At 40.9% G+C, this 144,179-nt stretch overlaps 1 protein-coding gene across 5 annotated transcripts; it reads left to right on the top strand.

Moving 5' to 3' along the window:
- Nucleotides 1-89,532: 89,532 nt before the first annotated feature.
- Nucleotides 89,533-140,586, top strand: LOC120931678 (carboxypeptidase A2-like). 5 transcript variants are annotated; one of them, XM_040343340.1, is made up of 12 exons: nucleotides 89,533-89,637; nucleotides 94,476-94,557; nucleotides 97,500-97,634; nucleotides 97,739-97,837; nucleotides 99,331-99,432; nucleotides 99,704-99,802; nucleotides 100,128-100,238; nucleotides 101,819-101,909; nucleotides 103,010-103,209; nucleotides 105,051-105,135; nucleotides 107,011-107,218; nucleotides 110,560-110,743. In XM_040343340.1, the coding sequence occupies exons 1-11, from the start codon at nucleotides 89,573-89,575 to the stop codon at nucleotides 107,196-107,198; spliced, it is 1,257 nt and encodes a 418-aa protein (XP_040199274.1). In that variant the 5' UTR covers nucleotides 89,533-89,572; the 3' UTR covers nucleotides 107,199-107,218; nucleotides 110,560-110,743. The 5 variants fall into 5 exon arrangements, with proteins under 5 accessions (XP_040199274.1, XP_040199273.1, XP_040199272.1 ...); XM_040343339.1 differs by having other exon boundaries at nucleotides 107,011-107,229; XM_040343338.1 differs by lacking the exon at nucleotides 110,560-110,743 and having other exon boundaries at nucleotides 107,011-107,335.
- Nucleotides 140,587-144,179: the final 3,593 nt, after the last annotated feature.

Here is a 144,179-nt window from a genome sequence, read left to right as displayed (position 1 = left end):
TGCGCAAACCAATCGATAAACGCTTATTGTTATTTTTTTTACCAAAAATATGTAGAAGAATACGTATCGGACTAAACTGAGGAAAAAAAAATGTATATATGTTTTTGGGGGATATTTATTACAGCAAAAAGTAAAAAATATTGCATTTTTTTCAAAATTGTCGCTCTATTTTTGTTTATAGCGCAAACAAAAAACGCAGAAGTGATCAAATACCACCAAAAGAAAGCTCTATTTGTGGGGAAAAAAGGACGCCAATTTTGTTTGGGAGCCACGTCGCACGACCGCGCAATTGTCTGTTAAAGCGACGCAGTGCCGAATCGCAAAACCTGGCTTGGGCATTTAGCTGCCTAAAGGTCCGGGGCTTAACCGGTTAATGCTTCCTGGGCTTTTACTCCTAATAAAAGTAAAATACGAAAATACCTGTATGAGGCTAATGCACTCTTGTCTCAGAGACAACAGGAAGCGGCCACCCTTACCTAGGGGGGGGACAGACTTCAACAGTTCAATCCAATGCAGGTGGCCTCGAGCAAGGGCCAAACAAAAAGGACAGCACTTTCTGGGGGGGGGGGGGGGGGCGTCCTATGCTCTTTTATTTATTTGGAAGAAGGTGATCCTGATGGATCAAAGGGATGTACCTGACCTACTGTATGCTGACATGAGAGGAGGCAGGAAATGCATCTAACAGTAACACAGACAAAGGTAAGAACGTTTTTTTAACTTAATTATGGGCATGCAAGAACCACCTGTCAGCTTTTTATTACTGTCTGTTTCCCTGTTGAAGCACGTAATCCAACATCCTAGATTGCAGTAAAACCTAGCAGGTGTTCCGTATTTCCTCATAAACAAAAAAAAGGATAAATTGGGAACAGATACATTGTAACTTGACAACTTGCACACAAGTCAATTCAATTCATGCTTAGTGATTAACAGTTAAGTGATGCCCTTCAAGACATATTCTGGAAATATAAGTGATCGAACATTAAATAATATTGAATAATACATTTTTTAACATAAAAAAAATATATATATATATATATATTCTTATTATTATTTACGAAAGGCTGTAGATCTGAGGGGGACATGCAAGGACAATAAAAAACAGCATTTTAGCTTGCACATGATTGGATGATAAAATCAGCAGAGCTTCCCCTCATTTCAGATCTACCCCTCAGATTTACAGCGACTGCACCTCCAAGTGCACTAGCAGTGCACTTGTAGTGCCAAGTGGATTTGCCTTTCGTAAATAACCCCCTTTGAGTGGTACAATTTACAAGTTACAAAATGTGACACTTCCGTTCATATTCCTGTTGTCAAGAATGGAGCGTTAAATTACAATTGTAGTAATGGTACATACTGGTATAAACAAAAACAGCAAGCTAAGGGCTTGTTTTGGGGATTTCTGGAGTGCTATTTCTCCCACAATTTTTGTACATAAGAAGTGTGAGATTGGAGAGAAAGTGAGATTAGAATGGGGCTGTATGTAGAAGTATTGCCTTATACAGTAAAACCTTGGTTTGAGAGTAACTTGGTTTGAGAGCGTTTTGCAAGATAAGCAAAATGTTTTAATAAATTTTGCCTTGATATACAAGCGATGTCTTGATATAAGAGTAGCGTCATGTCACAACTGAGTATAAAAAAGAAGAGAGGAGCCTCTGAGGCCCTGTACACACGATCAGTCCAAACTGATGAAAACGGACTGAAGTTCAGTTTCATCGGTTTACCGATAAAGCTGACTGATGATCTCATGTGCCTACACACCATCAGTTCAAAAACCGATCGAGTCCAACACGGTGACGTAAAACACAACGACGTGCTGAAAAACAAAGTTCAATGCTTCCAAGCATGCGTCGACTTGATTCTGAGCATGCCCGGGTTTGGAACCGATGCTTTTGCGTACTAACCATCGGTTTTGACCTATCGGTTACCAGTCCATCAGTTAAATTTTAAAGCAAGTCCTAAATTTCTGGACCGAAGGATAACAGACTGATGGGGCCCACACACGGTCGGTTTGGACCAATGAAACTGAACTTCAGTCCGTTTTCATCAGTTTGGACTGATCTTGTGTACAGGGCCTTAGTGTAGCAATATTGTTACATTTACTGAAGGTACAACATTTAGCAACTTATTGCTACACATAGAGGTGCCTCTCTTCTCTTTTATACCCTGTAAAAAAAAAATGCTTTGATATACAAGTGCTTTGGATTACAAGCATGTTTCTGGAACAAATTATGCTCGCAAACCAAGGTTTTACTGTATTCAAAATGGTATCGGGTATACATATGCAGCTTGCAAAAAATGGATGCTAAAAAGGAGAGAATTTTTACATTTCTAAATTGTGTGTGGCTGGCACAGAATAGACGTTGTCTGTGTTGTCTTATACTGCTCTCTGACTCGCTCTCGACTCTATTTTTTGTTTCCGAAATCTGTCAAGAGAGGCAAAGAAAACTGAGCAGCCATGTGCATATAAATTAAGAGCCCATTCACAGCAGGGAGCAGAAAAAAATGCCAGTACTACTAGCAGAAAAATAAACAGCAGAACAAAAAGCAGCAGAAAAAATGCTCCGATGGAGCATATTGTACATGCGTTTAAGCACATTTACATGCATTTAGGTGCATTTACATGCATTTAGGTACGTTTGCCTTGTTAAACCTTTTTTCCCAACACACTAAAAAAATGTATACTTAAAAACACTCTAGGTGCGTTTAGGCATGTTTAGGCTCATCAAGTGTTTTTTCTGCCTGAAAACTCCTCTTAAAAATGCACTTGCAATGTTCTTTTTTTCAGCCTGTAAATGCTCCTTAATAAATATGCCTGTAAACACCCAAATGTGCATGCACACATACTGTACGTAGGCTAACATAGAGTTGCTTCTGCATGCTGAAAAAAGAAATGCCAAATGCCTGAATAAGCAGCATTTTAATGCCCAGTGTGCATGAGGCCCTAAAATATCCTAATTGGTGGTATTTAAGGACAAGTTTGGAATATTTATAAACCCAATGCAGGTAACAAACTGGACCATTTCTACAGTTTCTATATTTCTCAGTGTACTTTCCAGTTCCATGAGTTAAATAACTAAGGAATGAGTAAACACCCAGGAAAAAAAAATACACTGTGTTAATTAAGTTTAAATTAGCACAAATATGAGATTTTCTTTTCTTTTTTAAAAAAATATACTTTACTTTGTGATGTATAAGGCTAGGTTCGCACTCATGCAGGTACAGGATTGTGTTAAATTGTGGGCTTGTTGATGGTACTTTTTCAAAACCTGATTATTACCATAGCATTGTGTTCTGAGATATTTTGGATCAGTGGTCCGTGGCACTACGATATACATTTATTGTTTTAAAGGGTCACTAAACCCACATCAAAAAAAACTATCAATAAATGGTGTATTACATGCTGTTCGTATTCACTTAGTCACTATAAGATTTATTTTCTGTATTCTGCAAAAAAACTGGTTGATCCTGCTGCTCTCTATCTCTGCCTTCTGTTAATGTCCCCAACTCAGTTAGGGATTTTGCAGCTGTGGTGACAACTCTGCACATGCTCAGTTTTTAGCGAGTTTCTATGCTGAGCATTTCCTCCCCATCACATCTGAGCAGCCCATGTAACTATAGAGTTACACATGTGGGTGTATGCATAGTGGTAAATGACTGCCCACTCCCTCCCTCCTCCTCCATGCCCACTAACAAGATAAACATAATGGGGGTGGGATATTACATGTAGATTAATAATATCTTATCTTAATAGCCTTATTCGAAGGCTATGTTAAGCCTCGTACACATGACCGAGGAACTCGACGGGCGAAACACTTCGTTTTCCTCGTCGAGTTCCTTGTTAGGCTGTTGAGGAACTCGACAAGCCAATTTTCTCCATTCCCATCAAGGAAATAGAGAACATGCTCTCTTTTTGGCTCGTCGAGTTTCTAGACAGTTTCCTCGACGAAAATGTACACACGACCGGTTTCCTCTGCAAAAAAATATCTCCCAGCAAGTTTCTTGCTGTTTTTTGCCGAGAAACTCGGTCGTGTGTACGAGGCCTAAGACACAGGCTAGAGGGCGCGACTGGCAAAAATTCACCCACACCATGTTTTTTCCACAAAATAATAAAGATTTGATTTCAAATATATATTTGTATGCCAATCTAAAACAGTTTATTGATATTATCTATTCCAAAGCCTGTTTTTTTTTTTAACATGTAACCTGTAGCAGAGAACTAAAAGCTCCTCCTGCTTATGTTTCCCTGCAGACAGGCTGGGAAAGATCTAGGTCATGTGACAGCTGTATAGCGATTAGAAAAAAGGTACTTTTTTTATTTTTTATTTTATTAAAATAATTACAGTGCCATCATCCATATACAGAAATAGAAAGCACAATGTAAATTAAACAGGGTGTGTTTAGTATTCTCCACAGGCTAGGAGGGTTTTGATTGCCTTCATTTGGTCATGTATATGCTGTGGATTTGACAATAGATGGGATTGTGTTGTTGAGGCATGTTTATTAGGCACAGAGGATGCTGAATATTTATGAAACGTTTAGACAACATGACATTATTACTATTAGATAAGCACCTGAATGACCACAACATACAACAATATGCAATGTAATACTGGCATAAAATCAAACACATAGGTTAGACTAGATAAACGTGTTTCTTTTTTCAACCTCGCCTACCATGTAACTATTATATTGCCAAGACATTTGACTTCCCTAATGTTTGTCATAATTTTATTAGTTTTTTTTGTTTTGTTAATATTGTATTTTAAAATGTATGTAATATAATGTGTGAATTTTTAAATGTATGTTTCTGTGTTTGGTTATACTTTCTTGGGCAGCATATTAAAAGTCCCTACTTTCTATTTGGATGTTTGTGTTGTTTATAGTCGGTTTGTCATATTCCCTTAGTTATTATGGTCAAGACTAAAAAGCACAATGTAATGTTTTTTCTTTTTGTCAAATAAATATATAATATTGCCAGATCTTTCGTTTTAGGCTCATTTTGACATGTTTTTATATATATATATATATATATATATATATATATATATATATATATATATATATATATATATATTTCTGATGTAAAAAGCCTGTTGTTTTTCGGGAATTCAGTAGCTTAACTAGAAAATACCACACAAAAGTGACACAAAAGTCAGAAGAGTGTCTCAACCTCTACTGGATAACTCTGTCTGAGGTTTTAGTCACAAACGTGGAGACTGAATGCAGAAGCTTTTGCTTTACTGCCTAATAGGTTAACCCATAATAGTTTGCGAATTGTTTGTCATGTATTAAATGCTTATTTGAAAAGCAAAGTTAGTATATAAATATAAATATATAAATATATATATATATATATATATTATTATATTATATGTGTCATGAAGTTATAAAAATATATTTTATATAAAATACTAGTCTGTGAATGTCTTAAAATAAAATAAAATGAACTCAAATTTTAATTTCTCCTTCAAAGAGAAAACATTTGAAATGTATACCTACCAGGTTTCTAGAGTTGTTGGAAAATATGGAATTACATTTATGGGTTAATTTTACCAGTACAGATTGTTTGCTTCGGCTTCTTTGCATTTTACTTGACTTGGTAGTTTGTTTGTTTTATAAATCAGGAATGTACTTTAGTTTTGAGATCCCTTAAGTTCACTAGTCATGTAGTATTATAGTAATAGTCAGCTTTGTCTTGCTTTGTAAGTAGAAGTGACTTGCAGCTAAAAGCATCCTTTATGAACAGCATACCAATAAATCTGGACACCCCTTTAACTTGCTGTAAACTCTGATGGATTTAATAATCCTTTAAGCTGTCAGAACCAGAGAAGCAGAAAGCCTTTGCTAACTGCAGTAACTATAGAAACTACCAAATGTGGCACACATACATTTAGCATTCATCTCGATACAGAAATATGTCAATGGAAGAAGCCAGCAAATCATGTAAGCCTAGAAAAGGTAGAATTAAACAGAGGCTTTCTCAGATGAAATAAAGTACACTTTTTATATTTATCTCCCTTACACGCCATCTGCACAGTGTGAAATGTCCTTTTTTTTTTACATCAAGTCCTGGATAAGCGTGTGTAAACTGCAGATATGTGCCTTTTTATGACACTTCTTCAGGGAAAAAATAGAGTTTGTAGGCATGTGAGAAAAGGAAAACTTCGGGCATTAGAGGAAATGTATGCCACAGAACTTAAATATGAAGATTCTGAGAAGTCAATGTACATCGACTGAATGCTATACTGTGTATTAAAAGGACTTTGGATTTGAGTTCTAAAAAAATACGTTTTAAATATTTAGTAACCTAGCAAGCCAAAATAACTTGATGAAAGTAACATATTTTGATTACAATCATTAGATGCAGTGTTTTTTCATGTCAGAAACAGCAGATTTAATAAATAAGTATTGCCACTGGTCTTATGATGTCAGGTGATGCAACACAGATTCCTTACTCTGATTTACGAAGAAGTCATTTACACTTGTGTTCTTCTCTGAAGAGCAATCTGCATTCACCTCCTTACTGCCTGTTGTAACCACCTAAATTCTGGACCACTGCATAGCAAATGCATACATTGCACGCAGTTGTGTGGCAGTAGCAGTGAGGCCCCAAGTACTTGAATGGTTCATGTTTGGCAAGTGGTAGTGCCCTCCAAATGCAAAAGGGGTATAATTTCTGCTGTAGCTGTGAAGCAAAGCATTGTGGCCATGCCATGTGTACACCCTTGGATGCTGCCTTTCCAGCTAAAGGGAGAGTGCTTCAGAGGAAAGAAAAAACTTGGTTTAACCATGGGGTTTTACTGCCTCCCAACTGCTAGTGTAAGCAAACCCAGGATGCGCGATTCTCCACACACATGTGCGTTGTTCAGAACTATGCACACCCAAAATTCCCGAAGTCAAGTACATATGCTCCAGGTGGCGTGCATCCCCTCAACTCACAGCAACAGGAGAGTAGGGATTATAGTAATAAATAAAATGTTCTGGATTTTTTTTTTTTGCAAGTCTAAAATTGGGCGATTCATTAATATTTGGTAAAAAATTATCAACAAACTGCTCTGCCTTTCCTTTCCAAGCACTGAAGTCCGAAGTGTGATCATTATAACTGATCCAGTTGTGACAAAATAGCAGTAACTTACAGTCTTAGTAGAATTGGCAGACAGTGACTCGATCCAAATTGCATCTGGCAGAGCTTCGAAAGCTTTAATCAAAAATAGTGCAGATCTTCACATTGGAACATCAGATAGGTAAACAAATTATACTGGGGTTGATTTACTAAAACTGGAGAGTGCAAATCTGGTGCAGCTGTGCATGGTAGCCAATCAAATTACAACTTTAGCTTGTTCAATTAAGCTTTGACAAAAAAACAGGAAGCTGAATGGCTGCTATGCAGAGCTGCACCAGATTTTGCACTCTCCAGTTTTAGTAAATCAACCCCAATGAGTCTCAAGAAGCCCAATATTTTATTTGCAGGATCCCTGGAACGAGGGAGGGGAGGTCCATCCTCCTCAAAGTTGCCCATGTATGTCTAGCTACAGCAATTGCATGGGTTCAGAACAGAAACCAAAGAGATGCACCAAAAAGAGGGTACAACTAGCTATAGAGAGTATCTCCTATCTACGGAGTGAGGAAGGGACACAATTATTTAAAGGCAAATCAACGACAATGCAAGTGTAAAATTATATGAGCAATTTAGATTTGAAGTGCGTCTAAAACTACGTTGTGTGACTTTTTTTCATTCTGGCTAGAGTAGGGAATGGCTAAAACTCCTGTCTGTTTTTTTGCCATCTGTGTCATACTTGTAGATTTTTCTTCATTTCCTGTCCTGTAGACACAACAGAATCAAAATCCTCTTATAGGCAGATGCCCAATGGACCATTTCCCCCCTATCCCTGTTCTGGTTACAACCAACATTTTTGATTTTCTCTCACTTTCAGTCCTTATATATTAGCTAAATATAGCATAAAACTATAAAAATACATATTATATGGGCCACTATTTTCATGTAGTTTTGATTTCTCTAAATCTCCCCCTACAGTTTAGTCTAGCCTAATTACTTTGTATTAGCAATGCACTGCTGGTCATAGTACACATAGATGGAAAATTATACAGTATCTAATATATCTAATATAAACCTGATAATACCCATTCACAGCACCTGATAGGTGCCAGGTAAAGTTCCCATTACACATTAGATGAAGACTTTTTTTTCAACTGGAAAATTTTGTATCTATAAGGATAGGCCAATATTCACCATCCATCCACTTTCATGAACAATATTCAATTGCAATGGCTCTTTACTGAGAAACAGTAATGCCCTGTACACACGATCAGTTCATCCGATAAAAACGGTCTGATAGATTTTTTCATCAGATATCCGATGAAGCTGACTTTCATCAGTCTTGCCTACACCATCAGTTAAAAAACTGATCATGTCAGAACGCGGTGACGTAAAACACAACGACGTGCTGAGAAAAATTAAGTTCAATGCTTCCGAGCATGCGTGGACTTGATTCTGAGCATGCGTTGATTTTTAACCGATGGATTTCCCCACAGACGATCGTTTTTTTCTATCGTTTTTTTAACCATCAGATAATTTTAAAACTAAGTATATATATATTTATATATTTTTTTTTTGTTTTTATTTATAGTGCAAAAAAAAAAAAAACAGTGGTGATCAAATATTACCAAAAGAAAGCTCTATTTGTGGGGAAGAAATTATATAAATTTACAGCATTGCATGACCATGCAATTGTCAGTTAAAATAAAGCCTTGTACACACGATCGGATTTCCATCGGACAATTCCATGGAATTTTGTCCGAAGAACTTGTTCTGCATACAGACGGCAGAACATTTTCAGCCAACATACACAAAATTACATGGTTTTTCAGCTCTTTAGCGTCACCCTTTGGGCAACTTCTGCTAATGTTGCGCTATGGTTAGCATTGGTTTGGAGCATGTGTGTTTGTACTTTAGATTTTTTTCCGACAGACGTGTACACACGATCGGATAATCCGACAAGAAACATTTGTTTGGAAATTTGAAAGCATGCTATAAAACATTTGTTGTCGTAAATTCCATCAACAATAGTCCGATGGAGTGTACAAACGGTCGTATTATCCATCAAAACCCTGCCATCACACATTTGTTGTCAGGAAATCCGATTGTGTGTACGAGGCTTAACGCAGTGACAAATAGCAAATAATAGCCTGGTCATGAAGGGGGGTAAATCTTCCACAGGGCAAGTGGTTACACTTGCTGATGTCTAATGTTCATACTGTGATCCCTCTTGCAGTTATTGAACTTGATGTACTGTTTGCTTTAACCTTTTCTCTTATTTCGGCATGCTGCCACAGCTGAATAAAGTGGCCTACTATTTACAATTGTCTAATTCACTTGTCACAGCATTTCAAGGGGGGGTTGGGAGATTTAACCTGTGCAATTATCAATTGCAGCTGTTACGACTCCACTGTATTGTCACAGACAGAATGCATATACTGTAGCAAACATTGGTGTAGACTGGGCAGACAGCTGAGTAAGAAGATTTTACATGACTGGTGTATTGCTGATGTCCTGACTTAACATAAACCCCCAAAAAACCCACTTACTTACGATTGATGACAAAACAACTTCTTGGTTAATTGGCCAACCGGCCCCTTTATTTATTAAATAACAAACAATAAAAAATTACTTACATTAAATATATATATATAAATATATATATATATATATATATATATATATATATATATATATATATATATATATATATATATATATATATATATATATATATATATATATATATATATATATATATATATATATATAAAACAAAAAAATAAATATACTGTATATATATATACACACAATAAACATAACCCACATATTTATAACTGCTGTCTGTCTTGTAAGGTAAGGTAAGTGAAGGAATGTAACAAACTACCCCATCGGCTGCACTAACACCACCTCACCATCCTGGCCCCTAGCCGTGGTCCCACAAGCTCAGGGACGAGCTGTTGCTTCATGCCACTGCAGCCCAATGTTTATGGTAGCCCACTAATTGCAGCTAGGGAGGGTACCCATACCTAGATAGGTCCAACCCATCCCATATCATACCAGTTTTCCTTCACTATACCACCCAGACCCATGCCAACCACATACCCAGATCCACTAAACACCAAACACAACAACAAAAGGGCGGGCGGGAAAATTCTCCCTGCCTGATGCTACCCTTCTGCTCTCTACCCGGGAATGAGCTAAGCCCTCCCACTACCCGGGACAACTTTACCTACTACCCCACCCCTTTTCCTAAATCACTCCCCATCCACCCGAATTCACTAACCACTCCCTATCCTGTTCCCTGGTGCTCTCCCCACAGCTTCCCCCAGTCATGCTAGCCCTCCACCTAGGTTCCCCTTGTTCCGGGCCTGTCCTGTAATGCCGCGTACACACGGCCGTTTTTCATGACGAGAAAAGTGCAATTTTTTTAATTGGTCGTAAAAAACGGTTGTGTGTGGGCTCCAGAGCATTTTTCTCAACAAGAAAAATAGGCGTTAAAAATTTAGAACCTGCTCTATTTCTTCTGGTCTTTTTTCACGTTGTCGTTTTTCACGTCGTTAAAAACGGTCGTGTGTGCACTTTAACGAGGGGGAAAAAAACATGCATGCTCAGGAGCAAGTTATGAGATGAGGAAATTAGCATAAGCAGCCCAAAGGGTGGCGCCATTCAAATGAAACTTCCCCTTTATAGTGCCGTCGTTCGCGTTGTACGTCACTGCGCTTTGCTCGAGCATTTTTTTTCACAATCATGTGTATGCAAGGCAGGCTTGAGAGGAATAACATCGAGAAAAACATATTTTTTTTCAATGACATGAATAACGGTCGTGTGTATGCGGCATTAAAACGTTATAATGTAATTTTTCACCTTGCATCCTACTGTATGTAAAATACAAGCACATTATTGCATATGTATGTGTTATATATGTAATGTATGTATATGTAATTCGATTTTTTTCTGCTATTGACTGGCTTGCAATGTGCAAATTGTTCACTTTATCTGTCCCAGTTTTTAATTACACTTGTTGCAATCAATTTCAAATACATTTTAGTTAGAAAATTTCAATGAAATGTGGAAATAGGAGAGGACATTTTTGCATCAGAGGATACAACAAAATGATCTACATGTATTCCTGTGTTTTGCTTAGCCAGCAGCACAGTTTTGCATAGCTAGCACACAGCTACAGGAATAGAACTGAACTAAATATAATATTTGAATTTGCCTAGGGTTTAACTTGTTCAGTTTCTCCTTTGCTTGTTCAAAGCATAAACCAAGCCTGCTGATCTTGTCAGTGGTGGTAATAAAGAAGCCTGGATGTAAATGGAGTGCTTGTAATTGCTTGCAGCTAAAGAGTTCTATATGTTGCGGAATGAATGACTTGGGGATATTTCTGGGTACACCTCAAGCAATGTCAGTATGTAGTGGTCAATAAGTAGGTGGAATAAAACAATCTCTGGGTGAAATTGCTTTTGTGGTTTCTTTAGAATACCACAGCTGGTATTAGATAGAAAAGGTTTATATATCCTTGACGCTGAAATTGTTCTTTATTTATTTCCTAACATCACGTTGCTGCAACTACATTCATAGGAATGATTATAATATATATATTATAATGATTTTATTCTTTATTCTCTTATTTATTTAATTAAAACAATTCTAGATTACAAGTTACATGCATAATTTATACAATCGCCAGTGGCGGCTGGTGCTCCATTTTTTTTATATATGGATAGAACACCCGCCGGTGTTCTATCCATATGTGCCCTCCGTCGAAAAGGGCAGAACGGAATGACATTTCAGCTGAGTAGCCGAACAGCTGGAGTGACGTCCCTTAGCGCATGCGCACATCGTAGGAGCCTTTTTTCAACGGGAGATACCATTTCTTGGCCACAATTTAATGCTATGCAAACAACGGAGAGACACCGTATTTGTCAATGTGTGCCTCGCTGTTGCGCCACGGGTTTACAGTGAGGCACAATCTTACATGTACGGGGTGTCTCCGCTCTTTGGATAGCTTTTAATTGTGCCCGTGAAATGGTATCGTCCGTCGAACAAAGCTTCCTATGATGTCCGCATGCGCTATCAGCAACTCAACTGGAGTGCCCGGGCACTTTTTTTCGACGGAGGGCACATAGCAATAGAACACCGGCTCGCCAGCCCAGTCCACCGTCTCACCAGCCTGATAGCCCCGCACTTTCCCCATCCAGGTCGTGGGTGACTTCGGCGGCTTCTCCTCCCGGCTAATCTGGTTGCTTGTTTTTCCAGCCAATCCGCTTCCTGTCCTGAGTAGCCTGGAGGAGAAGCAGGAAGACAATAGCATATGTTGATTTTCTAATGTCACATGTGGGTGGGCTCCTAGCCTAACCTTTTCAAAGCCAATTAAAGCCCCCGGCCTTAATGTGCTTTAAAAAAAAGAAAGAAAACCTTGTAGAGATTCTAGAGCTACGCATTGAGATTAGGGGCTGATGAATAGAGATCAGGGGCCGCCTCTAATGAACCAGCCCCAAATAGTATATATATATATATATATGAAAACCAGGCAAAGAGTATCACACAGTTCGTTAATCATGTTTGTTGGGGTTTTTGGAATGTGTGAGTCTTCGCAAATCAGATGGTTCTACATGGAAAAAATTCAGAAGCATCAAAATGTGATACAGTAAATCTACTATTCTCTAGATTCCATTATTCCTAGTCATTGAGTTCAACTGTTTATAAAACAGGTAATAAAATGTAGTCAATGCCAAAAAGAAATCTGAACTGAAAGACTGCCATTTCTATCCGGCTTTTGGCTCTCTGTGGATTCAATATTTCAGAGTCACTGGTCCTGAGAGGTATTCATCAAGAAAAGGCAAAGAAAAATCAGAACTCCCTATCTGCATACTTAGCCCAGGTTCACACTAGGCTGCAGGAGTGAAGCCGCGCAAGTTCAGATTTCACTCCAGCTGGTCAGTCCCGATTTCGGCCACGAATACAGAGACATCAGAAGTGCATGTCTCATTATGTAAGGGTCATAAGAAACTTCTTTGCTTACAGCTTTATAGTTGTATATTTGCAGTGTGACTTTTAAGGCTTTTCTGCCTCAGGGGATTTAGAGTGAGATTTGGTAATGTCACTATTCTGTAGCTCACTGTTGGAGGGTGGTCCTGATATGAGGAAGCAAAATCCAGCCTCTACCAAGATGGCTGCCTTCACACAGAGGCACAGATAAGCTGCAGGAGGATCACGTGCAATACCAGTGACTAGTCATTTGCCATCTGCCTTCCTTTTTTTGGGCACAGCTTCCAGGGTTAAGGTCCGGTTCAAACTGATGCGAGTTCATAACGAATGTAACGCATCAAAAACATTCTAAATTCGCATGTCATCCATTAAGTCATTGTTTTCAATGACAGTCGTTCACATACATGTATTGCGATTCCTCTACGAATGTGATGCAATAAAAAAAAGGGTCCTGTGCAAGTTTACAGCATTGTGAATTTAGTCTCCATAGACATCAACGTAAATCGTTCTGGAATCGCATTGGTGGTTCACATATGTGCGAATTCCACCACACTACTCTCCAAAAAAAACAGGAAGTACACAGGAAGTTAACACCTTTTTTTTTCTACATTATGATTCCATTGGCTAGAACAGGGATCTCCAAACTATGGCCAGCTGTTGTGGAACTACACATCCCATGAGGCATTGTAAAACTCTGACATTCACAGACATGACTAGGCATGATGTGAATTGTTGTTCCTGAACAACTGGAGGGCCATAGTTTGGAGACCCCTGGGCTAGAACATCAATCGCAGCTATGTCCAACTCCTGAAATCCGTGGTAAAATCGCGGTAAATTTTCGGTAAATTCGCACCTCACACAGGACAAAAAAATGAAAAAAATTGCAGTGCAGCAGTGTGAACCGAGCCTTAGTTCCTCTTTAATGGAACTAATACCATATACAGTACACTACCAATTAGCTAAATCATAACAAGTTACTGTATTTATTGGCGTATAACACTCACTTTTTTACCCTGAAAATGGAGGGTAAACTGTGCCTGTGTGTTATACGCATGGGGGCTGTGTAAAGTTTTTTTCCTGAAACGTCCCTCTTAAAGTTAGGGTGCGTGCTATAGGCCTGTGCGTGTTATACGCCGATAAATACGGTACTTTATTGCTGAAATATAAGATGTAAGATATTTGTAACACAATTTGTTTCCTCAGCCAATCAACGTGTTCTTTGTCAGCACTCCCAAGCTGAATGTTAGTGTACAGGGATAGCTGTTATCCCAGACAAATGTAATTACTAGCTTAGGAAATACATTTTATTATTTTTAGTGAATAACTGTATGGCATAGTTTTATTTTTTTATTCTGCTTGGACTTCAGTTTCAAACGACATAAAAATGTTAAATAATGCATGCAACCTTTCTTCTTTTCAGCTGAAACATACAACAAGAAGGGATTAGTGAGATTGTGTAGAAAAGGTAGAGATTTATTGTCACGGAGCAGCCGAAGAGTTAACTACGGTGAAAAATCCTCTAACCTTTAATGTAACCTCTAGTTTCTCTTGTTATGAAACACCAGCAGTCAATAATTTTTGCATGTCTTGCTGAACTTTGAAACGATATACGTAAGAGTTTCCAGGCATTACCTATTTCCTTCTATGCATTACATATGGATTTCTTCACATTCATAAAAAGGCATTCAGTACACAGTATATCTGCATAACCTATTGTTAAGCTCTTTGATCATGCTAAAGATTACATAAATTTCTGATGACGTTTGAGATATTTACACCACTGTAAATGATTAGCTAGATAAATGTTGTAAATATCAGTTTGTATATATCTGATCTTAAAGCATTTGTTACCAAAACACTTCATATTCCTGATATGTAGCTGCTGTACCATATACTTGTATGAGAAAGTATCCTGTTCTATTTGTATTGCTTTCTTTATGTGAAATCCCTGATGTTCCTGTCAGTCCCCTTGTATTCCTATTAACCATTTCAGCTCCAGAAGATTCACCCCTACCAGGCCATTTTTTGTGATACTGCGTTATTTTAACTAACAATTGCGCAGTCGTGCGACATTGTACCCAGATAAAACTGGTGCCCCTTTTCCCCACAAATAGAGCTTTCTTTTGGTGTTATTTGATCACCTCTGTAAACAAAAAAAAGGCAGACAATTTTGAAAAAATATATATATATTTTTTAGGGCTGTTACTGATCAAATTTTTGTGTTCAATTAATCGTTTTTTTTTTTATCGATTAATCGACTAATTTCGATTAATTATAACGCACATATAGATCCAACTACTTTTAGCTGATCTCCTTGCAGGCTGATTCCCAGTGCAGCTACCAACCACTGGAAAAATGGATAGCAGGATACAAAAAACACACAAAGGCAGTGCTCTATGGGAATAGCATTTAAACTTTTATAGTCTTTAAGTAGGTAACAAAATAAATATTGCACTGGAGATAAAACCGATGTAGCTACATTAACTGTAAAAATGGTGCGAGTAATACCAAACGGTAGCAAAAGCAGTCATAAAAACATGTAGCTAAGTATGATACTGGTATAAAAATGTGTACAACGATACCACTGCTGAATCTTGATGAGGAGGGGTTAACATCAGTCCGTTGGCATGTAGATGTCCCGAGAAGGGAACTATCACAACTCCCAGTGGATGGCTGTAGAATCCCAGGATGAAAGAGGGAAGTGTAACAGCCCTTGCATGTGGCAGATAGTAAGGTCCCGCCGGCATGCAGATATAAAGGCACAGCAAAGGAGCCCTTCAGATGGACACGGCAAGCCCCACCGGTGTCTGTGACATCACCGGATCTCCGACGGAACTCCCTGAAGGCCCGGAAGCCGGCGGAGAGGTGAGTACCAATCAAAATAATTTTGATCGATCAAAAAAATTAAAGATTAATCGATGAATTAATAGTTAATTTCCACAGCCCTAATATTTTTACTTTCTGCTATAAAACACATCCAATAAAAATTAATAGATATAAAAATAAGAAATCGAATTTCTTCATCAATTTAGGCCAATATGTATTCTTCTACATTTTTTTTCGTAAAAAGTTATAACGTCTACAAACTATGGGGTAGATCTATGGACTTTTTTTTACCACAAATGGTGGCGATCAGCGATGTTTAGTGGGACTGCGACATTGAAGAGGACAAGTGCTTTCCTACTGTGTGGGAGATGGTTTAACTGTAGGAAGACAGAGATCCAGGTTCCTGCTTAGCAGAAACACAAGCTCTCTGTCTTCCTTACTAGCAGAACGGCGATCTGCCTTGTTTACAATGGCAGACAGACGTTCTGCCTCTCTCGGGCCTCTCTGCCGGACACACTGATTATCCAATCCCAGCCAGAGAAGGGCTCTGGTGGCACACACACATCCCAGAGCCAAAGAAAAAAATCACATACAGGTACTTGATTTTGTGCTTAACCACCTCAATACTGGGCACTTTCACCCCCTTCCTGCCCAAGCCATTTTTCAGCTTTCAGCGCTGTCACAGTTTGAATGACATTTGCACGGCCATGCAACACTGTAAATGACATTTTTATATATTTTTCCCCACAAATAGAGCTTTCTTTTGGTGGTATTTGATCACCTCTGCGGTATTTATTTTTTGTGCTATAAACAAAAGAAGAGCGACAATTTTGAAAAAAAAACTATATTTTTTACTTTTTTGCTATAATAAATATCCCCCAAAAATATGTAAAAAAAACTATTTTTTTCCGCAGTTTAGGCCGATATGTATTCTTCTACATATTTTTGATTAAAAAAATTTGCAATAAGCGTATATTGATTGGTTTGCACAAAAGTTATAGTGGCTACAAAATAGGGGATAGATTTTTAGCATTATTTTTTATTTATTTTTTTTACTAGTAATGGCGGCTATCCGTGATTTTTATCATGACTGCGATATTGTGGCGGACATATCGGACAATTTTTTACACTATTTTGGGACATTCACATTTTACAGCGAACAGTGTTATAAATATGCACTGATTTCTGTGTAAATGTGACTGGCAGGGAAGGGGTTAACACAGGGGGCGATCGAGGGGTTAAAATTGTACCCTAGGGAGTGATTCTAACTGTAGGGGGAGGGGACTGACTGGGGCGGTGACCGATTGGTGTCCCTATGTACAAGGGACACACCATCGGTCTCCTCTCCCTGACAGGACATGGATCTGTGTGTTTACACACACAGATCCACGGTCCTGCTCAGTTACTGGGCAATCGCGGGTGCCCGGCAGACATCGCGTCCGCCGGGCATGGGCATTAGGCTCCAAGTGACGTGGCAGGTGCACGCCGCTGGCTCGGGAAGATGAAGAGGTCATGTGACGTCCGCCGAGAGGCTAATCGTCCCGCCGTCATATGACGACGGGCGGTAGGCTAGTGTTTAAAGGGGTTGTAAAGGTAAATGCTTTTTCACCTTAATGCATCCTATGCATTAAGGTGAAAAAACATCCGACAATACCGTCTCCCCCGAGCCCCCGTTTTACTTACCTGACCCTTCGAAAGTCCCGCACTTTCCCCCGTTATCCTCCTCGTTTCGGAGCCTGGCCGTTGATTGGCTACACTGGATGGATTGAAAGCAGCGCAGCCATAGGCTTGCGCTGCTGTCAATCACATCCATGGACACGGGGCGGGGCCGAGCGATACAGTGAGCGACAATAGCTGCCGGCTGTATCACTAGAGCGCACCAGCAGGAACTCAACACCATTCAAACTTGCTCGCACAAAGGTGTTGAGTTCTTGCGGGGAGGAACCGAGACAGCCACCAAAGGGACCCCAGAAGACCAGGTTCGGGGACACTCTGTGCAAAACGAGCTGCACAGTTGAGGTAAGTATAACATGTTTGTTATTTAAAAAAATAAAAATAACTTTACAACACCTTTAAGGGCCGCCCTGCCGCAGTATATGTAAGTGGGGTGGTCCTTAAGCGGTTAAAAATGTACCAAACTAAGCAGGTGAGCACAGCATGGTTAGTTCTCCAACTGTGCTGGGAACTCAGCCGGCTCTCCTCCAATAATCAGACTTGTTCTGACCGACCCCGCCCCCCCCCCCCCCCGATTCTGTACAGCTTGCTGAGATAGAATACATTTACCTTTTTTTGCACCATGCTACATTGCAGTGTGAATGAGACACACAGAAACTATTTTTTCCTGTGTGTGCTTGTGACGACAATTCAGTAAAACACCTGTCCCCACACTGTGTGTGAATACGCCCTTAGCTGAGAAGTGATTTTAAGTTGGAGCTACATGACAAAAGCTTTTATTGCATCTCTGGGGATTTAATAGAAAGGCATATCCTATATGTCTGATATAAGTACAGCAACAGATATTTTGGCAGAGCGAGGAACAGCCAAAAAGGAAATGGGGTTAATTTACTAAAGGCAAATAAACTGTGGGGATTTCCACTTGGCTTAGTGAATGAAGTAAAGCTCTGCTGACTTTCATCATCCAAAGCAGAATTACTGTTTTTACTTCTTTTTTATTTCCCTTGCATGTAAATGCGTGCTTTTTTTTTTTTGAATTTTCACCATAGTCACTAAGCTAAGGGAAAATTCCCCTTCAAAGGGAGCGTCCTATTTGTCTCTAGTAAATCAACCCCAATGCATTATGAACATCAGAAAAGCTTCTTGTTTTTTTTTTTTTCTCTATTGAAATCGCATTACTCATTGAGGCCTGATTCACACCTATGCATGTTTTAGAAGCAGAAACACACTACAGTCCATTTGACATGGTTTCCTATGGGTCTCGTTCACATCTGTGCATTTTATGGAAAGGACCAGGGACTCGTTTCTGACTTTTGGTTCCATAGACTTCAATGGATCGAAAATGTGTATTGAAAAACGCGAAATGCACCTGGAATATGCAACCTGCCACCTGCAACCTGCATATGTGAACCAGGCCTGAACAGGGATGGACTTGCCATTGGGACTACAGGGAGTTTCCCGGTGGGCCGATGGCTCAGTGGGCCGGCTTCAGTGACAGTGGACCGCCACCCCCCTCCGCTCCTCTGTCTCTCCCTTCCCGCAGCGCTCACCTGGGGGGGGGGACAAAGAAGCAGGGGGAGGACTAGAGGAGCAGGGATGTCAACAGAGGAGCATAGGGGAGGGGTCAGACAGCTGACTCAACACCTATGGCCTGAGAGTTTCTCCCTTCTGCCTAATCTTGTCCCATAAGGGGGGGCACCGGGTGAAATAATGTCTAGCTTCCCCACTGGTACTGCCAGTGGTACTGGTACTGCCTATAAGAGTATATATAAAAAATGATCAGCGCTAAAGTAAAGGTGTAATATACATATGGCTAAATAGCCTGCACACTGTGACCTATAATGAAGATTGGGCTAGGGGAGCCCAAAACAAAAAATGAATAACAAGTGTAAAGGATATTGAAATAATGAAATAAATGACAATACAGCAATAGTGACTGTTCCACTGAAAACAGAGACACTAAGAACAAAAGTGCATGTAAAGTCTATCAATATAAACAGTGGATAATTAAAGGAGCAAATCAAGAAGATGGATCATCTGGACAAGGTGTTGCAATCCAATAGCTTATCTCCTATTGCCCTTACCTTCAGCCAATGGTTTGTACGCCTAGGGCAAGGGATTCCTCCTTTTAGTGGATCAGCGCCGTCACTCCTGGAAGCGTTCCTATGGTGACCTGGAGCGTTGAAGGTCCTGGAGTCTGTATATCTGTGTATCTCGGGAGAGAGCCTTTATCCATTGAATGGGTACATGTGGCAATGGGTTCCTCCTTCTATTCGATCCACGCCACTCCTTATGGTGTACTGGAACCATTGGGGGTTCTGGGGTCCAGATATCTGTATATCTCAGGAATCGGGCCAAAGAGTGGGGTGAAAAAAATGTATGCCACAATGGTGAAGTACGTAGAAAACATTGCTGGTTCATTGTGCAAAAAAAGGAAAATTAAAAACGAAATATAAAAATCTGCAAATCGCGCTACCGCGCTACAGCATAGGACGCGGCGTGTAGGTAAGCAGACTACTTCCGTTGGCCTCCGGCTGTTTGCATAGGTCACTCGTCCTACGTCGTTACGTCACGGTCTCGTGACTTCTTCAGGGATGCCTATAAGAGTACCAGTACCAGCCGTTCTACTCTAATAAAGTAGAACGGCTAGTGAAGGGGGAGAGGGGGCTTGGGTGGCCGGAGGGGGGGGGGGTGCGGGAGTTGTCTGGCCGCCATGGGAGAGACCTGTCAAAGTGGGCCAGTCTGGTTGAAGTCCAGGGCCAAGTTTCTGTCCCAGTCCAGCCCTGGGCCTGAATGTACATGTGCTGCAGTTTGCACTATACAAGATTCATTATATTTTTTCAGTTAAACAATTTAAAAAGGTGACTGTTCTTTTTAATCCTCACAAATATATTGGTGTTACTTGCTTAAACAGGCAGCGCTGTGCATCACAATCTAGTAACCTGGGAAGAACTCTTTTATAAGCATTGAAGACATGCAATAATCTGAAGCAGTCAGGGTAATGGAGCACACTAATTTAATTTTGTTCAGCCATTATATTAATGGCATTTAACATATTTGAAGCACAGCTTCAGTCATTGTTTTACTTCTTTGTGCAGAATCTTGATTAGGAGATCTGTACAGTACTTTGCACACTGGCTACGTCTTTGTGACACCTCAGTAATTAGAGCCATGCAGGCTGCACAAGGCTGCTAGGTGTTAGAGCGCCATCTGCTGTTAGTATGCTATTATTGTAGCAACTACTGAACGATATGTTGATATCAAAAAGTTTTCGCTTCCAATAAAATGTTTTTTACATTTTTCCATAAGTAGAAAGGAATAACAGGTGGACATAACACCGCACTTTCTCCTGTACTTTTAACTTGGCCCAATTTTTTTAACCATATCAAGCCCCTTTAACCCCTGTCATGCCAGCCCTACGTCCATTGCCTTCTGCTCTTTTACTCCGGGCCTCCCTTTATTGTTCATATTCCCATCATACACATTCTTGGATTAACCACTTCAGCCCCGTAAGAATTTACCCCCCTCCTGACCAGAGCACTTTTTGCAATTCGGCACTGCATCGCTTTAACTGATAATTGCGCGGTCGTGCGATCTTACACCCAAACAAAATTGACGTCTTTTTTTCCAACAAATAGAGCTTTCTTTTGGTGGTATTTGATCACCTCTGCAGTTTTTATTTTTTGCGCTATAAACAAAAAAAGAGCGTACATTTTGAGAAAAAAACACAATATTTTTTACTTTTTGATATAATAAATATCCCCCAAAAATATATATAAAAAACTATTTTCTTTCTCAGTTTAGGCCGATATGTATTCTTCTACATATTTTTGGTAACAAAAAAAAATTGCAATAAGTGTTTATACAAAAGTTATAGCGTCTAAAACATAGGGTATAGTTTTATGGCATTTTATTATAATTTTTTTTTTAATTAGTAATGGACCATTGTCATTTATACAGCGATCAGTGCTATAAAAATTCACTGATTACTGTGTAAATGACACTGGCAGGGAAGGGGTTAAACACTAGAGGGCGATGATAGGGTTAAGTGTGTTCTAGGGAGTCATTCTAACTGTGAGGGGGATGGGCGCACTACAGCATGACAGAGATCAATGCTCCCGATCACAGGGAGCAGTAGAGCTCTGTCATGTTGCTAGGCAGAACAGGGAAATGCCTTGTTTACATAGCCATCTCCCTGTTCTGCCTCTCTGTGACACGATTGCGGGCCCCCAGCAAGCATCGAGTTCGCTGCTCAAGTGGGCACGGCCCACAATGCCGTGATTTAAAGGGGATGTACAGGTACATCCCTTTGCGCAGCCGTGCCATTCTGCCGATGTATATCATCGCGCAGCGGTCGGCAAGCGGTTAAAGGCTCATCTGTAGTTGGTGTTGCAGCGATCAACAGCTGGACACTGGATATATGACAAATAAATACACTTGTTTATAAATACACATGCAAGCAGTCATTTGACTTTTTGATGTTGTTTAAAGTGAGCTAAATACACATGTTCACCAGCACACCATGGATTTCAAAATTTCAGTCCAAAGCTTTTATTGCAGAAAGATAACATCACTAAAGGATAAGTGTAATGTTTTGAAGCCACTCACGACCCCTTCATCAGGCATGCTTCTGGACGAAGGGGCCCTGCGTGACTCCAAAACATTACACTTATCCTGTTGTGATGTGATCTTTCTGCAATAAAAACTTTGGACTGCATTTCTAGATCCGTGGTGTGCTGGCGAACATGTGTATTTAGCTCACTGTAAACATCATCAAAAAAGTCAAATGACTGCTCGCAAAGGGGCTACCTGTGCCATTGTCCTTAGGGCCAGCGCATGTATGACCAGTATAGAATTTTAGCTGGTGTCTCCACCTGTGACTGCTAGTCAATCCCCGGAGGAGAATCTGGTAAATGAACCATTCATGGGTCTCCAAACTGCCCATGCATGGAGCATCACCACGTCAGGCTGCAATACAGGGCAGGAGCACATTCATAAAGGTGACTCCAAAGTCACCCAAAAAAAAAACAGAAGCAAAGGTTAGTAAAATGTAACTTCCAATTACAGAAATATGACAGGAGGAAAACAGCTAACATCAAACAAAGTAAGTGAAAATATATGTCATTTTTCAAATGGAGGGTTTAAAAACACTTTCAATAAGAGGATAGCATTATTAATATATCCTTTTAAGCAGGTTGGATCTTAATAAAACCTCAGACAATGGAGTCACAAAAAAAAATCACTATTCTGACTTTTTCACTTGCATGTAAATATTTCAGCTTGACCTATTGAGCTGTGTAAACATTTGGCTTTTTTCTGCAGCAGGTAATCAGTCCAGAAAAAAAAATATGAAAAGGAACCTACTAGATCAAAAGGAAAATTTCAACAGAACTTTACTCTATCAATCAACATTAAAGCGGAGTTCCTACAAAAAAGTCAGCAGCTGCAAATACTGCAAATACTAATATTCGGACACTCACCTGTCCCAGGGTCCAGCGATGCAGGGGAACGAAGCCACGCTCGTCTTCCCCTCTCCTCCATGGCGCCGGCATTGTCACTGTGGGCGCCCGGCTGTGGCTTCACAGCCGGGCATGCATGCGTGAGCCATGCTGCGCAATGTAACTGGCCGAGCAATCATCTGGGACCTGTGATGTGTCCCAGATGATTGCCGAGAGGGAGGGGGCAGAGGTAACCTTCCTTCCGGCGCCGCGGTGCCCAGGGAGGAAGTGGGAGCTGAAACCCTCTAAAAAGAGGGTTTCCGCGCCCCCCCAAAAAATGACATGCTAAATGTGGCATGTTAGGGGGTCACCTTCCCTTAAAGCGGAAGTTTAATTTTTGGGTGGAACTCTGCTTTAATGTTTAATCCTTATGCTGCTGCCTTCCAATAAATAGGAATGTATATTATATTCACTTGTTTCAATCTTTTCATTTACATTTCTTTAGTTGCTTCCTGGTTTCTGGATGTCACACATGGGCATTATTTTGCTTTCTGATTTGTGATTTCTCAGCAAAATAAAGCATGGAAACATGGATGGATGGGTGTGTTTGCATTTAATACTACAAATAAATAAAATATAATTTTTTAGTTTATGTTGCTCAGATACAGTTTGTTCTGCACTCCTTTGCTAAAGCTTGCTGTCGGCAGACGTCACAGAGGAGGTCTAGGCTCTGAAAAGATGGTCGGGATCAATCCAGAAGCCTGAATCGGCATCTGGCTCAGCCTCTCAATGATCCACAAAGAACCTGAGCCAGCCCCTCCCGCCCCCTCCACAGCCTAGTGCTCCAGTGAGCACTGGAGGGACAGAGGGGAGAGCCCTTGATTGACAGTCCCAGCTCTCTGCTCAGAGTGGAGGGGGAGAACTGAGCGATCACCCCAGCGGGGGACAGATGCAGCATCAGATCTATGCTGCATCCACCTAGGTGAGTATAAAGCTTTTTTTTTTTTTTTTGCAAAGCCCATATTTCTCTTTAAAGTATAAATGTCATTAGTTAAATTTTGTATGCAGTGTTTTTTTTATTTATTACAGTGTAAAAATGTTTTTGGAAAGGATTCTGAAACAATAGGAAACCCATGTAACACTGTCTTTTTTGTCTGATTTATAATGAAATTGTGTAGTGAGAAATGAGTCTCCCATGGTGAGACATGTTTACAAGATTACAAACCTGCCCAACACGATAAGGTACAAGAAAGACTTTTTTACAGCAGGACCCACACTAAACTATGCTAGTCATTTTTCCAGTGATGGATATGTATTTGCACCAGGATTTATAATAAAGTCTGTTTGTAATCTGCTGTATAGTAATTGGTTGTCAGTCTGTTTGCATTGCTCTTATTTATAAATCTAGCAGTTAGTGTATGTCTCTGTGTACTGTAGGTCAGCGAATGCCACTGAGTGTATAACATTTCTCTGTGAATGTTTGCCAATTACCATGTTATGTCTAGGTCTAAGGTTTTTGTTTTTAAAGGGTTAAAATATGGATTTTAATAGTCAGAAGGTTATGTTAGGTGCTTAAAAGGGTTGTAAATGCTCAGTTTTTTCACCTTAATGCATCATATCATATATATATAGTGGATATATATTTACCCATTCAGTGCTATATATTGTTTCACTTTTATTTGTGTTAATATTTATGTGTCACAGCAATGTGAGATACGTTGCGCAGAATCACTTTCATTATTTTATCTCTATTTTTGTGTTTGGTAAAACACTGCTAGATTTTGCTGCACTGTATATTATTTGTTGAGGTGTTTGTAGTTTAAGGATTTATAATAGCGCGGAAGCACTTGTCACTTTATTCAGCTTTCAATCCAGCAGCTGGGGGGTTCCAGGCTATATTGTCAGGATCCTTCCAGAGTCTGGGGCAGCTTTGCCACATCAGCTGATAGCACACAATAGCCCTTTGTCAGCAGACTGTGGGCCACAGGAGTGCAAAAGCAAAAACACTCCTGTGACTCACAATGGAAGAAAAAAATGCGTTGGACATTCTCCTCTTTTACATTAAATGACGGGGTTGTCTTTTCTGTTCACCCTCTTTATTACCTTTAGTTATTCATCTGTTTTTGGATAACATACTGTATGTTAAAGAATTAATACATTTTTGGCAAATGTAAATTATGAGTAACTTTTTATATCCTTTACAGGTCTTTCACAATTAATTCTTATCTGAACAGTTTAGCCTTTCTGAACATAGAACTATTGGCTTAAAATCGCAAACTGTGCAGCAGGAGTGTTACTTATCTCTTAATTTGAGATAAAGGAAACAGTTTGAAACAAACGGGATTATCTATGGAAATAATCACAGTTCTCACTCATAGCATTTATGGGTTTATATTAAATAACTGTGTATTAAAAGAACAAATGAAGATCATAAAAAACATAAGATCCCCTTGTTTCTAAATATTTTAAGATAGCGGTACCCTCAGATGCTAGAATTTATTATGTATCTATATTTCAGATTTTTCACATGTAAATTTCATAATTGCATTGGATATGTTGTCAAAGGAATCACAGCAGATAATCTTAGGGAATGAATCTCAATCAAAAAGTAGATTGAGTTGTTTGTCAGAGAAAAATCCACAGCATCCTTTTCTAAAATGCCCTAAACTCCTGTCAAATGAACAGGATATTCAGATAGTCTGAGTTTCAGTAGCAAACAATTAAAAACTAAGGCTCATGGGCATATTTAACATACTCTTTGACATGGAATTATTGTTATAAATAAAAATGATCTAAAGATAGAGTGGTTCCAGTCAGTCTAGGCAGACAGACTGCACTGGGAGAATAGAAAAGTGAAATATATATATATATATATATATATATATATATATATATATATATATATATACACACACACACACTGTATTTGCTGGCGTATAAGACTACCTTTTACACTTAAAAAAACTGGCCAAAAAGCAGGGGTCGTCTTATACGCCGGGTCAGCTGCTCGGATGCCTACTGGATGTGCAGTAATACTGTATGTAGCTTCGGCTACATACAGTATATACCGCTTAGCCAATCCTGGTGAGGATTGGGGTAACAACCTCTGCCAATCCGAGTGCCTACATACAGTAGGCTGCTCGGATAGGCTTTGAGAGTCAGAGAGGCGTGGGCTGATGATGTTACAGCCTCTGCCAATCCAAGCAGGCTTTATATTAATTAATATAATACATCACTCGCCGTGATTGGCTCCATCTCCAGCAAGAATGAAGAAGAATATGGCTCCAGAAGTCTTATACGCCTGGTCGCCTTATACGCTGGCAAATACAGTATATGTATATGTATATGTAAGTATGTGTGTGTGTATATATATATATATATATATATATATATATATATATATACATATTATATTTTTTATATATATATATATATATATATATATATATATATATATATATATATATATATATATATAAATCACATATGGATTTGGAAAATGTATAAGAAAAAGGGAAACACAAGAAAAACGAAATCTAGTCCCTAAGGCCTGGATTCACGTAGGAGATACGACGGCATATCTCCAGATACACCGTCGTATCCAGGGCTGGACTGGGACAAAAATTTGGCCCTGGACTTCATTCCTGACCGGCCCACTTTAATTCAATAAAATGCTGCCCCCACCCCCCCGAAATATCACGCCCACCAAAAAGCCCCTACATCCATTATTGTATATCATGAGAGGGTGAGAGAGAGGGGAATGAGAGAGAGGGAGGGTTGAGGGATAGGGGGTGAGAGGGGGTGGGTGAGTGTAAGAAAAAGAGAGTACGTGTAAAAGAGAGGGGGTGAGTGTAGGACCCCTTTTTACACTGAGGCGTTTTTTAAGCGCTTTTGGGCGCTTGTAAAGTGACTGAAAAACGCTTCAGCTGCAGTCCCGGTGTAAAAGCCTGAGTGCTTTCACACTGGGGTGCTGCCAGGGCGTTAAAAAAAATTCCTCCAAGCAGCATCTCTGTTTTAAAAAACGGCCCACTGAGCCATCGGCCCACCGGGAAACTCCCTGTAGTCCCTATGGCCAGTCCATCCCTGGTCGTATCTCTGAGTCTGAGGCGTCATATCTTGGCGCCTGATTCAAAGAATCAGATACGCCAACATTTCTCTAAGATACGACCAGCATAAGTCTCCTACGCCGCCGTATCTTAATTGCATATTTACGCTGGCCGCTAGGGGTGTGTACGCTGATTTACGCCTAGAAATATGTAAATCAGCTAGATACGCCTATTCACGAACATACGCCTGGCCGACGCAGTACAGATACGCCATTTACATTAAGCTTTTTCCGGCGTAAAGTTACCCCTGCACTACGAGGCATAGATGAGGCATACCAATGTTACGTATGGACGTCGGAACAGCGTAAAATTTTTCACGTTTTACGTCGTTTGCGTAAGTCGTTCGCGAATAGGGCTGGGCGTAATTTATGTTCACGTCGAAAGCATTGGCTTTTTGCGGGTTAATTTGGAGCATGCGCACTGGGATACTTTCACGGACGGCGCATGCGCCGTTCGTAAAAAGCGTCATTTACGTGGGGTCACAATAAATTTACATAACACAAGCCCACATCCTCCACATTTGAATTAGGCGGGCTTACGCTGGCTAGCCTATTTACCCTACGCCGCCACAACTTTGCTTTGAGAATACTGCACTTGCCTGTCAAAGTTGCGGAGGCGTAACGTAAATAGGATACGTTACGCCCGCTCAGAAATACGTGCTCCCTTTGAGAATCTGGCCCTAACACAACCCAAATCGCTTGTAATCGTTACAGACTCATCACCCCCTTTTAGGACCTTCCTACCCTAGCCTAAATTCAGGCCCAGCCTGACCCGCTGTGTCTTTCTTTTGTCCTTGCTCCTGGATTTCATTATCTGTGTGTTTATTGCCTAGTAGAATTGGGCATGCCTGTATTAGAAGACATCTGTGCATGGACATTGATTTCTCTCCCATAATTCCCACACATGTTTAGCCTCCCCTGTGCTGGAAGACCTGGGTGTTGAAGGTAAATCCTGCTTATTCTCAAGTACCTGTGGTTCCTGCGCATAATGGTATGGGCTTAAATGGCTTTTGGTAGCTTGTATATGGCTTACCATCCATATCTTCATGTGATGGATTTTGTGCAGGCAACACTATTCCAAGATGGCGGCAGCTAAACTTCTACCCTTTTTTTTTTTCATTTCCCATGCTGGTATCTTTGCTGATGTCAAGCACTGCTCTTGTGCACTGCTACTGTGGCATCATCAGGTAGAAGGTAGTGTCCGGTAGAAGTTCACACACCAGACAAGTTTAGACAACAGCCACACAGGGGGGACCACTGAAGCGCTGCAGGAATTTGTCCAGCTTTGCCAGGCAGGAGGACTTTATAGAGGTTTACTTATCCTTACAGTATTCTGGGTTGTTTTTTCTCTCCCACGGAGTTATTCCCTTTCTTCTGACCTGTAGTGATGTGTTTCTTTCTGTTTGTTTTCAGTATCCATTTGCGTTCTGAGCCAGCCTGTTATTACCAGTGAGCAGAGGCACTGAATATCTAAGATAAGAGGTTGGAGGCTGGAAGCTATCCATGTTGTAGATCTCCTCAGTGTTTTGAGTTACTGGTCTGAAAAGGATTACAACCACAATTCCTCAGCCTTTTATCAGCGTTTAAAGTCTCACAGATGTAATGGATGCTCAAGATCCCACCAGTGCCACAGGTTACTTGCTCCTCCTCAGGTTTGCTGGATATGTGATGCACCAGCTTTAGTCTAAACTGGCCTGCTAATCCTACTTCATAGAGGCAACTCACAGTGTAGTCAACAGGCTGATTTACTAAAACTGGAGAGTGCGGGGGGCGTGGCCTGGAGCGGCATGAGATAGGGCGCTAGGAAGCTGAGCTCCGCCGGACAAATATCCTCACTGACCATCCTAAGCCTATATCCACATCTAAAGACCCAGGATTGCTCCTGCACACCCCGGATGCTCCAGGGATCATGTCGCCGCCAAAAAAGTCCATCGCAACCACCTCTAAGCTGGATCAGTACCGTAGACAGGAGAAAGACTCCCCCAGCAAAGATGGCTGGCGCCACGAGGCCGGCGGAGACGCCAGTCGGCGTGGACACAGCAAAGGTACTGCAGGCTATAACTACTTGCCAAGAGGCAATCACGGTGTGTCAAACTACCCTCACAGCACATAAAAGAAGTGAAAGTAGACATCTCCCTGGTGAGACAGGATATGCAGAAGCTGAGGGAGCGAGTCACTGAGACGGAGGTCAGGCTGGGCACGGTGGAGGACTCCCTCCCCCCTCTACAACACACCACTGAGGCCATGCAGCTACAGATAAATCAGCTTTTGCAGAAGCAGGATGATTTAGAAAACAGAACCCGGAGGTGCAACCTCCGGTTCATAGGTCTCCCTGAGGGGGTGGAGGGGAGGGATCCCCCTGCATTTCTTTAGTCACTTCTGCATGACACCTATGGTAAAGAGGCCTTCTCCCCCATGTTTGCCGTGGAACGAGCACACCGTATGTCAGGCAGACCACCGCCGGCTGGTGCACCTCCCTGCACGTTTATTGCTAAATTTCTAAACTTCAAGGACCAGGAAGTTATTCTGCGGCTAAGCTGGGAGAAGGGCAATATCCCATTCGTTAACAAGACAGTTGCTATCTTCCCTGATTTCTCCGCAGAGGTGCAACGTAAGCGTAAAACCTTCATGGAAGCTAAACGCTGCCTCTGCGTCAAGCATGTGAAATATGCTATGCTCTTCCCGGCTCGTCTGCGTGTGGAGGAAGAAGATAGAGCACACTTCTTTGAGGATCCCGAGGAGGTCATTGCATGGTTGGAACGGAGGGAGATGCACGGATAAGTGACCCTGTTTTTTTTTTTTGTTTTTTTTTTACCTGCTCCTACCCTCTGTTTTTCCCTTTCTTTTACCAGGAATAAAATGCACTTTCCCCCCCCCCCTTTTTTTTCCCTTTTTATTCTAGAGGTTACTTACAGTAACACTGCTCACTGATTAGTTGCTAGAGGTTACAGCACATCATCTCTTCCCTGCAGAGGGGCATGATATACATATGAATGCCGCCTTTATTTACCTATGAATGCTGCCGGCCTCAGCTATTTACATATAAATGCCGCCGCTATTTACATATGAACGCTCCTGTTATTTACATATGAATGGCAGTAATTTACATGTAAACACAGAGGGCCAGATCCTCAAATGAATCACGCCGGCGTATCTATGGATACGCCGCGTAATTTCAAAGTTCCCCCGTCGTATCTTTGTTTTGTATACACAAAACAAGATACGACTGAATGAGGGATCGATCCGACAGGCGTACGTCTTAGTACGCCGTCGGATCGTAGGTGCATATTTACGCTGGCCTCTAGGTGGCGTTTCCGTCGAATTCCGCGTTGAGTATGAAAATTAGTATGCAAAACGCATTTTTTACGTTGTTTCCGTAAGGCTTTTTCGGGGTATAGTTACCCCTGCTAAATGAGGAGTATCCTACGTTAAGTATGGCCGTCGTTCCCGCGTCGAATTTTGAAAATGTTACATCGTTTGCGTAAGTCGTTTACGAATAGGGCTTTGCGTAGAATGACGTCACCGTCGTAAGCATTGGCTTGTTCCGGTTTAATTTCGAGCATGCGCACTGGGATACCCCCACGGACGGCACATGCGCAGTTGAAAAAAACGTCATTTACGTCGGGTCAAGACGTATTTACATAAAACACTCCCCCATCACATCCATTTGAATTGCGCGCCCTTACGCCGCCTTAGTTACGCTACGCCGCCGTAACTTACAGCGGAAATTCTTTGAGGATACAAAAAAACTGTTAGTTACGGCGGTGTAGCGTATCAGAGATACGCTACGCCGGACGGAGGAATGCGCCGCGCTACGAGGATCTGCCCCAGAGTCTGCAGGTGCGTCATCTGTACACAACAATAGGGCAGAGCTGGGGAGCATTAGTAGCAGCACTTCACACTGAGATATCAGGACACAGCACAGGAATAAAAACTTCAAGGGACACATGAATTTAAACTGAGATAGTTGGCAAGTATGAGGCAGCTGCTTTGGGCCCCACCACAACGAGAGGCCCCAGGGCAGCTTCCCCTTTTGCCCTGCCTTAAATACAGCCCTGGTTGTCTTTATTAGAAAGCCAGTCCAGAGCAATGATGTGAAGATGATGTTGGATCAAGTGTAAGTGCAGTGTAGACAGGAAGTGACTAAAGGAGGCTGCAGGAGATCAGCAATGATGAAAAGCAAAACATAATTTAAAAAGGTGAAAACTGTATTTTATTAAAAAAACAATTAGTGCTTAGATTTGATCTAAATAAGTTTCAGCATATAATAAACTTACCTACAGCATCGTTGTCCCAAGCTCCACACAGTTTAACCTGCCTGGGACTGCACTCCTTTCTGACTTCAAACTGACTCTCCTAAAAGTGAAGGAAGGCATTGCAAGCATATGCGAGTACAGAATGGAGGATTTCTGAAGATGTTAGCCAAAGACTATGCAGGACAGAGAAGTTGTAGGAAAGTATATCATATACAAGTTGTGGAAGAAAGGGAGTAGAAAGGGAAAGTGGTCAGATTGTTAGCATACGCCTAACAGCCATCCTTAAAGGCTAAGTTCACCTTTGTTTACTTTTTTTTTCTAAATTACAGCTCCCCATATGTACCAATATAGCACTAATGTACTTATTTTGCAAAAATAAAACAGCTTTCCATTAATTCTACACAGGCTTACCTCACTCTCTTCATAGCTGTTTAAACACACTGTTGGTTACTTCTGCCTTACTTCCTGATCAGACTTTAAGCCATGACACAGGAAGGAGTTGACCAGCTGATCTCATTAGCACACACCCTGCATCATCTACCCTCAGCTAGTCAACACCTTCCTGTTTCATGACCTAAAGTCTGACCAGGAAGTAAGGCAGAAGTAAACAAAGGCGAACTTAGCCTTTAAAGTAAAACTAAAGGCATTTTTTTCATATTGGATAGAGTAAGGAAGAGTTATAACCCCTGTCAGTTTTTTTTTACCATCTGTTTCCCATTGAGGTGGATTTCCGTTCACTTCTTTTTATCATTTAAAGTTTTATTTTGCACACCAGCAAAATAATAAAATTCCAGTACCGATTGAGGGTATACTATTCAAAACTGTTACACAAACATTTAATAAAATAAAGGCATACGCATAGTACAAAACATGAAGGTTAATGCCTGAGAATTTCAGCACTCAGTAAAGAAGTGTATGTAACAATAGGCTCATCCAGAGGTCAATGTACAAGTAAAATTTTTCAATAAAAAGAGAATAGGAAAAAGCATGATATCATGGAGGTTAGATGACAAGCAAGCAAGAGTGAGAAGGAGAAGAGAATGATCAGACTCCATGGGAATTGGCAGATAAAGAACAGAAAACTGTGAAAAAAAGAGGGGAGGAGTGTTGGTTATGCATGCATAGTCACAGTTGCTCATCTGGGGAGACCAAAAGGGTGTTGTAGGCTTGCGAGTACCAGAAATAATGCCAAAAAAAACAGGTTTTATTGAATTGTTCCTCCTTTCATTTTAAAGCAACCATTAATTCTTCCATAAAGTAGATTTCGTTCACCACAGCTATCCACTGAGAAAATGTTGGGGGTTCTGAGCATTTCCACCTTTACGCTATACATATTTTAGCGGCATTGAGAAGATGGAGTAACTACTTGCCGACTGCCGCACGTCCACAACATGGCACGAGCAGGCAGATTGGCGTACAGGTACGTCCCTTTAAATTTGCCGCCCAGCGGACACGGTCATCAGTGACGTGTCACATGTAGGCACGCCCCCTAACAGTAAGAATCACTCACTAGTACTGACTTAACCCCTGCAGCGCCACCTAGTGGTTAACCCCCTCACAGTGTCATTTTTACAGTAACCAGTGCATTTTTATAGCACTGATCGCTGTAAAAATGACAATGGTCCCAAAATGGTGTCAAAAGTGTCCGATGTGTCCGCCATAATGTCGTAGTCATGATACAAATCGCTGATCGCTGCCATAACTAGTAAAAAAAAATATTAATAAAAATGCCATAAAACAGTCCCCTATTTTGTAGAAGCTATAAGTTTTGCGCAAACCAATCAATAAACGCTTATTGAGATTTTTTTTACCAAAAATATGTAGAAGAATACGTATCAGTCTAAACTGTGGAATTTTTTTTTTTTATATTTTTGGGGGATATTTATTATAGCAAAAAGTTAGAAATATAGATTTTGTTTTGTTTGGGTCACTTTTATTCCTATTACAAGGAATTTAAACATCCCTTGTAATAGAAAAAAGCATTACAGGACCCCTTAAATATTTGGGGTCAAAAAGACACCGGATCTCATATTTACACTAAAATGCTATAAAAAAATAAATAAATGTCATTTGAAAAAAAAAATCTCTTTTAAGAGCATTGGGCGGAAGTGACGTTTGACGCTGCTTCCGCCAGTCAATGCTATGGAGCCAAGTGGTGGCGATCTTCCCCTCACTCACCAGCCAGTCAAGCAGGGAGGAGTTCCTGATCGTCTCCGCCGCTTCCGGCAGCTCCGGTAAGTGGTGGAGATGACCAGAGAGCAGCGGGAGGGGGGCTTCTCCCGCCCCGATAAAAGTGATCTTGCGGCAAATCCACCGCAGAGACCATTTTTATCTGAAACCTGACCGCTCGCTGAAGAAGAGGATAACAGGGTTATAACAATGATATTCCTCTTCAAAGTGCCTACGTATACAGTATATGGTCATGAGCCAGTCCAGAAGTGGTTAAAGAGTTTAGTTCTGCAAGGCTGGAGCAAGCCTGAGCTGAATTGATAGTTTGCTATCTGTCAGTTGTAAGTTCTGGTTATTGATTGCTTCAGCCTGCTGCTGGGGAGTGTCCCTAGCAATAGTTTAAGAGGTTCCAATGGCTAGATATTTTGTGGTGACCTTCAGGAAAGCTCTCTTACCTTCCAGCCTCTGCCTGGGGAGGAGGTGTGCTTCTGTTTCTGAACTCTCACGACTAGTGAAAACTACCATCTACTGAGATTTTATCCTTGGGCCTCTAATATTATTTCATAATTGGGACTCCCTGCTGGGAAATTTGCTATAATCGATTACTGTCCTTGGTAGTGCCTGAGGTTCCCCCCTCTGTCTTTGGGTTTGGCAGCCCTCCTTTGGCATCCCTTTCCATCAACTGGATGCTCTTTGACTTTTTGTCGCTCTCTGGTGTTCCCCCTGCTGGGGAATAATAATCTATACTCTTTAACCTGGAGTAATTATATACAACTTGCTTGCTTTTAATGAATGTGTGTTACCACATAGATTTCACCCACATCCTCTCCTGATGAAGATATATTACCATTCGAAATGCTTTGAGTTATATTGTGGCATGAGTTTTTAGGCCATGTATTGCAGATTATTTGGTTAAAGCGGTGGTTCACCCTTAATAACAACAATCTACCATTAAATCAAGCATAGTAGCGTGAGCTACAGTATGCCTTTATTTATTTTTTTGGCGCCGTACTCACTGTTTAATGCCATAGTGAAGTTTCAGACTCCCCGCGGGGAATGGGCGTTCCTATGGAGAGGGAAGATGATTGACGGCCGGCTATGGCGCGTCACGCTTCTCCGGAAATAGCCAGAGTAGGTCTCGGCTCTTCACGGCGCTATACGGCGCCTGCGCACAGACTAGGCGCAGGCGCTGTGAAGAGCCAAGTCCTATTTCGGCTATTTCCGGAAAAGCGTGGCGCGCTATTGCCGGCTGTCAATCATCCTCCCTATGCATAGGAACGCCCATTCCCCGAGTGAAGTCTGAAACTTCACTACGGGATTAAACTGTGAGTACGGGGCCAAAAAATAAAATAAAGGCATACTGTAGCTCGCGCTACTATGCATGTTTTAATGCTAGAAAAAAACATTTTTTAGGGTGAACCCCCTCTTTAACTCTTTGTTATGAAGCCTCGTACACATGCTCGGTTAGCTTGGCAAGAACCAGCAAGAAAACTGCTGGCAGAGCTTTCTTGCCGAGTATACTGAGTGTGTGTACAAGGCTTTCAGGTTTCTCATCAAGAAAACTGGCTAAAATCTCGACGAGAAAAATAGAGAACCTGCTCTCTATTTTCTCGTCATGATTCTCTGCAGTGTTTTCCTGTCGAGAAACCCGAGAGTGTGTATACTTACCTGTCACCGTGGAAACCCGCGCATGTTTGAAATTACTTTGACGCATGCGCGGTAGCTTCCTGGGTATAGGTAGGGTGCAGCAAGATGGCGGCGAAGGCATTGAATGTGACAAGCGCATTCTCATCATACGCAATGACGTCACCGCGGGCCTTGCCTTTCAAAAGAACCACGGTGCTTTTGAAAGGAGTGTCTGTACACTCGGGCGGCAAGAGATTCTTGCCAAGAATCTCGTCAGGAAAAACAAGTGTTTTTTCCTGACGAGATTCTGGCCCGTGTGTACATGGCTTGAGACATGGTGCTCATATGTGTTTTTAACATTTGTACAAAAAACGTTATACTTTAAAAAAAAAATTGTGTATGGTGCCACCACTTATATGCCCTCTAAAGTACCCTGCTATAACAAATTGGTGACTTTCAGTTTAACAAACAGTATGTGATGTGGGCATATAGCCCTTTTTCAAAATATATTTCTGATGGTCACTCAATAATCTGAATTTGGTCTCCCTTGGATTGGACATATTACACAAAAAATGGAGCCAATAAGGTTTCAGCAGCATGTGGAGCCCTATAAAAACTGGAATCACGACGTGCCATACTGGCAAAAACAATGTTACAGAAAATCCCCCAATCAATTGACCTAATCGTTTCTTTATGCTTTCCAGTTTGTAATACTAGGTTGCCATACTGATGAATCCCTGCATGGTTTGTGCCATATGGCTTGTTGTTGATGATTCAAAGAGAGTATCAGACATCACTATATCATTCTATGGCAGACATGCACACAAAGGAAATGTCATTTTCCCAACAGATTTCTTGTAAGAGCTTGTTTTACAGGTAACAAGAGGAAAATAACACTCGCAGATGTTTTTCCAAGAAAAGGTTGCATTTTCAAAATGTGCTATTACAATAACAACACTATTACTTATAATCAGCAATGAAAAGCTCCTTTTTTTTCTAACACACAGGGTTTAATCAAACCACAACTAAAAATTGTGCAAAGTTTGAGAAATATGATAATATCCAGCTTACTTTCACAGTTCCATTTTTCCCACCACCCTGGAAAACAAAGATTTTCATAGCTCTTTTATCAAAACTGCATGCAATTTTGTTCTCGCTGTTCTCTGGCTATATTCTCCGCCATTTGAATGTGTGAGTACACAAAATATTGCAATATGGTACTGACTGTTATAGGTAATAAGTATGCTCATGAACGCCATCCAGTGGCTATAATACTTTTACATTCATAAATTCAAATTATAGAATATATAGCTGGAGAACATTCAATTTTGCCACATTCACATGTACAAGGCATTTCAGTGGATGAGCAACTATGCAATTATTTTTTCAATAGATTCCTAAGGCCCCATACACACGATAGAATCCATCCGCAGATAAATCCCAGCAAATGGGTTTCTGCGGATAGATTCTATGGTGTGTACACGCCAGCGGATCTCTTTCCGCGGAGAAATCTCCTCTGGGATGGATTCCAGCAGATCGAATATTTGTTGTGCTGCACAACGAATCCATCTGCTGGAATCCATTCCAACGGATGGATCCGCTCGTCTGTACAGACTTACCGGATCCATCCGTCCAAAGGGATTCCCCGCACGCGTCGTAATGATTTGACGCATGCGTGGAATTCCTTATATGACAGCGTCGCGCCCGTCGCCGCGTCATAATCGCGGCGACGGCGCGACACGTCATCGCCAGAGGATTTCCGCGCGGATTTCAATGGGATAGTGTGTACACTCCATCCCATCGAAATCAGCGGATATCTTTGAGAGGATTTATCCGTGGAAACGGTCCGCTGGACCGTATTCGCGGATGAATTCTCCCGTGTGTATGGGGCCTAAGAGTAGTGATTGATTGCTATTCAGATGGAACAAATACCACCCTATCGTATGAGCTAACCAAGTACCATGCCATGTAATAACACAATGGTCTCCAAACTTTCCAAACAAAATGCTGCCATGTACTAACACAAGGGTTTCCAAACAAAATGCTGGTTTACTGTTCTATCAAATTTATCAGGGGCAGACTGTGGCCATTGGGGTTAGAAAATGCCCCAGTGTCAGTGGGAGTAAACAATGGCGGTTATTTACGAAAGGCAAATCCACTTTGCACTACAAGCGCAAACTACAAGTGCAAAGTGCATTCGAAATTTCACTGGGAGTGCAGTCCCTGTAAATCTGAGGGGTAGATCTGGAATGAGGGAAACTCTGCTGATTTCATCATCCAATCATGTGCAAGCTAAAAAAAAAAAAATATTTTCCTTGCATGTCCCCCTCAGATATAGAGCGACTGCACTTCCAAGTGCCTTTCGTAAATAACCCCCACTGCCTCAGGTTTGGTGGTCAATGGGAGTAAAAAAATGGCAAAGCACCTGTGGTCAGTAGCAAGAGGACTAGTGCCCCCTCCTTAATTTTAGTGGGAGGAATAGCGCCTTTTCATTGTTAGTGGAAGGAATAGTGCCCCATCGCTGATGCCAGTGGAAGGACTAGTGCTTCATTGTTGGTATCAGTGGAAGGAATAGTGCTTCATTGTTGGTGTCAGTGGAAGGAATAGTGCTTCATTGTTGGTGCCAGTGGAAGGACTAGTGCTTCATTGTTGGTGCCAGTGGAAGGAATAGAGCTTCATTGTTGGTGTCAGTGGAAGGAATAGTGCTTCATTGTTGGTGTCAGTGGAAGGAATAGTGCTTCATTGTTGGTGTCAGTGGAAGGACTAGTGCTTCATTGTTGGTGTCAGTGGAAGGAATAGTGCTTCATTGTTGGTGTCAGTGGAAGGAATAGTGCTTCATTGTTGGTGTCAGTGGAAGGAATAGTGCTTCATTGTTGGTGTCAGTGGAAGGAATAGTGCTTCATTGTTGGTGTCAGTGGAAGAAATAGTGCTTCATTGTTGGTGTCAGTGGAAGGAATAGTGCTTCATTGTTGGTGTCAGTGGAAGGAATAGTGCTTCATTGTTGGTGTCAGTGGAAGGAATAGAGCTTCATTGTTGGTGTCAGTGGAAGAAATAGTGCTTCATTGTTGGTGTCAGTGGAAGGAATAGTGCTTCATTGTTGGTGTCAGTGAAAGAAAGTGGTTCATTATTGGTGTCAGTGGAAGGAATAGAGCTTCATTGTTAGTGTCAGTGGAAGAAATAGTGCTTCATTGTTGGTGTCAGTGGAAGGAATAGAGCTTCAGTGTTGGTGTCAGTGGAAGGAATACTGCCCTAGTACTTGTTTCAGTGGAAGAAATTGTGCCCCAGCACTTGTGTCAGTGGAAGAAATAGTTCCCCGCTGATGCTGTCAGTGGGAGGAATAGTGGTGCATTTTTTGTTGTCTGTGGGAGGAATTGTGCCCAACCATTGGGTGTCATTTAAAGGAATGGTGACTCATCATGGTTTCAGTGGGAGGAATAGTGCCCCAAGGGCTGGATAAAGGCAAGCAAGGGGCCATATCCAACCCATGGAACACAGTTTGGGGACCACTGTACTAGCAGATGGTGACCAATAGTTGGCCACATTTGTGATCATGTATGAATAATAGATACTACATATTATTTGTGTAGCTCAGACCACATAGAGTTATCAGTACTGTTAGGAGTCTATTTATCAATTTGGCTTACCCAAGATTTACACATTTTTTAATTGCACTTTGTGTAAAAAAAAATTGTGAATTACGAGTACAGTTGGGTGAAAATATTGATATACAGACCCTTAGTAATAAATTGCTAGCAAGCTTAATGGTTAGAAAAGTTGGCCATGTGCTCCTGCACTAGATATATTGGTGCTCCAAAGTGTTGCCATCTCAGAAAGTTGTGAAGTATTGACCCCCTGTATTATTTGCTTTCATGCTTATATCTTCTGGTAGTGTTTGGGAGTTAATGATGGCTATTTTGTGTTTTGGAAAAAAATAGTTTTAAAAGAATGAGCAAGAATCTGGAGCGTCGGCTCCCGGGGGGGGGGTTCTAGTTTCTAGTTACTGCATGCTTTAATGGTGTTTTATATAAACAGCACAAAGTAACATAAAAACTCAGATAAAAACAATGCAGAGAATGAGAAAAAAGTGAATAATCCCTTTTGCACTTAATGCGCAGAAGAGTTAAATGGCTATTTGATCTTTTCACAAAGCTCTCATTTCTGCTTTGCTTGTCACTTCACATCTGCCCCTTCAGCCAAAATAGCAGCAGTGAGGCAGGCAGCTTTACACAACAGTTCTTTGTGTAGTCAAAGTAGATAAGGCTGATTAAATGGACAAAACATCTGAAAAAACATGCTTGCTCAGGAGTAAATAAGCAACGGCTACAGCGTGTTATGCAATGCTGCAGAAAACATCACCGCACTGCCTTTTGCTACGGTTTCCATGGCAACTGTTCAAGTGAAGGCAAACCTGTGTTAGTGAATATGCTCATTTACATGTTCATTTCTTCTTGATTATCAAGCTATTGACCTTTGATATTGTTAAAGGAGAACATTTGGAGTTGGGATGCCGGTGGTGAACAAGACACTTGATTGAGGCACTCAGCGCACCAACTGTAACCTCATTTACTGGGCGCTTCTGCTCCTGCAATTTAGTTGCCTTAACCTGAATTTGCAAAAACTTGTATCAAAACACAAAAAAACTAAAATGTAATTATTGCAACTTACCAATCCATAAATGTGATGGAATTTGTTTTCTTTTTTTTTAACCTTTTTGCTTTATTTTCACCTGGTGATCTGGCCAGTAACCACTTCCTGTCTTTAGATGTCTGCATTCTGGATGGAGGAACAACAGAAACACCTTTGGGGAGCAGGATTGTCAATCTGGGGGGGTGGGGGGTAGTGTTGTATTTGCAACTTTAGATGGACGTGATTCATGCCTCGTTCACACGACCAGTTTTCCCGATGAGAAAACTGCCATTTTTTAGATTGGTCGGGAAAACCGGTCGTGTGTATGCTCCATAGAAGTTTTCCCGACGAGTAAACTGCCCGCAAAAAAATTAGAACCTGCTCTATTTTATTCTGTCGCATTTCCCATCAGTCTTTTTCTTGTCGCGAAAAACCGCTCGTGTGTATGCTTTTCCGAGGGGAAAAAAAAACGTGCATGCTCAGAATCAAGTATGAGACGGGAGCGCTCGTTCTGGTAAAACTAGCGTTCGTAATAGAGATAGCACATTCGTCACGCTGTAAAGCACTGAAAAGCACAAGGTTGAAAGGCCCCAATCGTCTCTCACCAAACTTTTATCAACACGAGGATCAGCAAAAGCAGCCCATTTGAATAGATTGTCCCCTTTATAGTGCCGTCGTACGCGTTGGACGTCACCGCGCTTTGGTCAAGCGTTTTTTTGACTGAACGTGTGTATGCAAGGCAGGCTGGAGAAGAATCACGTCGGGAAAAACTTTGGGTTTTGGCATGTCAGGAAAACTGGTCGTGTGTACAGGGCATAATAATTTAAAATGGTTCTAAAAGCCCAAGGTTTTTAACCTTCATACATTCTATGCATGAAGGTAAAAATAAATTCTCTGTGCAACAGCCCCCTAGCCCACCTGAGCCTGATCTTTCTTCAGCGCTGTACACGGGAGCCTCTGCTGGGTCTCTCCCTCCTTATTGGCTGATACAGCCATTGGTTCCCGCTGCTGTCAATCACAGCCAGTGAGCAGTTCTAAGGTTTCCGGGTTTGTGTGTGAATGGACAAGCAGAGCAGCAGCTCAGTATCACGCGTGCTCAGGTCCACCTTTTGCAAGCTGCTTGCTCTAAGGGTCACTCGGCAGAAGGGAGGGGCCTGTAGCGCTGGCTGTGCAAAACCGCTGCACAGAGCAGGCAAGTATGACCTTCATAATCAGTTTAAAACTGAATTCCAGCTAACAATTTTAAAGCAGTTGCATTATTTTTCCCTTTAGAGATAAAGGTTTGATATAAATTAATAAAATCTAACCATTGTATGCACCCCTGTCAGTGATAAATGGTTTGTCTCAACCATCTAACTGCCACTTTTGCTAGTCAGCTTGGTCCGTTAAAAGAAGTTGAAAAACAACAGAATTACTGGCCAGATCAACAAGTAAAATTACGGGAAGAGAGTCTGTAAAAGAAAACTAGTGTAGTCGCCACGTCTAAGGATTTGTAAGCTGCAATATATAAAATTTCTGCTTCCGGACTTGAAAGATTGGTGTGGAAACTTTATTAGATCTATTAAAGGCTTTATGAGTGTGCCTCTTATGGAGGCAAATGTGAAAATATTTACCAGGTGGTTTCTTGTTCCTCTAAAATTGGCATCTATTTATCCCTCCTCCTCACCTCTGTGCTTTAGAGGATGCCATGGGGTGGGCTCTATGATACACACATGGTGGGAATGTCCAAGGATACGTGGATACTGGAACAAGGTATTCCATATTATTAGACGGGTCACGGGTTGTAATTTACATCAGTCCCCGGCGATTGCTTTGCTGAATGGATTCATACCTCAGGTTCAAAAGGTTACCAGAAAACTGATATTATTTATCCTGACGGGTGCTAGAATTACTATAGCAGCTGCCTGGAAGAAACCATTGGTTTCTATACTAAGTATGAAAAGAAAAGTCACATGGATAATGGAACAAGAAAAAAGAATTGGCTCCATGATGGATAAACTTACCCAGTTCAATGAAATATGGGAGCCTTGGTTGAAATTTATGGGAATCTCATATACCTTGCGGATTTAGTATTAGCTTTCGCTTTGGACTGATGTGCACTTTTGACAGGTAGGCTCTTTGTCCTTCTTTTATCTCATCTCCAACTCCTTTCTCTTTCTCTATCTTTCTTTCTTTTATTATGCTGTCTTTTTTTTTCTCTGATATTATTTCTCTTTCTCTCTTATTATTTTGTTTATGTTGTTTCTTTTTTTTTTTTTTATTATTATTATTATATGAATAAGGAACAAGTTTTGCATACATATATTGTTCTTTTCCTTTATTTTGACGAGAATAATATATATTCTTTATTATTCTTCCCATATGTTACATTTTATTTTAAAATGGTTTGATTGAACCTAATTGTAATAGTTTCTTAAACCCTCTTAGGTATGTTATATGGAGGATGGTTTTGAAGTTGTCCTCTTGTTATCGGGTTATTCTTATTATCTATTAAAAGAGAGGGGGGATGATAGGGGTTATTCTGCCTCTTAGGGCACAGAGTGATCCCATTAGGGGTGTCGGGGGGTGGAGTTTACCATAGGCATCTATCCTCCTTATAGATCTAAACAAACAATCTATTATATTTTTTAAATTTCATGGGTCTGGATTGGATTATACGGATTATAGTATCTCTGGAGGTTGGGGAGGACAATTGGGTTGGATTTTGTTTTCTTCAATATATTTATTCTTTTTTACTATTCTCAATTTCTTTTACGTTTTAATGGTACTTTTTTTCAATGTGGAATGGAAGGGCAGGAAATGAACTAAATGTACCTTGTTGTTTTTGACTGTATGCCACAATGTAATAATTTTAATTGATGTTCATTTCATTGTACTGATTTATTTTTTCTGAAAATAAACTTAAACTTGAATGAAAAAAAAAAAAAATTCTGCTTCCGGATTCAGATATGCTTTAATGCAATGCTTCATATCAGGACTATATTACCATGTGCTTGATTATTGCAGTACGTACTTATGTCTCACATGAGCAGATGAGAAGAGATGTTAAAAAATATATTTTTACAATGTGCTGATACAGAGTTAAAGTTAAAAATATGTTCCTAATCACTACAATAATTTAAGCTAAGAAATTAATAATTACAATGAAATAAAAATAAAAATCAGCTTCTCATTTTAATTAACCTGTGTTACCAATCTACTTAGATAATTAAAGTGGAGGTTCACCCTAAAACAATTATCTAACATTACATCCAGCATACTAACGACATGTACAGGGCTCTATATGGCGCCTGCGCAGTCAGCTCTGCACGGCGGGCGCAGGCGCGGTATAGCACCGACTCGCAGGTCGGCTATTTACGGAAAACTGATGAGGCACCTTATGCGCCATGGGAAGTTTTTCACCAGATGTCAATCATCTAAGCTCTCAATAGGAACGTCTAGTCACGCGGGAATCATAACCCGGAAGCTGGGGGGAAAATAACAATTAAACGATATGTACAGCGGGAAAAAAAAAATACCAGCATACTGTACATGTCGTTAGTATGCTGGATGTAATGTTAGATAATTGTTTTAGGGTGAACCTCCACTTTAATAACTTTAGAAAAATATTGCATCCTTTTGCTAAACATTTTCTGCATTTGTTTTTGCACATATTTGCAAATTACATTACAGCTCCTTAAACCCCCTGGCGGTATTCCCGAGTCTGACTCGGGGGGAGATTTTCATACCAAAAGCGGTAACCCCGAGTCAGACTCGGGCTTGCCTCGCTGCAGCAGCAGACAAAGTTACTTACCTTGTCTCAAAAGAAAGTTACGGCGGCGTAGCGTAAATAGGCCGGCGTAAGCCCGCCTAATTCAAATTGTGAAGAGGTGGGCGTGTGTTATTTAAATTAACCATGACCCGTCCGTGGAATATCCCAGTGTGCATTGCTCCAAAGTACGCCGCAAAGACGTATTGGTTTCGATTTGAACGTAAATTACGTCCAGCCACATTCACAGACGACTTACGCAAACGACGTAAAATTAAAAAAATTCGACGCGGGAACGACGTCCATACTTAACATTGGTACGCCGCATGTACGCCACCATATAGCAGGGATAACTTTACGCCGGGAAAAGCCTAACGTAAACGGCGTATCTGTACTGCGTCGGCCGGGCGTACATTCATGAATTTGTGTATCTAGCTGATTTACATATTTCTAGGCGTAAATCAGCGTACACGCCCCTAGTGGCCAGCGTAAATATGCAGTTAAGATCCGACGGCGTAAGAGACTTACGCGGGTCGGATCTAATAGAAATATATGCGTAACTGATTCTATGAATCAGGCGCATAGATACGACGGCTCAGACTCAGAGATACGACAGCCCTTGAGTCTAGTGCACATTGCTGGATCGAGATCTGGTTTAGGTAAGTACTAGGGAGACTGAGGAGGGAGCTGCACACTGCATAGAACGCATGAAGGTAAAAAACCTTCAGCCTTTACAACCACTTTACAATTAGGGCATTATGTACCCAGGGGAAAATGTACACAGATGTTTTGAGTTGAGAGCATTCATCCCTGCATGCATCTGGTCTAATACTGTGTACACACTGGCCGAAACCAGCAACAGGAACCAGTGTACAGCCGTCTGTCCAACAGAAGCCAGTCTAAAGACCAGCTTTTGTCGAACGGACCTGCTGGAAAACTAGCATTCGATCAGCTCTTGCAGTCAATGGCTGCTGATCAGTAGACATGTGCATTCGTTTTCGTCTGAATGCATTTTCGTCCGAATTTCTGGTATTTTCTGGTATTTTTAACAAACGAAAACAAACGGGCAGAATCCAAAATCCGAAAGTTCCAACATGCTTTATTTTCGTTTTCGTTGCTACAACAGTTCGATATAGATAGGAGATTTGACATGATATCGAATCTGCAGTCAAATGTGCCTAACCTTAACTCTATTAGTCCAAGATTATTCTACATAGAGAGGAAAGATTCGACATTATAGAGACAGTGTTTGGGTAGACCATTTGACATGAACGACGAAGATTCGACGAAGCAGAGAAAAACATACAAACGTTGAACCTGTCATAGAAGGCTTATGGTGTCTGTCGAAAGTTCTAAGAAGATTCGACAAGCAGCTAAACTGTACAACACCAAAATCATAAATTTTCGGTCAAATGCTCGGTCCATAGGCTATAGAAGAATTTGAATGTTGCTTGACTAGTAATAATAATTTATAAATATAATTATTACTAGTGTCATACAACATTAGAATTCTTCTATAGCTTGTAGGCGGAACATTCGCTCCGGAAAACTATGATTGCGGCGTCGTACAGTTTCGCTGCTCCGTCGAATTTTCTTAGAACATTCGACAGACACCATAAGCCTTCAATTGACAGATTCGACCCTAATTAATTCGGATTTTTGGACTAATGCATTTTATAACGAAACAAAATAAAATAAAAACGAATTTCGGGAGTAACTAAATATATTTATTTTTCGAACGAAAACAAAACTCCGAAACAAAATATTTCAGTGTGCACATGTCTACTGATCAGCGTGTTCTGGTGGGAGGGGGTCCCCCTGTCAGAATACAAAGGCACAGTGCTGAGATCGCGCAGTAACTTTGCTTTTGTTGGTACAGTGATCTATATGTTTTTTTTATTTTTTTTATTTAGCCTGCTGGGTTGAACGATAAAAATTGGCAGTCTTTCCTAGGCTTAAGTGTTCGTACTGTTAGGTGTACCATCCGGCCCCATCCAGTTTCAGTAGCTGATAGCCTCTTATAGACTTTTATAGGCTGCCAGCAGCCGGGCTGGATGGAACACCTGTGCCCTCTTCCTGCAGCCAAACACCAAAGCCACATGATCCCATTGTGCATGGGGCCTTACATGTGTGCAGTTGGGTTTTACTGTTGTGTAACTACAATTAGTGGTCTTCTGCCTACTGCACTCCTGGTTAAGGTCCAAGTTAGCCCTGAGTAGAAGTGGCTTTTGGGAAAACCTGAAGTTAGAAAATCATGGCGGCTGCCATTGCTGAGCTCTCCTAGTTACCTGGTTCTCATGCTGAGCTAACAATTTCAAGCATTTCAGTCACTTACCATGAACAAATGTGCAGATCAGGAGTTTTGGCTTCACTCAAGGAGGTCTGAACTAGCATACAAATATTTCCATCAGCACAGGTATCCTTTATTGTAACATACAGTGATAACTGAAGGGCTTGCAGCAATAAAGAAGCAGATCCGATTTTACTAACTTTTGGCAAACTAAACAAAGTTGTTTACATTTATTTTTTTAACTTGAGATCAAATTGTTTTACCCACTTGTCCATGTATGAACATATGACTGAGCACTATTGGCATACACAAATAACTTTTCTACAAAGAAGAAAAGCAAGAAGAGTTAAAGCTGTTAAAGCTGCAAAGGGTGGGCCAACTTAATATTTAACCCTATGGACTAAGACTGGGATGCCATTAAAGTGTGCGTGTAAAGGCAGGTGTCACACACACACATATATATATATATATATATATATATATATATATATATATATATATATATATATATACAGTATATGCTCAATTCATGTGCCTTTCATATGTTTTAATATTCTATATGCTATCTATGATGCAGTGTGTCCAAATAGTGTGCCTTCCTGATGAATCTATCTGTTGAAGCCACAACCAAAAGCAGGAATGTAAGTCACAGCACTATTTTTTGTTAAAAAATGCATTTTTCTGCTAGTCAATAAAACGCAATGTAACTTGCAGAAAGAGACAATGTAATTCCATATATACTGCATTGCATGTTAAACTTTTCCTCTAACATGCTTGCTAACGTATTTGAAAAGTTGCATCAGATACTGTTATCAGTACAAACACTGATGCTACCTGAAATAGACAGGCTTGAGGTAAAATATGTAAAGGTTCAGGTTTCTATGCTGTAGCTTTTATTTGAAGAAGCATAAAGCAGCTTGTTAAATATTAACTTGCATGAACTGTATTACCAGAAGAACTCGAGTGTGGGGAATTATACCTTGGGATTACTTTACACAATATATATATATATATATATATATATATATATATATAGATCTCTCTCTCTCTCTCTCTCTCTCTCTCTCTCTCTCTCTATATATATATATATATATATATTTATAGATATATATATATATATATATATATATATATATATATATATACACACATAAACTGATGGCCCGCTGCCTGATCGGTCCAAACCGATGGTTAGTACAGAAAGCATTGGTTCAAAACCCGCGCATGCTCAGAATCAAGTCGACGCATGCTTGGAAGCATTGAACTTCGTTTTATTCAGCACGTCGTGTGTTTGACGTCACCGCGTTCTGATCCGATCGGTTTTTGGAACGACGGTGTGTGCGCACATCAGACCATCAGGCCACTTCAGCGGTGAACCGATGGAAATGGCCCGTTGGACCATTCTCATCGGTTTGGAACGACCGCGTGTACGCGGCCTTAGAGTGTTTTCGGGCATCTCTGAGTATCTCCGAGTGTCTCCGGCGCCCCCGCACTTTCTGTCTCCTTTTAATGTCCTAAGCCTTTTCTTTCCCCACTCACTATTGTTTGTTTAACCACTTAGTCACCGCCCTATAGACGAAAGACGTCTACAAGGCGGTTGCTTAACTCCATGGACGTCCTCCCAGAATCGTGTTCCCGCGCGCCCCCTGGGGCGCGCACACGGGAATGTCCATGACCGCCGGGTCCTCCGGACCCGGCACATCACGGATCACGGTAAATCGCCGCTGATATCGGTGGTTTACCACGTGATCGCTCCGTCCAATGACGGAGCGATCACTTGTGAACAAACCGGCGGTTCCTCCCTTCCCTCTCTGTGCCGAACGGTACAGTGTGAGAGGAGAGGGGGAGAGAGCGGATGCAGCACGAGTGCTGTGGGCTGGATCTGTGACAAATGCAGTCACAGATCCAGCCATCCATCCCTGCTCAGCCATCCCTACCCCATACTAAGACTACTCTACTGTGCAATACTCTGTAATACCCCACAATACTCTGTAATACCCCACAATACTCTGCAACACCCCACACTACTCTGCAACACCCCACACTACTCTGCAACACCCCACACTACTCTGCAATACCCCACATTACTCTGCAATACCCCACAATACTCTGCAATACCCCACAATACCCTGCAACGTCGCCTATTGGGATTTTTAAGTAGCGAAGAATGGCGCCATTTCACGAGCGTGTGCAATTTTGAAGAGTGACATATTGGGTATCTATTTACTCGGCGTAACTTCATCTTTCACATTATGCATAAGAATAAAGAAAAAAATACTAAATTTGCTAAATTTTATAACAGAAACCAAGAAAAATTATTTTTTTTTACCGAAATTTCTGTCTTTTTTCTCTTATAGCGCAAAAAAATAAAAAACCCAACGGTGATTAAATACCACCAAAAGAAAGCTCTATTTGTGTGAAAAAAAGGACGAAAATTTCATTTGGGTATAATGTTGTATGACTAAGTAATTGTCATTCAAATTGTGAGAGCACCGAAAGCTGAAAATTGGTCTGGTTATTAAGTGGGTTTACGTGCCTGGTGGTCAAGTGGTTAAAACAGCATACATTAATTGCTGTCATATGAGCTGCACTATGCACACTACGAATCCCATAGTTCATAGTCCATCTCGGGAACGAGCAGGAGAAGGAGGTTACATTCCTATATATACAGTGTGTTCCTGGAGAACGAACATGGTCACCCTCTAACAGCAAGTCAGATCACAGCAGCAAATAAAAGAAATATAGAAATTTGGAAGAGGTTGATAGCAATAGAAGGCCATTTATTGAGTTAAATATACATACTTGAAAAAAATGTTGTATATTTAAAGCAGAGTTTAAAGTGGAGTTCCGCCGAAAAACAAATAATTAAAAGTCAGCAGCTAGAAATGCTGCAGCTGCTGACTCTTAATATGTGGACACTTACCTGTCCTGGGCGCCCGCGTTGTTGGCACCTGAAGCCGATCTGTCCCTCGGCTCTCCAGTGGAGGTGCCACCCTCTTTGGTAAGGGAATCAGGAAGGTTCCCTACTGTGCATGTGCGAGTCGTGCCGCGTGATCCCACTGGCCCCTGCAGTCTTCTGGGACCTATGGCGGTGGTGGCGGAGGTGGCGGACGTGGCGGATGTGGCGTAGGTTTACACAGGTATCTGCTCCTTGCTCCCCCCTGAAAGGTACCAAATGTGACACCGGAGGGGGGATTCCGAAAAGCGGAAGTTCCATTTTTGGGTGGAACTACGCTTTAACCCCCCTGACGGTAAACCCGAGAGCGACTCGGGGTTGGTTTTACATGTTAGGATCGGCAAACCCGAGTCACGCTCGGGCTGGACGGGCTTACCTTTCGCTGGATCCACAGGCTTGGTTTACTCACCTTGTCCCTGGATCCAGCGATGCCACCCGCTGTGTGAGCGAGCGGGACCTCCTCGCTCGATTCACAGTCCCCGTGTGACGCCGATCTCCGTTCCCTGCGACGTTACGACGCACGGGGACGGAGAACGGCGCCAAATTCAAAAAAATAAACAAACACATTACATACAGTATACTGTAATCTTATAGATTACAGTACTGTATGTAAAAAATACACACACCCCTTGTCCCTAGTGGTCTGCCCAGTGCCCTACATGTACTTTTATATAATAAAAAATGTCATTTCTGCCTGCAAACTGTAGATTGTCCAAAAGTGTCCCTTTATGTCAAAAATGGTTTTAGATCAGCTAGAAAACAGCGATAATAAATTATAATCACTTGCAGAATTGTGCGATAGCGATTTGCGGGGAAATTCGTCATAAAAAAAATAAAATAATGACAGCGACAATTCTGCAACTGCAAATTTCAGTGATTTTGAGTTGATTACATTATTGAATAATTTTTATTATAATTATATTATTATTTGTTATAATTATTTATAATTATTTATTATATTATAATTTATAATTTTGTTTTAAAAAAAAAAATCATACCCGGGATGCCTACAAGACTCTTGCTTGGTCAGATTTAAGTGAGTTATTTCTAAAAATTACAGGCCTACAGTATAAAACGCCAATTTCCTTGCAAAATAAATGTACCGCTTTTGGTACGTAATTCCAGACAGAATCATACCGCCAGGGAGGTTAATGTCACTTTAATTGTGTGCAAATGTACCAGAAAGAACTGATTCTGTTTTAAAGGGAAAGGTTGAACACCAAATATTTTTCTGATTTAATTTTATTTTCTGTTCATGCCCATTGTAGGTTGTTAATCGATAAATAAAAGCTATTTATTTATTTATTTATTGTGAAAGTATCCTCATTTTGCAGCATTTTTTCACAAGTGACTAAATCGTTTGCACAGTACTTACAGTATTTTTTTTTTTTTTTTTTTAACAGAATTATTCTTCAAAATCCAGGTTAAAGGGAATGGACATTACATTCAGTAGTGAGGCTGTTATCTTAGAGGGTTATTTAAGGTTCATCCTGTATAAATAGACGTTCATTCATGTCATTTTTCCAAGCATATGAAATTTCCAGTAAGGCTCTTCTTGTATAGATAGGCTAAACGATTGCCCTGTGCTTATGACTTCTATGCTACTTATATAAGAATTACATAATAACCTTTTTCACGCTACGTATGATGGAAAACTAGCAAAATAGACAAAAAAATTAAATAAAACATATGCTGCACCAACACATTTCAATACTCTAAGAAATCTCACTGATGTAACAACCTGAGCTGACCAAAATCATGTTTTTAAAGAGTGTTAATTATAGATGCTGACATAATAGTTTTTTTCTGATCGGGAATAGTAAAGTGTTTGTAAACCCTAACAATGAACTTATTTTATTTGTACCCTTTTGGTTTGCTAAATATACAATTGAAAGAGTTTTGTTATATCTAGGCCATTCCAACACATTTACATGTTTTCCCTTAACCACTTAAGCCCCGGACCAATATGCTGCTAAATGCCCAAAGGCGTTTTTACAATTCGGCACTGCGTCGCTTTAACAGACAATTGCGCGCTCGTGCGACGTGGCTCCCAAACAAAATTGACGTCCTTTTTTCCCCACAAATAGAGCTTTCTTTTGGTGGTATTTGATCACCTCTGCGGTTTTTATTTTTTGCGCTATAAACAAAAATAGAGCGACAATTTTGAAAAAAATGCAATATTTTTTACTTTTTGCTACAATAAATATCCCCCAAAAACATATATAAAAAAAAAAAATTCTTCAGTTTAGGCCGATACGTATTCTTCTACCTATTTTTGGTAAAAAAAATCGCAATAAGCGTTTATCGATTGGTTTGCGCAAAATTTATAGCGTTTACAAAATAGGGGATATTTTTATTGCATTTTTATTAATTATTTTTTTTTTTTTACTACTAATGGCGGCGATCAGCGATTTTTTTCGTGACTGCGACATTATGGCGGACACTTCGGACAATTTTGACACATTTTTGGGACCATTGTCATTTTCACAGCAAAAAATGCATTTAAATTGCATTCTTTATTGTGAAAATGACAGTTGCCGTTTGGGAGTTAACCACAGGGGGCGCTGAACGTGTTAGGCTTCACCTAGTGTGTGTTTACAACAGTAGGGGGGTGTGGCTGTAGGTCTGACGTCATCGATTGTGTCTTCCCTATAAAGGGGATGACACGATCGATGCGCCGCCACAGTGAAACACGGGGAAGCCGTGTTTACACACGGCTCTCCCCGTTCTTCAGCTCCGGGGAGCGATCGCGACGGAGCGGCTATAAACGAATAGCCGTGCCGTCGTCCCGGATCGCTCCCTGAGGGAATCCGCCCGCCGCACGCAACGGGGGGGGGGTACCGATCGGACCCCCCACCCGCTAGAAGGCAAGGACGTATATATACGTCCTTCTGCCTGTCCGTGCCATTGTGCGGACGTAAATAGTCAAGCGGCGGGCGTTAAGGGGTTAAACCACTCAAGTGTTGCTTTAGCAGTGTGTTTGGGGGTCATTGTCCTGCTGGAAGGTGAACCTCTGTCAAATCACACACAGAGAAATACAGGTTTTGCTCAAGAATATCCCTGTATTTAGCACCATCCATCTTTCCCCCAACTCTGACCAGTTTTCCAGTCTTAACTGCTGAAAAACATGCCCTTAATATTGAACCCTCCTATCCTTTACAGCCAAGGAAGTTGCTTCTGTTTGATCTGCAACTGCCATGATGCTACACATGTGATTAGTTATGACAGTTTGGTTGTAAACACAAGCAAATGTGATAGCTTGTTGAAACTGTTTATTTCTGCTTTATGATTTACTGCTGTTCAGGGGCTCTGGGTTTCAGCAAAATGGCAGACACTGACAAGAATAAACAGGAGCAATGCTGGAGGCAATTTACAGCACACATTAATGTTGGTTGCATAATTATTAATGTGTAATGTATGTTCTTTGCTAAAGGACATTATTTTTCAACAAGTTGTTATGAACAAAGTTCCACTTTAACATGCATGCACCAAACACGCAAAATATACCTGTGACTAAATCCATTTATTTAACTTACATCTGCACTTTAGAAGTGTGGTGTAAACTGGCATGCACTGATTGTCTAATATCAACTACAAAAACCCCATGACTAAGTCCACGTGACGAAACATGTCGGGGCGTGGTCACTAGGTCACTTCCATTACCTATACTGAACTATTTGGACATGGGATGGTTTGAGCTGAAGCAAACACCTATTACAGCAATCGCTCCAGTACACTACTAAGGGTTGTGAGTACGCTTGGGCTGTTCGCTGGTCCGCCGTGACCACTGGTTCATCTGGAGAAGCTTTTTTCTTGTGCAACACTATAGAGTTATTCACTGCTTGATTCAAAGGGATTGTTTGTGAGTGCATCTTTTGGAGGATTTTGCATGGTGTTTTATTAAAGTTGCTTTGCAGTATTACACTATTGTGCATTTTTTTCTTCATTATTTATGTGGCAACCCTCTTTGCCAAAACACGAGAGTGTGAGGCCCATTGTTGCGGTGAGTGCGCATTTCTGAGGGGTGGTGGGATCACTTAAACACTTTGGTGTGGTGGAAGAACATCTGAAGACCTTGAAAGGAATTATCACTTATGAACTTTAGTTTCAATACACACTCATCAAGTTCACGGATTATAGATATCACTGCCATATTTTTTGGGCCAGATTCACGAAGCAGATACGACGGTGTATCTCAGATACACCATCGTATCTCAGCTTTTTTCAGGTCCTATCTATGCGCCTGATTCATAGAACCAGTTACGCATAGATAGGGCTGAGATCCGACAGTGTCACACTGTGTTACACTGTCGGATCTTTTTTTTGAATTAAAAATGGCGCCGGGGGCGTTCCCGCTGATTTACACTGAATAATATGTAAATCAGCGAGATACGCGAAATTCACGACCGTACGCGGACCCGACGCAGTGTTCTTACGTCGTTTCCGTAGCGCGGTACCCGTCGTATACTTACCCCTGCTAAAAGCAGGGGTAAGTATTGTTAAGTATAGCCGTCGTTCCCGCGTCGAGTTTGAAATTTCCTACGTCGTTTGCGTACGCCGATTCACGAACACGCGCGTCGCAAGTCTAGCTCCCGTCGCAACCACTGACGTCCTATTGACGTCAGTGGGAGCAATGCACGCCGGGAAATTCCCCGGACGACGCATGCGTATTTAAATCGGCGCGGGAGCGCGCCTGATTTAAATATGACACTCCCCTAGCCGCGGAATTTGAATTCCGCTGGGGGATTTAGGATCCGCCGTCGCAAGTTTGGAGGTAAGTGGTTTGTGAATTAGCCACTTGCCTCCTAAACTTGCGGGAGCGGATCTTAATTCACGTAGAACGAGCGGATCTATTAGATCCGCTGCGCTACGTGAATCTGGCCCTTTGTGTATTTATTTGCACTGTTTATTCAAATTCACATATAGGGTGTTAATTCACTTATTTATTCATTTATTTATTTATTCATTTAAATTATATGTTGATTTATTTATTTATTTATTTACTTATATATTTATGTGAGCGCTGCTTCATACAACCATTGACACATTGTTCACAGTTAGGTGTCACTGCACTTATTCTTTCACTTTACTCTATTTAATAGCAGCAGCTACAGATCACTTTAATTTAATTTATTTTTCCAGCTGAGCGCAGTGGGGGTGGTTCAAACAGACGGCCCCTTTTTTACTACCAACTTGTTCATTAATATCAACTACCGTATATACTCGAGTATAAGCCGAGTTTTTCAGCACTTTTTTTGTGCTGAAAATGCCCCACTCGGCTTATATGCGAGTCACCATTTTGTGCCTGATCTCCCAGACTTTGGGGACCCGGTAAAGGCCGAACTTGGTACACATGTATCCCCACTCTTCGGGCCAGATTCACGAAGCAGATACGACGGTGTATCTCGAGATACGCGGCGTAAGTGTAGATGTGCGCCGTCGTATCGATGCGCGGTACCCACAGAAGCACATACACGTGAACTTAGGCTTCACCCGTCCAACGCAACTGTCCTCCGCCGGCGAAACTTAGGCGCATATTTAGGCTAGGCGTATTCTTCGTTCCCATTGATTAGCTATTCAATTATGCAAATGAGGGAGAAATGCCGATTCACATGCGTACGATTGTCCGTCGTAGGCTACGCGCGGTGCGCGTAAGCTGCTAGCCCGATCTAAAGTTACCCATCATAAAAGCAGGGGTAACTTTGCAACGGACTTGCACAGGTCAGCTGGAGAGCAGCAACAGCAGCAGCGTGACAGAGGAGCTGAGCAACAACACTTGCAGGACAACACATCTGTGTGCCAACATGTCAGGGGCAGCCGTGGTCATAGTACTACGGCGTCTACGAGCACGCAGGAGGAGGAGGGCACAGGAGAGGGTACCCCGAGATCGCATGGACCTCTTTGGCATGGTGGAATCGGAGGTGTTTCGCTTGTTGAGATTTGACACTGAAGCCATCATGGAAATAGTACGATCCCTGCAGGATGACCTCACCAATCCAATACATCGATCACAAGCAGTGCCGCCACTGCTCAAGGTCATGGCAACCCTGCATTTTTTGGCCAGTGGATCATTTCAAAGAACCAGTGGAAATTTGGCAGGGATGTCCCAATCCACAATGAGTAGGTGCGTGCACCAAGTTGTACCCGCCATCCTGAGACGGATGTCCCACCACATTGTGAGACCCACCCAGGAGGTCCAGCAGATGAAGGCAAGAACCGATTTCTATAAAATAGCCAGATTTCCACGCACTGTGGGGGCCATTGATTGTTCTCACGTGGCACTCCAGCCCCCCCGTGACGCTGAGCATATGTACCGTAACAGGAAGAATTGGCATTCCATTAATGTACAAGTAATAACCGATGCTCAAGGCCTCATATGGCACGTATGTGCTAAACACCCTGGAGCCACCCATGACAGCTTTATCTACCGGCAAAGCGACATCCCAAGACAATTTGAAGAGAACGTGTATGGGGACAGCTGGCTGGTTGGTGAGTGACATGGGTGTCAGGCATTACTGTCCCCCCCCCATGATGCTGACATCACGAGGGGCACATGCATGACTAACATCCTCCTGTCTTTTCCCTTCCAGGTGACTCTGGATATGCCCTGGGACCCCATCTCATGACTCCATTCCGGAACCCACAAACACCAGGAGAAAGAAGCTACAACGAGGCTCATATACGTACCCGGGGAGTGGTGGAGCGCACGTTTGGCCTCCTGAAGTCACGGTTCCGATGCCTAGATAGGTCTGGGGGTACACTGTTGTATGCCCCAGACTTTGTGTGCCAGATAATCGGGGCATGTTGCATTTTGCACAATTTCGCAATGAGAAGGGGCCTGCAGATTGAAGTCCGTCATGACCTGACCCCCGAACCAGACATTCCCCCCCCACCCGAGGGTCCCCCGTCTGCAGAGGGAAGAGCAGTCAGGAGATGCCTCGTGGTAGGCTTATTTTCACGTGCAACACGCACATGAAACATGTCACAATGCTAATGCACGCATGCACCCCACTGTGGTCCCTAACACACCCCCCCCCCAAACACCAATAAATTGGATTAGACCGAAGTACACCGTGCGGTACTTGGGAGCAGCAACGCCACGTCAAGGCTCCAATTATGTTGCTGTATGTTTTTCAGAAAATATTTGTCAATATATATATCCCAAATAAAAATAAAATAAATACAACTCCAATCGAGTATCATAATTAAAAAATAACACTCATATCATGAGTATCAATTAATAACCAAAAATCAAATAGAATATAAAAATAAAATAATATAAATGGCACTCATCTGGCCCGACGTGTACTACGCCTAGTGCCAAGGCTCCGTGCCCTCTGTTGCCTGGGGGCAGCCGCGGGTGGGGGGGGTGGGTCATTGGGAGGAGGAACATCCCCCGGTCTCTCCCTGGCTGCCTGGATACCCTCTAAAGCCATGGCTATGCGGGTGAGGACCGCAGTGGTCTGATTCCCCACCGCCTCAATGGCTGCTGTATTGGCCTGTATGGCCACTCCCAGGCTCCTGACCTCTGCCACAAGGCCTGAATTAGTGTCATCCAGGTCCCTAACGCAGGTCACCAACGCAGTGCTGTTGGCACTGACCTCCTGCACATTTTCACTAATGGTGGCAGTGAAAGCAGCCTGGGTCTGCTGCATGGAGGCCAGGCTGGCTGCCACCCGGCGCATATCACATGCAACAGAACCCACATGTTGGGTCTGCCTGGCCAGGTCCATTGCCAAAGTGGCTTCTAAGGCATCAGGATCACCCCTCGTCTTCCTAATTGCCTTCCTGGGTGCAGGTGAGGCTTGGGGACGAATGTATGGGGAGGACCCTGAGGGAACTTCCCTTAGGGAGGATGGGCTTCCCAAAAGGTCGGAGGCCCTTGGGGGGGTTACAATAAAGTTGGAGTCCCTTGGGGGGGTATCCCCTATGGAGGTATGGGAGGGTCCAGCGACGGTGGTCTCATCCCCCAGATATATGCCATCATCCAGGTGCCCGTGCTCCTCCTCCACTTCCTCTAATGGAGAGGTGTGGACACTGGTATCCTGGGATTGGCTTGGTTGGCCAGCAGCCGAGGATGGGCCCGCTTCATCCTGCATATCTGTGGATGACACAAAACAGTAACATGTTGGTGGACCCACACACTTGTCACATATTCACTCCCCCCCCCCCCCCACATGCTATACACCAGATAAAAGAAAAAACACACTCACCTGTCCTCAAGGGCTGATCAACTGACTCGAAGCCCTCCAGGCCCTCCACCTGCTCCTTCTCCAGGCACCTGGCAATGGCCTCCTCATCAGGTGTCAGTCTTAGTTTCAGGGCTGGTCCACCTCCGGTGCCCCTACTGTGTTTTTTGATCTTGGCCACCTTCTCCTTCACAAGACGCCGCAGGTCGTTGATCTTCTTGGCGATCTTGTCTGGGGTCCGGTTGGCATAGCCAAGGGCACTCACCTCCGCTGCAATCTGTGCCAAGATTTGATCCTTACGGACCTTGCTGGTCGAGCCACTTTCCTTGCCGTGGAGGAACTTGTTATACTTCCTCATGGCATCTATAATCACCGCCTTCTCCTCAATAACAAAGTTTTTTTCCCTCCTATCTTTCGTGCCAGCCTCAGACATCTTTTTTGATCTGAACAAAGCAAAAGTAGCCACACCAAACGACCAAAACCAGCAGGTGTACTTTTGCACTTGACTGGCGCATGTCCGGGCGGATTTATGCCCTGGGCGTAAACGGTGGGCTGGGTTATCGTGGGGGGGACTACGATCGGCGAATTGGGGCGCATGCGCAGTGGGACGCGGGGGATGCGATCACGTGACGGCGCATGCGCCGTTCGTTCGGACCTTAATTTGCATGGGGTCACGATTCATTTAAATGGATCACGCCCACCTCCTTCACAATTTGAATTACGTCGGGTTACGCCATCAAAATTACATTACGATGGCGCATCGCAGCGCGCATTTGCTTGCTGAATAGGCTGCTTGCCTCTCTAAGTTTCGACGGTCTAGTGTATCTGCATTGCGATACGCCCGCCTATTGATGCGCTGAGCTTCGTGAATCTGGGCCGTCCTCTACAAGTGTGCAAAGTTTGTTGTTCGGGGGATCTATGGCGGGGGAGCACCGATTTTTTTAAAGTTGGCACCCCTTCCATAGACTCCCATGTTAAACGGTCATTTCAGCTGTAAATTTGGAGACCCGGTACCGTCCGACCGTAGGTCCCCTGGACCCGAAACTTGGCACAAATGTAGCCCAAGTTCTCCTCTATAAGTGTACAACATTTGTTGTCTGGGGGACCTAAGGCCGGGGGAACACCGATTTTTCAAAGCAGGGCACCCCTTCTATATACTCCCATAGTCATGGGCACAGTGAGGCATGGGCACAGTGAGGCATGGGCACAGTGAGGCTCAGTGAGGCATGCAGATGAACACCCTAGGCTTATACTCGAGTCAATACGTTTTCCCATTTTTTGGTGGTAAAATTAGGTGCCTTGCTTTATATTCGGGTTGGCTTATACTCAAGTATATACGGTAATTAGATGCCACTCATAACTGTTCTGACATCATTACACTAAATTCTAATTGGTTGTTATGGATTACAGCACATTTCTATGGGCTACCTTTTAAAATGTACCTGAAAATTTTTAATATGTCTTTCTAGAAAACGAACAAAAAAAAACATATCTGCATCCTTATATGGGCAGCTGTGTGACCCACTTTCACAAAAGTTCTGACCTTTTCCAACTCACAAGTCACAATAACCTTTCCTAATAACACATGCAACCGAATGAGCCAGCTTTTGCAGTATCCTAGTGCTTGCTTGTTAACTCGACTGACCCAGCACACATATATTCAGCAATGTGACAGGTCCTGTAACCCTGCGATGGCACACGGTTCGCAAATCAAAGAACAATGTTGGCACAGAGTAATAAAAAAATACGAAGGTTCTGCAATAGCTAAGTATTTGATTTACTCTTTACTCGCCTATACTCTATTCTCTGTCTAATCTGCTGAAAAATAAACTCTAGAGAAGATCTGACATTTCTTTTTTGCTCACATTTAAGAAAAGTGTGAAGTTTTTGTATTATATTTCATTTGTTAAAAAAAAGTTTTAATTATAACTTGCTGTTTCCATAGAAACAGTTGGTTCGACTCAACTAGGGGGTCTGAACTATGATGGGCACTTTAGGATACTCTTCTTATATGACATTTCCCACAGATAGTGTCGTGAATAAGTGATGTGATTCAGACAGGAAAAGGGTGAAGAGGCTGAGCTGTAGCTTGCACCTTTGAGAAGGAAGGGGGGGGGGGGGTTGTTAAAGGGGTTGTAAAGGTTCGTTTTTATTTTCTAAATAGGTCCCTTTAAGCTAGTGCATTGTTGGTTCACTTACTTTCTCCTTCGATTTCCCTTTTTTTTTTGGTTTTCTTTGTCTAAATTTCTCACTTCCTGTTCCTCCTCAGTAATCTGTTCAGTAAGCTGTTCTAAATGACTTTCCACTGCTCGGATGATGGTGGAAAGCTGACTGAGGAGAAACAGGAAGTGAGAAATTCAAACAAAGAAAAAAAACATTTAGAAGGGAAATTGAAGGAAAAAGTAAGTGAACCAACAATGCACCAGGTTAAAGGAACCGATTTAGAAAATAAAAGACAAACCTTTACAACCCCTTTAAGTAAAAGGGAGATTAGAGGAAAGACATATAGAAAAGAGGCTCACTAACACACAGATACCAACAATCGGCACCATAGAACAGACTCTTGATCATGAGTCAACTATTTCAATGGAAAGTTATTTTAAGGAAAATTTTTATGAAAGTTATTTTCAGCAAATGTTATAATTTTTTTATTTAAAATATGACAGCTTGTTTAATAGGATTGCAAACTCTATGCTTGGGAACAGGTCCAATTCGACACATACAATCCAGATTGTATGCAGGGCTGTCTTAATGCCTGGGCACACTTGGGCACTGCCCAGGGGCCCCAGGTGCATGGGGGCCCCATGATAGTCTTGCATTACATCATATGTGCCAACTGTTCCATATCTGGGCCAGTTGGGACCTCATCTGGAATATGCAGTTCAGTTTTGGGCACCAGTTCTCAAAAAGGATATTGGGGAACTGGAGGAAGTGCAGAGAAGGGCAACCAAACTGATAAGAGGCATGGAGGAGCTCAGCTATGCGGGAATGATTAGAGGAACTGAATTTATTCATTCGAGAAGAGGAGAATAAGGGGGGATATAATCAACATGTACAAATATATAAGGGGTCCATATAGTGAACTTGGTGTTGAGTTATTCACGTTACGGTCAACAGAAAAGACAAGGGGGCACTTTTTATGTCTAAAAGGAGAGGAAAAAATATTTAATCTCCAAATACGGAAAGGTTTCCTTACAGTAAGAGCTGTGAAAATGTGGAACAGACTCCCTCCAGAGGTGGTTCTGGCCAGCTCAGTAGATTGCTTTAAGAAAGGCCTGGATACTTTCCTAAATGTACATAATATAACTGAGTACTAAGATTTGTAGGTAAAGTTGATCCAGGGTAAATCGGATTGCCTCTCGGGGGATGAGGAAGGAATTGTTTCCCCTGCTGTAGCAAATTGGATCATGCTCTGCTGGTTTTTGCCTTCCTCTGGATCAACTGTGGGTATAGAATTGGGTAATTGGGATTCTAAGATATTTTTTATTTTATTTATAAAAATGTTTATGGTTGAACTGGATGGACTTGTGTCTTTTTTCAACCTGACTAACTATGTAACTATGTCCCATATTCCTTAATAATAATAATAATAATAATATTAATAATAATCTGCTAGGATGGTCATGCATTTTACTAAGTTTTCCCAGGATAATGGCCTTGTCCTGAGCAGAATCCTAGAACTTGTACTTTGACCTCCTGATGCCCTTCTGCCTCCCCCTTTGCTCTTTGTGCTGAATTAGTCTTTGATTTATGGCATGTTTTCCTATTGTTTAAAATCAATTTTATATATATATATATATATTAAATTTTATCAACTATTGATACTTAAATTCTTAAATAGGTGCGTAAATTTGGGGCAGGCTGGCAGGGGCCCCAGTGCATTACTTTGCCCAGGGGCCCATGACGCTATTAAGACGTCCTTGCATACCTTGCTTTTAGAAGACCATCACACGACCCAACTATCATCTATACAACAGTAGGCATATAATCTGCATTGCATCTGTACCCCAGAGAAGGAAGACACAATTATCTACTTTTCATACTCCACATCCAGCAGCAAAAATAATTAATAAACCAATTATAAGTTAATGACGAGATGGTACAGGGTTCCCAGGCTCATGCATAATATCTCTCCTGGTATACCCTTGGTGTTCTGATGATGCAAAGAAGCCTTGGGGGCCAACCTTTAAAGATTTTAGTCATGTATACTCTTTACAGAATACTGAACAAAAGTTGTAGTGATTATGCAAAATGTATTTCAATGACCCTTGTGACCCAGTGCCACCACCATTGTAAGTACCTGAATAGGTATCTGTCTCTTCCAATCCTCTATACAGCACTTCTCAAACTTGAAAATAATGGGGAAAGGCTGGGAGCCAATGAGATGTGCTGCATACAGAGGAGTTGAAAAGGAACATGCTGATAGCTAAAAGCAAAGTAAGCAGCTGATGACTTTATTAGCCAGCTTCTGCTCTCTTACTGACCAGTCAGCAGGCTGAGGTGGAGAAAGGACATTACTGTATTCCTTAATCACTTGCGTATTAACCTGTAATACCCCTTCATTAACAGGCCATTTTAGGTTTTCTGTGCTATGACAGTTTGGCTGACAATTACTCAGTCATATAACAATGAATTAACAATGAATTAACCAAAATTAATTCTATACTATTTTTTGAGACAGACATAACTTTCTTTTGTTTGTATTTAATAACCAATGTTTTTTTTTATACTGTAATAAGGAAAAAAGACCAAACATAAAAAAATACCAGAATGCCAGGGGAGTATGACAACTACAGAAATTACCCCTTTTATAAAGTAGACACTCCAAGGTTATCTTAATTCTTGCCACACTTTTTTGTGAATAAAGAAATATGCTGGTATTGAGGGCGTTAAAACATACTACCATGGCTGTAAGTATAGGGGTCGCACGGGTTGCAATTGCGACCCAGCCTCATGCTGCACGGGGCCCATGCAGCTCCCAGTCACATATGTCTACACCTGAATAGGAGGGACAGCGGCATATAGAAGAACCGATCCTGGTCCTGTAGCCACTGAAAGCCTTGCAGGAGCCAGGAGGAAAATTGAGGAGATTGGTTTTCCTATATGCCGCCCCGCCAGCCATCCTATCCAGCCTGGTGCTAGTTTTATCTAGGACCGAAAGCTCTGCCTTCCAGCTCCACCCCCACTCTGCCCCTGACTCCGACTCCCACTTCTTGCCTCAAGGCTGTTCCTGCTGCCAGGAACAGTAAGAGAAATTCACAGTGCCCCGAAGCCTCTCCTGGTAAGGCACAAATACAATCTCTGCCACAGAGAGAGATTGTGAAAGAATTCACAGTGCACTACCCACTCAATATAGTGTGTCCAGGTGTCGTATTGACTGTCACTCTGCCCCACCAATACTGCATTCTCCTGTCTCCCTCCTGTCACACTATCCCCCCATACTGTCCTTCACTGCCCCCTCCTGTCACACTGCCTCCCTCCTGTCACACTGCCTCCTCCCATCACACTGCCCCCCTCCCGTCACACTGCCCCCCCTCCTGTCACTCTACCCCTCTCTTGTCTTACTGCCCTCCTCCTGTCACACTACCCCCTCCCATTACAAATGCCCCTCTCATCACACTGCCTCCCTCTTTTCACTCTGCCCCCTCTTGTCGTACTGCCCCTCTTCCGTCACAATGTCCCCCTCCTGTCACACTGCCCATTTACTCATCTTAGAGAGGGTGGCTGCATTTGTTTAGACTTTCTTTCTTTTATTTTCATCTGGTGACCTGGCCAGTAAGTCTTATTTGTAAACAGAACAAGGTCTCCTTCAGAGATATATTTTTGTACAGTTCATACACAGCAGAAGGCAGAGTTTAAGGGGTTCATGTACAGGTTGAATACAACGGCAGGATGGAAATTAAGGGGTTAATGTGCAGTTATGCAGGATAAGGGAGGTGAAGCATTAATATACAGATCAACAGAGAGAAAGACACAAGATCATATGTGCTAGAGAGGAGAAGGAGGGCATGAAAGGGTTAAAGAAACTAAGTCCAGGGTCAGTGAAACAGAATGAGTAGGTTTGTAGCTGCTGATATATTAATTATTTCTTAATCTCTTTTCTTTCTTTTTTGTAAGAGGAAATGGAAGGAACAGTGATGTATACAACAGCACGTGATCACTGTGATAACCAATCACAGCAATTACAAGGTACCAAGCCTTTCAGATTGGCTGAGTATAGTGTTCTGTGTACTGAGCTATCAAATTAATTTACTTTTTTTTATTGGGATAGTATAGAAAAGATGTAAAAATCCTGGTAGTTTATTTTTTCTTTCGATGTTCCATTGAAAAAACATTCCTTCACATCATGTCCCAAAGAACCAACAGAAAGTTTTAGTAAATTCCTCAAAGTGATGGGACAATCCTTCTTAGATGGTTGTTCCCCTAAGATTGGCCCCCATTGAAAGATTTCTCCTCACATCTTCTTCTGGGGAGGACTCTAAAATTTAGGATTTACCCCCATTTTCTTTTTAATGACCAATCACAGTCATCACAAGGTACCAAGCCCCTCAGATTGGCTGAGTAGAGTGTTTATATGTACTGAGCCATCAAATATATATATTTATTTTGCATAGCGTAGAAAAGGTGTAAAACTCCTGGTAGTTTATTTTTTCTTTCTGTGCTCCATTGAGAAAACATTCCTTCAATTCACGTTTCAAAGAACAGAAAGTTATGCCTCGTACACACGACCAGTTTTCCCGTCGGGAAAACTGCCGTGACAGCTTTTGGCCGGGAAAACTGGCCATGTGTATGCTCCATGGCACCGGGAATCGTGGCGGTAAAAATTTGAAAATTATTCCTTTTTTCCCACCGGGATTCCCCGTGGCTTTTAACCCGGCGGTTTTCCTATGGGGAAAGCCTGCGGGGGAGCATACACATGGCCGGGTTTCCTGGCCAAAGCTCTCATGGCAGTTTTCCTGCCAGGAAAACCGGCCGTGTGTAGGGGGAAAAGCTGCCTAGCTGACAGAGATTCTAACCTTTCTAAACACCATCCTCCCCCCAAAAATGTTTTGCCTGCAGATACACTTTAACTCTAATGCCGCGTACACACGATAATTTTTCAACATGCTGCATTTTTTAACGTCGTTTTTCGGGTTGTAAAAAATGATCATGTGTCGGCTAAAACGACGAAAAAAACCTGCGCATGCTCAGAAGCAAGTTATGAGACGGGAGCGCTCGTTCTGGAAAAACTACCGTTCATAATGGAGTAAGCACATTCATCACGCTGTAACAGACAAAAAAGCGCGAATTGTCTTTTACTAACACGGAATCTGCTAAAGCAGCCCAAAAGCGAATGTAACTTCCCCTTTAAAGTGCCGTCGTACGTGTTGTACGTCACCGCGCTTTGCTAGATCATTTTTTTAAAACGATGGTGTGTAGGCAACATCGTTTTAATGATGAAGTTGGGAAAACGTCATTTTTTAGACATGCTGAAAAACAAATTTTTTTTTCATGCTGAAAAATTATCGTGTGTACGCGGCATCAATGGAGTCATCCACCTGGCTATGCTGTCTGGCTCAGCTGTGCAAGTCAAAGGACTGGATAAACAGAAATATAAATCCTTTGGCAGTTAGAATAGCTCTCCTCGTATATGTATTTCATCTGTATGTTTAGCTGTTTTTCTGAAGTGGAGCTTTTAAAATTGTTACATACTGGAATAGTATAGATAAATTATCTGTGTTTACCTATTTTCTTTCACAGGCTGAAGTCTGATTTACCAAATGTCCACCAGTTTATTCTAAAACACTCTTGTATCGCTATATTAATGTTCTTATTTTATCAAAGAGTACATCTATAAAACATGACAACATTCAAGTGAGATTTTTAGCGGCGTGCATTGTAAACAAAAGCGCATTTACAGTGGCTAAATAGGGGACAGAAAAGCATTGCTAGACCAGAGGCTTTGCATTCAGGCTTTTCAAATGAGTATCTAATTTAAGCTCGCAATAAAAATCAATGCGAGGCAGAGGCTGAACAGAGTCCTTTTATGCTGTTTGGTAGTGGGTAAACACTGCACTCCTAATGTTTCTTGTGAAGGTACGCTGAACAACAAAGTACAGTTCCTTGCTCTTCAAAACACACATTTATGACTCTTTTTGAAAAGTTCTTTATAAGAAGCAGAAGCTGGTGTGCAAGAAAAAAAGATTTGCGTTATTATCTAAAATTAAAGACATCTTTTGTTTTAGTCTATCTTCTTCTAGGCCCCGTTTTTCTCTTATTTTTATCTATTTGGAAGCTGGCTTTGGAAATATCCGAGAATAAATAATTTTTTGCTTAAAAAAAATACAAATATTACTATAGTCAATATCATACAAATGTACAAGTGAGTTTCTTTAAACTAATTATAATAAGAAAGGTTTATAGAATTTTTCCAAACATGATACAACATTTATCAAGATTTTCCTGTTTCTATTCATATAATAAAAGTTACTAACATGGAAAAGAAAACTAAAAAGATAATTAAGGAAAAATAACTCAAGGTATTAATATCGTATTACTCTTCAATAAAATGATCCCTTCCATACACACAACGGAGAATTAAAATCAGAAAATATTTAATTAGCTTAGTATACCGAATAGTATGGACATTATAACATACTACAATATAGTTTCTTCAAGCGTACCTTCCCACAATGTACAAAGAGTTAAAGCAGAAGTTCCGCGGGTTTTTTTTTTAAATGTCCAAAGCCTGGTAACAGAGCTAGCTAGGTACTACTTACCTGCTAGCCGCTCCTACGTCCGTCCGCTCCGTTTTCGCCAAAAAGGATACCTTTTAAAAAAGAGTCCTGGCCTTTTCCATTTTGCTTGTGGGCAATTTGAATCCCGCAAGCAAACACTTCCTGGATTTATAGTCACATGACGCGCTTTGGGCGTCATGTGACCCGGTTCCCGCGTCACGTGACACTCGAGCTGGTCTCCTGTGAGTGTTGTAACGTCACTCCCAGGAGACCTTGCGCACAGCATCCAATTACACCTCATCGGGGAAAAGGAGCGACACGCCCACTTCCCGCAGGGAAGAAGACCCGGAAGTGAGGCTGAAGACAGGTAAGTGTTTAGATCGGAGAAAAAAAGACAATGATAGAGGTATGTATTAAGGCTGCAGACATGATTCGTATGAAGTTAAATTTGAGGGTGAACCTCCGCTTTAACAAGAACACCAATCAAGGAGAAAGCAGGATTTTAAATGTACCAGCGGAGAAAAAGAAGCACAAAGCTTACAAATCAATATACTAATGGTCAAATTTCGAAAAAAATGTGTGATCCAGTTGATTTCGAAATTCGACCAACCAAACCTTCAATTTCACCTCATGTTCCTGCAGAAATAATTTTCGTGTCTGGGAATTTCGAAATTTGACCCATGTATGGCCTGCCTAAAACCATAAAATGTTATTTTATTCAGTTAGTTTAAAAAGAAAGGTGGGCTCATAAGTGGTTAAAATACTCCCTGGAGATATAGTTAATAGTAAATATTCTATTAATGATCTTCCATGGAGTGTTTTAACCACGTGTAAATATTATAATATTTCTCATTGTTCTTAACACCTAATGTATATAGATTTTTTCAGTTTAGTCCCAAGATATTGGTTTACGTGTTAGTTCCGCTTGAGGAGCAAGGTCATTCTCATCAATAATAGGTGTTTCTGTAAATAGGAAGTCATTTTCATATGTCACCTCAAAATATTTTCACATGGTTTCTTGTTCATTTCATTCACTATAAACCACAATGGCTAGGAACTGATATGGTCCAGAAACAGACAAAATAAAGGTGACTAAGGCACCTTATCTAGGTGGTTTACAAATCCATTGTTTCTACATTTTGGTGATTCTTTAATGACTGGCACAGTGCCACTAGATTGGTGCAAGGCCCACATGGTGCCTATATCTAAAAAAAAAGTCTAAAATGAAAGTCTCTACAAAGTAACTACAGACCTGCAAGCTGAACTTATATATCCAGAAGGATATTAGAAAGCTTAAAAAAACACATAGAAGATTTTTTGCTAGAAAATAATATTCTAAGCGACAGTCCACATGGCTTCTCCAAAGACCGAAGTTGTCTAGCAAATCTATTTTCTTTTTATGAGGAAGTAAAAACTTAGACAAAGGAGTGGCTGTGGATATACTTGGACCAAAAAAGCATTTGCTTTCCCAACAAACAGCTAATGTGTAAGTTGAAGTTGGAAAATGGGTAGAAAACAGGCTTAACCACTTCCATACAGGGCACTTATACACCTTCCTGCCCAGACCAATTTTCAGCTTTCAGCGCTGTTGCACTTTGAATGACAATTGCGCGGTCATGCTCTACTGTACCCAAACTAAATTTGTATAATTTTGTTCCTACAAATAGAGCTTTCTTTTGGTGGTATTTGATCACTTCTGGGATTTTTATTTTCTGCAATTTTTTTTTTAAATGACCGAAAATTTTAAAAAACAAATGCTTTTTTTTTTCGTTACAAAACTTCGTAAATAAGTAAGTTTTCTCCTTCACTGATGGGCACTGATAAGGCGGCACTAATGGGCACCGATGATCTGGCACTGATGAGGTGGAATTGATGGGCACTGATGGGCATTAATATGGGGCACTGATAGGCGGCACTGATAGGTGGCACTGATAGACGGCACGGATGGGCACTGATAGGCGGCACAGATGGGCACAGATAGGTGGCACGGATGGGCACAGATACACGGCACGGATGGGCACAGATAGGTGGCAAGGATGGGCACAGATAGTCGGCAAGGATGGGCACAGATAGGCGGCAAGGATGGGCACAGATAGGCGGCACGGATGGGCACAGATAGGCGGCACGAATGGGCACAGAAAGGCGGCATGGATGGGCAGTGATAGGTGGCACGGATGGGCATGGATGGGCACTGATAGGTGGCCTGGATGGGAATTGATAGGTAACACTGATGTACTGTATTATATTGTACTTATGGATGCCAATCAGTGCCAAACAACAATGCCTGCCAATCAGTGATGCCCATTGTGGGCACTGATTGGCATTCATTGTGGGCACTGATTGGCATCCATTGTGGGCACTGATTGGCATCCCTGGTGGTCTGGTGGCATGCCTGGTGGTCTAGTGTGGGCATCCTCGGGGGGGCTGTGCTGATAATCGATCAGCACAAACCCCCCCTGTCAGAGGAGCAGCCAATCGGCTCGATAAGAAGACAACCGGCTCTTCTTGTTTACATCGTGATCAGCCGTGATTGGACACGGCTGATCACGTGGTAAAGAGTCTCCGTCAGAGACTCTTTACCTAGATCAGTGTTGCGGGGTGTCAGACTGACACCCTGCAACAACGATCGCCGTGATGTGCGCCCCCGGGGGCGCGCAGCGGCTCAATATACTGAGGACGTCATATGACGTCCAGTCAGGATATTGAAAACACTTTGCTACCGTCATTTTGTAATAGGGCGAGCGGCAAGTGGTTAAAGCAGAGGTCCATCCAAAACGGACACTTACCTGTCCAGCACGCCCACAATGTCGGCAGACGAGGCCGAGCAATCGCTCGTCTCTCGGATGCTGCCGCCGCCATCCTCGGTAAGGGAATCAGAAAGTGAAGCCTTGCGGCTTCACTGCCCGATTCCCTACTGTGCATGCGCGAGTAGCGCGGCGCACTGTTACTGGTCCCCACTCTCTCTTGGGACCAGTGTATTTCCCAGGATACAGGGGGGGGGTGCCAGATGTGGCGTAGACTCCCGCAGATAATGCGGGAGTCTATGCCCGGAAGTGGGTGCAGGTACCTGTCTTAGACAGGTATTTGCACCCCCCTGAAAGGTGTCAAATGTGACACCGGAGGGGGAGAGGGTTCCTTGTACACACGATCAGACCTTGGACCCGGCCAAAAGCACATCGGAATTCCGACAGAACTCCATCGGAGTCAAATAGAACATGTTCTATATTTAAACTCCGATGGAATTTCTCCGATGGGGCATACACACGGTCGGAATTTCCAATGGAAAAAGTCAGACGGACTATTTCCATCGGAAATTCTGATCGTGTGTACGGGGCTTAAGTCTCAGCATCAGCAGGCAGCCGCCGATCCATTCGCACATAGTGTCAGAGAACTGTGTCTGTGTCCCGACTCCCAAATGAATAAAAGCAAGCAAAGGGTGTCAAAAATCTTTTCACCAGCCCTGTTCTCCATCCAATAGAATACCGTATTTAATACCGTATTTATCGGTGTAAACCGCGCACTTTTTTGCCCTGAAAATCAGGGCAAAATTGTCGGTGTGCGATATGTGCCGAGTTTTAACCACTGCGCCGGCATATACCGAGCGCAGTACACTCGGGTATAGTCGGGCAGGCTCGGCTCCTCTCGTGGTCACGTCCTGGACGTACAGGACGCACAGGACGTGATATGCCGGCGCAGTGGTTCAAACTTAGCGCAGGAAGCGGGGATCGAGCGGGGAGGACACCATGATGGCCGCAGAAGGATGCCGGACCCGACGAGGAGGACACCACCGAAGCCGCAGACAGACGCTGGACCCGACGAGGCCGCCGATGGACGCCGCACAAGACACCAAAACTGTACTAAAATGTTTTTTTTACAGGAATGCGGGTCCACGTTAGGGGTGCGCGCTATACGCTGGAGCGTGCAATACCCCGATAAATACAATAATCTAACAAAGAGAGTGGAAACCTCTAAGACCCCGTACACACGGTCGGTTTGGTCCGATGAGTATGGACCGAAGTTCATTTTCATCGGACCAAACTGACCGTGTGTATAGGCTATCGGTCTGTTTTCCTTCGGTCCAAAATTTTAAAAAAAAGCTTCAAAACCGAACCGATGGACCGCTGCCCCATCGGACCAAACCGATGGTTAGTACAGAAAAGCATCGGTTCAAAACCCGCGCATGCTCAGAATCAAGTCGACGCATGCTTGGAAGCATTGAACTTCGTTTTATTCAGCACGTCGTGTGTTTGACGTCACCACGTTCTGACCCAATCGGATTTTGGACTGACGGTGTGTACACATATCAGGCCATACGGCCACTTCAGCGGTGAACCAATGAAAACGGTCTGTCGGACCATTCTCATCGGTTTTGTCCGACCGTGTGTACGGGGCCTAATAATGCCCACACCAGACCTGGAAATGGGCAAATGTCACCAATAGATTGCCCCAAAGATATAAGAAATGATCAGGTGGATTAATTCTCCAACATCTTCCAAAAGCTGAAACATTTTTCTGCAGAATGACCCTTTAGATAACCTAGTTTCTCTAGTAAAAGCAGTTACAGGATGTTCACCTTCAAGCCATCTTACATCTTGTGGCTTAATTCTGACATGTACTTAGTATTTCAAAGTGATATGTTATTTTGTGTCTTTGATTTTTACCAACCAAAACTCTCTATTGTCAACCGAAGGAACGCTTAGAGAAGAGGATGTCAGTAATGAATGCGTTTATTTCCTGTGTTTCATACGAGTCAAAGGACTATTGTAAAAAACATATTGTTAAAGAAAGCTGTTTCACTTCTTGTAAAACCAGATCTTTTTTTTTTTTTAGAAGCTTTGCCGTGCTGAATAACATCTGGTAAAATAGAGCTATCAGCTAGTCTTGTTCTGCCAGAGTTCATATTTGCATTCTGTAGTAAAACAAATGCCTACAAACCATAATAGTAACTGACATCTGATAATGCTCCTGGGAAGCGTCCTTTTTATTTTCGTGTGGTTAAATTGACATTTCTGTTGAAGGTTTAGATAATACATTACACTAAGGCTTTAGTGAGAATTAATATTACTACCGTTTTGTGGGATAAAGGGAGTCCTAGTTGCCCTGACCAGCTCTGCAACACAAAATATTTTATAAAGTATTTGTATTTTATCTTGTGTTACAGTAAGATTCCTTTTCATAAACACATATACAATATAATTAACCATATATACTCGCGTATAAGCCGACCCGAGTATAAGCCGACGCACCTAATTTCACCACAAAAAAAATGGGAAAACGTATTGACTCAAGTATAAGCCTAGGGTGAGAATGCAGCAGCCACTGTAAGCGGAAAAGAGGGTCAACAATGCCCATTTGCATGCCTCACTGTGCCCATTGCAACCTCACTATACCCATTAGACATGTGCATTCGTTTTCGTCAGAATGCATTTTCGTCCGAATTTCAGGTATTTTCGTTATCGTTTTAACAAACGATAACGAAAGCACAGAAAACGAAAACCGAAAGATCCGACATAAACAAATACTTTATTTTCATTTTCGTTGCGGTCGAATGTGCCTAACCTTAACTATTAGTCCAATATTATTCTACATAAAGAGAAAAGATTCGACATAGAGAGAAAAGATTCGACATAGAGAGAAAAGATTTGACAAAGAGAGACGTGAAGATTTTTTTTTTTCTTCTTAGAACATTCGACAGACACCATAAGCCTTCAATGACAGATTCGACCCTAATTGTGCCAAACCTTAACTCCATTAGTCCAATATTATTCTACATAAAGAGAAAATATTCGACATAGAGAGACATGAAGAGTAAATTTTTTTTTTTAAAGATTCTTTCTTCTTCTTCTTCTTCTTCTTCTTCTTCTTCTTCTTCTTCTTCTTCTTCTTCTTCTTCTTCTTCTTCTTCTTCTCTAATTTCGGGAGTAACTAAATTTATTTTTCGGACGAAAACGAAATTACGAAACAAAATATTTCAGTGTGCACATGTCTAATGCCCATTACAACCTCACTGTGCCCATTACAACCTCACTGTGCCCATTACAGCGTACCTGAAATTCTTGACAGGCTGCCCTGCGGGCGTCCATTTTTTAAAACTCGCAGCTTCCTCCTGGTCCCGTCCTGTGTTCAGTGTTCCGCATATCACGGACTTTCTTTCATTCTTGGACTCAGTTTCCCACCAGACACTGTGTTCAGTGTTCCGCTAATCACGGACGTTCTTTCATCCTCGGACAAGAAAAGGTCAGTGATAGGCGGAACACTGAACACAGTGGCTGCTGGGAAACTGAGTCCGAGAATGAAAGAACGTCCATGATAGGTGGAACACTAAACACAGTGTCAAACGCCTATCACGGAACGGGACGGGACCAGGAGGAAGCCATGAGTTTTGAAAATTGGACGCCCAAGGTATACTGACTCGAGAATAAGCCAAGAGGGGTATTTTCAGCCCTAAAAAGGTCTGAAAAACTTGGCATATACTCAAGTATATACGGTACCTAGACTGAAATAAAATCATTCATCCGATAAATTATCATCTTTTTTTTTATACTATTTACTTACTTTTATAATAGTCTTTATACTAGGATGGAGATCATCATGCATAGCAAGTTCCTAAAGAGGAACTGCAGTCTGCTCACATGATTTGTAATAACATCTTTGCCATTCTGAAGCTTCCCTCCAACCACTTTGCATTTAATATATACTGTGATTCTGTGCTTGCCAAATATGCTGCAGACATCTCCCTCCACTGAGTTTGGCTGCAACCATCTTAACTGTGGGCAGCTGAAGCTGCTGCCTGGTCACTTCCTGGATTTACACAGACACACAGAGGCAAACCTCTAATATGCCCTCTTATGACTCATCCCACCTCCCTTCCTGACAAACTCTCACAAGAGTGAGAGAGAGAACTGTGCATGATGTCATAAGTCTAGGCTAACGACCAGACAAGAAAGAGGAAGTGGGCTGTATAAAGTATTTACTGGCAGAAATAAAATGTTTTACTATCCAAAGTTAAAACAAGGGCAGAAGATTTAATAGATGGAAAGATGAAAAAATGACTAAGGCCTCGTACACACGACCGGGTTTCTCTGCAAAAACCAGCAAGAAAACTGATTCTTGCCGAGATTCCCGTTCGTGTGTACGAGGCATTCAGGATTCTCGTCAGGAAATCTGGCCAGAATCTCGATGAGAAAAAAGAGAACCTGCTCTCTTTTTTCTCGTCGAGATTCTTGCCGGCCTGTTTCCCGATGAGAAACCCGAGCGTTTGTATACTTACCTGTCGCTGTGGAAACCCGTGCATGCTCGAAATGACTTTGACGCATGCGCAGAAGCTTCCACGGCATAGGTAGGGTGAAGCAAGATGGCGACAATGGCATCCAATGTGACGAGCACATGCTCATCATACGCGATGACATCACCGTGTTCTTTCCTTTCAAGAGAACCGCGGTTCTTTTGAAATGACAGTCAGTACACTCCGGCGGCAAGAGTTTCTTGCCAAGAATCTCGTCAGGGAAAACGACAGGTTTTTCCTGACAAGATTCTCGGACGTGTGTACTAGGCTTGAATGTCTGCTTTAAGGCCCATACTCATGATCAGAAAATTGTAAGAAAAATACCGCTTTCGAAGCGTTCGTACGATAATCTGATCATTAGTACAGTACACAGCTATGAGAGCAGATCACGATAGGTCGTGCGCAAGTATCCCATGGGACAAGCACACATTTTTTTCTCGTATGATATCAGATCGTACTATTTTCATTTAATCAGTACAGTTTTCATCCGAAAATACAATACATTGTATCACTTCTGAATTTTTGTTCTGTCGTGTGAGAATTTTTGTAACTTTAGTAACCTCTCCATTTTTGATATGGAGACTAGCTAAAAAAAAATGAGATTCATCCGATAATCTCATAATGTTCACCTGGCTTAAAGTGATACTAAAGTCAAATTTTTTTTGTTAAAAAAAACAAACAAGTTATACTTACCCGCTCTATGCAGTGGTTTTGCACAGAGCAGTTCAGATTCTCCTCTTCTTAGGTCCCTCTTTGGCACTCCTGGCCCCTCCCTCCTGTTGAGTGACCCCACAGCAAGCAGCTTGCTATGGGGGCACCTAAGCCGAGCTGCAACTCCAACTGCACTGTCCATTCAGCCTGGCCCCGCCCCCTCTCTCCTCAGGGGAGTCCTGGACAGCCAAGTCTCTCGTGCAACATCGCTGGATCAAGAGGGAGCACAGGTACGTTTTAGGGGGGCTGAGAGGGGCTGCTGCTCACAGAAGGCTTTTTATCTTAATGCATAGAATGAATTAAGATAAAATTCTTCTGCCTTTACAACCACTTTAACCCCCCTGGCGGTATTCCTGAGTCTGACTCAGGGTTAGATTTTTGTGCTAGGATCGGTAACCCCGAGTCAGACTCGGGCTTGCCTTGCTGGATCCACAGACAGTGTTTACTTACCTTGTCCCTGGATCCAGCGATGCCACCGCGCTGTGTGAGCGAGCGGAACCTTGCTCGATTCACACAGCGTCCTCCTGTGCCGCCGATCTCTGTTCCCTGCGACGTTACAATGCACGGGAGCAGAGAACGGCGCCAAATTCGAAAACGTAAACAAACACATTACATACAGTATACTGTAATCTTATAGATTACAGTACTGTATGTAAAAAATACACACCCCCCTTGTCCCTAGTGGTCTGCCCAGTGCCCTACATGTTCTTTTATATAATAAAAACGGTTCTTTCTCCCTGCAAACTGTAGATTGTCCATAGCAACCAAAAGTGTCTTTTTATGTCAAAAATGGTTTTAGAGCAGCTAGAAAACAGCGATAATAAATTATAATCACTTGCAGAATTGTGCGATAGCGATTTGTGGGGAAATTCGTCATAAAAAAATAAAAGTAATGACAGCGACAATTCTGCAACTGAGCAAATTTCAGTGATTTTGAGTTGATTACATTATTGAATAATTTTTATTATAATTATATTATTATTTGTTATAATTATTTATAATTATTTATTATATTATAATTTATAATTTTGTTTTTAAAAAAATTTCATACCCGGGAAGCCTACAAAACTCTTGTTTGGTCAGATTTAAGTGAGTGATTCCTAAGAATTACAGGCCTACAGTACAAATCACCAAATTTCCTTGCAAATAATGGTACCGCTTTCAGCACTTTTTTCTGAAAGAATCATACCGCCAGGGAGGTTAAGAGTTCAACCAATAGAAAAAACAAAAAACAAATAGAAAACCTCCATTTACACAATCCTATACCCACAGTTGATCCAGAGGAAGGCAAACAAAATCTTCATTGAAACATGATCCAAATTGCTTCAGTGTGGGGAAAAATCCTTCCTGATCCACCAGTAGGCAATCAAATATTCCATGAATCAATTACATATTATCTTTATTACCTATAAATGTTAATATCCAGTTATATTTTGTGCATTTAGGAGAGTGTTAATTAATCTACTGTGCTAGCCAGTACTAGTTCTTGAGGGAGTCTCTTCCACAAAAAAAATAGTAGGCACTTGGATGGTTGTTTTACTTTGTAACCCTTTTCCCCATTAAAGCAGAACTAAACTGATAATTTTAACGATTTCCCAAAACAGAAGTCACCAACGATGACTGTTACAGTTGTTTGTATATGCAACAAAACTGTCAAACCATCAATTGGCTGGTGTCATAACTGATCATATGTGCACCACCATAGCAACTGAGGCTAAGAAAGCAGTTTTCCTGTCTGTGAAGGAGAAAATTACTCTTTAAAATACCATATTTATCGGCGTATATCGCGCACTTTTTCCCCCTAAAATAAGGGGGAAATCGTGGGTGCGCGATATACGCCGATCCCCGCGCTGTGTTTGAACGCCGCCGCCGACATATACCGAGCGCAGTACACTCGGGTACACTCGGCCTGGCTCGGCTCCTCTCGCGGTCACGCTAATTTATAATTATTTATTATATTATAATTTATAATTTTGTTTTTAAAAAAATTTCATACCCGGGAAGCCTACAAAACTCTTGTTTGGTCAGATTTAAGTGAGTGATTCCTAAGAATTACAGGCCTACAGTACAAATCACCAAATTTCCTTGCAAATAATGGTACCGCTTTCAGCACTTTTTTCTGAAAGAATCATACCGCCAGGGAGGTTAAGAGTTCAACCAATAGAAAAAACAAAAAACAAATAGAAAACCTCCATTTACACAATCCTATACCCACAGTTGATCCAGAGGAAGGCAAACAAAATCTTCATTGAAACATGATCCAAATTGCTTCAGTGTGGGGAAAAATCCTTCCTGATCCACCAGTAGGCAATCAAATATTCCATGAATCAATTACATATTATCTTTATTACCTATAAATGTTAATATCCAGTTATATTTTGTGCATTTAGGAGAGTGTTAATTAATCTACTGTGCTAGCCAGTACTAGTTCTTGAGGGAGTCTCTTCCACAAAAAAAATAGTAGGCACTTGGATGGTTGTTTTACTTTGTAACCCTTTTCCCCATTAAAGCAGAACTAAACTGATAATTTTAACGATTTCCCAAAACAGAAGTCACCAACGATGACTGTTACAGTTGTTTGTATATGCAACAAAACTGTCAAACCATCAATTGGCTGGTGTCATAACTGATCATATGTGCACCACCATAGCAACTGAGGCTAAGAAAGCAGTTTTCCTGTCTGTGAAGGAGAAAATTACTCTTTAAAATACCATATTTATCGGCGTATATCGCGCACTTTTTCCCCCTAAAATAAGGGGGAAATTGTGGGTGCGCGATATACGCCGATCCCCGCGCTGTGTTTGAACGCCGCCGCCGACATATACCGAGCGCAGTACACTCGGGTACACTCGGCCTGGCTCGGCTCCTCTCGCGGTCACGCCCTGTGCCGCCCCCTAGCCTTTATGCGAGAGGACCCGAGCGTGGCCGAGCATGCCCGAGTGTACTGCGCTCGGTATATGTCGGCGGCGGCATTCAAACACAGCGCGAGAAGCGGGGATCGACTCAGAAACAGCGTGGGAGAAGCGGGGAGGACACCACCAGGGCCGCAGATGGACGCCGGACCGGACAAGGCCGCCGATGGACGCCGGGCAAGACACCGACGAGGGGCATTCAAACTGTAAGTATTTTCTTTTTTTCAGGAAATTTACCTTCTAGGTTGGGGGTGCGCGCTATACGCTGGGGCGCGCTATACGAAGATAAAAACGGTAGATCAATTCAATGATTTCCCAAAACACAGGCTGGGAATAATAACTGTCAAATTTGCTTGTACACACAACCAAACTGTCAAGCCATCAAATGACTGCTGTAATAACTAACATGTGCAAAACCATTTCAACTTCAGATCAAACAGAGGTAAATATGGCAGCTTCCATAGCTGTGAGGGATCAAAAGGTTTAGGTCCGCTTTAAAATAGATCTATCCTCAATTTTTGTCTTGGGAAATCCAACATTTTACGGCTATCACTAGAACAGGGGTAGACGGGTAGTCTCCTGAAGTAAACACAGACATCCACAGCGCTTCACTTTTTCTACATTTTGTTGTTACAGCCTTATTCCAAAATAGATTAAATTCATTATTTTCTTCAGAATTCTACAACCAACGTGAAAGAAGTTTGTTTGAAATCTTTGCAAATGTATTAAAAATAAAAAACGGAAAAAAATGTATATAAGTATTCACAGCCTTTGCCATGACACTCAAAATTTAGCACAGGTGCATCCTGTTTCCACTGATCATCCATGAGAGGTTTCTACAGCTTGTTTGGAGTCCCCCTGTGGTAAATTCAGTTGATTGGACATGATTTAGAAAGTCACACACCTGTCTATAAAAGCTCCCACAGTTAGTAGTGGATGTCAGAGCACAAGCCAAGCCATGAAGTCCAAGGAATTGTCTGTAGACCTCTGAGGCCCGTACACACGACCAAACATGTATGCTGAAACTGGTCCGCGGGCCTGTTTCAGCATACATGTTTGGTCGTGTGTAGGCGCGAGCGGGCCGAATTCCAGCAAACATTTGCCCGCCGGGCCTTTTCCCAGCGGGCAAATATTCCTGGACGTGTTTTAAAACCGCCCGCTGGAATCCTGCCCGCTCGGACATGTACGGTCGTCAGTACAGACCTACCGTACATGTCCGAGCGCCCGCCGTCCCTCGCATGCGTCGAATGACTTTGACGCATGCGTGGAAGCCTTTAAATGGCAGGCCCGCCCACGTCGCCGCGTCATCGCCGCGTCATCGTCGCGGCGACGACGCGGACACGCCCCGCGTAGTGTTTACGCGCGGACTTCTGTACGATGGTTAGTACAACCATCGTACAGAAGCCCTCTGGCAGGCATGTACGGTGAAAACGGTGCGACGGACCGGTTTCACCGTACATGTTTGCTATTAAGTACCCGGCCTGAGACAGGATTGTATCATGGCACAGATCTAGGGATGGTTGCAAAAAAATGTCTGCAGCCTTGAAGGTCTCAAATGAGTACAGTGGCCTCCATCATCCGTAAATGGAAGACATTTGGAACCACCAGGACTCTTCCTAGAGCAGGCTGCCCAACCAAACCGAGCGATCGGAAGAGAAAAGTCTTTGTCAGGGAGGTGACCAAGAACCCGATATTCTCTCTGACAGAGATTCAGGCAGAAGTGGCCAGGCGGAAGACACTTCTCAGTAAAAGGCACATGACAGCCCACCTGGAATTTGCCAAAAGGCACCTAAAAAACTCTCAGACCATGAGAAACAAAATTCTCTTGTCTGCAGAAGCAAAGCTTGAACTTTTTAGCCTGAATGGCAAGTGTCATGTCTGGAGCAAACCAGGCACCGCTCATCATCTGGCCGCCAATACCATTCCTACAGTGAAGCATGGTGGCGGCATTTTTTTGCTGTGGGGATGTTTTTCAGCAGCAGGAACTGGGAGACTAGTCAGGATTAAGGAAAAGATGAATGCAGCAATGTACAGAGAAATCCTTGATGAAATCCTGCCCAAGAGCACTCCGGACCTCTGAAACCTGATTGAACATCTCTGGAGAAATCTGAAAATGGCTGTGCACCGATGCTCCCCATCCAACCTGATGGAACTTGAGAGGTCCTGCAAAGAAGAATGGGAGAAACTGCCCAAAAATAGGTGTGCCAAGCTTGTAACATCATACTCAAAAAGACTTGGGGCTGTAATTGGTGCCAAAGGTGCGTTAACAAAGTATTGACCAAAGGCTGTAAATACTTATGTACATGTGATTTTTTTTTTGTTTGTTTTGATCTTTAACCACTTAAGACCCGGACCTTTATTCAGGTAAAGGACCTGGCCAGTTTTTGCGATTCAGCACTGCGTCGCTTTAACTGACAATTGCGCGGTCGTGCGATGTGGCTCCCAAACAAAATTGGCGTCCTTTTTTTCCCACAAATAGAGATTTCTTTTGGTGATATTTAATCACCTCTGCGTTTTTTATTTTTTGCGCTATAAACAAAAATAGAGCGACAATTTTGAAAAAAAAAATCTATATTTTTTACTTTTTGCTATAATAAATACCCCCAAAAAAGATATAGTTTTTTTTCTCAGTTTAGGCCGATACGTATTCTACATATTTTTGGTAAAAAAAAAAATCGCAATAAGCGTTTATTGATTGTTTGTGCAAAATTTATAGCGTTTACAAAATAGGAGATAGATTTATTGCATTTTTATTTATATATTTTTTTTCACTACTAATGGCGGCGATCAGCGATTTTTTTCATGCCTGCGACATCATGGCGGACACATCGAACAATTTTGACACATTTTTGGGACCATTGTCATTTTCACAGCAAAAAAATCTATAAAAATGCATTGTTTACTATGAAAATGACAATTGCAGTTTGGAAGTTAACCACTAGGGGTCGCTGAAGGGGTTAAGTGTGACCTCATTTGTGTTTCCAACTGTAGGGGGATGAAGCTGGACGTGTGACGTCATTGATCGTGTTTCCCTATATCAGGGAACAGACGATCAAAGAAGCTGCCACTGTGAAGAACGGGAAAGGTGTGTTTGCACACACCTCTCCTCGTTCTTCAGCTCCGGAGGACCGATCGCGGGACACTGGCGGCGATCGGGTCCCGCGGGCGCGGTCACGGGGCTTCGGACCGGGTTACGTGCGCTCGCCACCCCACGGCTGGGCTTAAAGGGCCACGGACCTGTACATGGATGTGGTTAATAGATTTGCAAAGATTTCAAACAAACTTCTTTCACATTGTCATTATGGGGTATTATTTGTAAATTTTTGAGGAAAATAATTAATTTAATCCATTTTGGAATAAGGCTGTGACATAACAAAATGTGAAAAAGGGAAGCTCTGTGAATACTTTATGGATGAACTGTATGAATTAGGTAAGCTTCTACTGTATATAGAAAAAAGCTAATTTTGTTCCTGATGCAGAATATTTCCCATACTGTATGTGTATGACTTCCAGTACTATATAATCAGTTACAGCATTTTTTCATGCTATCATTTAGCAGAGTGGTAAAGCTGTGTTTTTGCAACTGTCAATACAGAGGAGAAGGGTGGGATTCCCTCCTTGTGGTAAGTGCGTCTCGCTGTGCAGTAGTGAGACATACTAACCACAGAGGCCCAACGGAGGACAGATTAGCAAACACACCTATTCCCACAAGTTCACCAAGATCAGCTTTCAGTAATGAGTTCTAATTCTCAAAAACTAGACTCTTCCAGATAATTACTCGATTTCACTATATTACATAAATATCTCATTACTTTCCACCGAACTTACTGACCTCTGCAAAGCAGGACTTTGCCTTGTTATTACTTTTAGATGCATTGGTATCATTCTGTTTTTTTATTTTGTTTTATATTTTGTTTTGTACATATTTTTTATTTAGTTTAGACTGCAGGCCAGACAAAAACCTCCCTTAAAGGGGTTGTAAAGGTTCGTTTTTTATTTTCTAAACAGGTTTCTTTAAAGTGGTAGTAAAGTCTTTACTACCACTTTTTCCTACAGGTAAGCCTATAATAAGGCTTACCTGTAGGTATAAAGAATATCTCCTAAACCTGTACCGTTTAGGAGATATTCCCCTCGCAAGGTGCCGCTGACTGCAGCGGCGCATGCGCAGCGGGGATCCTCGGCTATAGGCCCCGGCGGCCGCCGAACCTTGCCGGAATGAAGTCTCCCACGCGCATGCGCAGGAGTGACGACATCGCCGCTCCAGCCAATCACAGCGCTGGAGCGGCGATACCCGGAAGGCACGCCGAGGCAAGATGACATATCGCTCGACGTGGACCAGGTAAGTTCTACACACCTCGTTCCAAGGTAAGTATTTTATAATGAGCCAATATGCGGTGCATACTAGTTCATTATGCCTTTTGCCTTTCAGGTGTAAAAAAACAAATAAAAATTGTTGCGGGTATACAACTGCTTTAAGCTAGTGCATTGTTGGTTCACTTGCCTTTTCCTTCGATTTCCCTTCTAAAAATGTTTTTTCTTTGTCTGAATTTCTCACTTCCTGTTCTCCTCAGTAAACTTGCCACCATCATCCGAGCGGTGGTTAGTCAGCCAGAACAGCTTACTGAGGAGTAACAGGAAGTGAGAAATTCAGACAAAGAAAACAAAGAAAAAAAACATTTAGAAGGGAAATCGAAGGAAAAGGTAAGTGAACCAACAATGCACTAGCTTAAAGGAACCTATTTAGAAAATAGAAAACAAACCTTTACGACCCCTTTAATGTGCAGTGACTCTTCTGTATTAAACCCCCCCCCCCCCCGGACTGGAACAGTAAAGTAACTTTCTACGCAGAAATTAACCAACCCTCCAGAGAAGTGCAGCAAAATCGCAGAAATACAGAACTGCCAAAACATTAAAAAAAAGAAAGCGTCAGTCCCTTGCTGCAGTTATTAAACTGACATCATTTGATTGTGTTGTTAAAAAGACAAGAAGTCAGATCATATGTAGAAAGCCTTATAATCTTCTGACACCTTGTGGTAATGTGTTGTTATTACATGAGGATTCATGATGGATTGCTTTATTGTTTCTATAATCGGCATCAAAGGAGAATTAGAGAGAGAAGCAATTCATCAAGATAAACAGCTGGGTTATATTAACAAATGCATGCTTTGCATGTATGATGACACTTTTGCCTTTAGAGGAACTGTAGCCTTTTAATTTTCAATTCGCATTTTAAAGTGGAATTAAAGCTAAGAAGAAACGCTGGCAGGTAGGATTTTTAAGACAGAAGAGACCATATTGGTGTTTTCTGTCATAAACCCTTCTCCCTGCCGGTCAGTATTTATGTACCCTACGCTGTGCATGAGCAGCACAACGTATATTTACAATACCGTTCTGTGACTGCTACACACATGTGCGGGAGCAGGGCTTTTTCATTCTCAGAGAATACAGTGACTTGAAAAGGTATTCATACCCCTTGAAATTAAGCACATTTTGTCATGTTACCACCAAAAACGTAAATGTATTTTATTGGGATTTTATGTGATAGACCAACACAAAGTGGCACCTAATTGTGAAGTGGAAGGAAAGTGATAAGCATATAAAAATAAATATCTTAAAAGTGAGGCGTGCATTTGATTTCAGACCCCTTTACTCTGATACCCCTAACTCAAATCTAATGGAACCAATTGCCTTCAGAAGTCACCTAATTAGTAAATAGAGTCCACCTGGGTGTAATTTAATCTCAGTATAAATACATCTGTTCTGTGATGCCCTCAGAGGTTTGTAAGAGAACCTTAGTGAACAAATGGCATCATAAAGGCCAAGGAACACACCAGACAGGTCAGGGATAAAGTTGTGGAGAAGTTTAAAGCAGGGTCAAGTTAGGAAAAAATATCTCAAGCTTTGAACATCTCATTGTGCACTGTTCAATCCATCATCCAAAAATGGAAAGAGTATGGCACAACTGAAAACCTACCAAGACATGGTTGTGCATCTAAACTGACAGGCCGGGCAAGGAGAGCATTAATCAGAGAAGAACCCAAGAGGCCCATGGTAAGTCTGGAGGCACTGCAGAGACTTCAGAATAACCAGCCTGCCAGTTTTTTTCCTGCAATTACTGCCATTGGCTATAGGTGGCATAAGTAATCATTGTATTTTGATAGTGGAGAAACCTCCTGCTATCAGAATACAATAGCACAAAGGGAGGAATTCACCCATCAACACTGAATGTGTTTACAATTTAGGGTTGTCCCGATACCACTTTTTTAGGACCGAGTACAAGTATCGATACTTTTTTTCATGTACTCGCCGATACCGATTACCGATACTTTTTTTTCATGTACTCGCCGATACCGATTACAGATACTTTTTTTCAATGCCATGTGACAGTTTGACTGATGGGCACTTATAGGTGGCACTGACTGATGGGACTGATAGATGGCACTGATAGATGGCACTGACTGATGGGCACTGATAGGTGGCATCTATGGGCACTGGCACTGACAGGTGGCTGGCACTGATGGGCAGAACTGACAGGTGGCACTGAGAGCGGGACTTATGGACACTGATGGCACTGACAGGTGGCTGGCACTGATGGCACTGACAGGTGGCTGGCACTAATAGGCGGCAGTTATGGGCACTGATGGCACTGACGGGTGGCTGGCACTGATATGCGGCAGTTATGGGCACTGATAGGTGGCTGGCACTGATAGGTGGCACTTATGGGCACTGATGGCACTGACAGGTGGCTGGCACTGATAGGCGGCAGTTATGGGCACTAATAGGTGGCTGGCACTGTTAGATGGCACTGATAGGCGGCACTTATGGGCACTGATGGCACTGACAGGTGGCTGGCACTGATAGGTGGCTGGCACTTATGGGCAGGCACTGAAATTCACCAATAAATGACATGAGGAAATGCTATTCTGCAGCACCCATCTTGGTACACCCTGCACTCGGCATCAGTAGGTATCAGCAGACACCTTGTTACACCCAGTCCAAACTACATGGGCTGGGTGTAACAAGATGTCAGCTGCTGGATTACTGTGGCCAAGTGGAGGGTGTGTCAGATGCTGGCGACCGCTCCATCCACTGAGGCCGCCCGTCCACTCCGCCCGATCCGCCTATTGACGCCAGATCCGCTCTCCCGCCCACTGAATCCGTTCGCCTGCTCCACCCACTGAGGTGGCCCGATCCGCCTACTGACGCTGCCCACCGTCTCCACCCAGAGTCAGCTTGCCGCCGACCAAGTATTGGGTCAGGCATCGGGAGCATTTGTGCAAGTAAAAGTACTCACACAAATGCACGGTATCTGTCCCGATATCGATACTAGTAGGAATGATTGTGCAGTGCAAAGTGGTGTGTTGTCACAGACAGAGAACACAAGCAGACTGAAGCCCCTACTAACCTTGGCAATTCCTCAATCATCAGCACATTTTTGAACTGTGCCGAAGGTGCCAGAATGGAGTACCGGTAGATTTCAGTAAAAAAAAAAAGTCCAACATGAGAGTGACATCATCGTAGCGCAGCCAACCAAGCTGGTAGAGAGTCAGAACCTTGAAGACCAGGAGGAGATGGCAGCACCTGTGACCATCGCCAGAGGGATCACTTGCCAGGTAAGTCTGCCACAATGTGCTAATATGCTTTGCTAATTAGCAGATTATGGCTAAAAGCTCCAGAGGCCCAAATAAAATAAAATTAAAATTGGTGGGGGTTTAATTCCACTTTAAAGCGGAAATCCAGGTATGATCTCTATTGCATGCTTACATGCTGGTCTAGCTTGGCACAATGTAGGCACATACCTCCCAACTGTCCCCCACTAAGAGACAAATCCCTCTGTCCCCATTTCATTCTCAGTTGTCGCTCTTTTTAGACAGATGTATAGGCCTCTATAAAAAATGCCCTACTTAACTAGCAAATGTTTTACACTACACTAAACCATTTACACTGACCTATTTAATATCACACTATTTTTTTTAAAAGTAATTATAATGGAAACTTAGTGATGAAATAAGCATATCGTGGGTTTAGGCAATCATTTTTTGCTTATTAATTCTTAACCCAGTAACTGGAGGCGTGGCAGTGCTGTGTCCATATGCTCCTAAGGATCTAGGAAGATTGGGGGTCCCAGGTTTTCGAAAATATTACGTGGCGGCACAACTTACACAACTATGCCAACTTAATAATTGTTGTTATAGGCCAGACTGGGTGTCCCTAGAGGCCCAAGCTTGCACCCAGCTTCCCATGGATCTCATGCTATGTATCCCCCCGAGATATCGCAAAGCTATATTGTATCCTACGCTCTTCAACTCTATAAATTTGTGGGATTTGAGCTTCAAATGATGGCCCCCTGCACTTGTCATGCCCTTTTCAATAATCCCCTATTCCTACCGGGTATGCAATCTAATCATTATAGTTGGTGGTTGAACAAGGACTTTACCGAATGGGAGATTTTCTTGAACATGAAGGAGTATGCCCCTTGTATTTTTTGCACAGCTTGGAGATGCCCTCCTCTGAAAGTTTTCATTTCCAGCAAATCTATCATTTACTAAGTACCTTACAGACAAACAGTCCTGACCTAGATATACGTTCTATGCTTGAAAATTGATGTATGCAAGAAACTCAAATGCGGGAGTACATCTCCATGCTGTACAAACTTTTCACCACCCCACCAGCCAAACTCTCTTACCAGGTAGTGTGGGAGGTTGATCTGGGTATAGCTCCTGAGGCAGAAGATCGGCAGTCCTGGAATTTTCCTTTATTTACAAAGGCATTATGAATGTTGCCCCAATTGAAGCAGGGTATAAAGTTTACACCAGGTGGTACTTGGTACCAGATCGCCTTTCAAAGTTGTACCTGGGCTCGTCGGCTTCCTGCTTTAGGGGTTGTGATAGGGTGGGCACAGCTCTACGCATATGATGGACTTAAAGGGGTTGTAAAGACAAAAATATTTTCCTCTTAAATTAAAGTCTGACAGTAGCTGATAAAGTAAAAAGTAATGTTTTGCATTATAACTAGTTTGATACCTGTTGAAATCGAGCTGTTGAAATCGAGCTGTTTTATTCACCTCCAGCACTCCTGAATCGTTATTCTCACTGACTTTCTGGTTTGCGGTGCGCATTCATTCTTGCTACATCACGACCTAATGGGAACTACAGTTCCCATTAGGCTTAGCCTCCATGCCTGTGAGGGATAAGAGAGCATCTTCACGCAGGGTTGTAGTCATAGGGAGGGGGTGAGCACATTCTGCTTTCCACCATGCAAAACAGCTCAGATGCTTGTGGAAAGCAAGAAGAGGAGAGACAGGAAATGGCATTTTCAAACCTGGATTACTGTATTTTGGAGGTCAAAAGGAAAAACGAGGTAAGTGATATTTAAATGCTCTTGCCTACAGCAATCAATTGATCTAATAAAAAACAAACCTTTAGTGTTCCTTTAAGCCCTAAAGTCCAACGGTTTTGGATGGGGATTCATTCCCTTATATATTCGGTCACCATGGTCAATATTACTAAAGAAGCCTGCATTGCCCTGTTAAATAAACTAGTTGAAAATATCCCTTTTTTTTAAGTAACCTTGATCTAGCTGAGGGGTTATGTTTCGGTATGTCATAACACAAGTTATGTGCGTTAATATTTTTAATACAATCTTGTACAAGCTATGTATTGCTGGTGCTACAGGCCCTTTGGGTCCTAACTATTTTTATAGTCGGATCTGCCATATAATTTTCCCATGTGGGCCTATTGCATAATTGAGCTGGTGTAAGCTGGTCTGACCCCATTATCTGATTTTCTAAATGGAGATGTTGCATAGGTGGAGGCAGCAAATTTTGGACGGTGATTGGATGTGGGGCTGAAAGGATAGTTTAAGGTCCAGCATACTGGGGAGAAAGCACAAGCACCATACTAAGTGTAGTGTATATAGAATTTGATACCAGGATCAAGAGTATTACTCACAAGGGATAAGCATCAAAAGCATAAAGCACTGTTGATCATCCCCGTCAGGATGGCCTTCTGCAGCTTGGTGCTCAGAGGAATGCTGCTGGTGGATTCCGGCACGTACTGGAGCCGTGGAAAGCACAGACTGCTACTCGTGACGTCACTTCCGGGATGTGATGGGATGTCATAGGCAACACGTTTGCGGAGCATGCGTTCCTTCTTCTCTGTCTTCAGGCCTTTACAGTGCCATCTTGGATAAGGGCCTATATGGCTATGGAAGCGGCCGCAGGTTCCTAAGGCCTTACATCAAATTTCATATACGCTAAACCTAGTATGACGCTAGTGCTTTCTCCCCAGTTACCCCCAAACTGCTATTTGCTCGAACACTGAGCTGCCACCCAAGTGAGCCCATCTATGGACATTGTTGGACTTTATGGACTGTTCTATAGAGTTTTAACAAATTTGTTGATTGCAATGGGAACCCCTGAGATACACCAGCACCTACAATTTTGGGCCAATTACCAATGTTCAGGGTCCAGGATAACACCTTAGCATGGGGGAACAGGTTGATAGTTGTGTCATTGATCTAGACAGAGAAATCAGGGGAAGAGGCATGTGGGGAAGGAAATATTATGAGCTCAGTTTTTAGATAGATTGAGTTTGAGAAAGTGGTGCGACATCCAGGCTGATATATCTGTTAGTAATTAGTGAGGAGACTGATGTTGTGAGCTGAGGGGTAGAGGGATAGAGTTGAGTGTCATCAGCATAGAAATGGTATTGGAAGTTAACTGACCCAGGGAGGAAATGTAGATGGAGAATAACAGAGTTCAAAGAACAGAACCTTGGGGGCCCCCGATGGAGAAGGGAAGAGGGAAGGAAGATGTAAAATTGTAATTGAGATAAGAACCAGTAAAGAGTACAGTCATGGAGACCAAAGGAGTGGAGTTTTTTGAGGAGGAGGGGTGGACCACTGTACCAAAGGGACCAGAGAGGCCCAGGACTAGAAGAATAGTGTCCATTGTGTTTTAGCCTTTAGTAGATCATTTGTGAGTTTTAGAAGAACAGTTTCTGTAGAGCTTTGAGGGCAAAATGCAGTGAGATGGTCGCTCAGTTGGAAGTAGACTAGGCATTTGAAGGAAAAGGGGAGCAAGGAGATAGGGCATAGGTTGTTAAGACTGGTGGGGTCCAATGAAGGCTTTTTATTTTTTTAAGTATTTATTATGTTTCAAAAGAAAAATAAAAAAACATCGCCAATTGGGCATACCCTGGGGTTAAAGGGGTTGTAAAGGTATTTTTTTTCCCTGCACCTTTACCTTAGTGCAGTCCTCCTCCACTTACCTCATCCTTCGATTTTGCTTTTAAATGTCCTTATTACTTCTGAGAAATCCTTACTTCCTGTTCTTGTGTCTGTAACTACACACAGTAATGCAAGGCTTTCTCCCTGGTGTGGAGAAAGCCTCTTGAGGGGGGAGGAGGCGAGCAGGCAAGTCAGGACACTCTCTACTTTGCAGATAGAGAAAGGAGCTGTGTGTTAGTGGGCATCCTGAGACTCCTGCTTGCCCCCTCAAGAGGCTTTTTCCACACCAGGGAGAAAGCCTTGCATTACTGTGTGTAGTTACAGACAGAAGAACAGGAAGTGAGGATTTCTCAGAGGAAAAAAGGACATTTAAAAGCAAAATCGAAGGATGAGGTAAGTGAAGGTGAACTGCGCTAAGGTAAAGGAAGCTATTTATGGAAAACATTGTTTTACCTTTACAACCCCTTAAATGTGCATACAACGGGGCAGATGAGAACAAAGAAAGAGTTGTGTTAACATGTAACTTTTACCAAGTTACATCAGAACTTGAGGGATTAGTAATGGACAAACGGTATAAAACAGATATGCAAATAGGCATAAAATATCACTATAGTAAACAATTAGAGTACTGTATCAAGGAATCTCCAAAAGGGTAATAATAGTTGTGTCATAAACAATAAGAGATGTTTTGAGTATCACAACAAGATCTTTTACAGGTAAGTGGAGTAGGAAGAAAAGGAGGTACAGGACATGTTCCAGGAAAGGTAGGACAACTAACACAAAGGAGCACTTCTAGAGTCAGAGATCCAAAGCTCCCAGGCTTTGGTAAATTGGTTTGTGGATTTGTTGGCTTTGGCAAAAGAAAATTCCATTAGGAATTGCAGGTTGAGTAGTTGAATGGTATCCTTAAACGAGGGTGTGTTGATTTCCATATTTTTCGCAATCGCTAGTCTTGCTGCTATTAGGACATGTGTCACCAGAGTTTGTAAGTGTTTAGGCCAGGTGTGAATAGAGAGTCCCAGGACCAGATCAAGTGGGGACATGGGGAAGGATATGCCACACAAAGAAAAGATTTGTTTCTTCACTTTTTCCCAGAATCTCTTGATAGGGGGGCATTCCCACCAAATGTGTGAGAGAGATCCAATATTTTCGCAGCCTCTCCAACACTTGGGAGAGGTATTTGGGTATATCTTCTCCAGCCTTTATGGGGTGAAGTACCATTTGTGGAACAACTTCTGTAACAAATCCCAATGGGTAATGCAGTGAGATAGGCGTAAGGGTATTGTGATGGCTTTTTGCCAATGTGCCAATGAAGGCTTTTTAGGTATGGGGGTGACTAGTGTGTGTTTTAGAGAATTGAGGGTTCCACGTGTAAATGTCGAAACAAAGTGTGCTCAAATAAATAGCTGAATGTTTAATAGTGGAATTTATCCACATGGCTTTTTAAATTCAAACACGTCATACAGTATAGTTTACCAAATTAGCTGAAACATTTGTTTAACATTCACATGTTCCCTGAATGAAAGATAAGCTTCGTACAATGATGTAAAGTTGATGGTTTTCCATGACTAGAGTCTAGGTTTTACTTGTGTCTAAATAGTATTTTTAGTTTAAATATACACGTCAGATGAAGTAACACGTTTTGTATCAGTGGCCTTGAGATAAGCAAACCATCTGTAGCTTATCACACTGACGTATTGGTTTCCATTTGACTTCACATAAATACTCCTCACTGACTCTGCAGCATTCTCAACTTGCACCATGAAACTTCTTCTGCTTCTCACTGCCCTGGTGGCAGGCGTTCTATCCAAGAAAACATTCATAGGGTAAGTATGCAAAATGGCAGAGTGCATATTTCTCCTGCAAAGCTGGTATTCAAAAATGTTAGCATACTAGATTAGGTACTAGAATAGGTTTTGAAGATGTTTCCTATAACCAATCTCACAAAGTCGGTTAAACAAAACAACCAACCAGATTTTAGCTGCCACATTTGCAGATGTTATAAAGTTAAAGACAACATTTAAAAAACTATTAGTAACAGGTTTTTAGTTCCTCTTTTTAAAGTTTTACATTGCATAAGGGTCATTGTCACAGACACATTTCAGTACAAAAACCATTAAGCCTTGTACACACGATCGGATATCTGATGGAATCTAATCCGATGGATTATTTTTCCGATGAAGATGACTTTCATCAGTCTTGCCTACACACCATCAGCCAAAAATCCGACCGTGTCCAAAGTGGTGACGTAAAACACTACGACGTGCTGAGAAAAATGAAGTTCAATGCTTCCTAGCATGCGTCGTCTTGATTCTGAGCATGCATTGATTTTTGACCGATGGACTTCCACAGAGACGATAGTTTCTTTCTATCGGTTTTTTATCTATAGGAAAATTTTAAAACATGTTCTATTTTTTTTCACCGATGGAAAACAAACCTATGGGGCCCACACACGATCAGTTTGTCCGATGAAAACGGTCCATCGGTCCGTTTTCATCAGACAAACAGATCGTGTGTACAGGGCTTTAGTGGCCAACTAAAGCTAAATGAATGTGTAGACTATGGAAGTATTGAGTACTGCATTAAGGAGTGATACCATTTTAGTTAGACTAGACATACATTTCAGCATACAATTCTGAGATATCTACCCTCTTCAAGGGAAGGCAGAGATCTCAGAATATGCACAGATAGTCAACATAAATAATGGTTTACAAGATACAGCAGTGCTCCTTGTTACCTTTATATGAATGGACTACTATTTATTTTCTTATAAGTTGGTATACAGCACTTTGTGCCTTCAGTGAACATTTCTTGGCATGCAGCTTTTCATTTATTGAAGTACATTTTATCTTGCTGAAGTTTCGTGTTTGGGCAAATTTTGCTTTGCACGGGAAAGAGAATGTCCTTCTTTTTCTATGAGGCATGATGAACAAAAACATGCAAAACTTCCTGACTACTTGTTTTACATGTGACACTAGTCATCCCTATGGAAAATATTCATATTCCTGCCAGAAACCACAGCTCAAGAGAATCCAATTGCATTAATACACATTGGTGTAAACAGAACCACTGAAACTTTAACTGCATTTTAAAGTAAGCTAAGTAAAAAGATAGTAGACAATCTGAAAGTAAAGCTGTGACTGGTTCTGCCCACCCCAAGAAAGCCTGAAAGGCCTGAGGTGGCCCGTACACTGTCATATAGGGTGGTGCACTAAGCCCTATTTGAATACTTTTAGTTAGGGAATACTGTAAAGGTAGGTATGTTACAATGCCTACGGTACAGCATTACTTTGCCTGTTTTCTTCTTAGTAAAGGTAACGTTTAAGATGCAGGAAAATATGCCCAATGCACAGAACTGTAAATTGGTCCAAAATATATTTTTTGTATATTCATATATGAATGTTTCAAATTTTTCAAAATTTCAGGGGATTATTCGAACAAGAACATATTTAAAATGCTGTTGGTTGCCACAGTTTATTTCTTGTAAAAAAACACGATAAACTTGCAATTTCAATGTTTTTTAAACTTGCAATTTCGATGTTTTTTTTAAAGCTGAAGTCTAGGCATGTATAATAGACACATATTTATGCAGAACTCTAATTATTAAAACATTATTACATACATTTTTTCTTAAATCCGAGCAGTGCCTGAATCTGACCAGGTATCAGCCTCTTGTATTCCTTTTAGAGAGGTTCAAGTGTGAGAGGGAGCAGCAGAAAGAGCCAATCAGTTGTTGTGCTGAGAAGGAACATGCTGATAAATTAAAAAAAGAAAAGTGACAGGGAGGTGAACTTAACACTGGCTGTGTCTGCTTTTCAGTGGCGGCTGATAATTTTTTTGAGGGGGGGGGGTGTCAAACAACTACCAGTGGAACCCCCTGGTTGGTTATCAAGCTTTCCCCATCTAGGTTGCAGGCTGGTTGCGAGCTCTTACAGGTGGCGGGCAATAGCTCCTGTGCCCTTTCCTCCTCTTCTGCACCATGGCGGCTTCCGCTGATTGTCCCCTCCCTCCTCCTCCTACGTGTCAAATAGGACTCAAGACTCGCTTCCTGATATTCGGGGAGGATGATCAGTGTGGCGATAGAGAATATTCATTTGCTATTGTCACAGAACTGGGTAGGCTCAGAACGCAGTGCTCTGCACTCCGAGCAAACCCTTTTTTGAAGCCTAGTAGAGCCCCTGGCTCTAATCACATGCTTCAACCCCCCCCCCCATTGGAATCCATGGTCTGGCACCCTGCATGTAGATCAAGTGGCAGGACGCATGAATAGGGAGGCAGCGCCAATGCGCCCCTAATAGACAGGCCACCGTTGCTGCTTTTACTGTTGAGTCAGAGGTGGGTCTAGGACAGTCTGGGCACAGTGGAAATGGGTTGAATTGTGTTGGCCATGGAGAGACATCTAGACTGAGAGTGAACATTGCAATAAAGCTACTTTTCATTTTATGTTTTAATGGGTTTTTTGGCTGGAGTTCTACTTTAACATGACAGATAACGATGAGCAAGGAACAGAAACGTGACATAAATGTCAAATATATTATTTTGTACATATTTGACCATTTCTTTTTTTCTGCGCGGTTGGAAATTCTATCAATAGCTTTTTTCTGTAATGGCTCTTAAACTACTATACAGTACAGGAATGGAGCCGAAAAGGAAAGTTATTTAAAGAGAAACATGCTATAAAATGATTTTAAATAACTGTCTAGTGTTACCAGAGTTAGGCAGAGCATATGCTTTTTTATGACTTCCAGAGTAACCTGCCTGCCTCCTTCTGCACCCAATTAACAGGGGGGAACTCTCCACATATAAAATCTTGGATGCAGGCACATTAAAAATTGAAAGGACAGGGAAGGGTAGTCTGTTAGGCAGGCAAATTGTAGCACAACCCCTGAAGGAGCTGCTGGTTTTGTTTTGGGCAGCATGTTACCTCTATTACTTTGTCGTCTAGGGTATACGATGAGAGTTGAGAAAACTTCAATGTCCACACTTTAGGCTTCTTTTTCTTTGCTTTATTACCCAACTTGGTAAAAGAATAAAAGTAGTAGTTGAAGAGGTGGAAGGGTAATTGGTAGTAGGTTCAGGTGTCTAACTTTGTTTGGAAACACTCCTGCTTCCAGCAACGTATTTTTTGTCACCACTCTAGCCAGAGTGGGTATTGTGCACCTGGATAGGCCTCTCTTACTAGCCTAGCAGCCAGGGTGTCACATGGAAACTTTAGAAAAGTCTCTGTCACAGACCTTCCCAAAGGTGGAGGTATATTTGGTCCAGAATCCTTCTCAACACAGGATAAAGCACCCAGATCTCTCTTGAATAAACTCTTGTAAACTCAGAACTGACAGGCGCCCATCACTCAGCCTCTCAGTAATGGTGCGTCCTTCGATGAAGTTCAAAGCCTCTCCTGAGATACCAACCTCATGCTCGGTGCTCTCCAAGACAGGTTCTTCATCGAGTGGCTTCCTCCCTCAGGGCGGACAGCACAGGACCACTCTGCGAACGTAGACCCAGTCTGACTACCAGGCCTACTTAGTAGATCACAACCCCGGACCAACGTGGTCCTGGAGCCAGGAACACTTGAACGAGCACTCTCGGCCAGGAGGGCCACACATGGGGGGTGGTGGGATGACAGGCCAGGATCGGCGACGATGACTCCGGGCTAATGACGTCTGTCCATTAATTACTCCTCCCCAGCACGCACAGCGGGACGATCAGCTCCCTCTGATTGGCTGCTGAAGGGGAACACCCTAAACACCTTGACCTGAATGCTGCCACCCTTGGCCTGGAGTGATAACGACACCCCAGACAACAATAGTGGTCACTCACAGTACAGCCATGGCTGGAACAGAGGCCCAAATTTAGTGAAAAACATACAGTCTGAGTCAACTAACCCTCAGACTACACCATAAATTTAAAGCAGCGCCGGCCAGAAAGTAGCAGACCGCTACACTTGCTCACTACTTTTTGTAGAACCTTGAAAATAAATCATTTTTATGACAACATAGTTTAATGTATGTTAAGGTCCCAGAAGCTGACAATTAATGTATTACAAATGTATTAAAGTCAGAATTTATATGGGTAAAACAAGAGGTTTGATTCAGCAAAATACTTTGCTGTTAAAGTCCCAGAAGCTAATAACCTACTCCCAATCTTAGTACATGAAGAGCCCATTCATACCAGGACCTTTCATTTATCTACCTATACTCCATTCATAGATCACGTTTCATTCATAGAAGCTGTAATATTACTGGGTGGTAAGGGCAGGCATAGTCGGGCCTCTTAGTTCTATTTACCACGACCACACCAGAAGATTACAATGGTATAGATGGAAGAGGGTTTTTCCAAAAACAAGAGGCATCAGCACAATGGACACATTCTACTGATAGTAAGTTAATGTTTTTTGTGCAGATTTTTCATTTTATTTTTATTTTGGATACACTTAGGCTTTCATTTCTACATTAGACATGTTACTCTACTATATATTGTGAGTTAAAATGTGATATAACATATATAAGAATGGTTGTCATTGTCTTTATAACAGAGGGATATTCATTTTTACTTAGTGGCGCAGGTGGATGCATTGTAACATATTTAAATATTACACCCTTGAGAAAACAATGTATAGTAGCATAATGGTCACATGTAGTAAACTTTGTAAATTTCTCCTATGCAGAGAACAGGTGCTGCGGATCAAGGCAAACAGCAATGAGCAACTCAGTCTGCTGCAAGATTTACAATCTTTTACACATCTGCAGGTACAAACATTAGCACATTGTATGCAAAAAAAATATTTTCAGTATATAACTTTAAAACATTTTCCCCCCAAAAAAATTAATATTTCATTTTATTTTTAAAAAGTTCCTTTTTGTATGAAGGGGCCCAGTCTGTCAACGTTTTTCTCTATTACTTGCACTACAAGTGATATTATGGTCTAGCAGAGATGCTGCAGCCACAATAATATTATATGCTGTCCACCTTTCCTGCCTGTCAGGAAAGAATTTTAGGAAACTTGTCAACATCACTACTGCCATAGGGCTCATATAGGTGTAGGTCTATCACAGTAGACTTGCATTAGAAATGCATTTTCCTCTACTTTTTTACATTTACCCTGACTATGTAGTTTTGATTGTCATTCTAAGGTACTGTTTGACATTCCAAGCAAATAAAATAAAGTCTTTGCTTAAATTTTTGCATGTGGCTCTGGTTTCTGTTGACAATGGCCTCTGGTTACTCTTCATACTATTATTCTATTCTCTTCTATTCTATTCTACCATCTCTGCCCAGATACTGATACAGATTCTTAGCCTGTTCCTGATAACTGGTACTTTTCCATAGCTTGTTTAGCTGTCAGTCTCCACCAACTAAACTATTTTAGCTGTCACCAGGTGCTGGGCTACATAAATATGAATATGGAGAGACTGCCCATTTATTCCTCTCTACCTTTACTGAGATACTGGTGTTTTGCTGCATCATCCTCCCACCAGCAGGGGGAGAGCTAAAGCCAAGCAAGCCCTTGGACCTCTATTCAGAGTGCCAAGAGTCCTGGGAGTTGTGGTTTGAGACAGAAGCCATGTAATGGCTACACTATTAAACTGCCCAGGAAAGTTCTTCCTTTTGGCACAGAGGGAGATAGAGTGATAGAGTGAGAGAGAGCATCCCTGCCTGTATATTCACCTGCTAGCTGGAGCCCATACCAGTGGTGATCTGAGCTTGAGGCTGGGAGGAAAGACACCCGGGGGCAGTGCAGGACTGCCCAAATCACATCACAGCATGTGCCCTGCTGCCGCAGGCAGACTGGAGCATCCACTCTTTCTTTGTTTCCCACCACCGATCATTGAAGGCTTTCAAAGAGAGGCTAAGGGGGCCCCACTTCTGCAGCGAGAGTTCACCCCAGCATCCTGGGCTTAGAGAGAGGGCTATTTGCTCATAACTGATGCCACTAGGGGGGACTGGGCCCCTCAGCTCATTACAACAAGTGTACCCAAACCATGCTGCACCCCTGCTGTACCCTATATTACACTTATTCTGAAACTAGACTGCACCTATAGCAAACCTATACCGCATTATACTGATTCTTTACCGCATCTGAACCACATCTACCCTTGCACCTGTTCCAAGACTATACCATACCTATACTTTACTTATACTGTGTGCAGGTTTACTGAGACTGTCGTTAAGTGCACTAACACCCTTAAAGGGCCCCAGCGATAGTTAGCAGAGGAACATCCCAAAAGACTGCCCCATCCGGAATAATTATTCTGTAAACCCCCCCCCCCCTTTGTCCCCTTGCCACCTCCACTACCATCCTCCCTTTTTTTAGACAGGGCATTGCCAGTCACACTAGGCCTAGCATCACCACCATGAATGCACTCTGGCAGTATAGTTCCAGTTATTGGTAGATTAAACTCTACTACTACTCACTGCTGCACTTAAGGTGGCCTTGTTACTTTTCATGATGATATGAATGCCAAATGTCATCTTATGCCTAGTCCTTACTGTGTTATTACCATGGTTAATCCATTTTATGCTTGCCTAGATACCAACAAAATGGGGTAACAACATATTAAAGTGGAGTTCCACCCAGAAATGAAACTTCCACTTTTTGGAATCCTCCCCCCTCTGGTGTCACATTTGCCACCTTTCAGGGGGGGGGCAGATACCTACAGGTATTTGCTCCCACTTCCTGGCATAGATCACTGCAGTGATCGTGGTGACCTATGCCACTTCAGGTGCCTACACTGTCCTCCCCTGCTGTCTCCTGGGAAACACACAGGTCCCAGAAGACAGCAGGCACCAGTGAGGACGCACAGCGCGACTCGCGCATGCACAGTAGGGAACCTTGCGGCTTCACTTCCTGATTCCCTCACTGAGGATGGGGTGGGACAGCCGAGAGCCGAGTGATTGATCGGCTTTGGCTGCCGACATCGCGGGCACCCTGGACATGTATGTCTACATTTATTAGAAGTCAGCAGCTGCAGTATTTGTAGCTGCTGGCTTTTAATATAATTTTTTTTAGGCGGAACTCCGCTTTAAGTTTGTCTTTACTACAGTACCTGGTTTGGAGGTTGTTTTCTTTCATATAGCATTCAATTGGGTACTAAGTATTAGTAAAACTACAGCGCTATGCTGGAAGTACTGTGCCAGACCCTGCACCTTACTAAAGCTTATTTCCACTATACTATGGCTTTAGTCATCCTTGCACATTCTAGCAAGTCTGCACCTAATTTTCATTCAGGGTCTTTAAAAACAGTCCCCTTTCCCAGTCCTCAAATTTGCTGAAGATCCATATGCCTGAAACACCCTGCCTCTAAAAGATACAGCATCTAAATAAGACACTGTTGCTCCAAAAGTGATCACAGTGAAACGGTAATGTACACTACCAGCCCATAGTTTATTTTACCACCTTTAGTGATACTCACTAGCATACATGTATTATGTTCCCACATTTGATTCTTCCAGTGGCTTCCAAACATGTGCCATGCAGAGTTAGTATATGTACCACTAGTGATACATGTTACACATTACATAGCAATACTTTTAAGTGACTTAACCTTGTATTAGATACCCTGACTGGTAATATGTATAACAATTCCTTTTTACTTTTTTTTTTTTTAAAAAGTGTTTATTTATGTTTTGACAATAACAGTTACAGTATGTATAACCAATAAGCATAAGTAATCCTTTTTACTTTTTAAAGCTTGATTTCTGGACTGAACCTGCCAAATCTGATATTCCAGTTGATATCCGAGTTCCCTTCACAAGTCTTCAGTTTGTGAAGGCCTATCTAGAATACAACAACTTTGATTACTCTATCATGATAGAAAACCTGCAGGTAAGTTACTTGAACTTAACATGTGCGGAATGGTTATAAGAATATTTGAACATGATCACTGGATTTGCTTTTTCTAGTTATTGATTGTTACATATTTCTTGTAGCAAGTGATCAACACAGAGAAAGAAGAATTGGAAAGCAATGAAAGAAAAGAACGCAACTCTGGCTCTTTTGACTTTGGAGCTTATCACACCTTGGATACTGTAAGAAATCAAATATATTAAATTTTTCAAACTAGTGATTCATAACCTTCTGTGTGTGATGTCCAGCAGCATACTATCAATGCTATGCTTCTAGCAGTAAATCATTTTAAAGCGGGAGTCCACCCTAACACTTAAATTCTCCCCTGCAATCATTAATGTGAGCTGAGTTCAGCCTTATGTCTCAAAATAAAAAAAACTGTTTTTCTACCTTTATTTTGCAGTATCCAGTGGCGTCAATTCTACTTCCTTCTTTCAAATCTAAAATCAGCCAGTGGGTGTGGTTACTGAAAGCTAGTGACCTCACTTACTGTGAGGGACACTGTTCCTGTGTAGCCAGTGGGTGTATACAGGATGGGAGGAGCTAATCATAGGTTCCCACCCAGTGCTCCCTAATTGTACATCCTAATACATGACAAACTTAAGAAAAAAAAAGCCCCATCCACACAGGACATGGGGGGGAGTTGCAGGGCACATATGCAGTATTGTTGTGCACAGGAGAAAGGAGCTAGACACAGACAGCATGCAGAATTCAGATAAAGGGAAATAAGCTTGTCCCTGAAGAACAGGAAGAACATGATTGTCTAGCTTTGATTAGACTTTCTAAGCTTGGCAATCAGCTATACAAAAAATGAATAATGTCAAAAATAAAGATATTTTACATAGAATTAATAGAAACATTTTCATTTTTGACTGGACTTTCACTTTAAGGCCCATGCATGAATCAGTTACATATCACCTACCATTACTTTTATTGTAAACTTTAAACAGAATAAAAATAATTCTGTCCAAAAATGACTCACTTGAGCTGGTTCTCCATTGCTGGCAGCAGAACATTATTTAACATGCAAAAGAAAGGGAAAAGTTTTATTATTTGCCATTTCTATGTACAGGTCAGATATGTCTAACACTACAGCCGGCTTTGGCATTAAACAGAATCATGTATGCTAATATATATATATATATATATATATATATATATATGGAATACAATTTTTTTCTAATTGTATTAATCAAACTCTAATAAAAGTATATCAAATGCCAAACCCTTATTAGGTTTTTATTGCTGTTTTTGCTTTGAAGGGGGAAGGGTTCATTCCCATTACTTGTCCTGATGACCACTGTCACCAGATCTGAAAGTGAAGGAAAATCCAACATTTTGATTTGTCACTAGAACAGTAATAAAGTAGGAATCCTCAAATAGGGATATTTGTATAAAAGGGGATTTCCCTAAAAAAAATAAAAAATTGCGCTGTCTACAAGACAGTAAGTGAAGGAAAAATCTATGGAATGAGACACATAGAAAAAAATATTGACTCATGCCTTATGTTTTGGCTTGAGATATACTGGTACTTTCAGTCACGTTTCTCTCGAACATAATATGTATGAAAAAAATATGTGCAGCTGTGATGAAAATTAAATGTTATATTATGTTTGTTAAATGTATGAAGCAATGTATTTTTTCTGTAATCTCTTTTGTGTCTTCTTTATTTTAGATAAACTATGCCATTGACCTAATTATAGCAGATTACAGCTCAATTGTCAGCAAACAACAGATTGGTAACTCATATGAAGGGCGTCCCCTTAATGTTCTTAAGGTGATTATATTATTATGCTTGAGATACAGTATGAAGTGGATACTAGAGATATATTTATAAATTATATAATTATATATTTTTAAATTGACTTTCTACAGCTGTAATTGACATAAGCTGTGTGTAGTACATGTTTAATAGCAAAACACGTAACAAAGTTAGATTTTCTAGGGAAGGAAACAATATTTAAGCACCAAAAAACTGAAATTTGCATTACATGACTTTATTTATAGGTTGTAAAAATTGTTTTAAATTACATAAATTCTGCTTACAGTTCAGCACTGGAGCTAACCACCCTGGCGTTTGGATAGATGCTGGTATTCATTCACGTGAGTGGGTTACTCAAGCTACTGCCCTGTGGACCGCACGTAAGGTAACTACAATCTACACAATGGAGGGTAACAAATATCATTGTGCTTCCCATAATCCAATAATAGTGAGAACCCTTACTATGACATGTGTATGAATAATTGTATATGTTAATTTATATATCATTTGTTAAACTTTCTAATTGTTTAACCTTTGTAAACCCCCCCAGTACCTCAACCGACTGGTAAAATATGGGACAATTATTTTAAACAAATCAAAATACTTAAAAAAAACAGAATGTAAAGGCCACAGATAGTAACTCCATGCCAATACTCCCCTGTTTTAAAGGTACATTTATTTACAGCAAACTCTAATTTGTATTTTTAAAGCTTGCTTCTGACTATGGAAAGGACGCATCTATTACCTCTTTGTTGGATAATTATGATGTCTTCCTTATGGTTGTCACCAATCCTGATGGATATGTCTACACTCACACAACAGTAAGCATCTAATCCTAATGATATTTTCTGTGTGGTACCAATATCAATTCAATGTAATACCATATTTAGTCTACTTCTAAGTATTACGAAGGTGATATGAGAAGAAAGCATAAAATAATACTTTGTAAATTGCTGTGACAGTACAAACATCCATGTAGTATTCTTCAGTGAAATAAAATGAGGCTGCTTTCCTTAATTGCCTTTCTAAAGAAACTGGGGGCCAGATTCACAGAAGAGATACGACGGCGTATCTCCTGATACACCGTCGTATCTCTGAGAGTATCTATGCGGCTGATTCCTAGAATCAGTTACGCATAGATAGCCCTAAGATCCGACAGGTGTAATTGACTTACACCGTCGGATCTTAGGATGCAATACTTCGGCCACCGCTGGGTGGAGTTTGCTTCGTTTTCCAGTGTCGGGTATGCAAATGAGCTTTTACGGCGATCCACAAAGGTTTTTGCGTTCGTTACGTCGTCGTTAGTTTTTTCCCGTCGCAAAGTTAAGCCTGCTTTAACATGGCTTAACTTTAGACGAGCAATGTTAAAGTATGGCCGTCGTTCCCGGGTCGAATTTCAATTTTTTTTTTTTTTTTGCGTAAGACGTCCGGGAATACGAAAGTACGTTACGCACGTCACCGTTCAAAAAAATGACGTCACTTCGCGCAAAGCACGGCGGGAATTTCAAAACGGAGCATGCGCAGTACGTCCGGCGCGGGAGCGAGCCTAATTTAAATGGTATACGCCCCATTTGAATTAGGCGGGCTTGCGCCGGACGTCTTTACTCCGCCGCAAGTTTATACTCAAGTGCTTTTTGAATCAGGCACTTACGAGGAAAACTTGCGGCGGTGTAACTTAAAGACGATACGTTACGCCGCCGCAGTTCTTTCTGAATCTGGCCCTAGATTTATAGCAGGAATGTATGTTGGAAAATAACAAAGGGAGCATTTCTAACTATATTGGTATTACAGGTTAGGCTGGTTGGGTAGGAAGATTCATATGGAAATTCAGCCAGCAGTATTTTTCAGGGTTTATTCTATAAATTGTGCCATTACTAAGACCAAACTTACTGTTATTCCTTGTGCATTATTTTAGTCTTCTGTTGGTTGAACATGATTGATTTTTGTCCTTTTCAACCTAACTAATTATATAACCATGTAACTATTTGCTATAACTGTATTAAAAATAAACCTTTACGTTACCTTTTAAAATAATGTTGTTGTTTTTTAGTTTTATTAGTTATATGTATTTTTTCTTTACTTACACAGTATTTGTTTTATAAATAAACATTTAATGCATTACAAAAGGATTTTCTGAGCACTATGGGATAACAAAAGTGGCCATTGCAAGAGCCAGTCTTGTGACTGAGCTGTCTGATAAGAGATTAGCCACTTTAATAAGTAAGTCAGTTCCATGTGCAATTGCTGTTTCAGCTACAAAGCATTCTAAAAAGTAGGCTTTTTACAATAGCCTGATAAGAAACTTCAGACAGATACGGTAAAGGGAAATTAGAGCTCCCTCTGCTGACTAAAACGAAAACAACATATTATTTTTAAATATATTACTATTTATTATTTTTAGAACCGTATGTGGCGCAAAACTCGTTCCATCAATAAAGGCAGTGCATGTGAAGGTGCTGACCCCAACAGAAACTGGGATGCAGGCTTTGGAGGTAACTACAACTTTACATACCTTGGATTGTATCCACATTTCAGTCACTATTTCCCACTACCACCACCCCAAAATATTAAAAGGTGGTTTTGAAAAATTGTTATCATTGTTATCAGTCTGTTTTTTTCATATTTTACAGAGGATAAGGCCCCATACACACGATAGAATCCATCCGCAGATAAATCCCAGCAAATGGGTTTCTGCGGATAGATCCTATGGTGTGTACACGCCAGCGGATCTGTTTCCGCGGAGAAATCTCCTCTGGGATGGATTCCAGCAGATCGGATATTTGCTGACATGCACAACAAATCCATCTGCTGGAATCCATTCCAACGGATGGATCCGCTCGTCTGTACAGACTTACCGGATCCATCCGTCCAAAGGGATTCCCCGCACGCGTCGTAATGATTTGACGCATGCGTGGAATTCCTTATATGACAGCGTCGCGCCCGTCGCCGCGTCATAATAGCGGCGACGGCGCGACACGTCATTGCCAGAGGATTTCAGCGCGGATTTCAATGCGATGGTGTGTACACGCCATCGCATAGAAATCTTCTGAAATCCTCGAGAGGATTTATCCGCGGATACGGTCCGCTGGACCGTATCTGCGGATAAATCCTCTCGTGTGTATGGGGCCTCTGATAAACCAAAACCGTAGGGTTTGTAATATTGCCTAATATGAGATTCAGAGTCTCAAACACACTAGTCAATATGTTCAAAGAACCATCATACTAATTATATGCAACCTGCAAAATTATAATAAAAATGTATAGCTATTGGCTTCAGTCATTGTTTTTTTTATGAATGTTTCAAATGAAAAACTTGATGTTGACATATAGGCATTTTATTAGCTCTGTAATGACTGTTCTACAACCAACAAATTAGCATGTCATATCTAAAGAAGGGATAGAAAAATAAATACATAAATAAATAAATAACTGAATAAATAAATACATAGATAAATACATATTTTATTCAGTCAGTTACACTAAATTGTTTGAGAACTAAGACTAAATGGTCTGTGTGTGTGGTCTAGAAATTCAAACTTCATACATGCAGCAATAATGTAGAAATACCAAACTATTATTTTTTTTAATGTAGGGCCAGGAGCCGATTCTAACCCCTGTTCTGAAACATACCATGGATCTAGCGCAGAATCAGAGGTGGAGGTAAAGTCTATTGCCAACTTTATTAGGAGTCATGGCAAAATCAAAGGATTTATAACCATCCACAGCTACTCTCAGTTTCTGCTTTTCCCCTACGGATACAAGCGCACCCTTCCTGCCGACTACGCTGAGCTGGTAAGTCTGTCCAAGTCTAAGATTCAAAACACTCAATAACATTGCACTACATACAATATTTATTCATAGCAGTCAGTCCTATTGGCTTTTGCAATGAAATTAAATACTATACATACAGAAAGCAGTCTTTGATGACTAGAATTATAAATACTGTCAGATCAGCTCTAAAGAGATGCTAAAATTCAACTTTCCTGCTATTTCTCATGCAGTTGTTATTTTTGTAGAATTAGTAAGAAAAGGTAACTTTTTCTTACAAGCTGCACTTAAAGTGATATCATGACCTTTCTACATTGTATGAGTAGAGTTGGGATAAACTGAACATGGATTTTCAGATAAAAACATTTCATGTTGTATTGGAGTTGTATAAGAACTTCTGTTTAGTTTTTTTTATTTCTTAGTCTCCACTGGGGAGATTTGTCCTAACTTCTTGTCATGACACTGGGATAGACTGGGGAAATTTCACTAATCAGAACATAGACAGACAACGACAAGGGCCTAAGGTCGCGTACACACGGTCGGTCAAAACCGATGAAAACGGACTGAAGGACCTTTTCATCGGTCCAAACCGATCGTGTAAGGGCCCCATCGGTCAGTTAACCTTCGGTAATTTTTTTTTTAACTTGCTTTAAAATTGAACCGATGGACGCCTAACCGATAGGTCAAAACCAATGGTTAGTATGCAAAGCATTGGTTAAAAATCCACGCTTGCGCAGAATCAAGTCGACGCATGCTTGGAAGCATTGAACTTGGTTTTTTTTCAGCACGTTGTCGTGTTTTACGTCACCACATTCTGACACGGTCCGTTTTTAACCTATGGTGTGTAGGCGCATCAGACCATCTGTCAGCTTAATTGGTTAACCGATGAGAACGGTCCGAAGGTCCGTTCTCATCGGATGGACTGATCGTGTGTACGCGGCCTAATAAAGCTTTTCTACGCAGTGATAAAAAAGGACTTTGCTTGAAGTTCCACTTAACTATTTAAGCCCTAGTCTTTTAATAAGTAAGTGCATTTTACCTCTCAAAGAGTTACAGTAAGGAGTTTAGATGAGTTACATTTTGTAGATTATCTTGTTCCTGGGAAATAAAAAACATTTTTACTAACTACTAACATTCACTGTAAGATGTGAGCAAAATGACTGTGAATGTCACATGGCTAGATGTAAAATAGCAGTTAGATTATGGTCATTGGAATTATAACCCTTGAAGACACCTCACCACCTGCACAATTTGAGCCTATTCTACACTATCCATCACTCTCTTAATCACTAGGTTATGGCCTTCAGCGTAAGTCTTAAATCCTCTGGCAGATTAAAAATGTATTTTGGCCTGGTTCTGTTCCTTCTATCTAGATTTTCTCAGAAGCCTTTTTCAAGATGCTTTCTCTCTTTCTTTTTTATATGGTCAAGCGGCCTGTTAAGTCTTTCATCCTCTGCTTTTTTAAGTCCAAGTTCCTCTGCTCTATATGTAACAACAGGCTTAGCAAGAGTACTTTGAGACCAAAATTTCTGTGGCAAAATCCTTGCTTTTATAATAGTTTAGTGAATATTATCTATCCTGTGCAGTTTCACTCTTTTTATGAACGTGGCATTGGCCAAAATTAAACTGACATTTTATATCTGGCCATGTGACAAGCTTCACAATAATTATACTCATATTCAAAGCATATGTTTGTGTATGTCTATATACCATTTAAAAATGATAGGAGGTATACATCCACTGAACTGTTTCTAATTTCTAGTCTTTTCCAAAGAAATCTGTTAGTCCTAGCTAATAGGGTGATTACAGAAGTTATCTCAGCCTACGTAAATAAACGTTAAGTGAATATGTTTTACTCTTTCTAGAACAAAGTTGGTAACGCTGCTGCTAGCGCATTAACCTCTCTCTATGGCACCCAGTACAAAGTTGGAACAATCGTCTCCACTATATGTAAGTCGAATTTCTAAAATAACTTTTTACTCTTTAGCCACATCAATACTGGACACTTTCGCCTCCTTCCTTCCCAGAATAATTTTCAGTTTTCATTGCTCTTGCACTTTCAATGACAATTGCACGGTCATGCTACGCTGTACCCAAATTAAATTTTTATCATTTTGTTCGCACAAATAGAGCTTTCTTTTGGTGGTATTTATTCTCTCCTCACTCCTCACTGACAACTTCTGTGTGAGGAGAGGAGAGCCGATTGCCTAGCAACCGGCTCTCTATTTACATCACATGATGGCTGTGGTTGGACACAGCCATCATGTGATCAGGAGAGCCAATCACAGAGCCCTCTTGCCGATCGGAGATGCGCCGTGTCCTGGGTGACACAAGCGCATCAGGATTGCACCGCTGCGAGGGCACGCGCAATCCCCTTCCTTCTGAGGGAATGTCCACTCAGAAGGAGGAAGTGCCCACCCAGCCGTATATATTCAGTGGCCGGGTGGGATGTGGTTAGATCTCTTCTAGGCACAGGACTACTGTATACATTGATGCCTTCACATAGCATGTATATAACTGAATGTAATCATTTTCTCTGGATGCTAGCGTGTATTACATTTAAACTTAACCTGCCAGCATAAAGAAATGCTACTTTGGAAGAAGAAAGCAAAACAATATTGAATTGTAAAATTGAATTAGTTTTTTGATGCTCTAAACCAGAGTTTCCCAAGCAGGGTTCTATAGAAACCCAGGGTTCATCCAGATGTTGCTAGGGGTTCCTAGCAATTCCTGCCTCTCAGATAAGTTCCCACTGACACCATGATTTTTTTTAACTATCTGCAAGGGGGTAATTCTTCCAACTGTCCATAAGTGTAAGAAGTATTCTTTCCACTGACCATCATGCTTATATATCATCAGTTGTAGATATAGTAATTTTCAGCAGGGATTATCTGAGACTGTAAAGTTATTTCAAGCGTTCCTCAGTATACACATATAATAAGTGCGTATCAACACAAATCAATTTCAACAGTAATACACATACTAAAGGTAACAAATATATTCAAAGTCCAGTGATATACATTTCTTCAGCGTGCATTTTCTCAATGAGAAATTACAAATGTCCCAACAAGATGAAAAGCAACAAATGTCCCAATACAATGGAATATGTGAATAAATCTTGAAGAAACAGCCAGGTACACCTTGTGCCCTCCACCAAAAGTAAAAAATGGCCTTATAAAAAATGGTATTGATCCTTTTAAAAAGAGATCAACAAGCATGTAGATAAGAAGTAGCTTCTAGACATTCATGCATTATACAATTTTCTTATACAACGTATGTTCTATTTCCTTTAGATTTAACTTCAAACTATGTAGTGCAAGAGCCTGCCTAATTGAATCCACCACAAGTAAAAATGGCCTCTTACCAGATGGTATTGATCCCTTTAAAAGAGATCAATAAGCATGTAGATAACAAGCTTCTAGACATCCATACATTATACAATTTTCTTATGCAACTTATGTTCAATTTCCTTTAGATTTATCTTCAAACTTTGTAGTGCAAGGGCCTGCCTGATTGGATGCAAATTAAAAGTGTTGTTAGGTTTGACCTCATATTACATGTTTTTTTTTTTGGTAAATCTAAAGGAAAATTGTATAATGCATGGCCATCGTTTTTTTTTTTTTGTTTTTTTTAGGACAAGTACACAAATGATATTGCAAACAATGTTATCAGCTTTCCCAGCTATCTTCCATTAACAACAAAGCAACTCCCCTATTTTTTATTGTACTATTTTTTTTAAATATGCCCCCATGGGCCTCCTTGTTGTATGAGTATGTGTAACAAAGCCAATTTTGTTCTGTTTTCTTTTATGTTCTAATTTTTCAGATCAAGCCAGTGGAGGAAGTATTGATTGGAGCTATGATATTGGAATTAAGTATTCATTTGCCTTTGAGTTGAGAGATCAAAGACGCTATGGCTTCTTGCTTCCAGCTTCTCAGATCCTACCAACTGCACAGGAGACCTATCTGGCTCTTAAAAAGATTCTGGAGCATATTCGTGATAATCCTTATTAAACAAGGCACAGTTCTACAAGGTGCTTACACAGTATGTATAGTATGTCAATAAATTAAAATATAGACTGTAATATAAAACCCCTTTGAGTGTTCATTGAAAATTTCTGATGTTGAATAAAAATTACCAAGAAATGCAATTATGTATTTTTTAATCATTAAATACATTTTAAATTAAACTATTATAAATGATTGTGTTAGACTTTATTTTAGCTTCTTGAAATCCTTTATAGCAGAACTCAAAGTGAAACAGCGTATAACACGCACCCTAACTTTAAGAGGGAAGTTTCAGGAAAAAAACTTTTCACAGCCCCCTGCGTATAACACGCAGGCACAGTTTACCCTTTATTTTCAGAGTAAAAAAGTGAGTGTTATACGCCAATAAATACAGTATTTTGTCCCAATCCCAATTAGATGTCTTTAATGGGAATGCAGGCCACACCTACCCTCCCCGAATACCAGAACCAATATACCTATTTAAATACAACTCAAACCACTACTTTGGCAAAAAATTTGACCGCAGCAAATTCAAATCAATACATAAATAATAACCATATTCTGATAATTTTATTGCTTCATAATATTCTTATATTTCAAACAATCAACTTAAAACAGCTCAGTCTTAAAGGACTCAAGCATACAGAATATTTATAACCAAAGTCCCCCCTACATCACATAGGGTGACAGACCACATAATCGTGCTTAGCGATAGGGGAGGGAGGGTGGGGAGCTTGTTGCACCTTCACTGCCTGGCTGGGAACTGGCGGGAATACACTTGTGAGAGGGTCTTATATATAATAAAACCCTTTCCAGAACATTCCACAGTGGTCACATGACCATCTTGAAAATTCCCAATAGCCTTGGACCGTTAACCCCGCCACCAGCCTGGCTGGAAAAAGCGCCCAGAGGCGATTCAGTTCGCATGCGTTGCGCTATACAAGTCATTCATTCATTCATTCATTCAGCCTGCATTTGAAATTCTCTTAAAGGGACATTGCCCCAAATACGTTAACCTGAACATGTCCTTAACTATTTATTTAATAAATTCTATTTATTTATTATTAAGGGGAGGGGCGACCGCATGCCTTGAGCCCTCCTAGGTCATTCTAGTGGAGTTCCTAGCATAGCTGACATCTGGAGCAGATTTGTTTTAATATATAAATAAACGTGCAGCGCTGAAAATTAACCTGATATCAGGTGACTGATAGCATGAATAAATCAAATTAAATAAAAAAAGAACAAAAAACATGCACCGTAGTGAAATGTGACATAACGTTCAAGTGAAAAAATATATAAATACAATAGTCCATCAATGAAGGTTATTGTAAATACTGATGATGATATTCAAAAAAAAGTGACAGCATTCCAAATAATAAGTGAATGAACAACTATTTGTGACTATTAGAGAAAGTTGATAGAAGATCCACCACCATATGTCATAAGGCTTACCAAAGGGATTGAACCCAGATAAGCATACACTCACTAGGTCAATCGAGCTCGTAAGGTAATAGACCAAAAGAGGGATGTCTCAACAGATACCGATTCCAAGAACTCAGCGATGGAACTTCCAATGATGTTATATAGGTTATGACGCCTCAAACAAATGGATGGTATAAATATGGAAAAAGAGGAAGACAGGAGCGCACATAGCGTAATTCTGTAAGATATCTCACAGTTATTTCTTTAAAAAAGAAGAATAACACTCATATTTGAGGTGATATAAAAAGTGCTTATAAAATCAGCAATAACAGTGGCATCAGTAGTCCTCCCGTTTCATTTAATAGAACATCATCCCAGATAAGTTCTGCAGTTACCTTAAAAATTGTAGCAGCATGTATTGTCCCAGGGGCTCAGCAGCATCTGTACGCCAGAGCCGATGGCTTCTTATACCCCCCATCCAGCCCGTAGGCCGGAAGCGGACACAAATCTGTACCGCATGGGGCATTCAAGATCTAGCCCACCCATAGGATATTACCAATCCAAAGCCATGCCAAACACCTCCCCCATGTACATACAGTTATTCATAGCATTTCTCGCCTGTGAATGTTTAGAAAGTTTTTATAACAGCTTTTATAACGATACACAGGCTATCACATCACTTTGGTCAAGTCGTTAGTGGTTAACACAAACCATCTTCTCAGTAGAAACATTTCTCCTACTTCTAACTTCAGAGTAACAATATATTTAAAGGAGTAATAACCCAAAACAATAAATATATATTAGGGGGGCTCTCAACCACCTCTTTCAGCTGCTATTTGTCCCAGTGCCATTTTATAATGGCAGCAGGGATCAGTGGCTGCTGCGGGTCCCGGGAGGCATAATTGCTGGAGCTGCATCCAGCATCCAGTGCTAAGCCTAGGAACTGAAACAATCATCTCTTGGGCCTCAAATGCATTCACAGAGTAAGTGCTCCAAAGGAGTGCCTTGTGAAAGTGAAGGTAAACACAGCACATCCATATATATATATATATATATATATATATATATATATATATATATATATATATATTCCTTTCTAGAATAATTCCTAAGACTTCATCCAGACAGGTGCAGAGACCATCCTGTGTGTGTGCAGCCTCCTTCATTTGCCACAAGCTGGGTGTGGGCAGCCTACAAAGGTGGCTGCAGACACAGCAGCTGCTTGGATACAGCAATTTGACATGCGTAGGTGCATGGATCTAAAAACCGAATGTCTGCGCCTGAATCCACCTCTGTAGGCTGTCTAAAAGCAGTCCACTGCAGGTGTAAAAAAAAAGACTGCTCACAGGAGGGGTCTCCTGACCATCTAAATTAAGCTTAAGATGTAACAATGATTTTGGGTGATCTGGATGACATTTGTGTTTGCTAAAACATAAGGCCATTTAAATCTTTAATGATCGCATACCTGTAAAAAAAAAAAAAAAGTAGTGGCCAGGCTAAATTGTGCCCTCAACAACCCAACTTAATGTTATCTCAATATTATACTAACTATTTAAAACCATTTTTTTCCTCAATGCGCATTGCAATGTAGCATCAAAAGGCAAAAAAGCTCTTTTAAAGTAAGACGCATGCATTTGCTTCAAGCTTTACTATTCTGCTATGGTACATAAAAGTCACACTAATGTGATATTATTTAAATTAGCAGACTTTGCTGATTATGTTTTAGGGCAAATTTATGTTGCATTGGGAAAATGACAGAAAAAATACATTTTTTTTCCAATAAATATTAAGGAATTAAAAATATATACCGTATATATCCAAATTTGTCAAGCTGGTTTGTAAGTACATCATCAATCAATGATAGCGGCTGAGCAACATTATAAGCCTCTTTCTTTTTTTAGGGAGTGCTCAAATATGTTCTAAATCTGAGTTTTCTTGTTTACAGATTTTATACTGGTGGCATCCATTCCTGAAGAAGTGAAGATACATTCATGAAACATGTAGAGTTTTAGGATGCAATCCATGTTATTAATTTTGTTATGTGGGAGAATCTGATTGGCCCATCTATATCAATATAATATGTACCCTAAGCTGATGTATGCTGGATATAATGAACCAGCTTGTTATTTTAATTTATGAGACTTTCATGTATTGCTCAATAAACTGACGTTTTTCATATAATTTACTTACTTGTTGTGCCTCATTTAAAGTCCCATGGGCAATTGACCTGGTTTGTGTACTTACATATGTATCCAAAATTGCTACCAAATCAAAGCCCCATTTGTCCTGAAAAAAGTGATATATAATACTTTAAGGTAGACTATAAAATCGAAAAGACATAATTTGTGGTACTGAAACATCTCCGCAACAGGGTCCTGCCATTTCCGAGCCACCAGTGGCGGCTGGTGCTCAAAACTCAGGCATAATGACCGAGGACCCTCTCTGCAGGATCAAACAGGGCCTCAGCAATTTCTCAAACTGGGATTCGCTCTTTACATTGGGCACAGTTCAGTATAACTTTAAACAAACAATCCAGCAACAACAGAACATGAAGTATCTCCTCTGCAGGTTTTTAACAGCAGTAGTAGTGGATCTTCAAATAGGAAGTGTCCCCCTACTTAGATAGCGGTTCAGTTCCAAGGACAGTTTCATGCCAAACAGTAACAATCCTTCTCATAGGAAAATGCAGCAGCAGATGAAGTACTATATCCAGCTCACCTGTAGAAATGGAGGTCTGGGATCTGAATCATTTTGCCATCCAGACTCCAGATATTTGCAGATCAGACATGATCCCAAGCCCAGCTTTTTTAATCACAACTCTATCTTTGTAAATGGAATGTTCCAAGCTCTATTTATATTTAATGTCCAGGCATCTCTTCTCAAATATGGGGAATCGTGGATGCTCCGGCCTATTGACGGTGCTGAGGGCTAAGCATGCTTTGTGTCTGTGAATAACTCACTCTGTAGCTCCGCCAGCTAATAAGGGTATCTTCGAGCAGTAGTGCTCTCTGTGGTCATCATGGCCTGGTAACCGAAGAATTTCAAGTGTGCCATTATGCAGTGTATTGTTCCATGTGGAACCTCTCTCCCTAACCTTTATTGACCTTCATCTTAAATGCAGTGAAGATTTACCTGAAGCCTCCAGAGATGCATGACATCGGTATTCCATTATACTGTGTGCTGTCATTCTCACCTGAGCAAAAAAAATCTCGAAGTGCAGGGCTGAGACCTGCTGAAAAGGTACTTTATCCCCCAAAAAAGAATTAGTACCCACTTGTGTAAGAAGGAAGGGGAGGAAGAAAATTATTGAAAGTCATAGATGAGGGTGATGGTGTGCTTTAGTTTGGAGACATTAGTTTATGGGCTTAAAGCGGGGGTTCACCCTAAAAACAATTTTTTAACATTACATCCAGCATACTGCCGACATGAACAGTATGCTGGTATTTTTTTTTCTCTGTACATACCGTTATATTGTCAGATAGATGATTGACGTCTGGTGAAAAACTTCCCAAGGCGCGTCACCAGTTTTCTGTAAATAGCCGAAAAAAAAGATCCTTTATAACTAAATAACTTGGAAATCTTCAATGAGTTTATCCATATAAATATTACACTTACAAGAAACAGTACAAAAAAACACCCTCTAGAGGGTGCTTAACTGCTTCTATTTTATTTGCTTCAATGTTGTGGAACTATCTAAAAGCAAAGAGCCTCATTAGAAACTCCTAACACAACAAAAACTATGTCTACCATAGTTTTCCATAATTTTTTATATGTAATGCCTAGTTGATATTAAGTAACAGAAAGGGGAGCCAAATTGTGTTATCAGTTAAAATTAACTAAATGCTTTTACTTATATCAGAGGGTTAGAATCTTACCATTAGAGGCCCCGCAGTAAAATAGTCAGCCATGAAACATCCACAGACACAGGTAGAGTTGGGCCTAACACCCCCCGGTTCGGTTCACGCCAGAACTCTCAAACATCGCAACAGTTCAGACCTGAACCCCAAACCCTATTAAAGTCGATAGAACCCGAAGTGGCCATTTTGAATGCTTACATGCAAGTTATTGGCCATAAAAAGGGTATGGGGGCCCAGGTACTGCCCTGGGGGACATGTATTATTGCAACAAAAGTTTTTATACAAGATCATTTTTAAATTATGCTTAAAGTGAAACATTAAAAATAAAAAAAATATTTTAAATATAGTGCCAAAGGGGTCCCCTTAGTCTGCCTGTAAAGTGGCACACCTGTGCTATGTAAAGAACCTACTGCAGCAAAACTTAAATATATAAAGAAAAAAATTACATTTAAATCGATTTTCCCAACTGCAAGCTTTCAAACCATTACCGGCATTACAAAAATGTGAAAAAAAAATTACATGGGGATCCCCCCAAACCATACCATGCCCTTTGGGTCTGATATAGACTTTAAGGGGAACCCTTTGTCAAGGGTGGAGCTTTTTTCAGCTACGGCGGTGCGGCGGGCATCTTGACTGACAATAGATCTGTATCAGTGTTTTTTTTATTATTAAAGGAATTGTCAAAAACTGTGTGTGTGTGTTTTTTAACACTTTTTTTGGTGAATAAGTAGGGATACAATGTACCCTATACTCATTGACATAGAGGGTGCCAGGATCTGGGAGCCCCCTTGTTAAAGGAGGCTTCCAGATTCCGATAAGCCCCCACCCACAGACCCCCACAACCACCACCCAGGGTTGTGGAGAAGAGGCCCTTGTCCCCATCAACATGGCAACACAGTGCTTTGGGGTGGTGGGCAGGGTGTCTCTTAGCACTTGAACATATGCCCATACATGAACAATGTGGGGGTGTTGATAAAAAAGTACTTCAATGTGAAACTCTGTGGATCTATGATCTAAAAATTACCAAATACCCGGGCCTTAATGAATCAATGAGTTTTAGACCATTGTTATAATTCTCCTCTGCAATTTCCTATCGTTTCCCAAAATCAGCTATTTTTTTATTCATCCATAAAAATCTTCCCTTTGTATCAATTGTTTATTATGGTTAGAGGGTTTGTGTATATATTAAAATGTTAGAGATATATAACCAGTTTTTATGTGAACCTAATAAATTCAGTTTTGTTGTGTGAATCACCACACTGAAATGTGGCTATTTGTAAAGTTGGAAGTATAAACCTGTGACTAAACTGGAAATGCTGCCCCTGTAAATATTCATGGGATGCCTAGCTGAATTTTTGTTTTTATATGCAAATGGAGATACGCTGAGGTTGTTGACCTCTAGGTTGTGTTTGCGTGACCATACAGACACCCAGGACGTTGGCATGGGGAACAATCATGAGAGCAATCCTGTCCCTCTGCTGCACCAGTTTCTGTCTGGTTTGCTCTTGCTCAGCCGGATATATGCCTCCTCCTTTAAATTGCCCCTCTGCTGTATGGACTCTTCCGTGGCAACTTGAGACTTGGACCAGTTGGTTTTGCTTTGTTGCAATAATATCTCTGACCAGTGGTGGCTCTCAGCTACCTGCATTAGTCCCTAGCAGTATGAGATGTGGACTCTTTGTATGGGTTGTTTGCAATTTGCACCTCTCCGCCTTTGGTGGAGCTGTAACTCTGCTGTTCTCTAGCCGAGCCCAGGGAATATCTATGACAGTTTCGGCATACAGGGAGGATGAGGATACCCGCTTGGGCATGTGCACAGAAGACTTTTTTTAAAAAAATATGTTCCTTTAAGCTAGTGCATTGTTGGTTCACTTACCTTTTCTTTCAATTTCCCTTCTAAATGTTTTTTTTCTTTGTCTGATATTCTCACTTCCTGTTCCTTCTCAGTAAGCTTGCCCCCATCCCCCAAGCCGTTCTGGCTGGGGGTTAGTCAGCGTGCTCACCCCCTCCCTTGGGACTTCATCCCTGCGGGGAGAAACTGTGAATGTTCAGTTTCAGTGCATGAATAACTATGCAATTTAAAAAAAATAAAAAATACACTACAAGAGTAATGATTAATTGCTAATCAAATGGAACAAATACAGATGAGCTTAGTAACATGCCATGCACTCGCACAGAGGTCTACAAAGTTTCTAAACAAAGGGCCAGTTAACTATTCTTTAGACTTTAGGGGGACCGGACTGTGGCCTGTAGGGTTAGAAAATGCCCCACTGTCAGTGGGAGTAAACAAAGCCTCGGGCTTGGTGGTCACTGCGAGTACAAAAAGTACAGTACAAAGTGTGCCCAAACTAACAGCATTTCAAACATATAGTTTACCAATTTAGCTGAAACCTTTGATTAGCATGCACATGTTTCCTGATTGGAAGAGAAGCTTTGTACATTTTATATAATGTTGCAAGTGGTAGTGGTAATTATTTAAATAGTACAAAAAATGATTATATCTAGTGACAGATGAAAATAGTGTTAGTAATTGTGATCAGATATTGTCCATTAGGCAATAGGATGCCAACGCAAAAGTCTTGTAGAGTCCCAACAGAAAAATTGTATAACAAAGTGCTTCAAATCCAATAGAAAGACCATCAACAAACGAATCTTCGCTGTAATGGATATTTATTACAGCAAGTGCAATCTTATTCCTTCACCACACCACTTGAAGTTACAACACCCGAAGTGCACATGCAGTTGATTGTGCTTACCAGACTTATTGGACCACTTTATTTAAAAAGATGGTCACATAGATAGTGTATACGCAGCTGTGACCATCTTTTTCTTTTCAAATGTTTTTTATTGTATTTTTCAAAGATACACAATAAAGCACAAATAAGAGTCATAACAATACAACAGTTTCTTAGTCATACTATGTGTTCAACAGTGTGCCTAGGTAGGCTTCAAATTATCATTTTACTAAACAGTAACCATATAGGGCCTTAGTCCAGTTGGATAGTGGTCAGATGCTTAAACAAGTAACTAGCAATCCCTGTTTACCCCAACGGGATCATGCTGTAAACAAGGGATTATGGCTCATTATCTTATATTATTTAATAAAATCAAAATTAACATAAAGGGGTATCAAGGGAAGGAGGGGAGGGGAAGGTGAGTAGGAAGTTATCTTTTACATCCGGTCTAGTTTAGGAGTGTAGTCGTTCAGGAACACACTTAATAATTATTAAAATTCTTCAGAAAATTTGAGGCCCTAGGATGAGTAATCCATTCATTCCAATTTTTAATGAATTTACTTATGGTTCCTTTCCTATGTGCTAACATTAGCTCATAGTGAGCCTGAGTATTGAGTCTCTGGACAACATCAGATAAGTTAGGTGCTAAGGTAGATTTCCATAGTTTTGTTATGGTGAGTCTCGCTGCTGTAAGGAAGTTGGCAACTATAGTTCTAAATTGAGGAGGATAGACATCTAGATTTAAACCTAGTAGGGCTAATTCAGGTGTGAGTATTTTTAGATTACCAGTGAAGGATGCGATAAAGGAGGATACATTATTCCAGAAGCTAGATAAGATTTTACAATCCCAGAGGGTATGTAACAAATTGCCAGTGTGGGATTCACATCTCCAGCATATGGGGGAGGAGCTAGGGAATATTTTGGATAGTCTGTAAGGGGTCAAATACCAGCGGTTTAGTATTTTCTGGGCGTTCTCCCAATGTTCTACACATGCAGAAGAAGAACTGTTAATATGGATGGCTTTTTGCCATTCTTCCCACGTAAAAGTTTGTGATAGATCCTTCTCCCATTTAATCATATTTAAAGTTTTGGTTTGAATTGGAAAAGATGAAAGTAGTTTATATATATGGGATATGCCTCTCTTCCCACTTATTTTATAGTGAAGAATTGCCACAGCGCCCTAGGGAGTTCCACACTTTTCTTTGGGTCAAAGTTTTTATTGAACGGTTTGGCTATGAGATTATTCGTTATTTTATGTATGTCATCGGGTGATAGCTGATCAAAAAAATTGATTCCCTGTTTGGACCAGGGTGTGGTAGTAATTCTTACTTTACAGTAATCGATTACTCCTAGTGGTATTGGCATTAGGACTGGGTTACATGTCGGCTGTAATTTTGTTAGAGCAAACTTCCAGGCTGCCAGAGTAGCTCTAGTTGTTAGGAAGTTGGGTGTATTCATTTTTGGTAGGGCATAGCAGGCCATGGAAAGGGAAAATAGATCCTTCCCTTTAGACACTTCTCGTTCAATGTTCAACCATAATTTATCATTTGAATATCTGAACCAGTATCTCATTTGATCAAGGAGTGAGGCGAAGTAATATAGGCGTAAATCTGGGAGGTTTAGGCCTCCTTTAGCTTTAACCAATGACATAGTAGATAAAGCAATTCTAGGTTTCTTTCCCAACCAGACCAAGTTGCTCAATTTCGAGTTAATTTGTGTGAAAAATTTAGTCGGTAATGGGATGGGGAGGGAGCGGAAGTAATGACCATCTTTTTAAAGAGGTCCAATAAGTCTGGTAAGCACAATCAACTACATGTGCACTTCGGGTGTTGTAACTTCAAGTGGTGTGGTGAAGGAATAAGATTACACTTGCTAGAATAAATATCCATTGCAGTAAAGATTTGTTTGTTGATGGTCTTTCCTTTGGATTTGAAGCACTTTGTTGATATAAATCTTTTCTGTTGTCTCTACAAGACTTTTGCGTTGGCATCCTATTGCCTAATGGACAATAACTGATCACACTTACTAACACTAATGCCGCGTACTCACGATCAGTCCATCCAATGAGAACAGACAGATGGACCGTTTTCATCGGTTAACCGATGAAGCTGACTGATGGTCCGTCACGCCTACACACTATCGGTTAAAAAACTGATCGTGTCAGAACGCGGTGGCGTAAAACACACGATGTGCTAAAAAAAACGAAGTTCAATGCTTACAAGCATGCGTTGACTTGATTCTGAGCATGCGTGGATTTTTAACCGATGGTTGTGCCTACTAATGCCACGTACACGCGATCAGTTAAACCGATGAGAATGGTCTGATGGACCGTTTTCATCGGTCAAAACCGATTGTGTATGGGCGCCATCGGTTATTTAACCATCGGTTAAAAAAAAGCCAACTTGTTTTAAATTTAACCAATGGATTCCTAACCAATAGAACAACACTGATCTTTAGTAGGCACAACCATTGGTTAAAAATCCATGCATGCTCAGAATCAAGTCGACGCATGCTTGGAAGCATTGAACTTTGTTTTTTTCAGCACGTCGTATGTTTTACGTCACCGCGTTCTGACACGATCGTTTTTTTAACCGATGGTGTGTAGGCGCGACGGACCATCAGTCAGCTTCATCGGTTAACCGATGAAAACAGTCCATCGGTCCGTTCTCATCGGATGGACTGATCGTGTGTACGCGGCATAACGATCGGTTTTGTTCTATCAGTTAGGAATCCATCGGTTAAATTTAAAACAAGTTGGCTTTTTTTAACCGATGGTTAAATAACCAATGGCGCCCACACACGATCGGTTTTGACCGATGAAAACTGTCCATCAGACCATTCTCATCGGTTTAATCGATCGTGTGTACGCGGCATAATTTCATCTGTCACTAGATATAATCATTTCTTGTACTATTTAAATAATTACGTTTTTATTCACTAGCGCCCCCCTGCCACTTGCAACATTCATAGATAGAAGGTATTCACTTCATCATTAGGGGTGCAGCTTACTACTACAGTGTCACAATTATAATTTTTTTAATTTAGGTTGGCGTGGAATTATATCATATCTATTCACATTTTATATAATGTTTATTCTTTTACATAACTAGATTCTCGACTTCAGTTTGGTAACAAGATTTACTGGTGTCAAAATAATATTTTTCATTTTATCTATACAAGTCTGATAAAGAAATCAGTAGTTGAGCAGCGCGTTCTTGTGAATGTCACACAAGGAGGAGGCACGCGCGGCAGTATTACGCTATGTGCCCTTCTCCTTTCTTTTAATTTCACATCCTATTGGCTCCACTTTCCGGCCTTTATTGGGTTACTACCCGGAAGCACCTTACTTATCCGAACAATCCATTTGTTTCCATTGGATCGGTGTGGGAGTCGTTTTTCTGGGAACTACAGCTGAGGATCCAGTTTTCACAGTGGTTTACACCATGCCCTGTTGACCCTTTGAACATATGTTCCTCAGGGTTCACTGCTTCCGGTAAGCCTCTCCTCTTTATTGGTTGGTGGCGGTTTTCTCTATTGCACTCGTTTCATTCCAGATCATTTGGAGTACTACCACTTCAATTCACATTGAACTTCAATTCACATTGAACTTTTTGATTATCATCTTCACTCATCAGTGACTTTGATTTATATTATTCAGTGTTTCACACCATTTTTATAATTGGTATTGTTTTTCACTGATGTACACTATATTTAATATATTTAGGTGTCATTTCATTTGTTAAATGCGCTACACTTTTCATGTTTGTTTTGTCTTTCACCATTTGTCCACTGGTAGTGTTAGCTGCTTAATTTTAGATTTTTTTTGTATTTTGTTACCATTTCTGATAAAGTAATAAGCCTTGCATCAGTGGCCTTGAGATAAGTAAACCATCTGTAGCTTCTCACGTATTGCTTTCCATCCTACTTCACATAAATACTCGTCCCTTGTTCCACAGTAGTCTCGGCTTCCACCATGAAACTTTTTCTGCTCCTCGCTGCCCTGGTGGCAGGCGTTCTATCTAAGGAGACATTTATAGGGTAAGAATGCTAAATAGCAGAGTGGATATTTCTCCTGGTATTTAAAAATGTTTGTATTTTGTGGAATTTAATAGATAGATGTTTCAGATAACAAATCTCACAAATTCTGTTACACACAACAATCAACCAGATTTTAGCTGTAATGTTTGTAGATGTCAGAACGTCAAAGACAACATTTGAAAAACTATTAGCAATAGTTTTTTTCTTTCTGCTTCTAAACTGTTTTCACTAAGGGTTATTGTACCAGGCAAATTACAATTAGATAAAACCTTTAATAGCCAAGTAAAGCTAAAGTATTGCATAGATTATGGAAGTACTGAGTCCTGCAGTAAAGAGTGAAACATTTTAAGTTAGACTAGACATAAATTTCATTATAAGGTTCTGATATCTACCCTCTTTATGAGGTCAAGCCAAAAGGACAGATCTCACAGATGACACTTGTCATCCCTGTTGAAAAAAAATCCTGTCAAAAACCACAGCTGAAGAGAATCCAATTGCATTAATATACATTAGTGTGAACAAAACCACTGAAACAATATCTGCCACTGTGTATGGTTCTGCCAACCCCAGACAAACTGAAAGGCAAATTATCAGGCCTTCACGCTGTCACATAGGGTGGGGCACTAACCCCTATTGGAATACATTTAGCAGGGAAATACTGTAAAGGTAGGTAAGGGTATGTTACTGTCTCTACTATAGAGCATTATTCTACCTGTTTTCTTCATAGTAAAGGTTCCTTTTAAGATGCATGAAAACATGCCAGATGCACAGAACTGTAAATAAGCCCAAAATGCGTTTTTAGAATTATCTATAAACGTTTCAAATTTTTCAAAGCTTCATAAGATTATCCAAACAGAATATATTTTAAAATAGTGTTGGTGGGCACAGTTGACTTCTTGTCCAAAAAGACGACAAACTGGCAATTTCAATGTTTTTAAAGCTGAACTCTAGGCACGTATAATAGATACAAATGTATGCAGCTCTGTAATCATTAAAACATCATTAAACATATTTTTCCTAAAATCTGAGCAGTATAAGTACCTGAATCTGAACAGGTATCAGTCTCTTGCATTCCCTATAGAGATAATAACTTAACACTGACTGCGTCTGCTTTTACCATTAGGTCAGGGGTGGGTCTAGGAGAGTCTGGGCACAGAGGAAATGGGTTGAATGGTGTTGGCCATGGAGAGTGCTCTGGGATGAAAGTGAACATTGCAAAAAAGCTAGTTTTTATTTATCTTTTAACCACTGGAAGGTTTTACCCCCTTCATGACCAGAGCATTTTTTTTCTATTCAGTACTGTGCTACTTTAACTGGCAATTGCTCAACCATGCAACTGTATACAAATGAAATTATGATCATTTTCTCCCACAAATAGAGCTTTCTTTGGGTGGCATTTAGTCACCACTGTGTTTTTGTTTTATGTTTTGCTATATAAACAAAAAAAATACAGAAAATTTGGGGGGGGGGGGGAGATAAAAAAATTGTAGTTTTTGTTATAACATTTCGCAAACAAATAATCTTTCTTCATAAATTTAGGACAAAATGTAGTCTGCTACATTTCATTGATGAAAATAACCCAAATCAATGTATATTATTTAGTATGTATGAAAGTTATAGTCCACAAACTAAGGTACTGTATATATATTTGAAAAGTAATCAATCCTGATGTACCGTTTTCATTTCTTGAGGCCTTAAATTGGCAGGACAGTACAATACCCCCCAAATGACCCCTTTTTGGGGGATTTAGTTAGCGGCGTGATGAGTCTTTTGAAGTTGCAATTTTTGTCACAATATTTTGGAAAATTAAGAAATTTATTCCAATTTTTTTTTTACACAATATATAAATAAAAATCCCTAATGAATGACAAAATAACTGGGTAAAAGCTTGGACTAATGTCCCCTTTTTTATGAATGTGTCCAATAAGACTATATATTTTTAATAATTGCATATATAACTGTGAGTATAGAATTGGGTATATTGGATTGTATGATAATTTTTTTATTTTATTTTTTAATGGTTGAACTGGATGGACTTGTGTCTTTTTTCAACCTGACTAACCATGTAACTATATTGGTCTATCTCCAAAGTCCATGAGGGGTTTTATGTGTGCATATAGTTTGTTGTCTTATAGGATGTTGGCAAATCAATTTTCAACACACTCCACTTCTAGAATAGTCTACTGTCATATGACTTGTGTGGTGGTGATCAGGGATATTGACTGGTGACAGGATGTAAAAAAAAAAAAAAGTTATTAAATTATTATTTTATTTACCATTTTTTTGTTACACTATTATTGCTTATAACAGTGATGATCACTGTTATTATAAGCAATAGTTTTAGCTATCATGAATGGACAGGTACTAAGCACTGTGATCCAGTGGACACAGCGGTCATGGGATCACACCGCTCCATGCCCCAGGGGGTGTGCCAGTGCTCATCTGCTCAGTGACATACCAGTACGTCACTGAGCCTGTAGCTGCCGGCCACTTACAGTGAAAGTACTGTGGGTGGATGGAAAATAGTTACAACAGTAGTAAACTGTAAAAAAAAAAAAAAGGAAATAGCCCCCCTGCAAGATAGGCCTCGTACACACGACCGAACATGTCTGCTGAAACTGGTCCGCGGACCAGTTTCCGCGGACATGTTCGGTCGTCTGTACGGCCGACCGGACAATTTTCCGGCTAATCGGATAGGTTTCCAGCGGACAAATGTTTCTTAGCATGCTAAGAAACATGTCAGCTGGAAGCCTGTCCGTCGGACATGTTCGGTCGTCTGTACCACTCACCGGACATGTCCGCTCGGCCGAAAGCCCTCGCATGCGTCAAAGTGATTCGACGCATGCGCGGAAGCATTGACCTTCCAGGGTCGCGCACGTCGAAGGCACAATAACCTGGCAAAGAGGATAACCTGTCCAATGGATCAGATAGGATTGTCCAATAGATCAGGTGCTGTCCAGCATCCCAGATAGCTCAGTGGGAAGAGTCAACACTGGACACAGAAGAGGTCCCAGGTTCAAGCCCAGGTCCTGACACTCTCAATGGATGAGGTCTCACTGATATTTATGGATAATAGATGATATATAGTGTCATTTTTGAAGCAATAAAACCTTATCATCCTAGTGTTCATTCTGACTCCGGAGGTAGCCTTCCTGCATCCATCAGCCAATCAGCAGGAGGAAACTCTCCCCGTATAAAAATCTGGTATGCAGGCACGTTTTGTTGAAAAGGGAGAGGACAGGGACGGGTAGTCTGTTAGGCAGGCAAATTACAAGCATACACTTACTCACTACCTTTGTAGAGCCCTGGGAACAAAGCATTTCTATAACAACATATTTTAATGTATGTTAAAGTATAGGAGTAATCTTCCCATACTCCATTCATAGATCACATTTCATTCACAGAAGCTGTACAGCTATTATGAATAGCAGAGCTTGGTGAAAAGGGCAGGCAAAATCGGGCTCTCTTGATGAGATCCTGTGACAATGACTTAGTTCTATTAACCACCGTCATCACACCAGAATATTATTGTGGGGGAGTATGGATGGAAGAGGATTTCTCCTAAAAGAAGAGGCATCAGCACACTAGTACTACTAGTTGTAAATGATGTTGCAGAGGTGTCCCGTGCATTATGGGCGTTTGGGTGCCACCCCCCTTAACCATGCCGCAGCCCTCCCTATCCATGTGCCTGGCCCCTTTCAAGATGCAGGCGCATGAATTCTTATGGCAGGGATGGGGTGGGGGGGTTGAAGCGCATGATGAGAGCTAGAGGCTGTAATAGGCTTCAAAAAAGGGTAGGTTCGGGCTGCAGAGCACTGCATCCTGATCCCACCCAGTTGTGTGACAATAGCAAATCGATTTTTGCTATTTTCACACTAAATCTTCTCCCCGCCAATCAGGAAACAGGTGTGAGACCTGTTTCCCAATTGGCCAAAACGTCAGGCGATCTTATCGGACGTCTGCATCGAGCCAGGGAGGAATCCACTGGAGCCAGAGAGGAAGCCTGCCAGCCTGGAGTCGTTGCCCGGACCCCGCACTGGCTAGCCTGGAGCCGCTGCCTGGACCTCGCACCCGCTAGCCTGGAGCCACTGCCTGGACCCCGCACTTGGCAGCCAGGAGCCACTGTCCACACCCCGCCACGCTGAATGACACCAATATCTATCTGAATCTATTTATCTAGATAAGTTTGGGATGCATGCAGTGGGCATGTTAGTGCCGCACTGCTGGGGGGGGGTGGTTGTTTCCCCCCCCCCCAACACAAAACCCATCAGCTGCCACTGTTTGTTGTGCTAATTTTACACGTGACCTATTGCTCTATACTGTGAGTTGAAAGTAATATAAAATACAGTACTGTATATACAGTAAGACTGATTGTCATTGTCTATATAACAGAGGGATATTCATTTTGACTTAGTAGCGCAGGTGGATGCATTGGAACATATTTTTAAATTACACCTTTGAGCAAAAAAGATACAACAGAATATTGGTCATGCATAGTAAACTTTGTAAATTTCTCTTTTGCAGAGAGCAAGTGCTGCGAATCAAGGCAAGCAGCAATGAGCAACTCAGTCTGCTGCAAGATTTACAATCTTTGACACATCTGCAGGTACAAACATTAGCATATTGTATGCAAATGTTTTATTTTAACACATATATAAAAATAAATAATGTTCCTCAAAAAATATTAAGATTAAACTGAAAAAAGTACAATTTGTTTGTATGAATTTAATCCAGTCTGTCAACCCTTTGTCTTTTACTTGCACAAAAAGTTATATACAGTAGTCTAGCAGAGATGCTGCAGCCACAATAATAATGTATGCTGTTCCTCTTTCCTGTCTGTTAGGAAAGAATTTTAGGAAAAGTATCAACATCACTCCTGTCATAGGGCTCATATAGATGGGCTGTGTATTTTCAGAGTAAACTTGCATTAGAAACGCACTTGTACTTTCCTGTACGTTTTTTAAGTTTACCTTGATCGTGTAAAGTTGATTGCTATTCTAATGCCGCATACACACGATCGGAAATTCCGACAACAAAACTGTGGATTTTTTTTCTGACGGATCGTTTGCTCAAACTTGTCTTGCATACACACGGTCACACAAATGTTGTCAGAAATTCCGAACGTCAAAAACGTGGTCACGTCCAACACTACGACGAGCCGAGAAAAATTACGTTTAATGACTCCGAGCATGCGTAGGATTTTTGTGCGTTGGAATTCCATACAGACGATCTAAATTTACGATAAGAACTTTTGTTGTCGGAAAATTTGAGAACCAGCTATCAAATTTTTGTTGTCAGGAGTTCCGACAGCAAATATCCGATGGAGCCTACACACGGCCGGAATTTCCGACAAAAAGCTCACATCGAACATTTGTTGTCAGAAAATCGTGTGTACGCAGCATAAGGCTCTGTTTGACCTGCTTTGCTTTATATTTCTTTGGGAGCCACCAGTTCTATTGAAATATGTTCCTACTGCTTCAAGAGTTCTTCACTCACAGAACAAGCTAATAAAATTAAGGCTTTGCTTAAATTTAGCATTTGGCTCTGGTTGCTGTTGGCAATGGCCTCTGACTAGAACTCATACTAATATTCCATTCTAGTCTATTATATTCTGTTTTGTTCTGTTCTATTGTAACATCTCTTCCCAGATACTATTCTTAGCCTGCTCCTGATCACTGGTACCTTCCATTAGCTTGTTTAGCTGCCAGTCTCCACCAACTAAACTATTCCAGCTATACTGGGAGTATTCAGTGTCAGAGCCTGCACCTTACTAAAGCCTGTTTTCACTATACTATGGCTGTATGCATCTTTGCATATTCTAGCAAGTCTGCACACATCCTAATTTTCTTCCAGGGTCCTTAAACACGGACTCCTTTCCCAGTCCTCAAATGTGCTGAAGATCCATATGCCGGACAACCCCTGCTTATAAGGGATCAAGCATCTAATTAAGACACCACGCCCCAAAATTTTAACTGTCAAGCCATGACATGTACCATGTAATAAGCATACTGTATGTACCACTAGTGATACATGTCTCATACTCATGTATTTTTCACTTTGTAGTGACTTAACTTTGTATCAGATACCCTGATTGGTACTGTAATATGCATAACAAGTCCCTTTTTACCTTTGAAAGCTCGACTTCTGGACTGAACCTGCCAAACCTGATATTCCAGTTGATGTCCGAGTTCCTTTCACAAGTCTTCAGTCTGTCAAGGCCTATCTGGAATATAACAGCATTGACTATTCCATCATGATAGAAGACCTGCAGGTAAGTTACTTGAACTTGACATGTTCATAACGATTATAAGATATATGAACATGATTACTGGATTTGCTTTTTTTAGTTATTGATTGGTACATATTTCTTGTAGGAAGTGATCAACAAAGAGAAAGAAGAAATGGAAAGCAATAAAAGAACAGCACGCAACTCTGGCTCTTTTAATTTTGGCGCTTATTACAACTTGGATGCTGTAAGAAATCAAATCTATTAGATTTCACAAACTAGTGATTCATAACCTTCTGTGCGTGGTGTCCAGACGGTGTCTTATCAATACTTTGCTTCTAGCAGTAAATAACTATAATGGTCCATCCATTAATTGGTTATATATCATTTACACACATTTCCCTTTTTTTTATATATTTAAAAAATATATATTTTGAAAAGCATAGATTATACATAAGTAAACATTAGTATGTATACAGAAGAATTAGTAAGAATCATAACATCTACAGATAGATTTGTTTCAGATACCCCTGATCCATTCCGGACCATTTGATAATACCAACTACCGATATGCATTTCCCTAATTTTACTGTATGCTCTACACAGAATAAAAATAATACTGCCCAACAAATCACTCATTTGATCTGGGTTTCCATTGCTGGCAGCAGAACATTATTTAACATGCAAACTGCATGAAAAGTTGCTTTTTATTATTTGCCATTCCTATGTACAGGTCAGATATTTCTAACTCTACATCAGGGTATGGCATTAAACAGAATTATTTATGATAAAATATAAATATGAAAGGAATACCATTTTTTTTCAAGTTTTATTAATCAAACTATAATTAAAGTACCATATTTGCTGGATGACTGGACGTATAAGATGACCCCCTAATTTTCCAGCTAAAATGTTGGTTTTGGGTTAAACTCGCCGTATAAGACGACCCCTCACTGTGCCATTGCCTCACCTCACTGTGCCATTGCCTCACCTCACTGTGCCATTGCCTCACCACACTGCCATTGCCTCACCACACTGCCATTGCCTCACCACACTGTGCCATTGCCTCACCACCCTGTGCGATTGCCTCACCTCACTGTGCCATTGCCTCATCTCACTGTGCCATTTCCTCACCTAACCGTGCCATTGCCTCAACTCACATCGCCAATCTTCATTACTTTAGTGAGTCAGACTGCGGACATCCATTTTTTAAAAGCTGCGTCTCTTCCTCGTGCTGTTCCGTGATATGCGGAACACTCAGTTTCCCAGCATAGCCTGTGTTCAATGTTCCGCCTATCACGGACGTCCTCTCATCCGAGGTTGAGGACGAAACGACGTCCGTGATAGGTGGATCACTAAGCCTATCACGGAACAGCACGAGGAGGAGGCGAGGCTTTTAAAAAACTGGATGCCCGCAGTCTGCATCTGGCGTATTAGACGACCCCCGTTTTTTGAGCCACATTTTTAAGTATAAAAGGTTGTCTTATACGCAGACAAATATGGTATATCTAATGCCAACCCCATATTGGGACTGTATTGCTGTCTCTGCTCTCTGCTGTCACTGGTGGTCACTGTAACCAGATCTAAAAGTGAAGGAAAGTCCAACATTTTGATTTTGTCACTAGAACAGTAAAAAAAAGTAGGAATCCTCAAAAAGGGGGGTGGTTATTTTATTGTGTTGTCCACAAGACAGTAAGTGAGGAGAAATCTATTGAATGGGACACATAGGCAGCAAAACAACTAATTAATTTCCTACGCTATCTAAAATGCAAACAAAATATTTTTGGCTTGAGATATACGTTAAGTCTCTTTTCTTTTGAACATAGTATGTACAGCTGTGATAAAAATGTAATGGAATATTATATTATTTAATAATCTGCAATATATTTTTCATAATCTCGATGTTGTCTTTATTTTAGATAAACAGTGCCCTTGACCTCATCATAGCAGATTACAGATCAATTGTCAGCAAACAACAGATTGGTAACTCATATGAAGGGCGTCCCCTCAATGTTCTTAAGGTGATTCTTCTAATAATGCTTGAGATACATTATGATTTAGATAATAATATCATATTTTTAGGATGACTTAAACGTTTTCTATAGCTGTAGTAGATGTAAGCTCTGTGTAGTACATATTTAATAGCAAAGCACATAACAGAGTTACATTTTCTAGGGAAAGAAACTTGTTTTTGATCTCCAAATTGCCAACAGATTTGTTTATTTAGTTAAAATATAGTAGCCCTACCTTCATTCATATTTTGTGTATTATTAAAGCAACTATATTTACAACCGCAGCACAAAACAAGTGTTACAATCACATTTTTCACTGCAATTTATAAAAAAAAAAAATACAAAAATATAGGACACATATTTTTGGCATATTATTTGCTGTAGGTTCAAATACCACCATTCTGTTCTACTTTTGCTTTTGCAAATCCGGCTTTGTATCGGAGATTATAGGTTAAAAATGTAAACAGTGAGAACCAAAAAAGTAAAATATTTATCACATGACTTTGATGATAGGTTTAAAAAAATACAATATTCTGCTTACAGTTCAGCACTGGAGCCGGTCGTCCTGGCATTTGGATAGATGCTGGTATTCATGCACGTGAGTGGGTTACTCAAGCTACTGCCCTGTGGACCGCACATAAGGTAACTGCAATCTACCTAATATAATGTACCAACTATTGCTGTGCTTCCCATAATCCAATGACTTTACAACCCCTTTAAGTAAATCAAAATACTTAAAAAAAATGTAAAGGCCACAGACTCTCTGACAATACTTTCCTGTTTTAAGGGTACATTTATTTACAGCAATATTTGATTTGTATTTTTAAAGATTGCTTCTGACTATGGAAAGGACGCATCTGTTACCTCTTTGTTGAATAATTATGATCTCTTCCTTATGGTTGTCACCAATCCTGATGGATATGCCTTCTCTCACTCATCAGTAAGTATATTAATAAAATTTCCTGTGTGGTGCCAAGTTCAATCCAACATAATAATACCAAATTTAGTCTATATCTAAGTTTTCCAAAGGTGATATGAGAATAAAGCATAAAATAATACTTTTTAATTTGCTGTGACAGTACAAATATACATGTAGTAATCTTCAGTGAGATAAATTAAGGCTGTTTTCACTAGTTGCCTTTCAAAAGGAGCTGGATGTATAGCAGGAATATACGTTGTAAAATAACAAGGGGAGCATTTCTAAGTATAATAATATTGCAGGTTAGGCTGATTGGGTAGGAAGATTCAGGTGGATTTTTTAGCCAGAAGTTTTTCCAAGGTTTATTACTTAGATCCAACTTACTCTTTTTCTATGTGCCTTATTTTTTTAAATATATATTTAGTCTTCTATTGGTTGAACTCGATTGATTTGTGTTCTTTTCAACCTAACTAACTATACAAAAAAACATGTAATTATTGGCTATGGCTGTATTAAAAATAAACCTTTACTTAAAGATAAAATATAATAGTTTGAGGTAGTTTATGAATTATCTGTATATTTACTTTGCGTACACAGGGCCTAATCCTCAAAAACCCGGCGCAACGTAACTTTTTCCATTTAAGTTACACCGCCGCAAAATCTCTAACTAAGTGCCCGATCCACAAAGCACTTACCTAGAAATTTTGAGCAGTGTAACTTAAATCCGGCCGGCGCAAGGCGTTCCTCTTCTCCGGGGGGGCGATTCCCATTTAAATGAGGCGCGCTCCAGCGCCGGCCGTACTGCGCATGCTCGTGACGTCATTTTCCCGACGTGCATAGCGCAAAATTACGTTACGTCGGGCTTTGTGGATTGCGACGGGACAATAAAGTTGCGTCGGGTAAAAAAAAAGATACGGCGCCAAAAACGTTTTTTAAAATTAAAAAAAAATTGCGTCGCGAGCAAGAAAGGTCTGTTTTTACAAGGTGTAAACAGTTTACACCTTATAAAAGCAGCCCGAATTTTGCGTTTGCAAAATAAAACTTACGGAGAAAAAACGAAGCTGAAAAGCTTCGTGGATCTCCGTAAGTCCTAATTTGCATACCCGAGGCGGCATTTCGACGCGAAATTCCCCCAGCGGCGGATGCGGTACTGCATCCTAAGATCCGACAGTGTAATTCAATTACACATGTCGGATCTTCGTCCTAACTATGGGAAACTGATTCTGTGGATCAGTTCCATAGTTAGGACCAGGGATACGACGGAGTAACAGCAGTTACTCCGTCGTATCTCTTTTGAGGATTTGGCCCACAGTCTCTGTTTTAGAAATAAACATTTAATACATGACAGAATCATTTTCAGAGCACTATGGGATAACTAAAGAGACAATGCAAGAGCCTGCCTTGCGGCTGGCATTGTCTAATTGAAGCTTCGTACTGGGCTGTCTGGTAAGAGATTAGTCACTTTAATTAGTTATTCAGTTCTGTGTGTAATTGCTGTTTCAGCCACAGAGCTTTGTAAACAGGCTTTTTGCAATAGACTGCTAAGCAGCCTCAGAAAGATATGTGAAAGGGAAATTAGAGCTCCATCTACTGACTAAAAATCAACAAGATATTAGTATGAAACCTGTTACTATTCATTATTTTTAGAACCGTATGTGGCGTAAAACCCGTTCCATCAATAAAGGCAGCTCGTGTCCAGGTGTTGACCCCAACAGAAACTGGAATGCAGGCTTTGGAGGTAACTACAACTTTACGAATCATGGATTATATTCACATTTCATTCACTACTTCCAACCACCACCACCCCAAAATATTAAAAGATGTTTTTCAAAAATTGTTATCGTTATCAGTCTGTTGTTTACACTAGTGATTTCATATTTTAGAGAGGATAAACTAAACCAAAAAGAAGGGTGTGCTATATTACTTAAAGGGGTTGTAAAGGTTAATTTTTAAATTTCTAAATAGGTTCCTTTAAGCTAGTGCATTGTTGGTTCACTTACCTTTTCCTTAAATTTTCCTTCTAAATGTTTTTTTTTCTTTGTCTGAATTTCTCACTTCCTGTTTCTCCTCAGTAAGCTTGCCCCCATCATCCATGGGGGTTAGTTAGTCAGCCAGAACAGCTTACTGAGGAGGAACAGTCAGGCCGCGTACACACGATCGGTCCAAACCGATGAAAACGGACTGAAGGTCCGTTTTCATTGGTCCAAACCGATGGTGTGTGGGCCCCATCGGTCAGTTATCCTTCGGTCAAAAAATGTAGAACTTGCTTTAAAATTTAACCGATGGACTGATAACCGATAGGTCAAAACCGATGGTTAGTATGCAAAAACATTGGTTAAAAACCAACGCATGCTCAGAATCAAGTCGACGCATGCTTGGAAGCATTGAACTTCGTTTTTTTGCACGTCGTCATGTTTTACGTCACTGCGTTCTGACACGATCGTTTTTTTAACTGATGGTGTGTAGGCACATCAGACCATCAGTCAGCTTCATCGGTTAAACGATGACAACGGTCCTTCTGACCGTTCTCATCGGATGGACCGATCGTGTGTACGCGGCCTAAGTGAGAAATTCAGACAAAGAAAACAAAGAAAAAAAACATTTAGAAGGGAAATGGAAGGAAAAGGTAAATGAACCAACAATGCACTAGCTTAAAGGAACCTATTTAGAAAATAAAAACGAACCTTTACAACCCCTTTAATATGGGCAATTCTCAAATACTCAAACAAACTATAATACTAATTATATACAACCTGAAAAATTATAATGAAAGTATAGCTATTAGCATAATTTTTTTTTACAAATGACTACTGTAAGTAAAACCTTGGTGTTAACATCTAGGCATTTGATAGGTTCTGTAAAGGCCTTAGTATACAACAATTAGCAGAGATAAATAAATTAATATATAGTATGTTTTCTTCAGTCAATTACACTGAATTGTTTGAGAGCCAAAGCTAAATGGGTTATTTGTGGTCTGAAAATTCAAACCTCATACATGCAGCAGCCACATAAGAAATATATATTTTTTTTTTGTTATGTAGGGCCAGGAGCTGACGCTAACCCCTGTTCTGATGCATATTACGGACCCAGCGCAGAATCAGAGGTGGAAGTAAGATCTATTGCCAACTTTGTTAGGAGTCATGGCAACATCAAAGGATTTATAAGCATCCACAGCTATTCTCAGCTTCTGCTTTTCCCTTACGGATACAAGTGCACCAATCCTGCTCACTACACTGAGTTGGTAAGTCTGTCCAAGTTTAAGATTCAAAACACATAATAACATTGCACTACATACAATATCCAAAATCCTGTTAAATTCTGTAGTAAGTCCTTTTGGCTTTTACAATCAAATGAAATATTGTACATACAGAAAGTAGTTTTTGATGACTGGGATAATAAATTACTGTCAGATCAGATCTATAAGAGATAAAAATATTGGTGACCCATCTTTCCTGTTATTTCGCATGCATTTGTTATGGTCGTAAAAGTAAGAAAATGTAACCTTTTCTTATAAGCTGCATTTAAAGTGATATCATAACTTGTTTTCCACATTGAATACATTGGGACAGACTTAAAGCGGATGTGCCACTAAAACAATATATTAAAAGCTAGCAGCTACAAATACTGCAGCTGCTGACTTTTAATATAAGGACACTTACCTGTCCTGGAGTCCAGCGGTGATCGCAGCAGAGGATGAGCCGATCGCTCGTCACCCTGCTGCTCCCCCCTCCATCCACGGTGAGGGAACCAGGAAGTGAAGCGCTGCGGCTTCACTGCCCGGTTCCCTACGGCGCATGCGCGAGTCGCGCTGCGCCCGCCGATTGGCTCACACGCTGTGTGCTGGGAGCCGAGTGTTCCCAGCACACAACGGGCGACAGACGGGATGTGACGGAATGCCCGTCTTTCGCCCGTAGCGTGTGGCCGGAAGTGGGTGCAAATACCTGTCTTTAGACAGGTGTCTGCACCCCCCTCCCCCCTGAAAGGTGTCAAATGTGACACCGGAGGGGGGGAGGGTTCCGATCAGCGGGACTCCACTTTAGGGTGGAGGACCGCTTTAAACTGACTTTTCAGACAAAGCTTACGCTGTTGTTTTGAAATGGTAAAGGAATACAAAATTCCAAAATACAAAAGACTTTGCCTGGAGTTCGCTTAACTATTTAACCCCTGGTCTTTCAATAAGTAAGTGTATTTCCCCCGTCAAAGAGCTATGCCCCGTACACACGATCGGAATTTCCAATGGAAAAAGTTTGTCTGACTTTTTCCATTGGAAATTCCGGCCGTGTGTATGCCCCATTGGATTATTTCCATCGGAAATTCTGAGGAATTCCGTCAGAGTTTAGATAGAGAACATGTTCCATTTTACTCCGATAGAATTCCGATGTGATTTTAGTCGGACAAAGGTCCGATCGTGTGTACAGGGCTTTACAGTAAAAAGTTTAAGTGAGTTCACTTTTTTGAAGATTATCTGACTTAAGGGCTACTAAGGAACAGTTTTTTAAAATAAATAAGTTTCCATTTTTACTAACTACTAATATTCACTGCAATGCCCTGTTCACACGATCGGTCCATCTGATGAAAACGGTCTGATGGATTTTTCCATCAAATATCCGATGAAGCTGACTGATGATCAGTTGAGCCTACACACCATCATTTAAAAAACGATTGTGTCAGAACGCGGTGGCGTAAAACACAACGACGTGCTGAAAAAAACGAAGTTCAATGCTTCCAAGCATGTGTCGACTTGATTCTGAGCATGCGTGGATTTTTAACCGATGGACGTGCCTACAGACAATCGTTTTTTTCTATAGGTTTTTTATCCATCAGATCATTTTAAAACAAGTTCCTAATTTTTTAACCAATGGATAAATAACCGATGGAGCCCACACACGATCGGTTTAGTCTGATGAAAACGGTCTTTTTCATCGGACAAACTCATCGTGTGTACGTGGCATAAGATGTACGATTATTGTGAATGTCACATGGCTTAATGTAAAGTAGTAATTTGATTATGGTCAATTTTAAAACGGCTCACTTATATTAAAACTCTTAGGCCGCGTACACACGATTGGTCAAAACCGATGAAAACGGACTGAAGGACCTTTTCATCGGTCCTAACCGATCGTGTGTGGGCCCCCATCGGTCTTTTATGCTTCGGTCCAAAAATTTAGAACTTGCTTTAAAATTTAACCGATGGACGCCTAACCGATCGGTCCAAACCGATGGTTAGTACGCACGACAATCGGTTAAAAGTCCATGCATGCTCAGAATCAAGTCGACGCATGCTTGGAAGCATTGAACTTCGTTTTTTCAGCATGTCGTTGTGTTTTACGTCACCGCGTTCTGACACGATCGGTTTTTAACCTATGGTGTGTAGGCACATCAGACCATCAGTCAGCTTCATCGGATGGACTGATCGTGTGTACGCGGCCTTAGAAATGAGCACAAAATCAATAAAAACTACGTTTTAGTGTAATAAGAGAATAGTGTGCCTTATTCTGTAGTTAATAAAAAATATATTATACAGTATATCAACGAGGAAAACCTCTTTCTCTCTCTTTGGCACTTTAACTCTTGAAGCTTCTTGACCTCCTACCCATTCCACACTATCCATCACTCTCAATCAATAGATTCTGGCTTTCAGCTGTCTTAGGCCCTCTTGCAGATCAATAATCAATGTCTATTTTTGGCTTGCTCTGCTTCTTCTTTCTCCTGGATTTGTTTTAAGAAGATGTCTTCAAGATGCTTTCTTCCATTCATGTCACATGGCCAAGCAGCCTGTTAGGTCTTTTAACCTCTGCTTTTTTTAGGTGCCAGTTCCTCTGAACTATATGCAACAATAGCTTAGAATGAGTACTTTAAATCAGAATTTCACATTTCTGTGGCAAAACCCTGGATATCATAACAGTCTAGAGAATATTATCTCTCCTCAGCAGATTCTCTTGTTTTTGTAAACTGATATTTTATATCTGGCCATGTGACATCCATAATGACTATACTGATATCCCTTGACCTCCAGAAGATTAACCCCCCCCCCCCTTTACCAGGCCATTTTTTCCGATATGGCACTGCATTACTTTACCTGACAATTGTGCGATCATGCCACGCTGTACCCAAATAAAATGTATGTAATTTTTCCCCCACAAATAGAGCTTTCTTTTGGTGCTATTTGATCACCACTGTGATTTTTTGCACTATATACAAAAAAAAGCGACAATTTTGAAAAAAAAAAACAATATTTTTTCTGCTATAAAACATATCCAATAAAAAAAAATTATATCCGATTTTTTCACAAATTTAAGCCAATATTTATTCTGCTACATATTTTTTGATATGACAAACTGTGGGATATATACTGGAATTTTGTATTCTGCTACATATTTTTGGTATATTGATTGGTTTGCACAAAAGTTATAGTGTTTACAAACTATGGAATATAAACAGGAATATATTTTGTATATACAAGTAATGCTGGCGATCTGCGACTTATAGTGGGACTGCGATATTGCCGTGGCCATTCTGACACTACAGTGACTAATACAGTGATCAGTGCTAAAAATATGCACTTGTGTTTTTCCTTGGAGAACAGCGGGTGACGGTGGACATCCACTGACCAGCACCCGCTGATCAGCTTCTGCTGAGACAAATCACAGCAGAAGCAGTGCTCTCCCTACCCAGAAGTGTAGGATCATGTATATATACGTGAGTCTGCACAGCACGGCCACCCTGTAGCAGTAAATCTGCTATAGGTCAGTTGGCAATAGGTTAAAGTGTGTACAGTATGTATATGTCTATACAGTGATAATACAAATATAATTATAGTGGTTGGGTAGAGCAGGCAAGATTTCATGGATAGATGCCTAAGGTTAATAATGCCTTCATGTTATACAGTATTTGAAACTGATGTGAGGTATACGTCTACTGAATTGTTTTGCATTTCTAATCTTCCTCAAAAAAATCTGTTAGTCCTAGCCTATAAAGTGAGCGGACTGAATGGCTGTTGCAGAGGTCATCTTAACCTACATGAATGAACTTTAAAGCGGTGTTCAACACGCATTTTTTTCTTTAAAAGTCAGCAGCTACAAACACTGTAGCTGCTGACTTTTAATAAGGACACTTACCTGTCCAGGGAGCCCACGATGTCGGCCTCCCGTGGCCAATCCATCCATCGGATCGATTGCAGGGCGACCGTTCTAACTAAGGGGAACCAGCAGCGGAACCTTGCGGCTTTACTGCCGGTTCCTACTGCGCATGCGCGATTCATGCGTCACTTTGTGAATGGCCAGCTGTCTTTTGGGACACACAAAGGTCCCAGGAGACAGCAGGGGGGAGATCATCATTTCCGGCGAGGGTGGAAGTGAACTAGGAGCTTCACAGTATAGGAAGTGGCAGATTAGGACGACTGCCGAGCAACAGGGTCTTTCTGGTAAGTAAAAAAATGTTTTTCTCCAAATGTTTTTTAATAGCTTTAAGGGAGACTAATATCAAAAAAATTTTTTAGGGTGGACCTCCGCTTTAATTGAATATGTTTTACTCTTTCCAGAACACAGTTGGTAAAGCTGCTGCTAGCGCATTGAGCTCTCTCTATGGCACCCAGTACAAAGTTGGAACAATCTGCTCCACTATCTGTAAGTCAAATTTCTGTCATTACTTTACCCATCTTTAGATCTCTTTTAGGCACAAGACTATACATGGATACCTTCACATGGATGAATATAACTGAATGTAACCACTTTAGCTGGATGTTAGTGTGTATTACCTTTACCCTTAAATTGCCAACAGAAACAACATAAAAATGCTACTTTGGCATGAGAAAAATAAATAAATTGGAAATCGTAAAATTTCATTTGTTTTTTGATACCCCAAGCTATGCTTTTCAGCATCGTGCAAAGTTTCCTTCTACAATTTAACCTATAGCATGCTTTCAATTTGGGTTGTCCCGATACCACTTTTTTAGGACCGAGTACAAGTACCGATACTTTTTTTCATGTAGTCGCCGATACCGAATACCGATACTTTTTTTAAATGTCATGTGACAGTTTTCAAACCACAATACAGACTAAGGATATTTTCTTTAGAATTATGAAGAACTCTAACTCAAGACATTATAAAAGAATAAAAATGAGTAAAAATGAATAAAAATGTTTTATTTGCTTGTCACGCAGTAGTAAAAAACTCAAAGAATTTTCATAGAACATGTTGATAAATACAAAAAAAGTATTCTATTTAGGTATCGGGAGCATTTGCGCGAGTACGAGTACTTCCGCAAATACTCGGTATCGGTCCCGATACCGATACTAGTATCGTCTATCCAAGTCTAAAGCCCTGTACATACAATTGGTTCGTCTGATGAAATCAGATATCTGATCGTGTGTACAGGGCTTTCCAAATTGGCAATACATGATGCTGATGCCTGTGATTAAAAATTAGAAATAATATTGTATATACTTTTCTCTCCAGATGAATTTATTATCTGCACTCTACAACCTTTCTGGTTCACACAAGTGAAGTAAAGCTAAACCCAAGAACATGTATATGTTTAAACAAACAGTGCAGCACAAACCTAAATCATCTCAACATTCCATAAAAAAAATAAAACAATCTTATAAGTGATGACTGTATACACAATTCATATAAGTGTTCATAAATATATAAAGATCAATCCAACAGTACTCAATTCATATAGTGAATGAATAATAATAAAAAAAAATAAGTAAATACAATAATTGTTGTAAAAAAAAAATCAATCCCACAGTACTCAATTCATAAAGTGAATACAATAATAAATACAATAAAATGTATGTAAAATATATAAATCATGTAGAAGTCTGACAATATTATGTGCAAACAGCAAAAATAAAGTGCATCTAAAACACGAGTGCTTAAAGCGGGAGTTCACCCGAAAAAAATTTTTTAACATTAGATTGATGCTCATTTTGTCAAGGGGAATCGGGTGTTTTTTTTTAAAAATCGAAGCAGTACTTACCGTTAAAAACCCCTGCCGCTTCCGGGTATGGTCTTTGGGACTGGGCGTTCCTATTTGATTGACAGGCTTCCGACAGGCTTCCGACGGTCACATACATCGCGTCATGAGTAGCCGAAAGAAGCCGAACGTCGGTGCGGCTCTATACGGTGCCTGCGCACCGACGTTCGGCTACTTTCAGAAAATCGTGACGCGATGTATGCGACCGTCAAAAGCCTGTCAATCAAATAGGAACGTCCAGTCCCGCAGCCCATACCCAGAAGCGGCGGAGAAGATCGCTCTCTAAAACGGTAAGTACTGCTTCGATTTAAAAAATAACACCACGATTCCCCTTGACAAAACGAGCCTCAATCTAATGTTAAAAATTTTCTTTTTGGGTGAACCACCACTTAAAGTTTAAATGCATGTGCAGAAAATGTTCTCAACCATCAATTATTATTTTTACTTAGTTATTTATTTTTTATTCACTTTATGAATTGAGTATTGTGGGATTGTTTTTTTACAGCAATTATTGTAATCACTTTTTTTTTATTCATTCACTATATTAATTGAGTACTGTGGGATTGATTTTTATATATTTATGATCACTTGTGTACATGGTTACCACTTATAAGATTGTTTTATGTTTTTTATGGAATGTTGAGAGGATTTAAGGTTGCATTGCATTATTTGTTTATACACATGCTTTGGTGTAGGAACACGTTAGTGATTAGCTTCAATTTATTATACTAATAATAATATATATTTTTTATATACGGTACATATTGTGGTTATTGTCATTGTTTTGTTAAACCCAAGAACAACATTTAAATACTGTATATTGCAGCTTGTGAGTCCCTAGATGTAGTGGCAACATTATATTTGTTTGTTTTTTTAGGCTAAGTGCAAGAAAAATACCTCTCAGGCCCTGTACACACGATCAGTACAAACTGATGAAAACGGACTGAAGTTCAGTTTCATCAGTCAAAACCTACCGTGTGTATGGCCCATCAGACTTTTGTCCTTCAGACCAAAGTTTTAAAACTTGCTTTAAAATCGGACTGATGGACTGCAAAAGCATTGGTTCAAAATATGCGCATGCTCAGAATCAAGTTGACGCATGCTTGGAAGCATTGAACTTCGTTTTTTTCAGCACGTCGTGTGTTTTACATCACCGCGTTCTGACCCGATCGGTTTTTGAACTAATGGTGTGTAGGCACATCAGACCATTAGGCCACATCAGCGGTGAACCGTTGAAAACGGTCCGTCGGACCATTCTCATCGGATGGATCGACCGTGTGTACGCGGCCTCAGACTTCAGCCTTTAGTCCGTTTTCATAATTTTGGACTGATCGTGTGTACAGGGCCTTAGAGTAATGGAAATGAGAAGAGAGGGATGTGTTTGCAGTCTAAATCAGGAAAGCAGACTAAGATGATAACACTGCTCCTCCATAGATACATTACAGTTATGCCCTGTACACACGATCGGATATCTGATGGAATCTAATCCGATGGATTTTTCCGTTGGATATCCGATGAAGCTGACTTTCATCAGTCTTGCTTACACACCATCAGTCCAAAATCTGACCGTGTCCAACGCGGTGACGTAAAACACTACGACGTGCTGAGAGCATGCGTCGACTTGATTCTGAGCATGCGTGGATTTTTCTCCGATGGAGTTCCACACAGACGATCATTTTTTTCTATCAGTTTTTTATCCATAGGAAAATTTTAAAACATGTTCTATTTTTTTTCACCGATGGAAAACAAACCGATGGGGCCCACACACGATCAGTTTGTCCGATGAAAATGGTCCATCGGTCCATTTTCATCAGACAAAAATCGATCGTGTGTACAGGGCTTTAGTGAATGTTGTAACCCTAGGATGGGAGGTGTGTGAGGCCCCATACACACGAGAGGATACATCCGCGGATAAATCCTCTCGAGGATTTCAGAAGATTTCTATGCGATGGCGTGTACACACCATCGCATTGAAATCCGCGCTGAAATCCTCTGCCGATGACGTGTCGCGCCGTCGCCGCTATTATGACGCGGCGACGGGCGCGACGCTGTCATATAAGGAATTCCACGCATGCGTCAAATCATTACGACGCGTGCGGGGAATCCCTTTGGACGGATGGATCCGGTAAGTCTGTACAGACGAGCGGATCCATCCGTTGGAATGGATTCCAGCAGATGGATTTGTTGAGCATGTCAGCAAATATCCATCTGCTGGAAATCCATCCCAGGGGAGATTTATCTGCGGATAAATATCCGACGGAGTGTACACACCATAGGATCTATCCGCAGAAACCCATTTGATGGGATTTATCTGCGGATGGATTCTATGGTGTGTATGGGGCCTTACTGGCATGATCACCTGGTGAAAATAAACAAACAAGGGCCTGAAAAAAAATAAGGAAATTAATGCTGTCACCAAATCTAAAAATAATACTGCAATAGATTACATGTTTGTTTTTGAATTTATATACACTTTAATACATAAAATCTAAGGCAACTCAGAATATAAATTGATAATGCTTCTTGGCATGAATGCTCTTGGTAAGCAACAGAATTCATTCCTAGATTTGCCAAGAAAATATAGAACTTGCTTGGGTGAACTAGTCTTCTTTTGTATTACAATGTGTTTACAGAAGTTATCTAAATTAATGTTGTCAATGTATAGTTGAAAAAAATGAATAATATTCTCAATATATAGTAAAAAAAAATAATAACATAGGTAGAGCATAGTTATGTACAGTAACCAATATAAAAAAAAAAACTTTTACCAGCTTTAGGAGGGCAACTAAATAAAAGCTTGTTTGTGATTTTATATATGTATATATATATATATATATATATATATATATATATATATATATAGTAAATAGATCCTCATGGATCTCCTTGTTGTATGGGTATGTTGAGTGTAACAAAACTAATTTAGCTCTGAATTTTTTTTTTCTTCAGATCAAGCTAGTGGAGGAAGTATTGACTGGACCTATGATGTTGGAATTAAGTATTCATTTGCCTTTGAGTTGAGAGACACAGGACGCTATGGCTTTGTGCTTCCAGCTACTCAGATCATACCAACTGCACAGGAGACCTACCTGGGTCTTAAAACAATTCTGGATCATATTCGTGCTAACCCTTATTAAAAAATGCAAAGTTGTGTAATTGCCTGTCATAGTATTTAGGTAGTAATAAAGTTCATGTACAAAATGTTTTTTTGTCTGTATTTTGTTTCTCTTTTTTTATATATTTATAAATGTTAGCAAGTACAAATCCAAAACAGATATAGGGGCACGGCACTCACGTGTCTTACAGGGGAGATACATCAAACCAGCAGCATTTTTATTGTAGATATTTTTATGAAGCTCAGCCCATCTTTCTCAAGCAAAGATGGACTGAGCTTCATTAAAACATCACCAATAAATATGCTGCTGGTTCGTTCTGCTGCTGGATCTCGTCTGCAAGACCTATGAGTGCCTCTGTGCCTGTTTTATATTAAAAAAAAATCTTTGTGGGTTACCAACTGGGCATTTACCGCAAACATAGAGTGTAGTAGCTACTGTACCCTTGGGAAAGTTAGATAGTATGTATATTATGTGAACCGATGGAAATCAAACAATCCGCCCATCTTGAATCACCACCACTGCGCTTATGGGCAATTCACTCCTGATATTAAAGGAGTTGTAAAGGAAAAAAATGTTTTGCCTAAAATTAATGTCTGCAAGGTAAACAGACAGAATAGTGTAATGATTCTGTTAAAAAACTAGTAAATACCTATTAAATTCCTTCATCTATATCACCTCCGGCGTTCTAGTTTCTGTTCTCTCATTCACTTCCTGGTTTGCATCGTTTGTTCATGTAAGAACTACATTTCCCAGTATGCATTGCGGCACGCAAAGTAATTCACACCTCCTTGAAGTCTCTAACACGTAGAGAGCGTCCTGCCGCACAGATGTAGTTCCCAGGAGGGGGTGAGCACGTTACTGACCACCGCAGTAAAGCCTCCCATCACGGTGGTCAGTAAAATCAGACAAGCAGGAAGTGAACAGAGCAGAGAAGAAATAGATCAACTTCTGAGCAAAAACAAACAATGAGGAAGTGAAAAGAGGAATGTCTGCAGGTAAGGGATGCTTATTATGAAAAAAATGTTTTTCCTTTACAACCCCTTTAAGCTCACAAAGCAACCACCTTAAAATAAATCAATGTGAAATAGTATTTTAAAAACTCTACAACTGAATTGTTTCCAAAAAATAAGTAGTGCTGTAAATGTCCAAAAAGATTTTTTTGTCTTTGAGACACAGATCAAAACAGTGACCATACTGTTAATGATAATAAATCACCCTGTGACACTTGTGAAATTAGTAGTGCATATAACATAAAGTCCATATATAAAATAAAAATGTTGAATGTGAGTTCCAATCTTCTGACCTTTTACCACATCCGAGTGCCTGTGATTCCACTCCCGTCAGAAAAAACACTCACCAACTCAATATGCCTTACACTGTCGTGCTTGGCGTGTAAGCGTGAATAAACTCACAAACAGGTATAACAGTTTTTCCAACTTCCCCTCGTATGATTACTGGATTTATCTGCATGAAAATGAAAAGTGTATACAATAGTGTAATACCAAATATTTTTTTAAATTAAATGTGTATAATTTCAACCATTCCACTCACAAAAATCAGCTGTAAAAGCGAGCAACAATATCACAGAGAACTCCAATCGATAAATCAGCCAGTAAAACTGTGGCCACGGTGGACCCGAGGTAAGCGTATGAAATCTCACTACTGCTCGCTCTCCTAGCTTGGAACACCGCTTCCTGGATTGGCTTGTCACGTCACACACCACACATCACATGTAGCTTCAGATGGTTGCAGTACAGCCACACCCCGACATGTTTTCGTCACACGAATTTACTCATGGGATTGGCTGTACAGCACAGCAACCCCTCCCTTTGTACCATCTACTCCGATTAAGGGCAAAGGCCAAAACATAACAGCGCACGCGCTCCACGCCACCTTCGGGCGAAAACACATCACACTCTCCACTTCTTAGCCTTATCAACTACTGGCGGAAGCCCAGCTAAATGTGCCTGCGGTAATCATACAAGGGGAAGTTGGAATATATGTGACGTGTGGTGTGTGACGTGACAAGCCAATCCAGGAAGCGGTGTTCCAAGCTAGGAGAGCGAGCAGTGGTGAGATTTCATACGCTTACCTCGGGTCCGCCGAGGTAAATGTGAATGTGTATGAGAAATCCAGATGCATTTCATTAAATGGTGCATGTTCAGAGCAGGTGACACAAAAGAGATCCTCCACCAAGAAGTAAAAGATGGCCTCTCACCTCATTCATTCGACCTTAAAAAGGTCACAAAGCATGATATGTAATCACAGGTCCTGGTAGTATCAGTCAGCAGATCAAATGGCAACTCCGGATGGCAAGCGAAGGGCCCATAAGGTGTCAGCAATGATGGACATATGAAAAGAAGGGGAGAGATCTAATGCTCTCTGTAGCAAAAAGGCATTTATTTTAAAACAAGTAAAAATACACTCACATGTATCAACACTCTCAGTCGAGTGCAGGCTTACAGGCAGAAACACACTGACAAACGTGTGCAGCATACAGCATGAAGCAGGCAATCGCGGGTGATGTCACTGTATTCTACAGTAGGTTCAGCCTGAGGCAAGATGCAGGCTGTGCTTGAGCAGGGTTTGTGTTCAATAGGCAGGCTGTGATTGGAAGGGGATGTGTGCTAGAGGCAGTCTATGATTGGTCGGGGGTGTGGTGACTGAACAAACTGCCCAATACAGGCATGTTGTGTATCTCGACAGTGTCCTGTACCTCTGAATGGCAAGCCGAAGGATGCAAACTGACCATGCAAACATAAATCAGCTTCTGTGTTTTGTGCGGTCAGTTTAAAACAAGGGAGAAGGATGTGTAAAAGAACCCTTGCAATGTTCTGACCTTTCTAGATCTCTCTATTAAAAAGCTGTTCACACCTCTGTTAAACCACCAATACAAAATTGTAACTCAATAAATCAATATAGTGAAGCATGCTACTGATCCTAATACTACCACAGCTTTAATATACTCTATGGAACCATGATAATAGTGCACATAATTCCAAATAACTAATTATGTTATAAGTAAATTTCATAAAAAAAATCATGCAAATATTTTCACATAAAATTCTGTGTCCAAAGGAAAACTTCCCAGTGTAAAATTCCCATATAAATACTGCAGATCTTCACCACTGTACACCTTTGATGCCGCGTACACACGGTCGGAATTTCCGACAACAAATTTTCGATGTGAGCTTGTTGTCGGAAAATCCTACCGTGCGTATGCTTCATCGGACATTTGCTGTCAGAATTTCCGACAACAAATGTTTGAGAGCTGGTTCTCAATTTTTCCGACAACAAAAGTTCTGATCGTCTGTAGCCAATTCCGATGGACAAAAATCCTACGCATGCTCGGAATCATTGAACTTAATTTTTCTCGGCTCGTCGTAGTGTTGTACGTGACCGCGTTCTTGATGTTCGGAATTTCCCACAACATTTGTGTGACCGTGTGTATGCAAGACAAGGTTGAGCGAACAATCCGTCGGCAAAAAATCCATGGTTTTGATGTCGGAATGTCCGATCGTGTGTATGCGGCATTAGACTTTCCTGTAATCACTTATACTTGCCCACAGTGTCCTCCACACTCGATCGAGCGTTTGAGAGAAGGAATCGAGGAGCTACAGAGAGCTGTAAAGCATTCATAGATCTCATACACTTAAAGGTCCACCTAAGAATGTGAGGGCAC

This window comes from Rana temporaria, chromosome 3 (genome assembly GCF_905171775.1).
Source record: "Rana temporaria chromosome 3, aRanTem1.1, whole genome shotgun sequence".
Classification (NCBI taxonomy): domain Eukaryota; kingdom Metazoa; phylum Chordata; class Amphibia; order Anura; family Ranidae; genus Rana; species Rana temporaria.
This window is presented reverse-complemented; position numbering and strand designations above follow the sequence as displayed.

Bases quoted from the DNA above. Each gene is read 5' to 3' on its own strand.
- LOC120931678 (XM_040343337.1), top strand. From the start codon at position 89,573: ATGAAACTTCTTCTGCTTCTCACTGCCCTGGTGGCAGGCGTTCTATCC. The intron at 125,718-127,389 runs GTAAGAAATCAA...TCTTTATTTTAG, and splicing joins CTTATTACAACTTGGATGCT to ATAAACAGTGCCCTTGACCT. The intron at 130,140-131,442 runs GTAACTACAACT...TTTGTTATGTAG, and splicing joins CTGGAATGCAGGCTTTGGAG to GGCCAGGAGCTGACGCTAAC.